We start from the raw sequence: 144,179 nt of genomic DNA, 5'->3' as shown, positions 1-144,179 counted from the left end.
GGCACAGTGAGTACTCACACTATATTTTTGAAATAAGCCGTCAAGGTCTGGTCAGGTTGGATGGGACTTCCGGCGGGTGGTTCTGAAGTCCCGGCTATCTGGGTCAGCACTGCTCTCTGGGTCTGTCAAGCACCGGTTCTGCTCACAACGGTCTGGTTTGTGGTTCTCTCTGCTTCCAGATACAGCACTGCTTTCTGGATACTGCTACAGGTTCTTGCAAAAGTTCTTGGCAAAAAATTCAAACAGCTCACCCGGCTGTTGAATAGTTTGGTTGGTTTTGAGGCCTGCTGAAGAGGATTCAGCTTGTGGATTCAGGCTTCTCTGCTACAAATTCTGGAGTTAATTTCTGCTACAGGTTCTGGAGATTGATGGATTTGAAGTCTGGATCTCTGGATGTGAAGTCTGAAGTCTCCGGGCAAAGCATCCCGCAAGAAAGTGGAAAGTGAATGTCCCCACCTGTCCTGCACTGTCTGCTTTTATGTGTTTAGAAAGTGGGTGTGTGCGTGGCATAACTGAGCCTGCCCTTCTCTACTTGTCATTGGCCCAATTCTCCCCTCTCCCATGATTGGGGGAAGGAAATGGATTGTCATCATGATGAGGTCAGTTTATGGGTCAGAGGATCCTCCCCTGGTCAATTTGCCCACAAATCTATATTTGATTCAAATACATATTTCCCAGATACACAAGTGGTTGACATTACATGTACATATTACAGATGAATTAAGACAGGTCTCTGTTCAATCCCCATGTTCCTGCGAGCTGGGATTCAGAAATGACCACATTTTGCACTTTTTGGTCGGTTTACCAATATCGGACATTTACCAAAAATTACACAAATGTGCGCAAGGAGTATGGACATTAATTGAGGAAGTGTCAGATTTTTAACATGCACACATTTGGAGTAAGACCCTATTTTCCGCTAGCAACCCCCCAGAATACAATACAGGGTCCTAACACCTCTTAAAACGTGCACAGAAAAATCACAAGAATAATGATATTACTTATGTAATTCTGACAAGTCCGTACTATGAATTATCCATCTTTTTAAAAATTATGCTCTGGCCCAAAGGGGTGTGGTTTCCCCCAAGCACATGGTGGAGTTTCTGGTTTGTCCACTTCCCCCAAGCTCAGTTTGCTAGCAGAGGCACTGCCCCTCCCAGTTTCTCCCAAGAGGAAGCCATTTTACGACCCCCCCAATATAACATTTGCCTGAGTCCAGGACAGGGCTTTGTTCAACTTCCTGCAGTCTGCAGGTACCCCTCCCTTAATTCAATCAGAGAGGTGTGATCTCCTTTTGGTGGGGGCAGCAGGATGCAGCCAGGCCTGGTAAGAGTGGCTGATCAGGTTTCTCCTGTCGGGGGTAGTTGTCACGCAGAATTCAGCTAAATGTCACTTTAGTTCCCAGTTTTCTACATTCAAATCCAATTTACATGCAGCTATTTTTTATATATACATTAAATAATTACTTCCTTCAAGTCATTTCAGAATATAGTTTTACATTGTATCCACCTCTTAGCAAGTCTTTCCTTGGCCTGGTTTGGGTTCATTTGTTCAGTTTTACACAAAAGTCTGGTGGTTTTAAAATGTCGGCTTTCTGATAGTGGTGAGCACCAGTATTGCATTCATTTTTGACATAAGAAAATGAATTCCCCACAGTTCTGGGTTGCTTTTGGCAATCAGCATTGCCATTCCCAATGGTTTCAGGCTAATGTGCGTGTAGCCCAATGGTGGTTTTAGGCAGTGCCCTCCTGTGCTCACAACATAGGCAAAAATGGGTGGCAGCCTATTCTTCATGTTTTCCCTGTGCACTCTCTGGGGAGTTCTGGCCATCATGATGTTTTCAATGCCAGTAATGCACAGTTTTATGGTAGGGCTTGGATGCATGGGTGTTATGGTGTTTATCACAAGAAACTCGAGTACCTGTGGTTTGATTGTAGATCTTGATGTGGCAGCCAGACTGACAACTGTCTCCAGACAGACGTATGACGCGAGGAACCGACCCTTCCACCACCCAAAATGGTACTGGGTGAAAGATGGACCGACTCCCAACGTCACGGGGTGCTCTCTCCTGATTAGCGTGACGTCAGGACAGTGCAAGCACTGACAGGAGAGGCAGATGTTCAAATGTAGTTGAATGTCCGATGAGGTTGATAGCCGGAGTGGGGTATACAGCAGAGCAAGTTCAGGAAACAGCGGAACTGATGCTGGGAATGGTTGTAGTTCCAACGAAGACCAAGGCAGCAAAGCTGAAGAGGTAAGGTCCGGCCAAGGAAGGCAGCCAGAGGAGATTCCAAGGGGTACAGGCTGACAAGCAAGAGGGCGAGGAACAGATACAGGAAGGGAGAGACCAGGAGGGGGAACCCCAAGGAAATCCTAAGAGCGAGACCCAAGGAAGCTGATGAAAGGGAACCCAGGGGAAGGCCACGCAGGGAGAACAAGGGACCCCAAAAAGGAGGCAGCAAGGAAAACAACCAGGACAAACAACCAGGACCCAAGCAAGGAACAAGGCAAGGAACAGGAAACAGAGCAGAAGGCTCGGGAGACGAGCGAGCAACGCGATAAACAAACCGTGTTGAGACGCAACTAACCCTCACTCTCAACTCCTCTTATGGGCTGTCAGTAACCGAGAGGCTTGAGGCGCAAGCCGTCTCGTTGCCTGGTTCTGACGAGCCCAAAATGAGGCCTGGAACGCAAGCCGCAGCAGTAGCGAGGGCCCAGTCTACTGCGCATGCTCGGAGCCGGGAGCATGGTCGTCCGCGCATGTGCAGAGACACACCAGCTCGGGCCCCCGAACTTTCCTGGCAGCAGACCCCCAGGTGCGAAAACGCGTGTAGAGCCGCCAAGAGGGAGCAGAGCGGACTGGCATTGAGGATCCCGGTCTCCAGGTAAGTGGCGTGACAATGGGTAAAAACATCCCACAAGCCCCCCCTCTTGCGATGGCCATTCTGATCTTTCACTGATGGAACTCGCAAGATCTGGGATGTTCGCCTCATCTTCTTCCAATTCCGTAGATGGCACAGTTCAGCATCTTTTCCTCCATCCGGTTGGATCGATCGGTTCTCCTCGCCTGTCCTGATGGGAATATTGGGCGGTACCTCGGGCCCCTCGGATCTTTGCTCCCGGTCCCCGGTCGTCCTCCTTGGCCAGTCTCCAGGTTTTCTTTCTCCCAGGACGACAAAGCAAAAGCGGCAATACCTATTCATAGACATTTTTCCACCACTATTGATATAGTGGGGCGACATATACATTTTATAAATCACGAGAATAGATCATAGTATTCTTATTTTGAAAAACAAGATATCATCATGAAACATTTTTCCCAATCATAATATTTTAGCGACTATATGTGGGATATTTTAGGATGGGAACTGAATTAATCTGGAGCGGTCCCCTCTGGTATTGCAGAGGACTCCTCCAGTTGCTGCAGAGTGTGCCTGGGATGGCAACATTTTAGCTGATTTATATGTACCCACTTGTCTTCCCCTTCCGCCAGACTACCTTTGGGGATGCAGATCTTATACGCTACAGGGGAGATCTTGTCTATAATTTCAAACGGTCCCTTCCATGTAGGCAAAAATTTTCGCTGTTTGGCCTGGTTCCTTTGGAAATTGTATAGATAGACCCGGTCCCCCACCTCGTATACTTTCCTGGTGGTTTTCAGGTCGTAGTGGGTTTTCATGCTATCAGCTGATCTTTCTAGATTCCGCTGAGCATAAGCAAAAGCATGTTGAAGGTGTTTCCTTAAATTCTCCACATACTCATGAGTTGTGGAGGCATTTATCAACATCTGCTCTTGGGTCCTGTAGAGCAAATGCTGGGGAAGCACCACCTTGCGTCCGGTCATCAACTCAAATGGTGACATTTTAGTTGCAGATGAAGGGGTAGATCTGATGGCCATTAGGACCAGAGGTAGTCGGATATCCCAACTTGGCCCAGAATCTGCCACAAACTTTTTTAAGATGCTCACAATGGTTCGGTTGTATCTCTCTACTGCTCCAGAAGAAGCTGGCCTTTGTGTAGCTTCCTTTTAACCCCCAGTGTCTCCCACATCTTTGTCATTACTTCACTGGTGAAGTGGCTACCCCTGTCTGACTCAATCCTTTGAGGTAGACCAAAACGGGAAAAGATGTGGTTAATCATCAGAGCAGCTGCTGTTTCTGCCTTGCAGTTTGGGGCCGAGAGACATTCCACCCACTTGGTAAACAAGCATGTAACGGTCAACATGTACTTGTTTCCTTTAGACGAGCGAATTACAGGGCCTACAAAGTCAATTTGCAAATCTGACCATGGCAGTGTCATCCCCCTCTTTTGGAGAGGCGCACGGTGTGTGAGGGATGATGGCTGAAACTGTGCACACACAAGACACCACTTCAAGTATTGGTCGAGGTCCTGTCCCATGTGTGGCCAGTATGCAATCTCTCTTAAGATCTCAAGTGTTGTGTGAAACCCCCTATGACCGGCGGTGGCCGCATCATGGGCGTGACTTAACATCAGGCTTCAGAATGAGGTAGGAACCACCCACTGATCATGGCCAGCTTGGGAATTCCTTACCAACAAACCGTCTTGGATTCAGAACCTTTTTGGACATTTCATCAACACTCTTAGGTCCTCTTTCCCAATGTAATCGGTATCCGTCAGGGGAAAGTTCTGAGGGTCCTCAATGTGTTGGTAAAACTTACCAATTATTGGATCCCCTTTCTGAGCTGTAATCAAATCAGCATCAGGGGTCTCCTTACTCCATTGTGCAGTTGAAAGATCTTGTGAGTGTTTGTCTGGGACCTAGTGATAGCAGTGACCTGGATTTCCCCCAACAGGGACTCTATTTCTATTAGATCCCCTTGGATGGCCCCAGTTTTGGCCAGCTGATCAGCTAAGTCATTTCCAGTTTTGTCTGGTCCCTCTACTTTGGAATGACCCTTGATCTTTTTCCAGTAGATGGTCATCCCGTTCGAGGTGACCAGATCATCAATGTTTTGGATTAACTTCCCATGTTTCAAGGGTTTGTTATTAGCACATAACATGCCTCCGGTTTTCCAATTACCCAGGTGCTCCACGAACCCGTTCCGTACATAATCCAAATCTGTGATTATGACCAGTTTGTGGAGTTGATGTTGGTGAGGATGGCTTGATGCACAGCCATCAATTCTGCCACCTAACTACTTCGGGGACCAATTTTGTATCCAGCGGAGGGTTCTGGTGACTCATTCACCCATGCGTTCCCTACACCGGCCACCAGTTCTTTTTCCCCGTTGTTCTCAACATGGTAAGAGCATCCATCCACATAGACAGTGGGCATTCCCTCACACTTGTCTTCTTCAAAGACTTTGTGTGGGGAATTAAGGTGTGCCTCCATGTTGTCCTTGATTTTTAGACTTTCGTCCTCGAGACAGTTTTCTCTGGCACAATCATGCAAGTCAGCCAGACCTTGCGCGAGGGGACTCTTCTTTTGGCCATATCTGACCTCTAGAGGAAAGCCTTGCATTGACAGAATCCAGGAAGAAATTCGGGAATTACTCGCATTTCCGGCCCGGATTCTGTCACTTTGGAGGTATTGCAGAGGCTGGTGTGGAGTCTCCACTATGATGTGTTCCCCCTGGATGAACAGGCGGTAATTCTTCAATGCCCACACCGTTGCCAGGAGTGCCTTCTCACAATCGTTTAATTTTTCCTCCACAGAGGATAAAGTTTTGCTCGCATAGGAGATTACTTTATTGACCTTGTCATGCTTTTGGTATAATACTGCCGTCAAGCACGTATTAGAAAACCCTGTCTCCAGGAAGAACTCCTTGTTTCTGACAGGGTAAACTAGGCAAGGCGCTTGTGAGAGGCTTCTCTTGAGTTGTCTTACTGCCTCGGATTGCTCTGGACCCCATTCCCACTTGACCCCCCCTTCAAGAGATGAATGAGGGGTCTGGTGATGTCTGTGGAGCCCTCAATGAACTTTCTGCTGTAATTAGTCAGTCCAAGGAGGCTCCTTAGTTCCCGCAGAGTGGTGGGGTCTTTCAGTTTCTGAAGTGCTTCCACTTTCTTTTCCTGGGGACAGAAACCCTGAGGAGTAATCTCATGCCCTAAGAAATTAACACGGGTTCTACACCACTGTGCTTTCTGAAAGGAATGTTTTGCTCCGGCGGCCCTCAACTGTGTCAGAACATAACGGATCTCCACTATGTGTTCCTCCACAGATGAACTTTTGATGAGGACATCATCTACATAAACCAGGTTACCCCTCGCACCCAGGTCGGGCATGGCCTTGTGTAGGAAAATGTTGAATTCATTGCCGGAGTTGAGGTATCCGAAGGGAGTCCGGGTCCATGTGTACTGCTGGCCCCCAAAGGTAAAAGCCAGTTTGTATTGGTCCTCCCTACTGACAGGCACGGTACAGTATCCATTGGTCAGGTCTATTGCTGTGAATACCTGTGACCCCTGGATCTGGGCCAGCCCTTGGTCAATGTAGGGCAGAGGCCATCGGGAAGTATGGACCAGTTTGTTGAGCTCCCTAAGGTCGGCGCAGAGTCTCCACTGGCGGTTTGGCTTCAATATTCCCAGCACCGGATTTTTGAAGGTGCTGTGTACTGGATGGATTATTCCCCGGGACTCAAGGTTCTTAATTATATCAGTAAGGGATTCCATGGATGCGAGAGGCAAACGATAATGCTTCACAAACACTGGAGTCATTCCAGGGTCCGTGGGAATTGTTGTGGTGTGGATGTCGGTGCGACCACAGTCATATGAGTCTACCGCAAAGAGATCTTGGAAATCCAAGAAAACTTGTTTCAACTTTTGCTTCTGTTCCAGAGTCACGCAGGCATCAGCTAGGTTGACTCTCTCTTCCACCACCTGCCTGAAGCCTGGAAAGACTTCTGGTTTTGCTATCTCAGCGGCCTCCTCCAGCTGGGTGGAGAAGTCCCTGGTCAGAGTGCTGATTTGGACTGGAGGCTTCAGGTGGGAAAGGCAGCCCTCATGGACCTGGAACATCACCTCATCCCTCCTGAAGTCACAAGTCACATCTTCCTTACCATAAGGGTAAGAAGTGTACATCAGGAAGTTCCCCCCATGCCGGGTGAAAATCCTGTCTGGTGTTGTATTGTCATCACTGTCACTGTCAAAACAGTCCTTGGGGATTTGTCCTAACAGTTTATTTCCTAAATCAATGGAGAAATGTCGGTCATCAACCGCCATTCCAATGATGGTGCCTGCGGCTAGAGTAATACTCTGCAAGTCGCTGTTATCCACTTCTATTGGAATGGTGTCATGTTCTATGTTGACTAATGGTGTTGGGTTTACCCCTAACCCTTGCTGTTGGAGAGAAGCATTTAGATGAATATAAGCATCAGGGTTTTTCAATTTTTGTCCTCTTTTAACTTTCATTTCCAGGGAGAATTGTCGGGTCTTTTCTGGGAGGGTGACTTCCTCTTTAATCTGAATTTCAACTGCATAAGGTAGCAATTGAGCTGACCTAAATGCTTTTTCTGAATCATCAAAGCCCATGGGATTATCCGCTAATCGGGACCAAGCTTTGAAGTTTATTAGGTCCAAACTAATGGCAAAGCGATTGAGAATGTCACTGCCTAAGTAAAAGGCGGAAGTGACGTCTCGCACGACCCAACAATTATGGACTATGCTCTTGTTGCCAATGGAGATTTTCAGCATACATCTGCTTGGCAGGAGATTTTTGGAATTGGGTGCTTCCAGGTCCATTTCCCATTTATCTATCAGTTTGAATGTGGGAATGGCTGGATCTTTCGGGAGTTGGCGGAACATGGCTTCGCTGATGAAGCTCTTACCGTTGTTCACACACACTCGAGCAAGAACAGAGTCCTTCCCATCATTTAACTGAACAGGGATGAACAACTGATCTCCAATTTGCTGAATATCAGCCAGGCTCTGAGCTGATTTCACATTTTTCTGGACTATAGGAGTGGGAGTGTCTGATTGTGGATTGGTAAAGAATTTCAGAGTGTTTCCTACCAGTGTGGAATACCACCTTAAACTGGAAGGAAGGTTGATTTTCAGAGATAGAGTGGACCCCCCCATCACCAGTCTGTTGTCCTACTGCTATTACTGTCAAGTCTGGAATTTGGTTGTTCTGGAAGTGAAATTCTACTTGGTCAGATTTTTGTTCAACCATGTGGCAGGTGCCATTTAAACTAACATGGTTGACACTCTGTTTTAATTTTATTAGTTGGCCAGAGGACCTTTTTTACACAATCTATTAGGGGTGACAACCTTCTCAGGAGGTCGTTCCCTAGTAAACAAGGGGTGCCCTCTGGAGTCACTACTATGACCGGGTGTTTCAACCTGTGACGCCCAATTTTAATGTCCAAATCTGCCGTCTCCTCGATGGGAATTTCCTTCCCGTCAAAGTTCTGGAGTTGTCCAGGAAGAGAGGTGAGATGAATACGATAATTCTCTCCCCTTCCTAAATTCAGTTCATCAAAGGCCCTTCTGGACAGAAGGGTAGCTTGAGATCCAGTGTCCACCAGCGCTGAAATTGTACCCTGCGTCTGTACTTGTACCGGGGCATAATATCTTCCCTCCTTCTCCTCAAGGGGGCACAGATAATGCACATTTTTGGACAACTGGTGGGCCAATTTTCTGGTTTTGGACATTGCAAGAGAAGAGATTTGGGCAGAATTCTGTGGAGAGCCTTGGGAATCTAAAAGAAAAAGTTGGCAACTGGAGATCAGAGCCATTGTGGGTTCCCCTGATTCCGGTTCTGGGCCGCCCCCCCCTTTTTGGAGGCAGTCACCAGGATGGGTTTGAACCAGGGGATTTCGGTATTGTGGGTTCTGGGATGAGATGATGGGCGGCGTTAGCTCAGTCTCCATATCTCCCCAGTCTGGATTGGAATCCCTTGGGACCCATTTTTCTTTGGGGGGAGTTCCCCCATCTCTAAAGGAAAAGATCCTTTTCCCAGGATCCTCTGAGGATCCCACTCCCTCAAATTGGAAGATCTGTACCTCCTCCACAAACTGGGCCTGTTTGGGTACTTTGTTTCTCCTACCACCCCTCTGCTCCTTTGGAGGCAGACTTTCAGGGGCAGGAGATTTCGTTTCCGGTTCCTGGGTTTCCAGGGGCTGTTTACAAGTGTGGAAGGGAGCTTCCTCCAAGGCTTTACACCCCCCTTCCCTTTGTGCCTCCTCCCTGGGAACCGGTGTGTTATCGGGGTGCTGCCCCCGTCATTGTTCTGGAGCCAGGTCCAGAGTTTGGGGCGTTCTTTGCCGGCATGCTCATCTGAGGGTTCTGTTGCGCCCTCAGCATGTGACCCAGATCCCGTGCCATGTTTTGGACCTGGCGCTCAAGTTGTGAAACCCGCTCAGGCTGATACGGGGTTCTGTTTTCCCCCCTGGGCTAATCCCGGGAATGGTAGCTATCCCTTCTCTGGTAATACCCCGGATTGGGAAGATTTGGGTACCCCTCCACCCTTGGCCTCCCCTCTCCCGGATTAGGTTGTCTGGGCTCAGGGAATTGGGGAAAGAAGGATGGATGATTTTGGGGCTGGAAGTTGGGTGGATGCCTGGGGAAAAAATTCTGCCCAGGGTTTGGTGAATTTCTGCCCTCCTGGGGGAAGTTAGGAGGAAAATTCCCTGGGTTAGGTGCTTGGCCGGATCCCCCCCCTTGGGCTGGAGGAGTCCACACATAACCCAGGATGGGTCGGTTTCCCTTGTAGCGGGGACTTACATAATCAGGGGAGCGAGGGACCCCATTTGTGGGACTACCTCCTTGACTCCCTGTCTGTGACTGGCCCGAGGGCCTTCTGGTGTTAGAGTTATTTGGTGCAGGCAGGTTTTTAGGCCCCCCCATCTCCAAATCTAAAATGGGGGCAACCTTTACCTCTGCCACCTTGGCAGCAGCAGGGGTGCTGTTGGTTTTGGGGGTTTTCTGCGCATTATTTTTATTTTCTATGGGCTTCTGCACCTCATAGATCCGGGTAGCCTGTTCAATGACCCAGTCTGGTGACCTCTTCTCGTGAAAATCTCTCACTAGCTGGGTCATGATGTATTTGGGCAAGGCATGGAAAAAAGTATTGACAAACTCTTTGCTGTCTGTGCGCACCCTTTTGGTGGTCTGCGCAAAGGCACGCTTCAATTCTTGCACGAATTCTTGTGGGGCATACTCCTCCCCACATTGCAAATTGTAGGCTGCCTTGCGAGCCTCTTGGGGATTTCTATGAACAGAAAAATGTTTCAAGATGGCCGCCCTATATGCGGACCATCTTGAATGGTTTTGGTCCTCCAGCCCTGCAAAGAAACTGGAGTATTCTGGGGAGGATGTCCATTTGACGTACTGGATGCAGCTACTGCTGTCCTTCAAATGGAAAGTCTCCATCATTTGCTCATAGAGCTTCAAGTGTTCCCAAACAGAATACTTGGCGTTCTTATGATAAGGCGTGATGACACTCCTTATTGCCTTTATTTGTTTCAATGGGTCCTTCAGCAAGGCCCTTTTTGCCTTATTGGCCTTTTTGGTTCGGGTAACCCTGGTCCATTCATCCTCCGACTCAGAAGTACTGCTCCCAGAGGTGCCCGTCTGATCTTCCAGGTTTTCCCGGATTCTGCGAGCCTGGGAATGGCTGGCAGAATGTGGGAACCTGGTCTCATGTGTCCTGTGCGCTCAGAGGAGTCTTCAGATCCCTCCTTGCTGCCAGGATTTGATGGGTACCCCCGCACTGACCTAACTGGGCAGAGGTTTTCAGGATGCCCTTAGTGGGCCTACTCTCCTGCGGTTCCCCACTAAATTGCACTGTGCTTGGGTGCCCATACCCGGATGCCCGCCCCTCCATTCCTGGGTGGTACTGGCCTATGAGCCCCATACTTTTAGCTGGATAGTAATCTGCCATCCCTGTGGCCCCGTGCTCATGTGCGCAAGGGAAAATGGGGGTGGCAAAGTCCAGGGACTGGTAGAGATGAAGGCCTCTGGTACTAGGGCTCCTGAGGTTATGCTCAGGCGTTTCCCTTTACCAGCGAACTTCATCTCTATCAGCCCCTGCTCCCTTTTGCAATGCAAGAGCCTGGGCTTTCAGCTCCTCAACCAAGGCCTTACTCGACTCTATCAATCTCTCCTGCATGGCTACCTGTTGCTGGAGCCTATCATTGTGCTGGCAGAGAGCCTCATTCTCTCTCTGTGCCTCCTGATTGATCCTGGAGTACTGGGCCAATCTTTGCTGCAGGAGGGTTACCTCCTGCGTCCCATCCCTACTGGCCTGCTCCTTTCTTGCCAGAGCCTCTTCCACCCTCCTGGTGTGCTCTAACAGGTCCTGATGCTCTTTTTGGAGGTCACCCAGCCCTTGGAGGGCCAAGTGATTTTCTTCAGTTTTTCTTTTTAAATGGCAGACTTCCTGGCCTAAGGTGTCCCTTTCCTGACTAAGAGTCTGCATCTGTGCTGCCAGGTCGTCCCTTTGCCTTTGAAGGGCACCAGCTTTCTGGCGCTCCTGATCAAACTCTGCCTGGGTATCCAGGTCTTTCAGGATCAGTTTATTGCTCTCTGCCTTTTCCTTATCTAGGTGGCTTTGCAGGGTGACTACCTGCTCAGCACATGCCCTATTGAAATCTAATTGTTGCTCCAGCTTTTTCTGGCTCTGCAGTAGGGAGTCCAAACCTTCTTGGTACTCCTTCTGCAAGGCCAGAAATCTGGTATCCTGGTCAGACTTTTCCCGTTGCAGGATACACATGTCCTCTTTGATTTTAATGAGATACTGCCTGCTCTCATTTTCTGACTCCTGGCTTCTGTGCATCCTCTGCTCAGAAGAGACCAGGTCAGATTGGGCCTGTATTTGCCAGATCTTGGCATTCAGCACATTTGTCCTGCCTGGCTACCATATATAGATACAAATATGCCGCTATCCTAACCATCTTCACGTGTTCATCTTTAGCTTTAGGAGCCATGTATAGTTCACTCAGTGCCACATGTAAGGGACCCTGATCTCTCCAGATATCTAACCCAGTTGCAGTGACCTGTTGTGTGATTGCCTGCAACCACGCATCCTGGCCCTGCTCAGTCCATTCACCTCTCACAAATAGCTTATGTAAGAAGTGCTCTCTGGCTATTTTGATGTCTACCAGTGTCGACATTCTGGAATTTGAGTTCCTTCCTGACTTACAGAAGTTTGTTTTTTATTTTGCGAAACAGACCGTTTCCTTAGAGCGTTTCTTTGAGGGGTGCTTTCACAGTGTAAAACAGTGTGGTGATCTAACCGAATGTATGTGTATCCGGTCAGTTGACACACTGTATTAAGCTGCACAAGTGGTAAATCTAATCCAGAATATCCCAGCTACGAGCCCCCACTCTGTAAGTGACTCCAATCAAGCAATCCCACTAAGTCAGTGCCTTGTCTGGGATGCCCAAGGGAAGCCCTTATTTATGTATTTTTATGGCAAGTTATAATCTGGTGGATGAACCCCAAGAAGTAGGCTTGTTTTGCAAATTTAAAAGGTTTATTTGAAAAATTAAACAATATGTATATATATCACACTTCTATAAATAAATTGATAATGGATAGTACACTTGTGAATATGAGCAGTAATCAGCAAGAGGTAATCCTACAGTAGCACAGTTCTTGGTTACTTATGAATAGGAACAGAAGAATGAGGTGGGAAAGAATGCTTTATATGGTTCAAGGAAACGCAATGATGAATGAAATGCAGTACAGAAAATAACTTGATATGGCTTCAACAAAAGACAATGTAATCACTTTTCCTTGACAATTCACTCCCCCCCTTTATACAATATAAGGAGATGGAAAGAAGACACACCGTTCTCAGAAATGCAATCAAAGAGGAAAACAGGTATGAGTTTTAACACAGGCAAGATACTTTGATGTGGTTGCAATTAAGTGAAAAATATGCTAAAAAGGCTTTTAATTCCCTATAGGGGGTTCAGGGTGGGTGATATCTAGTTTATATTAGTTCAGGCTCACTTTAGCAATGCTCTATGAGTAACTAGCAGGTTAGAACGAATTTTAGCAAAGGAAAGCAAGGAGCTGCTGATTTTTACACATGGCTGAAATTGTGCAAAATGTCAAATCGCGGCAAATTTAATTGCGTGCGTCGAGCGTGATTACGGAGGCCCTATAAGGAGCAAGTAGCAAGTCGGTTCTAGGTTTGTTGGAAAGCCTAGAATCTTAGCTTTAAGATGATAGTTAAAACTCGCTCATAGCACAAACGGTTCCTGAGATACGGCTGATTTAGTCAAGGTAGTTTTTCGGATTTGAAATTTTAAAGCTCAGAATGACAGATGACAGTTTTCAGTTTTAAAGATGACAGAATGACACGATTCTAGGAGGCAGTTCTAATAGGCTAAAATAGTTTGGATTATATTATTTTAAACTAAGAGATTGGTTTGGCACAGTGAGTACTCACACTATATTTTTGAAATAAGCCGTCAAGGTCTGGTCAGGTTGGACGGGACTTCCGGCGGGTGGTTCTGAAGTCCCGGCTATCTGGGTCAGCTCTGCTCTCTGGGTCTGTCAAGCACCGGTTCTGCTCACAACGGTCTGGTTTGTGGTTCTCTCTGGTTCCGGATACAGCACTGTTTTCTGGATACTGCTACAGGTTCTTGCAAAAGTTATTGGCAAAAAATTCAAACAGCTCGCCCGGCTGTTGAATAGTTTGGTTGGTTTTGAGGCCTGCTGAAGAGGATTCAGCTTGTGGATTCAGGCCTCTCTGCTACAAATTCTGGAGTTAATTTCTGCTACAGGTTCTGGAGATTGATGGATTTGAAGTCTGGATCTCTGGATGTGGCAAAGTGAATGTCCCGCAAGAAAGTGGAAAGTGAATGTCCCCACCTGTCCTGCACTGTCTGCTTTTATGTGTTTAGAAAGTGGGTGTGTGCGTGGCATAACTGAGCCTGCCCCTCTCTACTTGTCATTGGCCCAATTCTCCCCTCTCCCATGATTGGGGGAAGGAAATGGATTGTCATCATGATGAGGTCTGTTTATGGGTGAGAGGATCCTCCCCTGGTCAATTTGCCCACAAATCTATATTTGATTCAAATACATATTTCCCAGATACACAAGTGGTTGACATTACATGTACATATTACAGATGAATTAAGACAGGTATTTGTTCAAGCCCCATGTTCCTGCGAGCTGGGATTCAGAAATGGCCACATTTTGTGCTTTTTGGTTGGTTTACCAATATCGGACATTTACCAAAAATTACACAAATGTGCGCAAGGAGTATGGACATTAATTGATGAAGTGTCAGATTTTTAACATGCAGACATTTGGAGTAAGACCCTATTTTCCGCTAGCAACCCCCCACAATACACCACAGGGTCCTAACACCTCTTAAAACGTGCACAGAAAAATCACAAGAATAATGATATTACTTATATAATTCTGACAATTCCGTAATATGAATTATCCATCTTTTTTAAAATTATGCTCTGGCCCAAAGGGGTGTGGTTTCCCCCAAGCACATGGTGGAGTTTCTGGTTTGTCCACTTCCCCCAAGCTCAGTTTGCTAGCAGAGGCACTGCCCCTCCCAGTTTCTCCCAAGAGAAAGCCATTTTACGACCCCCCCAATATAACATTTGCCTGAGTCCAGGACAGGGCTTTGTTCAACTTCCTGCAGTCTGCAGGTACCCCTCCCTTAATTCAATCAGAGAGGTGTGATCTCCTTTTGGTGGGGGCAGCAGGATGCAGCCAGGCCTGGCTGAGCAGGTTTCTCCTGTCGGGGGTAGTTGTCAGGCAGAATTCAGCTAAATGTCACTTTAGTTCCCAGTTTTCTACATTCAAATCCAACTTACATGCAGCTATTTTTTATATATACATTAAATAATTACTTCCTTCAAGTCATTTCAGAATATAGTTTTACATTGTATCCACCTCTTAGCAAGTTCTTCCTTGGCCTGGTTTGGGTTAATTTGTTCAGTTTTACACAAAAGTCTGGTGGTTTTAAAATGCCGGCTTTCTGATAGTGGTGAGCACCAGTATTGCATTCATTTTTGACATAAGAAAATGAATTCCCCACAGTTCTGGGTTGCTTTTGGCAATCAGCATTGCCATTCCCAATGGTTTCAGGCTAATGTGTGTGTAGCCCAATGGTGGTTTTAGGCAGTGCCCTCCTGTGCTCACAACATAGGCAAAAATGGGTGGCAGCCTATTCTTCATGTTTTCCCTGTGCACTCTCTGGGGAGTTCTGGCCATCATGATGTTTTCAATGCCAGTAATGCACAGTTTTATGGTAGGGCTTGGATGCATGGGTAAAAACATCCCACACATGACAGGAAACAACTATCATGTTCCACATTCAAACAGGCCCCAAAAATTCCTGTGATCAGGCCAATACTCAATTAGCCTGAATGGTCAAATCATTCATCTAACAAGGTAACACATCTGGTCCAATGTGGGGTTCATCAATGACAGAAGCATGTCACAAATGTGACAATAGGGCTGAGGAATGCGTAGCAAAAGTGGGAGAATTGAAACAATCAGCCTGAACGAACACTGAAAAATACAAACAATGTTGTTGCAAGATGCCACTTCAAGGGCAACTGCCGTAATGTTGAGCCAAATTACTAATGTGGGCAGAAGGGATACTGTCACACCCAAATCCAAGGCCGCTGAATGTTTTGGATGAAGTACATGGGTGACCCATACCACTCAGGCACACACACCCTCACCTGGCACTCAATCAGAACCCGTCACCCAAACAATATACAGATGCATTACACACACATTCATGGGCACTCACCGGACAATACATCATAATCAGGTAGTCCTCCCACACCTTGGATCTGTTCCTCTGTGACGAAGGCCCCAGCAACAGACTCATGTTCAGTGAGTTTGTTGTCCTCTTGTGGAGACCCACTGCCAGTCACCAGAGTAGCGGCATGATTTGAGACCAGCTTGTTCTTTGCTCTGCGTTTCAGGTCATTCCACTGCTTGTAGCAATCATCAGCTGAGCGCCTCACAAATCCAAGGGCACTTATGAGGTCGGCGATGGTCTGCCAGTGTGCCTTACGTTGACCAGGTGTGGTCTTGAACCCTGCAGTCACCAGCATTTCGTGGCTATGTGCCGACACATAGCCCACAAGTGCAACAAGTTCCGGATCATTGAAGCAAGGCTTCCTTGAGGTACCAGAGTGTGTAGCCGTGTCTGGGGTCTCAGCCTGTCGTGCCAGAGCACCCTTCTTCCTCTTCTTTAAAGGTGGAGCAGAGCCAGAGTGGCTTACGCCGCTCTGGTCAGTAGGGGCAGAATCACCGGTGGACTGGGTAGTAGGAGTGTTGGAATGCACAATGACCATAGGTCTTGATGCAGGCATTGGTTGCAGGGTTATGTTGGCAGGGGGAACGTCAGTTTGATGGACTGGGACTGACACTGTCCTGGCTGAGAGAGTCAGAGCTGGGGCGGATGGAGCTGCAGCTGCCCCTGCAGCCTCCCCACCCTGCATACTTTGGGCAGCAAATGACATAGCTGCCCCAGATCCACGTGGATTGGTGACAACAACTTGCACCGCCACACGTGGCCTAGACTTGCTGACCTGGAAGTCAGCCAGGGAGTCATCCTCTGCCAGGTCAGGTGCCACAATGGGCTGGTCCAACAGGGGCTGAGCTTGGATGGTGTCAGCCACGTTTCCCTCAACCATGGGGGGGGGCATGGGCGTCCCTGATTGTTCCTCCACACATGGGGGCAAAGGGGCACCCTGCAAATCCCAGCCACATCCCCTACCGTGCCCACCACGGCCACCTCTTGAGGGTCAGCCACCTTTGCCTCCCATACCACTTGGTCGCCTCCCAATCATGGCACTGATGTTGTTGTGCGTATGGGAGTTGCAGTAAACTATTGTCCTGGGCAATTGGGGGTCAAAGGGGTAGGATACCAGATGGAATTCGTACCCTAGTGCTCTAACAAGGCTGTCTGTGACCCCTGGGGGAAGATGACGGGTCACGCAATGCACAGGCAGCCCAAAATCAAAAATAAACGTGCACGCAACCCCTCATAGACCACGTGCGTGAAAAAATTAACCCGCACTACGCTGTGGCACCCAGAAACACAAAAAAAGCATATGCGTAATACAAGCAGCCTACAATGACCTCTGAAGGGGAACGCGACACACGGGGCAAGCACAGTTGCTAAGTACGTGCGGAACTCACCGTCTGCCTGGAAAAAGAACGTGAAAAATATGCATGTATGCGCATTGGCAACACCCCCGCCAAAAGAAGAATTGTACGCTGTCTGAGGAGACAGGACAAAAGGAGAAGTGAACTCTGTTTGAGGAAACAGGCCCAACAAAAAATAAGAAAAGATCTGTCAGAGGTAACAAGGAGTACGAACTAGAAACGCTGTGAAGTAATCGCGTGTGAACCGACAAGAAGTACAGATTTCACCCACTCGCTCTCCACGAAAAGCACGTACAAGGAAATGGCATCCTACACGCAGCTTTTAAACCGGCCCACACGTACACGTCAGAGACGCGTGTACGCGGGAGCTTTCATCCAATTACACGAGATGACACTCGGACGTGCAGTTTTTCCACATGTGCTCAGTCATCACGTGCTATGAGGAAAACGCCTGCGTGCCTTTGGTCCGATGGAATCGCGTACGTGTGCTGACGCACTTACCCGCTAAGGCCCTTTCCTAAAATTACACGCTGACGTGCAAGAGTTTCACGTGCCAAATCACTCCGTATCAAGCTGGCCACGCGAAAACACATGGAAGACCACGCTACTGCCCTGAAGGCCATTTTCCTGCCCCCCAGAGCCCCGAGCACGCTCCCACCTGCCATCTGCTGCTGCCTGACTGCCTGCGGCCCACGTGCCCTGCTATTTGGTGCCTGCACATCAGCCATCTGCAGGAGTCCAGTTGCTGTGTCCACCCCTGCTGGAACAGAAGACTCCCGACTGGGATACCATTGCTCCACAGCCCAGCCCCAGGACACAGTTGCCCACCCATGCCTGCCTCGGGGGTCGCCATGTCAGGGCAAACACCATCTGAGACCACTGGCGACACCCAGCCAGAGGGGCAGAGGGCCACCAGCTTCAGTCAGAAGGAAGTTGGTGTCCTGGTGGATCATGTCCTGGGGCATTATGATGCCCACTTCGGAACATCACGCGCCAACAAGGAAGGACTGGATAGGATCTGGGACGACTTTGTGGTTGCCATCAACGTGGAGGGGGTGGCAACCCGCAACATCAAGCAAGTCAAGAAGCGCTGGGAGGACTTGAGGTCCAGGACCCTCATAAAGGCCCGGCGCCTCATGGAGGGGAGCCGGGGCAGCATGAGTACCATCCAGATGAGGGTCCTGGAACGCGTAGGCCCAGCGCTCCACGCCCAGATCCTTCAGAGGCAGACCCGTCTGGAGTTGAGCGGTAAGTGGCCAAGCATTGCTGTGTGAGACAGGGCATGTTGCAGGGTGCTGATTGTCTGATACTTGCCTGTATGTGTGACATAGGCCATGTACGTATGTGTGGGTGCAGGGACATTGTGGTCATGCATGTGAGATCAGTAATGTGTGAACCACATGGTTGGTGCATGTGTTCCAATGCAACATGCGGAGCAGCATGCGGAATGCACACATTAATGCATGCCTGTCTCTGTTATTGGACATGGATGGGGTGTGAGAGATGGGTGCTGCTGTCATGGACATGTATGGTGTCCATGTCTGTGTGTCTGACTTGTGTGTCTGTGGCTTGTAAATGCCATGGATGCATGACACATGTCTGTGACAATGTTCAGATTCACTGATGCAGCCTACTCATCCTTGTATACACTGTGTCTGGGGTGTACGAGGCCAGATGGATGAAACTACGGTGACGTGTGTGCATGTGACAGGCATGACCCATGATGCATGTGAGTTTCAAACCAGCATTGTATGTTTCAAGAGTCCCTTGGACATGTATGCTAATGTTCATAGCATGCGCCATGCCTGTTACTGCATGTGTCTTGCCTGCACTGACCCATGTGTTGTGGAGGGACATGATGGAAGTGATGTTTGACAGTGCCACTCATCTGCTATTGCTTCCTGTCTAGGGGATCATTGTACAGTACCCTGATGCTTGTGTTCTATGTCTCCCTCTACACAGCGGCAAGTGATGAAGAGGGCGGAGACGGCACTGTGGAGCAAATCGGCGGGGATGCCCCCACCGGCCGGCGACGCAAGGCCCAGTCACCCTCCCAGAAATTACCATCATCCGGGAGTGAGGGGACTGGTGCTGCGTCTGCCACTACGGCTGCAGCGGAAGGGGTGGGTGAGCCCCCACAGGGGCTTGCAGTGGCAGAAGACGGTGTGGAGCCATCCAGGTTGGTGGTTTCCACAGAGGAGGAGGAGGCCGCTACTGAGCCGCACATGGGGCATGGTGGGGGTGGTACCACTGGTGCAAGTGGTGCAGTCCAAGGGCAGGAGCAGGAGGCAGCACAGGTCGCCGTGGAGGGGCCTGTGCATGTCACTGTTGCTGACACTGTGACTGCACCACCATGCACCAGCAGGGATGCCCCATCCCAGGCCTGTCCGCAAGTAGGGGGGATGTCCATGTCATCTGACACGCCTCTACCTGCGGACGAGGGGACCCCTAAACGTATGGAGAAGGTCCTGATTGGTGTCGCGTTGCTCACGCGTGACATTCGTGATGACGTGCGTGCTTCCCGGGGGGAGCATGCATGTCATCACGAAGAGCAGCGTGCCAACGTGGCCCAGTTGGGAGTGTCCATGGTCGGGGGTTTTGTACATGTGTCGGCCACTCTGGCGGCCCTCTCCTCCTCTGTGGAGACTATGTGCCAGTCGTTCTCCATGCCGTCTTCCAGCCCAGATGCCACCAGGGCCCCCTGTGGACCTGCCCTGACCAACGCAGCCAGCTCGGTGGGGATCCCATCCCTGCCACAGTCGGGAGTCGGAGGTCCAGCAGGGGTGGTCACCTCAGCAACTGGACCCCAGCAGATGGAGGATGTGCCGGTATCATCAGGCAGGGCACGTGCACGATGGCGTCAGTGGATTCCATCAGCCTGGATGCTGTCGTGCTGGCAGAGGCAGTTGCATCAGAGGCAGCGGCAGGCTCAACGTGGGAGGCATCATGGCTCGGGCACAATCTACATCAGAGGGGCAGGCATCGGCCGGAGGGCAGGAGGACCCTGGAATGGGAGTGTCTTCCATGTGGCAGCGGTTGGGCCAGCGGATAGGTGCGGAGCGGCAGCGGGCGGAGGAGGCACGGCTCACAATGGTCAGGGCGGAGAACTCCATGCGCAGGGCGCTGAGGCGGGCTGAGTGCCTCGAGGGAATTGGCAGGTAGTTGGAGGTGGACATGGCGTTATCCCTGCGAGACCTCAGGGCCATTGAACAGGCCAACCTCCAAGACATTGAACAGGAGTTTGATGATGCCCTTGCCCATGACATCAACAAGTGAGCCGTTGGACTAGCCCGCTGCCATTGTATATAGTTCATTAGTGTTAAGTTTAATTTATTTTTTCTTTCGTTTGGGGCGCATGGACTATGCCCCACATTTATGAATCTAGTTAGTAATTAGGTAGGTTTCATTGTAGGTTTCATTTATGTCGTTGGGCTCATGGACCCTGAATTTGCTATTTGTACATAGTTTTACAGTGGATATTTCTCCTTCATCTTTTTATTTTTTCACCATGGAGCAATGGATATTATGCTTTTCTTTCCCTTTGGATTTGCTTTGTTGGACGGTGACTTTGGACACATTTTCATTTGGATTAATTTGGATTTTCATTTTATTTATTTATCATTTTTTGGGACATGCTGCATTTTGATTATTATTGGCATTATTGTGTGTTTTGATTTCATTCCCTTCATTTTGACTTGAATACATTTTTGTTTCTTACTTCAATGTGTGGTCTTCTCTCATTGGTTTCATGCATGTCACAATGTGGGTTTTCTCAATCATGTGTTGCCATTGTGTGGGTCTGATAGACTGCTTATTTGTGATCTATCATGTAATGGGGATTTCAATTTGGAGTGGATGTAAAGCTTGGTTGGGTGTTTGGACTGGGGTGGCGTGGGGTGGGAATTGGGTGGCCATAAGAGCCAGGGATCTGGATTGTGATGACGTGTTGGCTGGGGGACATGTGTCGGGGCCTGCTGGCAGGTCCCTGTCAATGCTGGGGGGGTGGGTGGGCTGGGGGACATGAGTGGGGGCCTGCTGGCAGGTGCCCCGTACTGCTGGGGGTGGGGGTGCTGGGGGACATGAGTGGGGGCCTGCTGGCAGGTACCCCTCACTGCTGGGGGGTGGCGGTGCTGGGGCACGTGTCGGGGCCTGCTGGCAGGTGCCTGTCAATGCTGGGAGGGTGGGGGGGCTAGGGGACATGAGTGGGGGCCTGCTGGCAGGTGCCCCTCACTGCTGGCGGGTGGGGGTGCAGGGGGACATGAGTAGGGGCCTGCTGGCAGGTGCCCCTCACTGCTGGGTGGTGGGGGTGCTGAGGGACATGAGTGGGGGCCTGCTGGCAGGTGCCCCTCATTGCTGGGGGGTGGGGGTGCTGGGGGACATGTGTCGGGGCCTGCTGGCAGGTGCCCCTCACTGCTGGGGCATGGGGGTGCTGGGGGACATGAGTGGGGGCCTGCTGGCAGGTGCCCCTCACTGCTGGGGGGTGGGGATGTGTTGGGGCCTGCTGGCAGGTGCCTGTCAATGCTGGGGGGTGGGTGGGGGGCTGGGGGACATGAGTGGGGGCCTGCTGGCAGGTGCCCCTCACTGCTGGGGGGTGGGGGTGCTGGGGGACATGTGTCGGGGCCTGCTGGCAGGTGCCTGTCAATGCTGGGGGGTGGGGGTGCTGGGGGACATGGGTGGGGGCCGGCTGGCAGGTGCCCCTCACTGCTGGGGGGTGGGGGTACTGAGGGACATGAGTGGGGGCCTGCTGGCAGGTGCCCCTCACTGCTGGGGGGTGGGGGTGCTGGGGGACATGAGTGGGGGCCTGCTGGCAGGTGCCCCTCACTGCTGGGGCATGGGGGTGCTGGGGGACATAAGTGGGGGCCTGCTGGCAGGTGCCCCTCACTGCTGGGGGGTGGGGGTGCTGGGGGACATGTGTTGGGGCCTGCTGGCAGGTGCCTGTCAATGCTGGGGGGTGGGGGGGCTGGGGGACATGAATGGGGGCCTGCTGGCAGGTGCCCCTCACTGCTGGGGGGTGGGGGTGCTGGGGGACATGTGTCAGGGCCTGCTGGCAGGTGCCTGTCAATGCTGGGGGAGTGGGGGGGCTGGGGGACATGAGTGGGGGCCTGCTGGCAGGTGCCCCTCACTGCTGGAGGGGGTGCTGGTGGACATGTGTCGGGGCCTGCTGGCAGGTGCCCCTCACTGCTGGGGCGTGGGGGTGCTGGGGGACATGAGTGGGGGCCTGCTGGCAGGTGCCCCTCACTGCTGGGGGGTGGGGGTGCTGGGGGACATGTGTTGGGGCCTGCCGGCAGGTGCCTGTCAATGCTGGGGGGTGGGGGGGCTGGGGGACATGAGTCGGAGCCTGCTGGCAGGTGCCCCTCACTGCTGGGGGGTGGGGGTGCTGGGGGACATGTGTCGGGGCCTGCTGGCAGGTGCCTGTCAATGCTGGGGGGTGGGGGGCTGGGGGACATGAGTGGGGGCCTGCTGGCAGGTGCCCTCACTGCTGGGGGGTGGGGGTGCTGGGGGACATGTGTCAGGGCCTGCTGACAGGTGCCTGTCAATGCTGGGGGGTGGGGGTGCTGGGGGACATGTGTCGGGGCCTGCTGGCAGGTGCCTGTCAATGATGGGGGTGTGGGGGACTGGGGGACATGAGTGGGGGCCTGCTGGCAGGTGCCCCTCACTGCTGGGAGGTGGGGGTTCTGGGGGACATGTGTCGGGGCCTGCTGGCAGGTGCCTGTCAATGCTGGGGGGGTGGGGGGGCTGGGGGACATGAGTGGGGGCCTGGTGGCAGGTGCCCCTCACTGCTGGGGGGTGGGGGTGCTGGGGGACATGAGTGGGGGCCTGCTGGCAGGTGCCCATCACTGCCTGGGGGTGGGGGTGCTGGGGGACATGTGTTGGGGCCTGCTGGCAGGTGCCTGTCAATGATGAGGGGGTGGGGGGCTGGGAGACATGCGTGGGGGCCTGCTGGCAGGTGCCCCTCACTGCTGGGAGGTGGGGGTGCTGGGGGACATGTGTCGGGACCTGCTGGCAGGTGCCTGTCAATGATGGGGGGTGGGGTGCTGGGGGACATGAGTGGGGGCCTGCTGGCAGGTGCCCATCACTGCTGGGGGGTGGAGGTGCTGGGGGACATGTGTTGGGGCCTGCTGGCAGGTGCCTGTCAATGCTGGGGGGTGGGGGGGCTGGGGGACATGTGTCGGGGCCTGCTGGCAGGTGCCCCTCACTGCTGGGGGGTGGGGGTGCTGGGGGACATGAGTGGGGGCCTGCTGGCAGGTGCCCCTCACTGCTGGGGGGGTGGGGGTGCTGGGGGACATGTGTCGGGGCCTGCTGGCAGGTGCCCCTCACTGCTGGGGGGTGGGGGTGCTGGGGGACATGTGTCGGGGCCTGCTGGTAGGTGCCTGTCAATGATGGGGAGTTGGGGGGGCTGGGGGACATGAGTGGGGGCCTGCTGGCAGGTGCCCCTCACTGCTGGGGGGTGGGGGTGCTGGAGGACATGTGTCGGGGCCTGCTGGCAGGTGCCTGTCAATGATGGGGGGTGGGGGGGCTGGGGGACATGAGTGGGGGTCTGCTGGCAGGTGCCCCTCACTGCTGGGGGGTGGGGGTGCTGGGAGACATGAGTTGGTGATCATATTGCAATGTGACATGTGGCTTGGCTGGGGGGTATGCCCATGGTGGATGGGCTGCCTGCGGGACATGACCAGGGGTGCAGGGTAGTCCCCTGTGGTGTGGGCTGCCTGCAGGGGCCGTGGAGGGGGTAGAGGGGACACCTGTGTGGACCCACACTGCCTATTCACATGTAGGACTCCCAACGCACCCCCAAAATACGTGTTCCCCGCTCTGACAGCAAAATCGCATGTGAAACTTCATGCGCAGCCCAGTAATACACGTACCCTGCTCCAATCACGTGTGAAACTTCCCGCGCACCCCCGAAATTCACGTACCCAGGCCAATCGCGTGTAAAACTTCCGGCGCACCCCTGAAATACACATATCCAGGCCAATTGTGATGACGTGTTGGCTGGGGGACATGTGTCGGGGCCTGCTGGCAGGTCCCTGTCAATGCTGGGGGGGTGGGTGGGCTGGGGGACATGAGTGGGGGCCTGCTGGCAGGTGCCCCGTACTGCTGGGGGTGGGGGTGCTGGGGGACATGAGTGGGGGCCTGCTGGCAGGTACCCCTCACTGCTGGGGGGTGGCGGTGCTGGGGCACGTGTCGGGGCCTGCTGGCAGGTGCCTGTCAATGCTGGGAGGGTGGGGGGGCTAGGGGACATGAGTGGGGGCCTGCTGGCAGGTGCCCCTCACTGCTGGCGGGTGGGGGTGCAGGGGGACATGAGTAGGGGCCTGCTGGCAGGTGCCCCTCACTGCTGGGTGGTGGGGGTGCTGAGGGACATGAGTGGGGGCCTGCTGGCAGGTGCCCCTCATTGCTGGGGGGTGGGGGTGCTGGGGGACATGTGTCGGGGCCTGCTGGCAGGTGCCCCTCACTGCTGGGGCATGGGGGTGCTGGGGGACATGAGTGGGGGCCTGCTGGCAGGTGCCCCTCACTGCTGGGGGGTGGGGATGTGTTGGGGCCTGCTGGCAGGTGCCTGTCAATGCTGGGGGGTGGGTGGGGGGCTGGGGGACATGAGTGGGGGCCTGCTGGCAGGTGCCCCTCACTGCTGGGGGGTGGGGGTGCTGGGGGACATGTGTCGGGGCCTGCTGGCAGGTGCCTGTCAATGCTGGGGGGTGGGGGTGCTGGGGGACATGGGTGGGGGCCGGCTGGCAGGTGCCCCTCACTGCTGGGGGGTGGGGGTACTGAGGGACATGAGTGGGGGCCTGCTGGCAGGTGCCCCTCACTGCTGGGGGGTGGGGGTGCTGGGGGACATGAGTGGGGGCCTGCTGGCAGGTGCCCCTCACTGCTGGGGCATGGGGGTGCTGGGGGACATAAGTGGGGGCCTGCTGGCAGGTGCCCCTCACTGCTGGGGGGTGGGGGTGCTGGGGGACATGTGTTGGGGCCTGCTGGCAGGTGCCTGTCAATGCTGGGGGGTGGGGGGGCTGGGGGACATGAATGGGGGCCTGCTGGCAGGTGCCCCTCACTGCTGGGGGGTGGGGGTGCTGGGGGACATGTGTCAGGGCCTGCTGGCAGGTGCCTGTCAATGCTGGGGGAGTGGGGGGGCTGGGGGACATGAGTGGGGGCCTGCTGGCAGGTGCCCCTCACTGCTGGAGGGGGTGCTGGTGGACATGTGTCGGGGCCTGCTGGCAGGTGCCCCTCACTGCTGGGGCGTGGGGGTGCTGGGGGACATGAGTGGGGGCCTGCTGGCAGGTGCCCCTCACTGCTGGGGGGTGGGGGTGCTGGGGGACATGTGTTGGGGCCTGCCGGCAGGTGCCTGTCAATGCTGGGGGGTGGGGGGGCTGGGGGACATGAGTCGGAGCCTGCTGGCAGGTGCCCCTCACTGCTGGGGGGTGGGGGTGCTGGGGGACATGTGTCGGGGCCTGCTGGCAGGTGCCTGTCAATGCTGGGGGGTGGGGGGCTGGGGGACATGAGTGGGGGCCTGCTGGCAGGTGCCCTCACTGCTGGGGGGTGGGGGTGCTGGGGGACATGTGTCAGGGCCTGCTGACAGGTGCCTCTCAATGCTGGGGGGTGGGGGTGCTGGGGGACATGTGTCGGGGCCTGCTGGCAGGTGCCTGTCAATGATGGGGGTGTGGGGGACTGGGGGACATGAGTGGGGGCCTGCTGGCAGGTGCCCCTCACTGCTGGGAGGTGGGGGTTCTGGGGGACATGTGTCGGGGCCTGCTGGCAGGTGCCTGTCAATGCTGGGGGGGTGGGGGGGCTGGGGGACATGAGTGGGGGCCTGGTGGCAGGTGCCCCTCACTGCTGGGGGGTGGGGGTGCTGGGGGACATGAGTGGGGGCCTGCTGGCAGGTGCCCATCACTGCCTGGGGGTGGGGGTGCTGGGGGACATGTGTTGGGGCCTGCTGGCAGGTGCCTGTCAATGATGAGGGGGTGGGGGGCTGGGAGACATGCGTGGGGGCCTGCTGGCAGGTGCCCCTCACTGCTGGGAGGTGGGGGTGCTGGGGGACATGTGTCGGGACCTGCTGGCAGGTGCCTGTCAATGATGGGGGGTGGGGTGCTGGGGGACATGAGTGGGGGCCTGCTGGCAGGTGCCCATCACTGCTGGGGGGTGGAGGTGCTGGGGGACATGTGTTGGGGCCTGCTGGCAGGTGCCTGTCAATGCTGGGGGGTGGGGGGGCTGGGGGACATGTGTCGGGGCCTGCTGGCAGGTGCCCCTCACTGCTGGGGGGTGGGGGTGCTGGGGGACATGAGTGGGGGCCTGCTGGCAGGTGCCCCTCACTGCTGGGGGGGTGGGGGTGCTGGGGGACATGTGTCGGGGCCTGCTGGCAGGTGCCCCTCACTGCTGGGGGGTGGGGGTGCTGGGGGACATGTGTCGGGGCCTGCTGGTAGGTGCCTGTCAATGATGGGGAGTTGGGGGGGCTGGGGGACATGAGTGGGGGCCTGCTGGCAGGTGCCCCTCACTGCTGGGGGGTGGGGGTGCTGGAGGACATGTGTCGGGGCCTGCTGGCAGGTGCCTGTCAATGATGGGGGGTGGGGGGGCTGGGGGACATGAGTGGGGGTCTGCTGGCAGGTGCCCCTCACTGCTGGGGGGTGGGGGTGCTGGGAGACATGAGTTGGTGATCATATTGCAATGTGACATGTGGCTTGGCTGGGGGGTATGCCCATGGTGGATGGGCTGCCTGCGGGACATGACCAGGGGTGCAGGGTAGTCCCCTGTGGTGTGGGCTGCCTGCAGGGGCCGTGGAGGGGGTAGAGGGGACACCTGTGTGGACCCACACTGCCTATTCACATGTAGGACTCCCAACGCACCCCCAAAATACGTGTTCCCCGCTCTGACAGCAAAATCGCATGTGAAACTTCATGCGCAGCCCAGTAATACACGTACCCTGCTCCAATCACGTGTGAAACTTCCCGCGCACCCCCGAAATTCACGTACCCAGGCCAATCGCGTGTAAAACTTCCGGCGCACCCCTGAAATACACATATCCAGGCCAATCGCGTGTGAAACTTCCCGCGCACCCCTGAAATACACGCACCCAGGCCAATCGCGTGTGAAACTTCCTGCGCACCCCTGAAATACACGTACCCAGCCCAATCGCGTGTGTAACTTCCCGCGCACCCCTGAAATACATGTACCCAGGCCAATCGCGTGTGAAACTTACCGCACACCCCTGAAATACACGTACCCAGGCAATCGCATGTGAAACTTCCTGCGCACCCCTGAAATACACGTACCCAGCCCAATCGCGTGTGAAACTTCCCGCGCACCCCTGAAATACATGTACCCAGGCCAATCGTATGTGAAACTTACCGCGCACTCCTGAAATACACATACCCAGGCCAATCGCATGTGAAACTTCCCGTGCACCCCTGAAATACACGTACCCAGGCAAATCGCGTGTGAAACTTCCCACGCACCCCTGAAATATACGTACCCAGGCCAATCGCGTGTATAACTTCCCGTGCACCCCTGAAATACACGTATCCAGGCCAATCGCGTGTGAAACTTTCTGCGCACCCCCGTAATACACGTACCCCACTCGCACAGGCCCTTTCGCGTGTGAAAGTTCCCGCGAACCCCGTAATACACGTACCCTGCTGAAATCGCGTGTGAAACTTCCCGCGAACCCCAGTAATAAACGTTCCCCACTTGGCTTTGCTGTTTGGCAGCCCTGTAAACTGGTCCAGGGTTAGCGCAGCCCTTTGCGCTGAATTGGGAATTTTGATGGCTTTTCCTTGCGCAAGGGCATTCTTGGGGGCGTAACTGGCACTGCTGAAGGGTCGCTGCGCCACTCTGGGCCACGGCTGGTTTTGGAGGTTAAAATCCATGAATACGCTGTGCGTGGAAATCGATTTTAGCGCACGCGGCTGGCGCAGACATTTGCATGCGCACACTGTGCGCCAGCCGCGTGTGCCACTTTTGTGCGAAATTCTATGAATTACCCTGTCAGTATGTCCAGAATGTCCTAATTAGGCAAAATGGGGGAGTCCCACAGACACCTTTACTGACCGGGCTGTCTGCAATAAAAATTGAGGTGTCCGTAGAACACAAAGTCTGTTTGCGTGTCCGCAAAATTGTGACGCACCTTTAAGCAGTTCAAGGACCCTTACCCTGTCCGGCGGACACTTGCTCTCCTGTGCATCACATCCTCGGAGACCTATGAACATCGTGCCTGTCCGGACTAGTCTGTGGCAAGTGTGTCGCACTTTTAATTAGTTATAGGACCAAAACCCTGTCCGTAGAACACCTATGCACATGTGTACAACCGATCCTGCGCAATAGCTGTCCTGCGGACAGCCGTCCCATTCGCGAATGTGTCCGCGACATCATCATGTGACCGCACCCATGCTGAGCGTAAGCCCTTCTCCGCAAGCATTGTCTGGGCCCCTCGACAGTAAAAAAGTGTTTTCTTGGGCAATTCAAGGTGTTTTACTGTGAAACTTCATCCTTGCACATGTCCCAGACTATGCCTCTGATGATCTAAATACCTTTTGGAACTTTTTGAGCCCTTTTTGGCATTCGAATTGTCTGCGGAGAGCGCAGCTGTCCGTGAAGTACGTACCAGTACCCCTATAAAAGGCCACACCCCAGGGCTGCTCCTCATTCTGTTTTCAGAGTTCGAGGACAGACACTGCTCCACCTTGCTGGATTGGTATTACCTGTCTGCATATTTCTGACTTTGTGGTGCTTCCAGACATCTTGAGATGGCATCCATGGCTGCTCCAGCTGCTGGTGCTACTTCTGCCTCAGCACCACCCCCACCACTGCCGGCCAGCATGAGTCTTGGGTGTGGAGGCTCTTTGCCACCATTGGAAGGGTACCCAAGGCACGTGCAGACAAGGTGCGCTGCACTGAGTGCGACATTGTGCCCAGTCATGGCAAACCGGGTCTGTACAGCTACCACTTCCATGCGGCGACACCTAAGGTCATTTCACCAGGCGGTAGTTCGGGGTGTCGTCCCCTTCGATCAAAGTATTAGGTTGAGTTCCTCTACAAAATCCTCTGTATCTGCTCCTACTACCACAAGAGACACTCCTGTGGGGCAGTGCATACCTGAACCAGCCTCACAGGCCATACACAATGCAGTAGACCCTTACCTTTCGAGGGTCACTATATTGTGTATGCACTGCGACGCAGTACTCTGCAGGGGGAGACACTTCGAAGTGCTTTCGAGGCTACAGTCCGGGAGCATGAGAAAGTCTGCCACCTACCTAAGTAAGGCCCACACAACATCTTCGTCTCTCCACCTGCCCTTTCCTATCCCCATGGTTGGTGCCCCTTCCCTACCCTCCCTTCCCTTCCTTTCCTAGTGTGTCATGTATAAAAACACCAAAAATAAAATACAAAACAACAAAACCCCCCCACAAAAAAGGCTCTTTTCAGAGTCACCTTTCACAGTTTAAAAATGGAAGTACCAATGAAATGGTGCAGGCCCTTGTACAGACTGTAAAGTCTGCAGACATTCCGCAGACTTTAAAACAAAATGTGGGTGGTGGCACCATCAAAAAAATTGGACTGTTCTCCAGGAGAAAGTGTGGCTCTGAAAAGAGATTTTTGTGTGGTGTTTGTTTGTTTTTGGAAGGCTTTAAGTGGCCAACACCTACTGGAAAAATGCTTGATAAACTTGCAAAAAGGGCTGCAATGCATTTTGGATAATTTTGCAGAAAAAGCTGATTGCCAGCTTCAGTAAAATGGACTCCATCTCTGCGAAAAATGTTTGTGCTATGAAACATAATATTTTCATTGTGTAAAGAGGACATGCCACCATCTCTCAAAAAGGCGCTAACAGCCTTGTTGACATTGCGTTTCGCTTCCTCCATTTTTGGACCAAATAAAGAAGAGCGCAGCCACATTTGTCTCTGCGTAATAAGAGAAAGAATTACTCGGGAGTTTGGAAACATGTCCATAACTTTCCCAAGAGCCTCTTTCATCGCAAATTGCAACGAGATTCCAGTAACATATCCTAAACTGTTTCCTCCACAATGAATAATAATAATGCCTGGATGACGGTGAGTCACCAAAGTGGCACAAAGAGGAACCGAATCCAGCCACTTCATTCTGCACACTGCATACCAGTGCACATCCACATGATGGAATCCAAGATGAGCAGCCACTCCACAATGCTCTGCATACACCTCCAACCAATGTATTCACGAGTCTCCCTAAATCCAGACACTCTGCCTCCTAAAGGACAAAGCCATAGTCATAGCCATTTACTCTCCTCTCAGCAAAGAGATCTTCTGGCTCAGTCTCTCCTTACACACCACACCCAGAAAGCCTTATTAACCAATCCCATAGCCTGCATGGTCCCATTTCCATGCCTGCCAGCCTAAAAAGCCCTGCATGTAGCATGAACGCTCCGCGGACAACCACCGTGTCTGCAGACATATCATACAATTTGCGAGGTTGGGAACAGAAATTGCAAGCAAGGTAGCACATTTCCTCTATGGTGGTGCCTCTGAAAAGAGCCTTTTTTATTTTTATTTTTTTATTTCTGCTACACCTACAAATGCAGTCTAAATAACTTTAGAACAACCTTTTGATTGAGTTTTGAATATTACTAAGAAAGAATGTATTACCACAATCTGTCAAATTAATGCCATCACAAAAACAACTTGCACCATATTTCAAAAGGTTCTCATTTTGGAATGATGACATCCAAACAGCACACATGAAAGAAGATATCCCTTCATTAACAAGGCACCTTGTTGTATCTTGTTGAGGATTAAAAACCCCACGAAACATCCATGCAGTCCTAGGTGGTATTTGGGGAAAAATAACCTGTGCAGCTGGAAATAGGTACATCAGTTCCTTTAGCAACTGCTTCAGTGCATCCTGCAAACTTATTGCACTCAAATACCGCAAATACATTCATCTACAATTAATCCCAGGATAGCTGGACTGTTGAAAACAGCCATATTTTTACAAAGTGTAAATGCACCTTGCAAATGTCTCCCTGGCACATCACACCACATAGCCTCCACTCCCTGCAATCCAAGATTGACAGAAATGCCACACATCTTTGCATACCACTGCAGATTATTGATGAAACCATCGCCCACCATCCACACACTGACTCTGTCCATCTCTGCAAACACAGCCATCTTCACTACACGCAGCAATGAAAAAAATGATTAACGTATCTCCCTATGAATGCCACCCTCAACACCTGATTGGCTAATCCCCGCAGTCCCACTTCCATGCCAGGCATGCTGGGAAGCCCCGGATGTGGCACGCCTTGTCCATGAACAACTGTGGTGTCCGCGGACCCCATAACATCGGGGCAGCCCTTCTTCCCTTTCTACTTCACTCTCTGCACCATTCCCTCATTGGCTACTATTAAACAATCACACAGCCATCCACCAATCACATTCAAGAACTTTATATCTAACTCTGTCATCACAGTTCAGCACTTTAGATTTACTGTTCAGCACTCTGAGTAAAAGTCTCCTGTGATTGACCAGCACATACAACAAAAACTACTGTAAAACTCTCCAAGATTTCTGCTTCCTGATTCATCCACATCCACATGCATCAACACAAACTACAAGTATAAATATTTTGTGGACAATACATTTACAACTCTTTTATAAATGCATATGAACCGGGTACCTGCTACTTACCCTGTATAACTTGCAACAAAAGGATACTGTCATTTCTACCATCTGCTATGATCAAGTGTCACTTGCAAAGCTGTGTGCTTTCCAAGTTTTCATTTACCCATATCACTCATTGTAATATGCAAACTGTTATTCTCTTCGTTCATTCTGTCATTTTTATAACCACAGCCCCCTTAACACACCTATTATGAAATTCCTAGAATGCACACACAATAGGAAACCGTGTATCTTACCAAAGCATTTCAAGTACATACATTGCATGCATTTTAACAGGGTTCCTGACGCTTACTTTTTACAATCATACTGTCATTTCTCCCATCTCCTAACATGAAATGGGACTTACAAAGCTGTGTGCTTACAATTTTTTCTTTTAATGGCCACTTGCATAATTATTTCAAATGTCATATTTCCAAGTCATCACCACTCTCTCTGATATATTTGGACATGAAAAAAAGAAAAACATATTGGAATAATTTCTAAAGCAAGTTCAAGTGACAGGCTCTATGTAAAATACCCAGAATGGACACAGACAAAGGAAACTGCATGCACATCCTTTGCACAATTAACAGAACACACTATTACTGCAAAAACAAACAAATGCATGTCTACATTGAGAACGGTCCCATTTGAAATGTGGATGAATAAACAAAAAAACTGAAATGTATGTCCAGAAAGATTTATGGAATTTCACAAAGATACCCATTCTCTTTTCCAATTTGTGCATCTTTATAATCCTTTTCTCAATCTACTACAACTTCCACTAATCAATTTCCACATTAAATACTGCAACAGCAACAGATACACTACCTCTTCCTGGCAAGAAATCCTTCTACAAATTTAACAAATCTGTTATTCAACTACAATTACTGTGCCATTGACACACAAATGTACTAACTTCCTTCTTTTGCAATTGCACTGAAAACAACACTACTGAAACCAGTGGCATCTCAAGTACAAAACAGAACCCAGAAGAAACCTACTGTTTTCAACCAACAAAGTAAGTGCAATACTGTTTTAGTGTGCTGCCTATCACTTAGATAATGTAGTGTTCTTATATTGCAGGACACACAATTGTATCAACACAACATCATTCTATTCAGTATTACTGATTGCACCTCAGCAGGTGCACACTTTGTATTATCATGTAAACACCAGCATAGTAACACACAAATATGAGTACAGCTTTCCCAACCTGAACTAACAGCCCATTGCACAATCACACACCTCTACATGTATGCCTACTATCATACTCAAACACTCATGGACAGGGCACACATATAGAGTGCACAACCTCCCAACCCACAGTTTCTTTTTTTCTCCAACAGACAGCAAAGAATGCCTACCAAAAAAACAACTCTTTAGAAAGCAATACAGAAATAGAGCAGTAAAACCGTACAAAATAGGCATCCACCTCTAGCAGAATCTGTACAAAAAGTAAAAACAAAACACCTAATACAGTCACTAAGCCAAACTGAAACAGCTTGCATGAAAGAAACTGTGACTCCTTTTTCAAAATGTATAAATAAAAAGACTTTTTCCAAGAAGCTTTCAACAACCACTAGTGTTAACACTGCACCTACCAATGTTAATATAGCCTTAAGAAAGCATTAAAAAAAAATTACAAAATATTTTCCACAACAGAGTCCTTCAGAACATTTAAAAACAGGCAAGAAATCACACTCAACCCTTAAAACTTACTGCAGAAAACTGATCCTGGAAGCTATTGTAGACAGTGCAATGCTGCTCAAAAGGAAAATCTTTATATTAACTTTAAACAGAATGAAACAACTGACAAAATTAATTAGTAAACTACAAAGAGTACTTTGAAACAAATGCAATATCAGCAGAGATAACTTTGGAAACATATGAACAGGTGAGTGGTGTCACACCGCCAGCACAGAACCCTTTTTCAATGAAGATGCACACAAACAAAAGCAAACAAACCAAATTGCCATACATAGCAGTGGGCGAGGATATGAAAAGGTAGACAATGGCCCTCATTACGACCCTGGCGGAGAGGGGTTTACGCCAGCGTAATGCATGGCGTACCTCTCCGCCAGATTACGACTTTCCGTAGCGCCATGGTGATTTTTACGCCCGGATTTTCCGGGCGGAAAAATCCATGGCACTACGGGACCTCTTGTTAATTACGCCACCGTAATTTACGGTGGCGTAATTAACGCCTTCCCCACTCCCATTATGCCCTATGGGGCAAAAATGGGAATGGGGAAGGGTAAATGGGGATTGGGGACTAACCGCCCCGCCAAGGTCGGAATGGGGCGGTAAGTCCGCCAACCCCCATGGCGGAGTTGGCAACTCTGCGCCATGGACCATGGTGAAAATTGCACCATGGATCTCCGCCAGGGTCGTAATGAGGGCCAATATATTTATGGAAGAAGAAACACTGATTTCAACAATAACCCCAACAAACCTAGCATCAACTCTCCAAACCACCGAACCAATACGCCCTGTCTACAAATGGCCATGCACATCAATGTGTAAAGTGCACAAACAAACTTTCAAATCTTTGTAACAGTTCCTCAATCGATATGTAAAAGCCAAAGACAAAGTAAAAATGAAATACCCGGAGGGGGGCGTGGCCAGCTAGCCATGTGAGAGGCTGGAGGACCTGGCAGCTCCCGCAGATCTGTTCGAACATTGAGAATGCCCGCCGGCAGATCACACGCAAATACAACTAAAAAGATGTACTAGGTACATGAAAGCAAGCGGCACACAACGCGCCATGTCAAGCCTGGAACCGACCTCCAAGGACCAGGAAAATTGTAAACTAAAGGTGACGATACCCCTCCGGCAGCCCACCCAAAATGGCCACTCCAGAGAACAAAGGGTGCAGATAAACCGAAACTCAGGCGAGCAGCGGACGAGACAGAAAAACAAGAAGAACCCATCTACCACAGAGAGCGGTACCAGCTGTTGCAATGAAATGAGCACAAACATGCGGAACAAAGACGCGGCCCGAGCCACCTGGAAAATTGCATGATACGGACCTGCAAGCTGGCTGTGCAAGCTGTGGGACGGAGGGAGGTCTGATAGACCTTCGCCCCATTTCCCCCCCTGCTAACAGCGAAATGACACTGTGGAAGGCGGGGATCGCTGCAAGCCCCAGGCAACCGCTGGCACGCAACATAGTCATATAGATCCACATAGCAGGACTCAAGCGGCCTCATACGGTGGCAAAGAAACAGACCGCAGTACAAGCGTGAGGGCCAGCAGACGGCAGTGGGGGTAAATGAGGAAGCCCTGAGAAGCGCATAGACACGGAACGCTGGGCACGGAAGAAAAACGGAACACAAAGCGAACCCTTGCCATGCACAGCGAAAAGATCCGACACAGGACACTGTGAGGTGCGGACCCGACAAGCCCGCCCTGGGAAAGACCGGGAGCTATGAAATCACACCAAGCGACCCCGCAGGCTGCAAATCAAAAACTGCACTACACTATAAATCGTGTAGCCCACAGCCAACGCCAGCATAGGCAGGGCTGGACAACGGACCGAGCACTCAGGAGATCAATGCAGGCATATGAGGAAGGGTCGCCCCATGGAGCGTACCACTTTAGCCCCACATTGAGAGGGAGAGAGGCCAGTGAAACAACGGAGAGGCCCCCAAGTGCAGGAGCCGACACAGAAGAGTGAAACTGCCGGCGCCTGCTAAGTGCTATATCCCCCAGGAAGGAGAGGCAGGATACCTGCCAAAACCCGGATCTGGGAACAACATACAGGCAGCGCACTCTGTAAAAGCACCACCACCTAGCACTACAGCTTAGCCCGCGCTCATGCTCTAGAAACTAAACTGAGTACCATTGAGCTGGCGCGGGGCTAGGCAGTAGAAGAACAGCCCCTGAATATCAAGGGCAAGTACACTGGACAATGCTGGGAGGTCATCCATAACACCCAAAACGAGAGGGAAACAGCCCACCATGGAGCCCGCATTATAAAGGGAGCCCGCCTGAGGTAGGAACGGCCCCTTGCCCCAACTCGAGGCACGAGACTAAGAGGCAGAATACCCCTCAGCCCTTTCCTACCCACGCTGGGAAGCTGCAGGAACACGGGCAAAGTGGAGGACCCATAACCTAACCAGAGGGGAGATACTGAAGAGGACACACTGAAAAAGGAGGTACTCTAACAACAGACATCACCCCTCCCTGAGGGCGTAAGTAGCATCGGTCAGGAGGCCAGCGCAAAGTCCCCACAGAGCAGGCGCCGCTGCAGCAAGACAACAACACCAGTTGGTGGGGCACTGGACCCCAGACAAACGAGACAACACAGCAGGCAATCCACAGCCAAAACACAACAAACAGCAGAAAACACAACCCCTGGGATGCTGGACAGAAGAGCCCAGAAGCCATTGTGGAACTGAACCAGATCAGCCAGCACTGCGGAGACCAGGGCTCCTGGCACCTGAGGCAAACACCCCAGCGGATGTAGGGATGGCATCAAAACTCAAAACTCCCCAAATCAAAGGAGAAGCCGCCCACCACAGAGGAATACACCAGAACGCCACAACCAACAGAGAGCGTCAGAAATAAGGAGAGAAACCAACAGACAGACACAGAACCAGAAGCAGCCATGGCAAATCTCAAGACATCACTTGAATTCAAGATTGACACAGTACAAGTGGATGTCACCCTCCTGCGACAAGACGTTAGAGCGATTGCAGAACGCACGAGCGTGCTGGAGAAAGAAGTTCAATCAAACACTACCACCTGCAAGGCCAACACCGCTGAGATCCATACATTGCACCAACAAGTAAGTAACCTGGTAAATAGGGCAGAGGAGGCCGAAGGACGAGCCCGGAGAAATAATATAAGCATCATTGGTCTTCCGGAAGGCGAAGAAGGAACAAAATACATGGAAACTATGCTGCTGCAAGAAATTGAAGGAGGGGCGCTCACCCAAGGATTCGCAGTGGAGAGAGCCCACCAGGCACTGACACGCAGACCGGCGCCAGGTGCCCCGCCAAGGCCTATCATCGCCAAAATACTAAACTACCGGGACAGGGAGAGAATCCTAGAATATTTCTGCAAAGGGGGCACAATAAGAAGAGCATCCGCAGCAATAACAGCATACCCGGATTATACACTTCAGGTACAAAGACGCCGATTAAACTTAGGAGCAGTAAAGAGACTGCGGGAGGCGAATCTCAAATACATGCTGATGTACCCAGCGAAGCCGAACATTTTTCACAAAAATAAGGCATTGTTCTTCGAAACTCCAGAAGAAGCTATGGACTGGCTGGACGCACAGAATGGCCCACAGGGGACAGAGTAACAACGAGGGGGCAGAGACAAGTGAAGTATCGGTCTCCAAAATTGAGGTGCTGCATACATAATGACATTGGGACTTGAATATAGATTTGTAGGGGGCGGTTAGAAGGCAGGATATACACAAGGCGGGCAAAAAACACAGCAAACCTGAGGCGGGACACAGAGATCCCAACTCACACCCCACTAGATAGACTAGTTAGGTTGCCAGTAGTGCAGCAACGACCTGCGGGGTTCCTAGCACCGAATCAGGGTAGGACTAGCTCCGGGAAGGCCTGAGATCCAGGGATGGAGCTGGGCTACAGTTGGGAACCGGAAGAGAGGGGGGAATGTGGGGGAGTTTGTAGAGGAGATAAACAGGGAGTTAGCGCTCGGATGGGGGAAGGGCGCAAGGGGATTTGGGGAGTTTGTAGTGGTAGTTTTAAGGGAACGAGCTTGTAACACTGGGAGTGAAGGACAAGGAGGGAGGGAGGAGGAACGAGATATGGATGATAATGGGATACCTTAGAATAATAACCTGGAACGTCAGAGGACTCAACAGCTACCCGAAGAGAAATAAGGTGATGATGTACCTGAGAAGGCAAAAAATGGACAATGCCTTATTGCAAGAAACCCACCTAACTAAAGAGAAACAAGAGGTGGTAAAGAAAAAGTGGAGAGGGACCACCATAGGAGCAATGTACTCGGCATACGCCAGGGGAGAAGTCATCTGGGTGGCGCCTCATGTGCCCTTACAGATGCTACAGGCTACGGTGGAGCCGGATGGGAGAATGGTAGTGATTCGGGGGCTGCTTGAGAATAGAGAACTGTGCATCATAAATACATACGCTCCTAACCAAGATACAGTGGCCTACTTCAAGACACTTTATAGCAAGATTAGTCCCCACATAGGAGGCATGGTCATATGGGGAGGGGACTTTTATTGTACACTGAACCCCAAAATGGACAGATCAGACACAAAACTAGATAAGCCCACCCGCAGCGAAAACATTACAAGCCCTGCTGAGAGACTTCGGGCTGGAAGACATATGGAGGCAGCAATACCCGAAGATAGACACTATTCACACTATACTGCCCCACACAACCTGTACATGAGACTGGATTACATGTTCGCCACTCCGGATCTTGCTGGGGAAATGACGGGTTCGGTATATAAGGCGAGAATACTATCGGACCACTCCCCTCTGGTCCTGGCGTGGTGACACCAGCCCCCCAGAGCCAAGATCCCAACATGGAGGCTTAGAGCCGAGGCATTGAAAGATATTGCATTCCGAGAGGACCTAAGGGAGGAGATAATTGGGTATTTTGAAAATAACATTGGAAGCATGGAGACAGAGGGTGCCCTCTGGGAGGCCTTCAAGGTGGTAGTAAGGGGGGCGGCCATATCCAAATCGACAGGGCTCCAAGGGGGTATAGTGCGAGAGTAACAAGGGACTGAAAAGAAATTGGAAGCAACTTTGAAAAGAGGGGGCACCTCACAGGTGGATGCCGAACGAGTGAGCCAATTACAACAGGAGTGCGCTGGGCTCTGGAGAGGTTATGCAACCTGAACTATAAAAAATACATTGAAAGACAACACGCAGGGGGAGACAAACCGGGGAGGCTGCTCGCATGGCTATACAGAAACGAGACACCAAGATCAGCAATCAGAGAGATAACGGGAGAAGCGGGCCAAGTCTGGAATACCCAGGAGTGCGAGAACGAGGGATTCCTTAAATTTTACAAACACCTCTACAGAGACGCAGAAGAAACGGCAGAGCAGGAGACTCAGGAGATGCTAGAAGACATAGGACTACCTAAATTGAGTGAGGAAGATAGGGAGAACCTGGATGCCCCAATCACAATAGAGAAATTAGAGGCAGTGGTAATACACCCGCCCACAATCAAAGCCCCTGGGACAGACGGGCTCCCCAGCAAATTTTATAAAACGTACAGACAGGAAGTGCCCCCCTGACTACTGGCAATGTTAAACGAGGCCTTCAAAAAAGGGAAACTGCCAGGATCTCTGAGGGAGTCAGTAATTATTCTACTCCTTAAACCCGACAAGCCAAGCACAGACTGTGGGTCGTACAGACCACTATCCATGTTAAACCAGGACAGTAAAATTCTCACGTCTGTGCTGGCAAATAGACTTAAGCTTGTAATAAATAAACTCATACACCCCGATCAAACCGGATCTGTCCCAGGCAGAAGCATGGCGGTCGTGAAAGAATACGGGGTGGGTCCAGGGTACCTGCAGTGAGTGAAAATGGTGTCTAGCTCCCCAACAGCTAGGGTCAAAATGGGAGTGATAATCTCAGATAAATGGCACTCAGCAGAGGCACGAGACAGGGCTGCCCATGGTCCCCGATGCTGTACATCCTTGCCCTAGAACCACTAGCGATCTGCCTGAGACAGCAGTATGAAGAAATAGGGGTTTACACTAGGGGGGACCGCACTTGATATCATTGTATGCGGATGATATGCTGCTATACCTGTGGTACTCAGAGGAAAACTTGCAATACATCCTGGAGGTGTTGGAGCGCTACGCAACTCTTTTGGGCATAGCGGTGAACCCCAAAAAATCATGCATGTTCCCCCTGGGGAGGTACAGAGGAGTCCCACAGGAGAGCCTACCTATCTTGCAGATAGCCTGGCAGACCAGAACATTTAGATACCTGGGGATTAACATATATCACATGATTGGAGACTAGCATAAATATAACACGGAAAGGGCAGTAGAAGGTATCAAGAATAGCATGGGGTTTTGGGGCGAAGCTCCCCCTAGCCAGGTGGGGAGGGCGGCCTTGCTCTAGATGGTGGTCCTGCCCAGGCTACTACATTTTTTCGCAAATATCCCACACATGTTGCCCAAATGCTTTTTTATTAAACTCCAGAGCTTATGCAGAGGTTTTCTGTGGCACAACTCCAAAAACAGAGTGGCCCTATGGAAATTACAGAATACGTATGACAAAGGGGGTATAACCTGCCTAATTTTAAGATATACCACTTGGCAGGGCAGTTACAATATGTCGCTAGGTGGTTGTCGGAAGACGAGACAGCAGAATCTACATTGCTGAGGGGTGAATGTGACCCTTACTTCCTAAAAAGAACTGATATGGTTAGCCAAATTAGAGATGCATGGGCGATCGAGATTGCTGGAACTGGGCTGGAAGATATGGCACAAACCGTGCAGAGCTATGGGAAATCCCACCCCATGCTCCCCGCAGGTGCCACTGAGGAAAGGGATCCGCAAACACTGGGAGCCGGTAGGCCTAGCGACCTTGGGATATATATGACAAGAGAGGAAGGCACTGGACTTCCGAACGACTTCTGAACGATAGTGGATGAAACAGGGATACATACAGGGAAATATATCATATATACCAGGATAGTTAAACGGATGAAGGAAATGTGGTCCGAAATAGCACTAGCAGAACAACCAGATACTGCCATAGAAACGATGTATGATATCTCGGAGGGAGGGCATGAAATATCCCAGATTTATGAACTGGTGATGTCCAGAGTGGGTAAGGAGCTGCTCCAATTGAGACGGGACTGGGAAGGGGAAGCGAGAGAACCTATGCAAGATGGGCAGTGGGAAAGAGCTCAGAGATATCACAAAAAGGTGGCCAGGAATGCGAGGCTACAGCAGATTCAGTTATATGTCACCCATAGGGCGTACATGACTCCTTGAAAGATTGCTAGATTTGGGGGTACAGAAGTACAAAAATGCCGCAAGTGCGGGGATGTGGATGCCGGGATCATCCATATGTTCTGGGCGTACCCGGAGTTGGGAAAATTCTGGGATGAAATCAAGCTAAGACTATCTGGAAAGAGAATCAAGCTATAAGTGGAATCCGTATGGGCATGCATGAAGGGTGGATTTATCAGACCACGCAACATGAAACACGAATGCAAACTCAAGGACCTGGCCTACATTCTGGCCAAAAGGAGAATAGCCATAGACCCAGATTAGAGGTATGGTGGAACGATCTTGTGAAATGGGCAGACGCTGAGACAGTAGCATGGTATGGGGCAGCCAACAGAGGGGAGGAGAATGAAGTGGGACCTCTGATAGCATGGAGACAAATTCTCCCAGGCCAATTCCAGTGATATGATATGATATGATATGGCATTTGTAACGCGCCTATACACAAGTGTATCAAGGCGTGACGAGGCAGGGAGGGGGTAACAAAGGGAAGACAGACAACGATCTTACTAGGCCAGGTGTCATTCAGATCGCGCAAGTGCAAGGGCAGAGGGGAAGGGAAAGTGCAAGGGGAAGGGAGAGGGGAAAGTGCAGTACAGGGGTAGTAGAATAACAGAATAAATAATAAGGGTCAGCTGGTGGCAAGTGCAGGGTAAGTACAGACAAGTGCTGGGAAGGGGGGGCTGTAGGGATACAGGGACAGTCCCATAGTGCAGGGGTTGCCAAGGAAGGCAGTGCAAGGGGAGAGTGGCTGGGCCAGGGACCGAGATCGGTAAGAGTGGCCCAGTTGCAGATTCAGTGTAGTTTAAGTCAGGAATTTAGCAGGGGAGAGGGGGAGAGAAAGCAGAAGCAAAGAGGAAGGTTTTGAGGTGCTTCCGGAACCGGAGATGGTTCTCCTCAAGTTTCAGGGAGGCAAGAAGGTTGTTCCAGAAGGAGGCCCCTGCTGTGGAGAGGGATCTACCCCCAACTCGTTGCTTGGAGATGCGGCTGACCCTGAGGGAGTTGGAGGTGGATGAGCGAAGAGCTCGAGAAGGAAGATATTTAGAAAGAGAGAGTTGAAGGTATTTTGGCCCCAGGCCCCAGAAGGCCTTGTGGACAATGCAGAGGGTTTTAAACTTAATCCTCACAGCCACTGGGAGCCAGTGTAGAGATTTCAGTCCTGTAGAGATACAGTCCCTGGGCTTGAGGCCAAGGACAAGTCTCGCAGTCCTGTTCTGGATGAGTTGCAGAGGGCGGAGAGTAGAGGCAGGAAGATTTGGATAGAGGCTGTTACAGTAGTCCAGCTTAGAGAGAACCAGCGGTCTGGAGAGAGTGAGCTTCTGGGAGAAGGAGAGGAAAGGAAGAATACCTCTGAGGAGGTGCAGCTGGTAGTGTAACTTCTTAGAGACGTCAGATATGTGAGGAGAGAAGGAGAGTGTGGAGTCGAAGATGACCCCAAGGTTTTTTGCCTTGCAGGTAGGAGCAGGGAGAGGGCCAAGAGAGGCCGGTCCGAGAGCTGCAGGGAAGGAGGGAGTGGGTGTGCCGATGAGTAGAATCTCAGTGTTCCTGGCATTAAGGCAGAGGTCATTGGCTGCACACCATTCCTGGATAGCAGACAGACACTCAGAGATGAGGGAAGGAGAGGAGGAGGCCGAGGGTAGCCCGAAAATGAGCTGGTTATCATCCGCATAGCACTGAAAGTTGGGGCAGAGAGCGGCGATGCGGTGGGCAAGGAGTGCCAGATATTGGTCGAACAGCCAGGGAGAGAGGTTAGATCCCTGGGGGACACCACAGGTAGAGAAGAAGATGTCAGAGAGGAAGGACCCCAGTTGGACCTGGAAGGGTCGATTGGAGAGGAAAGAGGTCAGCCACGCCAGATCATCAGGTTATCACGGAGACGGTTGAGCAGGATGGCATGGTTGACAGTATCAAAGGCAGAAGAGAGATCTAGCAAAATGAGAACACACAGAGTGTTAGAATCGAGGTTGGATAGCAGTTTCCGTGCTTCTGGCAGCTCTGAAGCCAGACTGATGGTCATGAAGACAACCAACAGATTCAGCATGGAGATTAAGCTGGGAGAAGGCCAGTTTCTCCAGGAGCTTGCCCAGGAAGGGAGTGATGGAGATTGGGCGAGAGGTGAAGGAGTGATTGCAGAAATCAACCAGGGCAGGGGCCAGGGAGTCGATGTGGTCCTTGATAGTTTTGGAGGAACAGGGGTGAACCTGTTTTGACAAGACTTTCATAGATCGGACTTGTCTGGAAACCTCGTCAGCAGAGAAAAGGGGAAAGGCAGAGAAGGAGGCAGGAGGGGTGGCTGCAGAAGGGCCAGAGGAAGAGCAGGGAATAGAGGAAGGGAGGTGATAGGAGGAGAGTGAGGACAGGATGTCCTGAGTTTTTGAAATGAAGTGAGAGGCCAGTGCCGTGCGGAGAGCCTGGGAGGGGACAGGAGAGGTAGAGACTGCAGCAGGGTTGGCCAGTTCCTTGCAGTGAAAGTGACATGCCCGAGAACGGCGATGGGGATTAACCCCAAGAGAAGGGAAGTCACAGGACTACGAGAAAATTCATTAGCTTGCATTTCTGGACCTGCTTGCAAAAGCACCTTCCACCATATCAAAATGTTAGCAACGCACCATTCTGGTTTAAGAAATCTCGTTCATAAACTGTAGAGCCAACTCATTGAAGAAATAGATCACATCCAAAGCAAATATTTTTGAATTGAAGAGCACTATCAAAATTCAAAAACCCTAGAAAAGAACACCAACACCCTTGCCGATGTCAACCTTCTATTACACACATACGAAAATGAAATAACAAACTTTAAGCACACATCAGCCGAAGTACAAAACCAAGTATGTGTATGTTTCCGGAGAACTTTTTATAGAAAGTGCATCAAAACTGTAGATATAATGCACAAAATAAAAGACAATGAGGAATCCCAATGGTTCCAATGAGCTTTCTACCGTATAGCAGAAAGCAAATATGAAATGACCAATCCCTCAATACTGTGCTCATACTGCACAGCAAAACTGGACAATAACGAAATGCCTTCACCGGCAATCAGTAATAACTTCAACAGTTTAACGTATATGAGAGAATTATAATCCAAACAGTACACCCATTTCAAGCAATAATACGCCTTCAACCAAAAACAGCAAAGTTGCCTCCCTCTAAATTACTGAAAGGCATTTGTGGCAAAGAAGTCTATTTGCCATTAGATCTCAAAGAAAACGTAGATACTCTAGGGGTACAACGATCAATAGATCCATCTTTGATTATCCTAGTGAATGATGTACCTACAAAAGAGAAAAAAAATTGGCAGCAAATAGTAGACTTGAACAAAGTTAGAGAAGCCCTGAAATATCTTAAAAACAACAATGAATACTACAAAGAAATAAACATTGAAGAAAACCTGAGAGAAACCTCTGAAATAATTCAGGAGTACTCAGAAACTGGACAATTTGAACTTTTTGATCCTACTGCAGCCTCCAATATTTTAGATCACATATTCACCCACTGTACTCCAAGGACACCATCGAAAATGCACTGGAAACAAATCAAATGCGACAAGCTAAAGGATCTCCAATCAGCATACAGGAAAAAAGTCTAGAAGCACAAGCCTTTCCTCTACTTTTTCCTACTGGAAAAGGTGGAAAGTATGATGAAAGGTGCACACAAATAAATGCATCAGAATACCACTCTTTACGGATGTATTCTGAAGACCGCAGATTCAGACAAAATGTCGAATACATATTCCACGTCGTGTTTGAAAGTGAACTAGCAACTCTATGTTACGGAGTTGCACACACATTAAAAACAGGTTCCCATTTTCAAAACATGTCAGCTACGCAACTACTGCAAAAGGTGCAAGAAAAAGATTAAGTTTTACAGTCAAGTATTAGAATTCTTTTGGCAAACATGCGCGGAACAAAAGAGTACTCGTTCCGACATCACGCAGATGTACGGTGCATGCTTCGCAACCTTGGACCACCCACATGGTTTGTCACTTTAAGTTGCGCAGAGTATGCATGAGAAGACTTGCATGACTTCCTATGCATAGCAAACAAAAACAAAGCAGGTATTGACATAGAAACACCAGGATAACTCTGTTCTCTGGATCCTGTAAACATATCAAGGTTCTTCCATCATCGCTTTATAGCCATGCTCCACTTATTTGTAATAAAATTGTTCCTCCCCTCGGAAAAGTGCAACACTTCTTTTGGAGAAAAGAATATCAAGCCAGAGGAGCACCACACATCCACATGCTTTTGTGGATTAAAGATGCACCAAAATGTGGTCAAGAAAGTGATGCCACTGTTTTGGACTTCATTCACAAATATGTCACATGCAAAATCCCTTCAGAAAATACACAGAGTGACCTACATGCCCAAATTTTGCAATTTCAAAGACACAAGTGTGGCAATTATTGTCGGTGCAAATATAAAAACGAAGGAAAATATTACACCAAATGCTGCTTTGGTTTCCCTAGACCAGTTTCACAAACAGGACAAGTGAACAGCTTCATGTCTTCAGTTAGCCACAGTGTCAAAGGTAAATCACCTAAGAACACATACTGCATAAAAAGAACAGAAGCATCAAAGTACATCAATGATTACAATACAATCATTGCCCTCCTATGGATTGCAAATATAGATGTGCAGTACATTGCAGACAATTCCACTGCAGTTGCACGATATGTCACAGCCTACTTACCCAAAGCAGAGAAAACAGAACTGAAAGACCTCTGGCATGACATATCATCTGACAAAACACTGTCACCGAAATTGTACAGCTTTGGCATTAAAATGCTCTCCCATAGAGAATGTGGCTGCTAAAACGCTGCAGATGGTTTAACCAGCGCCGCTTTGTATGGGAAATCTGAAACATAGTTTGGCTAAGCGTTGGTTCTGCTGCATGCAGATAAAGAGTTCTCAAATCATACCAAGATATATAAACAATAGCCAAAAACAATCCCAACAACCATGACATTTTGAAAAACGTATTATACACATACTACCCAAGCAGAAGTACTGCTTTGGAAACCATGTGCCTATACCATATAGCCCAAAACTTCTCATACAAAAATAATATTAAGCCAGATGACAAAAAAGGTAAATATATAGTGAAAGGTTGTGAGAGCAGACTAGTTAAACCTAACAAAAGCAACCTCATTAATCATATGAAGCTATCATTAAAAACTACTCAACATAAAGAATTGTGCTCCATGTCCCTAATCCAACTTTTTAAACCATGGTGAAAGGAAGAAGATTCATTAGACACTCATGCCTCCTATGAAGATTCTTCCAGTGCAAGTGAAAGCACTATATATAACAGACATACATTTTACACAGTACAAAAACATGTTGGACAATGAACGCCAACAAGAGGAAGAATTTCAAGAACAACTAAATATAGACACTCCTAAGAGCAGTCAACATTCTCCAACAGGAAGCCAAGAACCACTTGGACAACCACTGATAGCAAATGAGGCAGAATTAGCCATGGCAGAAGTAGAAAACACTGTGGGCCTCATCACGAGTTGGGCGGTAACCCTTAAATCCAGCGGTAACGTAATTACTGCTGCATTTAAGGGTCCACCGGATCACGAATACAAATACCGCCAGCGCCATTACAGCCGGCGCAAGTACTGCCAGCCTTTATGACGCCGGCAGTAAAATCGCTGAAACCCAATCGCGCAATCAAAGAGCTATCACGAGTCTGGCGTAGGCGCTTTTAGCACCAGAAAATGGTGGATAATCCGCCGAAAATACACCCGGCCAAATGCTGGAGGTAAAAGACTACAGGAGACAGCAAAAAGTGCCGAGGTGAAACCAATGCCAACCATAGGCCTACAAAGGACCCACCCATGCACGACACACACTTCCAAACACCATGCTGCCATTTGGAGCTGGGAGCCCTGACGTTGGTAACTTCTTGCTGTGCATGGAGCCACAGAGGCCAGCCAACCAGTCCAGGGCACTGGGAGCACAGGGTGTGGTGGGGATGAGGAGGAGTAGGAGGGTAACACTAGCAAGGCGGACAGCCATCCCCTGGGTCAGGCCAACACCCTGGGCCCGGACTGATGGCCAGTTGTTGACCGAGTATAGGCTGGACATGGCAACCATCACACAGTTGCTGGAAACAATCCATGCAGACATAGGCAGTCGTACGACTATCAGCACTGCAGTGCCCCCGCTTGTGTAGCTTGATTCCATGCCACAACACCTTGGGACTGGCAGCTACCAACTCACAGGTGCCATGATGCATGCCATGGCCCAGTCCACCCTCAGTGCCGTGGTGGGACAGGTGCTGGATGCACTATTGCTCCCAACCGTGTCACACCTTAGTCATCCCACCCGGCCACCTGACAGTCATTGCAATGGTGCACGAAAGTAGGCACATCTACAACAACACAACACACGAGTAGCTTGATCCACGACAATGTACATCCCTGAAACAATGAGTCCTGATCGGCCAAACACATGCCAGGATTAGTGGACATAACAGTGCAAATTGGCAAACGCAACATCACCGAAAGGGAATGCCAATGACACATGGCCTAACAAAATGTTGCATGCACACGCAGATGCAAGTGACCTCTCATCCAGCGACAAGGGACGGACCTGATACAACTAGACACGGGTGTGGTGCTTATAGTAAGTAGTCCATTGATCCGATGCTGCCCCTAGCACACCACACACCACAATGGAATTGACCAAATGACAAGTAGTGCACATGTACCACATGAGTGCAATACACATGAAGACTCACACATACATCGTAACACAGCTGCATGTCGACCTCAGATCATGCATGTAATGCAAGACGCAGTGTGCATGGAAACAAAGCAATGTGATAGCAGGACCTTATCAACGCAAACGTGATTCTGCACCGACGTCACTGATCACTGAGCCCTGTGCACCCACTGAACCAAACTTGTCCTCTTACCTGGATTCCCACACCTGCAGGTGAATCATGAGGTCCCCAGCACACATGGATCATGACCCCTGTGTGTCATCCACACACTCCAGCTGAGCGTGCACACAACATTGCGTAGGGACGTACACATATATGCGTTGAGAGGGCATTTGGACTGTTGATGGCACGCTATTGGTGCCTATATTGTATGAGAGGTGCATTGACATATGCACCTTGCAACATCTGCAAACAAGTCCTAACATGTGCCATGCTGCAGACCAGCTGCTGTTGCAGGAATGTGCCACTGCCCCCCGATGCTGATGTGCAGCCATCAGGGGATGGAAGACAGGATGATGATGTGCCCGAAGCTGGTGCATGTGTACACAGGGATGGGGTAGGGGAGTGGAGGTTCGCTAGACATGGCTTGAATGACAATTCACTCAGAAAGGGTGATTGGTACTTGTAACACATATCACATGAACATTAAAGAGTCCATGTTCACAATCATGAATGTCCATGCTTTGTATGATTTCCAAACATGATTTATTAACTGTTAGACAATCCCCCTCCCCAGTGAACACCCAGCACACAATCCCCCCTCCCACCAGTGAACACCCAGCACACAATCCCCCCTCGCCCCAGTGAACTCCCAGCACACAATCCCCCCTCGCCCCAAGTGGACTTCCCAAAACAGTGCAGGTAGGTGCATGTTCTCAGGGCACCCAAAAACAGTGGCATGTCCATCTATGATGGTCGCGGGCGCTTTCCAAGTCCTGGCCCCTCTGGTGAGTGGGATATCAGGTGGCGCAATGAACGGCACCTACGTGAAGGCTCCAGGGACCCCTCTGTGGGCGTAGTGGAGGTCAATGGGATTGCCCCGGTGACCTGCAGCTGCTGGCTGAGAAGGTTGTTGGATTCTCTTGTCTGCTCTGCATGTGCAGATAGTCCCTTGAACAACTCCTGTACCCTTTGCCCAAAACCTGTCATGGCCACGGTGCATCCCTCCACCACTTTACGAGTGCGCGCGTTGTCTCGGGGCATGTACTTGGTGGCATCCCGTATGGCTCTGCTGATGGCCTTGATGTGCCAGCTGTGCACTTTGGCCATGAACTCTATTTTTGCCAGTTGGGCATTGATTACGTCCAGACGTGGCATCACATCAGCTCCCATGATCAAAGGTACCCCGGGTGCGACGGGGACTGGACTGAGAGCTGTGCGCTTTCTGGGAGAGGGGCTGCATGAGGACATGTTGGCAGCTTGGATGGGGCTGCTGCGGTCCGAGTGCCTATCCTCTGGGGTGCCATATGATGGTGTGTCAACGTCAGGCTCTGGTGTGCGGACACGACGCGCATGCACACATGGGGTGTGTGCTACCTGTGCTACTGGCTCTGTGTTCCCCTGAGGTGTGGCCATTGCTTCTGTGTCACTGCGTCTGGGTGAGCTCAACGGTTCTGGCTGAGGTGCAACTGTAGCAGTATGTCCCTCATCGGGCTCTGACCCACAGGTGGCTCCCTCTACATCCAGTGTCTGCATGATAGGTTGGGGTGAAGGAGGTGCTGACCCCCTGTGGCCATGTAGGTGCTGCAGCCATCTGGTTGGGCTGCGGTGTGGTGATGTGGGATGGGTCCGTCGTCGGATTGCTTCCGGGTGGGCCCTTTGCAGGGTGGTGGTGCTGGTCGAGGAGCGCTGCCTCGAGCGCCATGATGTAGTGGCCTCCTCACCGTCATCGTGTGGTGATCGCCCTGTGCCTGTGGGGTACATCGGGTGTGTAATGAGTTCAAGGCGGCCTAGATAAGTATCATGCATATCATGCCTTCAAATGGGATTGTAGACAGTAGTAATCATGCATTGCACTTGCATTATGTTCATTCCCCATGTTGTGATTGGTGGAATGTGTCACTGTGGAGGGACACTGCACGGACATGTTTGTGTGTCATCATCACATGCGTGCTGGGGATGCGCCATGCACATGTTGCTGTTTTTTTTCATGCACACTCACACATCATGTAGCTGTGCCATGGCCATGGATGTCTGTCCCTTGGCCCTTGTATTGATGCAGTGCACGTACAGGGGAGTCTAGGGGGCGCTACGGTACGGTGCTACAAGGGGTCAGTTATGGGTGTCTACGGTGCCTCACGCACATTACATGCATATTCATTCACTCAGGGTCTGCATGTGTGGGCCTTACAGGTTCATGCATTTTGGGGGGGCTCACCTGCAACCTGCTGGATACCGGTTCCAGCCTCTGCTCCTCCGACTCCCTCTACGGTGCCCATGTCGATGAGCGTTGTCATTTTCTCCTCCCAGCGTGTGAACTCAGGTGGTGGTGGTGGTGGCCCTCCTCCAGTACCCATGCTTCCACTCCTGTGCTGGGATAGTATGTCACATACTCTGACGCAAGTCATTTAGGCGCTTGCGACAGTCTTCCCCATCCCGGGGCTCAAGCCCCACTGCAGACACCCTCTGGCTGATTTCCCGCCAGATCTGTGCCCGACGCTGGCCACTTGTCTTGCGCTGCTGTGCACCATGTAGTTCTTCATGGTGGGTCACTGCCTCCTACACAAGTACGGCCAGCTCCTGGTCTCTACATTTGGGTTTCCTGACCCTGTCCAGGCTGACTTGCCCCAGTGCGCTCCTGTGACATTGTTCACTCTTCACGAGGGTGGATGGCTTGCAGGAGCTGTGATATTCGACGGATTGTGATTTCCAAAATGGGTGTCGCTTTATTTCCCGTTCCGGCGGTGACGCATTTCCCACGTGCTATTGGTATGGCACGGTGGTAGCACACGGTGCACTGGATTTACGGGTTCCTGGCCAATTTCTACGTCAAGTGCTATTTGCTTTAACGGCATGTCCCTATGCGCATGCACGCGTACTCGTGATCTGGCGGGCTTTCCGCTGGGGGCTGATGTTACGCTCACCTGTTATCCACGGGGGCGCCACACGATACTGGATGGAGATCTAAGCACTATCCCAGACCCCTCTTTGCTTGGTTATGTGCCAGACGTTGGGTAGGGCCTATAACAGGAGAATGGAGGGTTCTGTGATGGGTGGACTCCCACCTCACCTTAGGTTTTTGTGTGTTAAACTCTCCGTTCTACGTTTCTGTGCAAGGGCGCATGGTTGGTGCGGGCATTCCGTGGACCTAGTTGCTTCACTGGTCCGTGTGCCCTTATGTCGGGTCCAGACTGGCTGTGACTCAGACTCTGCTTGCTGTCTTCCAGGTGAGTTATAATGTCTTTTCCGTCTTTATTCTGTCTCTTTCTTTCCCTCCGCTTTCTCTGTCTTCTCTGTGTCTTGCTCCACTACGCTGTTCCCTAACAATGTCTCTTTTTGTTTTCACAGGGATGCTTGTGATCTTGGAGTTGCCGTGCCGATGGCAAAGACCACGGTGAGTTATTGATGCATGGAGCACTGCGCTGTTTATTGGTGTTAATTGCTAACCTGTGTTCTCTTCTCTTCTTTGTTATCAAAAAAGGGGTGCCTGATTAGAGTCCCAGGTCCTTCAGGCGTCATATACTGAGAAAAAAGGGGATTGGACCTACAGGAGAGGCAATAGCCACTTAGTACATTTATTTTTTCATAAATACCAATAAATGTTCACTATTAGTTTCTAAAACCTTTTTTATTTGCATAATAAATTCATAAACAATACTAAAACATTTCAATAATTCAATATTTATAAATTCCACTCATACTTGTTTCACTCCTACCATTCATACTATTTTTTGCTTTTTTATGCCAGGGGACTGTTATACCCCACAGGGTCAGGGGCATGGATCGCGACAGCTGGTTCAGGAGAAACATTCTCAATAAAAAAATGTCAGCAAGTTCCTCCAATAATTAACAAACAACAAGCTTTCAGCTGTGGTAACTGCCCCCACAGGTTTAGTGGCTTGCAACATAGGTGGTGTCACTTTACACTGATAGCTTCTGCTTCCAGTAGAACACCAAAACAAATTAGACTACTAAAAACTTTCAACAGAAGCTGCTATGGAGCTACGCAGAGTTTTAAAACAAATTATTATGTTCCTAATAGATGAGGTGAGCATGGTTCACAACCTAATGTTGGCTTAAAACAGATTACGAAGTACTCTTTGGTGGCAAACATGTATTGGTTTTGGAGATCTTCTTCAATTAACACCAGTGAAAGATGAACCTATTTTTAGAACCTTAGGACACAAACTGTGCCGTAAAACTCTAGGCAGCATAGGAAATATAAATCTCAGGCAACATTTCCAATACAAGAACTAACAGAAAACATGCGTCAGTCTTTAGACCTCACCAATGCCAAAATTTTGAAAAGAATTCGGATTGGTGTACTATCTAAGGAAGCACAGTTTATCTTGAATACCAGACACATCCATGACTTATACAGCCATAACACATGTGCTACTGATGTCCTGTAACAATTCAATGAAACAATGCTGAAAAAAGAAATACAACCACTGGTGCAAATTTACTCCATAGACAAACTGGATGTGCACGGTATGACACTACCTATGTGTCAACAAGCCACAGCACGACTAAATACCTTAGAAAACTCTATCTCTAACACAGCTGGTTTAGAGAAAATGTTAACATTGTGTTTAAACTGTAGAGTGATGCTGAAGCGTAACCTTGATGTGGAGCAAGGTTTAGTTAATGGAGTGAACTGGGTTTCCCAGCCCTTTAAGATGAATAGCAATACCCTGGAGATGGATGGGGATGCAGATTGTATTCATACTTCAATAATCAAAATGACTCAGGTAGTTTGGCAAAAGGGGAGTTCATTTTTTACCAAGTATATAAAACAGGGAGTACAACGATCATCCAGATTCGTTCGGTCCTCTTACTCGACTCATTTTAGTAGAAACTGAGGTTATATTGCAAAAAATCATTATCAGTGACGTATTGACCTGCGTCACTACCTACGTGGCAAACTATAAAACCTATTGGAGGGAGTGATTGTCTCTAAGTGAATATCTAGTATAAGTTCCATATCAGTATAGAACCGTGAAGGAGAGTGATAGGGTACTTGACATCAGGTGGAGCAACTAAGCCCTCCCCTCAAAATGGCCTCTATTGATGTCACTAAATAACCGACGTTCTATTGCCTAAACAAACTATAGGACCCTAGATTACATGGTCCCCTACAATTGTTTGGCTTTAAGCCCCGTCAGTTTTTTTCCAGCTAAGTCTAGCAGAATGCAAATTGAATGTTCTGGTGCTGGTGGGCTCATTATAACAATAGCTTCCCACCAAAGAATATATCAATCCATCATCACCGCAATGGTCCAGTGTCAATCAGTGGTTTGAAGTTTGGCCTTGAGTTTGTACTGTGCTCTGAACATTTTTAAGGTGTGAAGGCCCAGCCTGCCCTCGTGCATAGGTGTGACTACCTCAATCGTCCAATTTCTTCCTTCCACGTGACTGGACATAATGAAATCGAGCCTTTTCATGTATTTAATATTTTTTAATAGTCCTCTGACTTCTTTTGTTTTGCCCAAGCCTTCTGAACAGGAGCCTCTTGTTCCTTCACACAATTTGTATACAATGTCAACCAATTCCTGTTTGATAAGACTTTGGCTTTTTGGTTCATCCAACTCCTTCTGCTGAGATTCATTTGTAATTAAAATTACTTTTAATTGCGACACACTGAAGTGAGGCCTTCTTCTTCATGTTCAGCACTGCTTTATAATGCGTAGTAGAAACATCCATCTTTTATTTGTCCATATGCATCTGTATATATATATATATTGGCGCTTGCCGCAATCTTTTTACTATAAAGCTTGAAGCTACCTTTCAAAAGTTCTTTGTTGCTTGCGTATCTGTGGCATCTGTACACGTATAAACTAGCTTAATGTCTTCATCTGTGTCTGTGGCATAGGTTTCTTCACCTTGACCCCAAGATGCCACTTATCCTTGGTTCTTTCTTGATGTCTCATAGAATATCTACCTTCTATGGTCTCTGCATCTCTTCTGTGTATGTCATCTCTTTCTGTGTGATATCACCATTTATCCTTGCCTTTCATCTGCTCCGCTTCTTCAGGAATCTCATTCAGATGACCATTATATTGTCTTGCATGCAGGTACGGATTTCTCAATGGGTTCCTTGCCTCCCAGATTCTATTAGGTACTTATACTCTTATGGGTACTATACAGAGTCCACGCTCTGTTCTTTGCTTGTTCAACTGTTCTGAATATGTCACATACTTTGGTTCCCACTCTATAGGTAATAAGGGTGGGACAGTTGGAGGGGGGCTACTAGGCTCCTCCTCTACACTTCCCCCCTCTGGGCGATTCATCAACCACTTTCTCATCCTCCTTCACCCCTAGTCATCCTGGTCTGAAGAAATGTTTTTGGGGATCCATATCTTTTGACTCCTTTTAGACAACCTGCTGATTTCACATGCTCATCCTTGTTCCATGTCATGAGCATGCACTGTCCACTTGGACTGCAAGAGATCCATCTTCCCTAATATTTCTTATGGTTCTTCGGGTATAGAAACTTTGTTCCCTGAAGTGCATGGATATTGGCATTCACAAAGTCTCTGATCTCTTCATCTGTCAGATCTCTGGGGGTCCATCATGGTTCAACATCAATCACAATCTTCATCCCTATAGCTTTCTTTGCTGTCTTCTTGCACTGTGAGATTATTATCTTGATCACACAAAATCCAAGCAATATCAACACAATCAGAGCTCCAAGAAACTTGAGCATATCTGCCAATCATTGTGGAACCCAAGAGAAGAGTGATCCAAACCAGCTGTCATCAGCAATATCTTCTACTCCGTCTATCATCTGGCCATGGAGTTTCGTCAGCATGTCTATGGCCTCTGTCAAGGTTCCATTCCCGTCATCATGAGAATGTATGAATGTGCAACAAAATTCTAAAATATTTGCACAAACACCTCCATCCATAGCTGTGATCATGTCCAAGACGTATCTGTTCTGGAGAGTCATCAGTCTTATGGCTCTCATCTCTTCTCTGATTGCATTGAATATCTTTATGGTAGTGTTAATTGTTTGCAGCAATTACCATCTGGTTATTTGAAGCCACTTGGTATTTGCTCCAACTTGGATTCTTGGCATAAAGATCATAGGGAACACTGAAGAAGTTTGGCTGAATAGTCTATGTTCACTTGGGATGGAGTCAAAGGCTTCTATTGACTTGGCTGAGAAATAGTTCTCTCTCTTTATCCTCCTTACCAGCTCCACAGATCTCTTCTTCCGCAGGTGAGCATCTGCTTTTGGGAAACTGTCAAGATTCAGGTCACTTTTTGGAATCACTAATGCTGGAAAATGGACATTCACCAATGTGCATATTCCTCCCCAGTCTTTAGGTAGCCTTATGTAGGACTTGGATCCGCAAGCCCAATAATGATCCATAATTACTGCTGTTCCATGCACCATTCCTGATGTATCAAAGGTAAGATTGCACTTCTGATTTTCTCCAACTTTTCTTGTACCATTCCCTCTGAAACACGGCTTTGAGCTCTCCAAAGGCACTATTTGTAGGGGTCCTCCTCTGTCTTCGACCCATGTCAGTAGTTTATAAAGTCTTGGCCACAATGGTTTGCACACTTCTTGCACATTCAAAATAGTGGATTCAGGATGATTAGTTACCATCCAGGCTTTGCAGATCACCACTCCTTTTTTCCATCTATCTGGTGATAACACTGATCCCCAGATCTGCATCTGACCTATATTCTTCCAAATTTGAATATGGCCTGCAGATTTTCCTGCAGTCTTCAGTTTTTTTATTCACTTCCCTTCTGATTTCAGCTCCTCTTACTCCAGGTTTTTCATATCTGATAACAATACTCCTTGTCTTTGCATTGTTTCTTGTCTTTATATCTTGAATATAATCATCTTCATCTGGATCTGTCCCTTCAGTTGCCCATTTGAGAGAAGCATCACTACCCATGAACTGACCTCTGGTCTTGCAAAGTGCTACATGTGAAAGACAATGTGCAGTGTGAACATCTATTTCAAAAGCTATGAAGATCTTAGACTTCCCCATGCTGTATTGCAGGAGTGCACATACAACGCATTCCTCCTTTGACATGCTTCTCCCAACTTCCTTCATGTGTTGGTACCATATGTTATTTTGCAAGTGTGCTGTGCTGTCCAGGTAATCATTCAATTCATAATTATCTTCCTGTGTGCTTCGTTTAGGTCTATTTCTTTTCATATGAGCTTCCATAATCATATCATGAAGTGTACCAACATAGCTTCTTCTCACTGAATTATTCACAGGAACATCCGTCCGGGTTCCCCATGTAGCAGAAAGTTCAGCAAGCCTTATTCTCTCAACAAGTTCTTTAGGCATGAAAATGTCTTGCATAATACCCATTTTGGATCTTCTTTTCAAAACTGTTTTTGGGTCTATTGTCACTGGACTAGGTGTAGTTGCATGTATTACTTGTGTAGGCTCACCTTTTATCAACCCTTTGCCTTGCATGCTTCACCGAGCCTGTCTCTGGTGTCCAGAACCAGTCTCTAAGATACATTTTGCATGTGTGTTATTGCTAATGACATCCATCTCAAGCTCAGGCAATTTGTCATCCTTCTTTGGAACAGGAATGACTATATAGGGACTAGGCTGCCCAGTAGTTGCCGCACGTACATTTTCCATCTGCTCAGAAACATGCAAAGGAGTATTAGCTCCATGTGCACCAATATAGAATGCCGTTTGCACAGTCAATGAAAGCAGTACAATTATGAACACGATGCAAGTGTAGATGATACAGTGATAAGTTAGCCTACAACATTTACTTCTTGGACAACGTGAGCATCTGTCTTCATGCAGTAATATAATATTACTGCTGAAATTTCCCATCTTGACTACCTAAGGAAGGAAAAAACTTAAAACTTTAATACATCAGCATTGTGTACTGCTTCTAAAAGCTGCTATCTTGACTCAGCAACTCATCCTTGATCAGTTGTTTGCTTTACTGGATGACAAAAACAACTTTCTCTGTGTCTCTGGAATCAGTCTTTCATCAGTCAAACTGTAGACGCCTCTTTAATATGAAGAAAAACAACCTCAGTAAGTTTAAACAAGCTGAATTAAATAGATTATCTCCCAATCTATGGGCCTCATTACGAGTCATCCAATATGGAAATAACGGTGGCGGTAAACCCGCCGCCACCGTTGTTTCCATACCGGGTGATCTCGAGTCCTGCAGGCGGAGGTGTCATTCCCGCCAGGTCTGACCTGGCGGGTTTAACACCGCCCGCCTGCAGGCGGACATGGAAACACCGGCACCATCACGAGATGGTGCCGGTGTTTCCATGGTGCCCATTCCCATTGAGTCCTATGAGACTCAATGGGAATGGGGATTTACCGAATTCTGCCTCCGAAATTCCCGGATCACTGGGGTTGTAATGCCCCGGTAATTCTGGGAATCACGGAGGCGGAATGGTAATACGAGTCTGGCGGTAACCGAGCCGGAAACCCCGGCAGGTTACTGCCGGAGTCGTAATGAGGCCCTCTGCCTCGAATCAGCCTCAGCCCAGACGACATGTCGAATTTCTTTCAGCAGGAACCAAAAGTCTTTTTGTATCTGCAACTTTTTTGATCTGTCCCTCGAAGGAAAGTTTCTTCACCGATCTGTGATTTCACTCAGAAGAGATGCTCACTTGAGTGATAATACCTTCCAGGATCACATTCAGATTTGCAGTGTTTCTCGGATCCCTTAGAAAGGTGAGCACATCAGTGTGCCTCCCAACCAGGTGTGAATACTCTTCAATCAGACGAAAGAACACCACACTGACTGGTCTATGAGCTGCTTCGTTTGATAGGGGCATTTGTACTCTCCTCACTGTACTCGGGTAGCTGCAAGAATTGTTCAGTGATGACTATGAGTAATCTTCTCATAACTTCTTCATTCTTAGGATTTTGTAAAAAAAATATATATATTTGTAAAAAAGCTGGAATTCAAGTGGTTCTCCCCACCAGCAAAGGGTAAGCGCGCAGCATCACCTGGAAATAAGTAAGAATGTGTCTAGAAAGGTAATAACTGGGTAATACCATAGGTGAATCCAAACAGGAACTCAGTGTCGAACGAATCTTGGTATTGTACCCTTTTCCAATTGCTGCGTCCACAATTAAAATCTGGAATAACCTGCTTCTTATCAAGACTTAAGGATGCCTCAGTCCAAAGTGAATATGCTACTGTGGCTTTACAAAAAAAAAGATCTTCTTTCATTCTGAAATGGCAGCACGGAGTGTTCGAACTAGTTTTCCTTGACCCTTTTATAAATTACTTAAAAGGAGTGTCCTGAATCAAGCCACAGTCCAATAAATTATTTGTCTTTCTACTTGACTTGTCAGCTTCTGCATCCTTCTTCCTCGTCATAGATCTCATCTGCACGTGCTGTGGTTCTTCCCCGATGCTTGTACTTGCCTCGTCGTGTAGGGGTGCAGGCAGAGGAGTTTCTCCAGCAAAGATTTTAACGTCCCCCAAGGAGATCCAAGCACGCCTGTCCTGCACTTTGACATGATGGCGTGATGTCTTCCACAATGAAAAGGCCACAAAAACGGGATTCATCCCACTTTTTCCTTACATGGTTGTGGATTAGAACCGCATTTCTTGGGAATAGTTGGGGAACACAAAGTCTCTGAGATTGGTCTGTCGAAGCATCTCCTTCTGTGTTCTGTACTGCTCTACACCCTCGTCTCTGCAGCTGTCCTGAAATGATAGAAACACTGGAAGTCATACAGTTCAAATAATCACGTAATTCCAATCCTAACAGTTCTGCCGTTGGCCGAGCATCACTTCTAACTCTGGATGGAGGCATTAGGGGGGGTTCTCATTCATCTCCCTGTCACTATTTCATCATGGGGTGTGAGATGGTGGTCAGAACCTGGTTGGTTCCTTAATATAATGCCAGTGGTAGGTAACGCAACCACCCTTTCTTCAAGGTAAGCTTCAATTTAGCTATTCTTTCTTTAAGCAAGCTGTTGCGCCGCTCACAGATCCCATTTGCTTGCGAATGATAAGTCGAAGGAAACTTGTGCTTTATACCAAGCAACAAGCTAATCTGTTCAAATACCTGATTCACAAAGTGAGGACCATTGTCTGACCTCATAACTTCACATACTCACCATCTAGGAAATACTTCCCACACTAAGAATTTTGCTGCACAGGGAGAGTCTGGGGGTGTACATGGACCTGCTTCTAGCCATCTTGAGAAAGGACACGCCACAATGATTAGATATCTGTATCCACTACATACGTGTATCTTGTCGACATAGTCGATATTAAAGTGCTGAAAGGACCATTAGGTCTTGGAATGACTCCCCTAATTGTGCGCAGTGTATGCGCAGCCATGAATTGTTGACACACAATACAGTTCACTATAAAAAATGCGACATGCTCCATCAAATTTGGCACAAACCATTCCTCAGCAATAGTTACAGAGAGATTGTCCCTAGTTGTATGTGCAGTGTAGTATAGCTGTTCCAGCGCCACCCTTAATAATGTTAAAGGCATCAGCGGTTTACAAGTGCTGTCCTGTCACCACAATGCTTCAGAGGGGTTTAAAAAACACCCTCTTCGCGCCCACAAATTATTTTCCTCTTGAGGTGCTTCCCCATGAACGTCCACTAACTACGTTTTTGACAAGTGGTTGTAACCTTCAGATACATTCATCATAATAATAATTTTTTCATTCACATCAAAAGTCTCAACATTCATCATCTCTTTATCTGTAATCGCTACGTGCTTGGCCTCAGCATCTGCTGCTTGATTTCCACATGAGATAAAATCTGCCCCTTTAGTATGGGCTGCGCATTTAACGACTGCAATGCCCACTGGGAGTTGTAGTGCTTTAATGAGTCTAGCCAATAAGGTGGCGTGTTGCACTGGCATGCCGTTTGTTGTGACGTGTGCAAACCATTGACTGCCCATCCATTTGTTCTGTAAGAGCGCTATCTCATCAGTTTGATCTCTTTCTCCCTTCCATCTCTTTATCTCTCTTCCTATATCTAGGGATGTACTTGGTCGATTTCTTCTTTCCTTATCGCATCTCTCCTTGTCTCTTGGGACTTTAGAGATAACATCTTTCTCAATATTCTTCTTTGGCCCTTCGTCACTACTTTGCGTAGGTGACACAAAGCCATGTTGCTATACCCTGCGATGCTTTAAGTTCCCTTAATGGGTATAACCCATCGTCTTTCTTACTCTCGTCTTCTATTTCAGACTGGGTGGGTGGAGCAAAGGGCTTATCACCCCCCTCCTTGCATATATTAACTATCCAATCTAAAGGATGCTCATTATCCTTCTCTTGTTGATACATTTTCCAAAGCTCTAAGCTCACTAGGCACATGTCTAGCTTCTTCCCAGTATATGCTGCATGCAAATATGTCGTCATATGCTGCAAGACTTCCTTTGATAGGGATCCGCCTTGTGGCCACAGCATAAACATTTTGTTTGCGGTTCCTTTAACCCATTCTGTACTGTACTGTCTAAGTTTAGGTGCATGTGTTGGCAACTGCTTGCAGAGATGCACTAATGGAGTAACATCCTCCATTCTCAATTTGTCTATTCTTAACTTATTTAGAGCTTGTTTGCTTTTGATCACAGGTTTATAGTACGTTTCAAGAGAATAATACCATATGAGCGAGCACCAATTGTCGCAAGCTCCAATCCCGTTTAATCACAGTTTTACTTTAATCTTGCTAAAAAACAACCATCAAATACAATTAAAACAATCACTTTCTTTACCTCAACTTCGCACTTCTCTTATTTATTATAAATGTTTTCTTTAGCTATGATGTCATCCTGCTTTCAAAACCACATAAAACAAACAGATAAACTTGACCGATCACATACAATTTCCTACGATCTTTTTCTTTAATACTCGTCTTACCCTCTAAAAAATACTCCTCACGGAACTTAAATCTATCTCTTTAGGTCTGTCTTAAATCCGACCCGTTTTCTACATCATCCACAAACGGGATTTTAGATTGAGATTTCTTCTAACGTTCTTTAAAACTTAGGTATAGGGTGTATCCTCTTTATCATGGCCTCTCACACAATATTACTTATCATATTGCTAGGTCACACTCAAGTCAATATCTCATTCCCCAATTTGTTAAGGATTTCAATCAGGCGACGCATTACCTTAGTCTCGGCCTAGTATTCAGCGCACGACTGAAATGCTTATTTTTTTTTTTATATAAGATTCAATATTGAGATCGTACACCACCCACATCACATCCCCTTTTCAAATACCCCGGGTCACAATGCACCATGAACCAGGCTGGTTGGTAAAATACAATATTTATTAATTTATTTGAAAATTAAAAGAAATCATACACTTTTTAATATGGGGCAGCAATCATCAATGAGGTGATAATAACAATGAGAATGTGAGCAATACATTAGGTTTAACTTAATAGTGGAACATATACACAGCACAGCAGAATAGGAGCACGTTTGGTTTAGGTAAGATAGCACTTGAGTTAGAATTTCCCCCTGCAATGTTCCTTCAACCCACAAATAATGAATTCTGAGTGGATAAACAGAAGCAACAGGTAATCAGGAATGACAAATAGGAAACAGAATTGAAATTTGACCTTCCCTCACCAAATAAGAGAGAAAAATGGATTTCAAACCTCTTGCAATGTTATAAAATGACGCTCGGAAATGGACAATTAAATAATGAATGTGTGTGAACCTTGAAGCAAATATAATTTCTCACTAAAGCAACAATGCCAATGAGTGGCAGGTTTAACACAGATTGCAGCAAATGACACGTTGGAAACTTCGCAAACTTTGCAATTCCCGCCTGAAATGACCCAAAGGTTGTTTAATAAAAACGGGTGAAATACACTGATTTGAAGTGCAGTATTTTGGTTGGGGATAGCTATAGATCCAGGTACAATATAGAAGAGAAAGTAAGTCTCTAGCTGGTAAATTGGATGAGTTATGCAAGATCTAGAAAGGTGCGCTTTGAGTAAAATGGAGCGGTGAAAAAGGAAAGGAAATCAGTTTTGACAAGAACAGTTTTACTCTACACTAGAGTATTCAGGCTAGGCCACCAAAGAGGGACACAGTAAGCTCCAGGGTTGATTTGTGAGTTCAACCCTATCACCCCAGCGCCCAACCCTGGCGGAACCAGTCCGATCACTCGAAATAGGACTAAGGCTTGGGATTTACACAAGCCAAAATTACTAAAGAGATGGCGCTAGTACTAGAAATCAAGAGGAGGATTGCAAGAATGATTCTGACAGTTTGAACAAGGTATCAGGATAAGGATAGGGTGACTTAGAGAGTGGGATGAGGACAAAGACAAGATAGGTTATAGGTTTAGGTGGGGTGGCAATTGATACTCACAGTCCACTTTTAGTTTTTGGATTTTAGACAGTCAACGGTTTGGTCACTACACGGCAGGGTGCCTGGCAAAACAGCTGGGCAGTTCCTGTTGCCGGGTAGCACTTCTGGACTGGCAATTCTGGTCACTGGATACTACAGGTTAGCTGGATGGCAGGATTGCAACAAGCAGGCATTTAGTGGGATCAGGATGCTTCCCAAAAACACCACAGCTTTCCCCTTGTTAATGGGAACTTTAGTGGGTTCTTAGATTTGAGGCCTTTCTGGGAATGGGATCATCCCTACTTGGGGTTTGCAGTGGGCCCTGGGGTAGGATCAGCAATGCTTGGCCTTGTGGTTGGAGTCTGGATCTGGAAGATGACAGGAACAGGGCTCTGGCACAGGAAATCAGGAAGAGTGTCTGTGTCTTGTCAGGTACCCTTATTTATAGTGCATAATGACATCATCAAAGTATAGGCTGGGCAGGGTTAACTAAGCATGCCTCTAAACTACTTGGATTGGGTAGGGCTGCTAGTCTCCACCTTGCTTTCAACTGGTTGGATTTCCAAAAGTCAGTATCGAAGCCTCTTTCCACGGCATACCTGTGCAGATCGTGCACAAAACTATCACTGAATATAAGCACTCGCTGTCTGTTCTTCTCGGCCAACTTCACTGCATCGAACTTTGGGTAAATATGTCACTGCTCCTTCCGGTGAACCACACCCTTGAATCCTCATCGGAGAATCCCCACAGTTTAATTTGCGAAGGCTCCATACTCAGAAGGCCATGATGTGGCACATGTGCTTTCCCAGCTACAGCTAGGCCATGCCCCAGTAAACCATATACGATACTTCTTCACTTTGCACTCAAATTTTCCCCTTACTGGAGGCTATTGGCGACTATCACATTTGCAAAAACGCCTGCACCAATCACTTACTGAACCTCGCCATTGCACACTATCATTTCTGTACACAACTCCATAATTCCTGTTAAGCACTCTGAGAACACGGTCCCTTTGCTTCCAAAGCCCCTACGCCAGAAACTTTTCCTATAGGATACCCTATTTCAGCATCCACAGTGATCCTGCAGCGCACCCAGCACACCTTTCGCCATGCACACAACATTCCACCCTTGCCCACACAGATCAATACTATGAATCCATGCATGCGACCATGTGGGCAGCTAACATTGTGCACACATGTTACATACAAAATGGCCCTTCAACCCAACTCCCTCACACCAGAAAGCACCCTTTCACGAAAACAGATCGCAATTAGCAGCATCCACAAACATACCACAGCCTCCATCACCCCTACCCACTGCCATTCACAAAGTATTGTGTCACTGCCAACATACCCACAACCTTTTCACAACATTGTCCCTACTTCAACAACTCAGCACACAGCACAGTAACCAAGCACATTTAAGGTGCACTTCTACCATAGCCTCTTCCATGGTAACAGTATGCAAACCCAGCACCCACTGCCCACATTGCATGACCTTTCACACCACCATTGCCAAGTACACATCAAAAACTTTACCATCTTGTAACAGTGTCCTCACCTGCAAAACCAAACATGCACGCATGGCACCTCACTTCTCCTGCTTTATTGCGTCAGGGCACCACCCTCTAAATGCTGCAAAATCCAAAATTCATTACTGCCGTGTGTGTCCTAAAGTCCTAGCCTCTTGAGCGCATGACCTACGAGCTACGGCCTTCGGCCATGCACCCAACAGTCTACACATTCAACATTCTCACTGCTACATAATGGCACCATCCATGTAACCAACTACGACAATCCACATACACAGCACTGCCACCAGCACTCCTACCGAACCTGCACACTGCCATACAGCTATACAGGAAACATTGGTAGACTTACCACAATGTAGAAACACAAAACTGTCTCCTGCACCCCTGTGCACTTTCATTCACATAGTACGTACGTACCCACTTCCATTCATAAAGTAATGTGTAACTGTAAACCTACCCACATACTGTTTGCAACATTGCTCCTACTCCAACCAATCTGCACACACCACACTATGCAAGCACCCCCCTCTACCGTATACAGTGTCACACATGCATTGCAGCAGTCTGTTAGCTGAAGACTTAGGCTCTTGAGAGCATGGCCTCTTACCTACGGCCTTTGGCCATGCACCCAATAGTGTAATCCTTCACCAGGCCCACCCAAACTGCATGCACCTATGCTTGCCACCATGTCCCCAACCACCACTTCCATCCACATAGCACAGGCACACGTGCTCCCACCCACCCTATGACATAACCAATTCACACCCCTTCTGAAATTCACCTGTCACCACTCACCACAGAAAGAGGTCACCGCAGACAGCTCGCCAATATAGAACCAAAACACTGTCTCCTGCACCCCTGTGCACTTTCATTCACATACTACGGATGTACTCACTTCCATTCGAAAAGTATGGTATCACTGCCAACCTACCCACATAGTGTTCGCTACAGTAGCCCTACGCCAACCAATCTACACACAAGACACTATGCAAGCACCCCCCTCTACCGGATACAGAGTAACGCATGCATAGTAGCGGTGGGTGAGCTAAAGCCCTAGGCTCTTCAGAGTGTGGACTCCAGCCTATGCACCCAATAGTCTAATCTTTCAACAGACCCGTTGCAACTAAATGCACCCATGCATGCCACCATGTCCCAAATACCACTATCCATCCGCATAGTACAGGCACCCGTGCTCCCACCCACCCTGCGCCATGTGCAAATCACTTCCCTTCTTAAAATCACCTTCCATCACTCACCACAGAAAGAGGTCGCTGCAAATCGCTCTTGGCAGAAGCTAGTGTGCCGTTACGACAGCTGCCTGAAATCACCACACTCCCAAGAGGATCCACAAGAATTTCTAATGTACTTACTGCAAGTACTGGAAAGCAAAACCATAGCAAGTGGTCTTCCCATGAGTTTAGCAACTTAACCATAACTACACAGCCGCTACCACATGCTGTGTAATATATATATATATATATATATATATATATATATATATACACACACACACACACACACTTACATGCGCGCACCACACTAATTTAAAGAAAATACATTTTCTTATATTTAATATGTTGGTCCAGGGAACGAGACCTTCAGCTACCTGCAGCAGCGAGAATGCTTGTTCCTGTCATCTGCAGAGGATCTGGAGGCCTCCGTGTCATGGGGTGGAGGGGAGCCCCATTACTGAAAAAAGAAATGGTTTCTTTTGAAGTCACTGACTTCATAAAGAAATTATTTCTGTTAATGGATTGAACCGGAGCAGAAATAATGTCTTTATGAAGGCAGAGTGGCTTCAAACAGAAACAATTTCTTTTTTAAGTCATGGGGCGCCCCTGGCAGCATGACATGGAGGCCTCTGGCCTGTACGCTTCCTTGTCATGGGGAGGGGGAGCCCTCGGACTTCATAAAGAAATAGTATATTTTTCAAAGTCACTCTGCCTTCATAAAGAAATAATTTCTGTTACGCTGTAACAAAAATGTCTTTATGAATGCAGAGTGGCTTCAAAAAGAAACAATTTCTTTTTTCTGTTTTGAATTTTTGAAAACATTTATTTTTAATTTTTTAGTCTGAGGGGCTCCCTCCTAGGACATGTGCAGGCCCCCCACACCAAAGGGGCTGTGAGGGCCCCCATTACACCAGTGGTCTCAGTGCCAACGTGGAACCCCTGGGTAGCTTCAGGGAATGCTCTCAGCTTGGGAGGAGTTATACTGCCACTGTTTTCCCGAGTGCATACTGTACCCAACTTTGGTCTCCAGGATGGTGGGTGCAGCTAGGGACTGTAGCCACTGTAGTTGTGGCCTTCCGGCCCTTCTGCAAATGGCCCATTGGGCTGTTGCAGAGTATCCTGTAGCAGTAGGTGAGGCCAACGCTCCATGAGCATAGGATTCAGGGTCTGTTTATGCCACTTTCCACTATCCACAGATCTCTCCACTTCCTGCGATCAGTGTTGATGCTGCATAGCTCTCAACCCTTTGTGTCGCCAGGGTGGGTGAAAATAGTGATTTTCTTTTTGGCAGGTGAGAGACAATTGAATCGTATGGGCATGTAGGGGGCTTGGCGGATGAGTAACCCGATTACATGGCGAGTGCCAAAAGCATGTGAGTTGAGAGGTATGACTACTGTGATCTGACAATGTTTGCTTCGGCAGTCAAAACCAGCAAGAGCCGAATGTACTCGTGAATAAATAAAATAAATAAATAAATAAACATGGGCTCATATCACAGAGCAAAGTGTTGCAGAGAGAATGTTATGAACCTTTTTAACAAGTTAATATCTACCTTTCATTTTGAGGGGTGCTTTGGAGTATTTAGTGTGCCATAAATTGACAGCTCGCATTTCTGTGCCATCCATAATTCTTGTTGGTCACTGACAGTTCTAAACACTTTGGAGGTCATTTTGCTCCTGGGGTACCATTAATTGAATGCGTAAAAGTCACATTCAATTAACAGTGTGGCTCATTTTCATACAGAAGGGGCAGATCATATGTTACAATTCTGCCTCCCCCTTCTTCTCCATTATAGAAATACTACAGCATTAACACCGGCATGACATTTTCATGCTGGCGTAAATGCTGTGGATTCTTTTGGAATCAACCTGCATTTTTATACTAGCAAAAAGCAAGTGGATTGCATAGGAATCCCTTGTAAACAATGCAGTTTACTCCATTTGCACGTCGGATTGCAAAAGTGTGGCGTACAGGCGATTACGCCACTATTTTACACTCCCCGTTTGGACTCTGGTGAGCAAATGTGGAATATTACATGGAGGGGACATGTGTACTAGCAAAAAAAGGGGAGAGTCAGAGGCTACCCCTATTCATAGACGCACTGTAGGTGCGTTGGAACTGCAGCATAGGCTAGATGTAGCAAATACTAGCCCAAATAGATCACAAAAAGAAGGGATTGTGAATCCAAAAAAAGTTTTTTTAATGACTAGACGAACATCTAAAAAGGCCAAGAGAGAAAAAGGCCTCAGCGGAGTAGTTAAGACGCAAATTAGGTAACACAGGTAACTACACATTTGGTGTGTGTTAGTAGCAGAATTTAGTGCATTTTCATGTACTACTCAAGGGTAGTTGTACGCAATTATTGTCACTTAATTTGGGTAGCCTCTGGCTCTCTCTCCCTTTTTTTTGCTAGTCTACCTACCCTCTAGAGTCAGGCCTCCCTTCAACAAAAAAAGAGGGACACCCTTTTTGCCCCACTATATTTTCGGGGACATGTGTAAGCCAAAGTGGAAACGTAACAGGTCCCCTGCGCCTAAACTACAGGGAAATCAAAAATGAGTTCCTTTGTATTATCATCAAAGAATATTTCTGATAAACTATGTTATTTGTACATTATTTGTTGCTCATAGTGTCACATTGTCACTCTCACTGGACAGTTTGAAAAAGTTTTCAGGCAGGGCACTTTGGTGGTACTGAGCTATCTTGCTGGTACATTATGCTGCATGCTTACCAAGTAGTGAAGTTTAGCAGCACATTGTGTACAGTGTGGCCACTGCATAGACCATACACTTCCATGACAGCCACAATATCCACAGTCTTCAGAAAACATTCATTTACAGTCAAACAACTTTATTCGGCCAAAAAAAATGACCATCAAAGTACATTCTACAAAAACATTTCTAAGGATAGGAATACGGTTCTTATACAGAGTTATATAAAATCAACCACAGAGAAGACTACAGGGCAGTGCGAGCAATCCACCCCCTCCAATGGGAACCATAAACAGATCTTTAGGCCCAAAATCAAGTCCCACCATCCCCATGCCTCCTCCAACACCCATGGCGCCTTGGGCCTAAGGCAGTCAAATTAGCACCTGAAAGGAGGCTGTTACTAGGAAAGACCCCAGACTTTACTATGGCAGATCTGGCAGGGGTGACAGGGTTGAGGAAAGGGGGCATACTGATTGAAATCCCACTCTTCGATGACTTACCAGCCCGACCACCACCTCCCCAAACCCTGTGTGCTATACTATGGTCCCAAAAAGTCAATTTGATGCTGTCCAGGGAGTTTTTGCCCATGCTGGTAATTCTGCTGCACCCCGCCAAAGCCTCTCTACGTACAAACGGGCAGCCTCCAGTAGTATTTAGCCAGAATAGGCATTTGTTAAGTAAAGCGTCCCTTGGCTCTCGCTTGTCTGGTGCCAGTTTGGGCACCCCCTGAAGAAAGACTGTTGTATGATTGGGGTTTCCTGATTCCAGCAACTTAGGTTGATCCCCCGACTTCCATGGACTCTGGGCTTTGGGTTCGGTACAGTCGGAGACCATGAGGGCAGAGGCCTGTGCCTGTATTAGGTCAACGGCAGTCCTGTTGGGGGTGGACAAAACCAGAGGGACCTCTGCAGGTAGACAATCTGAGGGACTTTCCAGGGGTGGGCACATGTGCCCTTCGTCAGCTGGGGTGTTGATCATGGGCTCCTCCACTTGAACAGTTCCAACTCCTTTCCTTTGAGCCTCTAGCAAAGCGTATAACAGATCCTTGATGATGGCCAGTTCCGCCAATACTTGGGTACACCCACACCCTCTATGCAAGGGCGCTTCCTCTGTAGGTAGGTCAGAGGTCAATTTGGGCGCATGGTTACTCCCACCAGATGTGTTGTTTCGGATAATGTCCTTGACCGACCGGGAAGGGCGTCACACCAAGGGGGGAGCTACCCTCTAAACTTGTAGATGAAAGTATATCGCTCCACGAACTATTGTGGGAGCTTGAGGAGGATATGCCCCTTTGGGCAGTTTGGGCCGGTAGTGACAGTCTGTCCCCAGCAGCCAAAACAGATGAAATGGGAGAGTCCAGCCGGAGCCCAGAGGGTAAAGCAACCAGACTCTGTGCCGGTAAGGGGAAGGGCTCTACCCCTGGACTATGCAGAAGATGACGGATCTCATTGAGCAGGAAGTGGGTATCCCCAAGATTTGCGGGTGCTGTGGCCTCATGGGTGGTTCCTGGTGCACAATGTGTTGTCAAGGCAGCTAAGGGACCCGCTATCCGATTCCTCTTTAGCAGTCTGATTTTCCTCTTGGCGCCGGGAGGGGGACCCGGGCCAAGCTCAGGTCCAAAAAACACAAGGGGTACAGGGGCTGGGATCCCCCCGGTGGCATGAGCATGGTGGTCCGGCATAAGGACCCAGAGAATAGACTCAGGAATAGGGCAAAAAAAGGCGCCAGTGAGAGAATGTCACCTAGGTTACCTCCTTGACAGACAGCAAACGGTAGCAGCTTCCATACTGTGAGCAGCGGCTTCAAACTCCAACCTCCCTCTGATCAGTGTTGGAGTGACATCTCTGCGGGCAAACCAGGAGTGCAACGCTCCCCCTCAGCGTTCCGCGAACACCCCTGCGGGACGCAAACACCCCGCGCCCTTTCCACGCGGGCTTCACCCGGCGGGCTTGAAGATCCAGGCGTTAGTAGTGGGGGGGGCGTGGCCAAAGTTCGAAGGCCCTCCTGGGCCAAGCAAAAGTCCCCCTGCGGGACGCAAACACCCCGCGCCCTTTCCCCGCGGGCTTCACCCGGCGGGCTTGAAGATCCAGGCGTTAGTAGTGGGGGGGCATGGCCAAAGTTCGAAGACCCTCCTGGGCCAAGCAAAAGTCCCCCTGCGGGACGCAAACACCCCGCGCCCTTTCCCCGCGGGCTTCACCCGGCGGGCTTGAAGATCCAGGCGTTAGTAGTGGGGGGGCGTGGCCAAAGTTCGAAGGCCCTCCTGGGCCAAGCAAAAGTCCCCCTGCGGGACGCAAACACCCCGCGCCCTTTCCCCGCGGGCTTCACCCGGCGGGCTTGAAGATCCAGGCGTTAGTAGTGGGGGGGGCGTGGCCAAAGTTCGAAGGCCCTCCTGGGCCAAGCAAAAGTCCCCCTGCGGGACGCAAACACCCCGCGCCCTTTCCCCGCGGGCTTCACCCGGCGGGCTTGAAGATCCAGGCGTTAGTAGTGGGGGGGGCGTGGCCAAAGTTCGAAGGCCCTCCTGGGCCAAGCAAAAGTCCCCCTGCGGGACGCAAACACCCCGCGCCCTTTCCCCGCGGGCTTCACCCGGCGGGCTTGAAGATCCAGGCGTTAGTAGTGGGGGTGGGCGTGGCCAAAGTTCGAAGGCCCTCCTGGGCCAAGCAAAAGTCCCCCTGCGGGACGCAAACACCCTGCGCCCTTTCCCCGCGGGCTTCACCCGGCGGGCTTGAAGATCCAGGCGTTAGTAGTGGGGGGGGCGTGGCCAAAGTTCGAAGGCCCTCCTGGGCCAAGCAAAAGTCCCCCTGCGGGACGCAAACACCCCGCGCCCTTTCCCCGCGGGCTTCACCCGGCGGGCTTGAAGATCCAGGCGTTAGTAGTGGGGGGGGCGTGGCCAAAGTTCGAAGGCCCTCCTGGGCCAAGCAAAAGTCCCCCTGCGGGACGCAAACACCCCGCGCCCTTTCCCCGCGGGCTTCACCCGGCGGGCATGAAGATCCAGGCGTTAGTAGTGGGGGGGGCGTGGCCAAAGTTCGAAGGCCCTCCTGGGCCAAGCAAAAGTCCCCCTGCGGGACGCAAACACCCCGCGCCCTTTCCCCGCGGGCTTCACCCGGCGGGCTTGAAGATCCAGGCGTTAGTAGTGGGGGGGGCGTGGCCAAAGTTCGAAGGCCCTCCTGGGCCAAGCAAAAGTCCCCCTGCGGGGCGCAAACACCCCGCGCCCTTTCCCCGCGGGCTTCACCCGGCGGGCTTGAAGATCCAGGCGTTAGTAGTGGGGGGGGCGTGTTTTTTAAGAAAAAGACTTAGAAATACTGGTGGACAAACCTTTTTGTATGAAATTGCATTGCATGTAGCTGCATTTAAAATAAATGCTGTTTAGGAACAAATATTGAAACATATGAACTCTGTGTCGGGGACAGAGCCTATATTGACTGATGTGAAAAAGAAATGGTATGGGGTTAGGAAACAGGCAAAACTTCCTGGAGGTAAAGCAGTATGTCAAAGGCATTTGAGTAAGATCCCCCAAAAGAGATTTCCCTTGGTCGTAATGAGTTAAAGATTTCAGAAAAAGTTGATCCTATAAGGCCTAGATGGGGCTGATAACAACAGAGCAGAAATCCCCATCAGTGAATAGTCAAAATCAGTTCCGCAATAGAAGTTGTACCAGTCTATTCAGACCAAAGTATAATAATCTGCGTGTGATGAAATTACTACTGCTCTTGCACAGAGATGAGTGCTGGCTAAACTGCCCACTCAACCCTACATCACTACTAAACCAGCAGTGATCCCAACTATAAAGATAAAGCAAGCACATCCCGACTGATATATCTCCTTTGCCTTTTATGGTAATGTATATACATAATTACTTTAATTAAACGATACAAATACAATCAACTAACTTTAAACAGTAGCAAAAAAAAACACACTTGTAAAGAGTACACAGAAAATGTAGGCTAGTGTAATATTTCATTCTGGGTGAATGGGCAGGGGTCTTCAGGCAAGAAATTTGAAACAATTTCATTGTTCCAAAAAGTACATGCCTTGAAAAAAAGGTGGAATAGGGGGGCTTAAAAGTCACTATGATCCCAAAAGGTTAACTGAGGAGACAGGGCTCCTTAACTTTAGCTTATTCTTGTCTTACGATGTTCCAAAGCGTTGATCCAATTTTCTTGGCATTTTAGATGAGGTTGAGCCTATGTAGAGGTGGGTCAAGTAAATGCTATACCACTGGTCGTTGAGATCAAGTCAGTTCAATGGTTCAGGCTCCCAAATATTTCAGTCGGGATTCGGGATGGCGGGGATGATGGTTAGTGCAGGCGTCGAGTCAGTGGCGAGATGATGGATCCTGCTATGTCGAGTCAGTATTCGCAACTGTGATTTCGATAACTTCCAGCAGGTCGAGTCAGCGCTCAAGAAGGTTGCTCCCATGAAGATCGAGCCTGCAGTCGATGGATCGTGCTGGTGCCTAAATGGCTCGAAAAGCAGCAAGCAGTTTGAAGTTTGTGTGAAGTGCCAGAAGCAGCACCCTGGGTTATGTGATCACTGGAAAGGCATCAAAGATGTTCAAAGCGGCTAAACAACATTTCAGAGATGAAACACGATTCGAGCACCCCCTTGGACTTCTGTTTTGCTGTGAGTACCACTCCAGGGGTTTCAAGCAAAGGTGAGTCCTTCTTGCTTTACACTCTCATTCCAGGGCATTTGGCTGGCACCTACAGCTGTTCCTTCAACTCTAGTGAGGAGTCTTGGTCCAGTGCAGCTGGCAGAGTGGCAGGGTGTGGTCCTCAGCAGTTCACCCCCACTGTTCCAGGGAATTGGTTAGAGGCAGAGCTTTCTTCTACCTTGGATGCCTTCTGTACTCACATCTATGGTAGAGGTAGAGGTCTCTGGAATAGACAGCACTCCCAACAGACACCCAAACGTGTATTTGTCATCTTCATGGTATCCAAAGATGCATCAAAATATGTGTGGTTCACCTCGCCTTCTAGAGGCAAAATGCTGCAGGGGATTAGTACAAAGCAAACTGCTGTGAGGGATTCCATCCCTCTGGTTGCCACAAGAGCCCTTTTGTTTGTGAAATCGCACCCAGACTACTTTGCTTGCAGGAAAGGAAAAGGACCCCAACTGAAAGCAAGATTGTTTCAACCCCTTCTCTAAGCCTTCCTGGCCTTTCTGGCTACTGTATACCCAGCCCCTTACCATGCTCGCTGGCTTCAACTTCATTCCAGTGATCAGCACACTGTTGTGAGGTTGGCTTTGTTATGTCAGTGTTGCATAAGAGGCGCCATTCCCAGGAGATCTTCCGGGGGACGTGTCTGTGCCCTGGCGCAAATGTTCCTCATGGGGAACCAAAGGAGGCATTAACCTGGCCATCGTTCCACAAGGGAGATGGGAGAAGTGAAGACACACAGGCTAGCCGTCAATACACATCAGTATTTTCCTATCTTAGACATGATCACAGAGTTGACACTGGTGTGATATCAAATTGATGTGGCTTCATAATAGTGCTCTCTTATCGGTAACCATGCCAGAAGCAGGCATAACTTATATTTAAAGTTTTAAGTTCCATCAGAGTGATTAAGGCAGATTTAGATCAGAGGTGCAGGAGTTAAAATTGTAACCCCTGCCTGCAGTGACTTGGTGTCCTAGCAGCTGTCAAGGATGCACATGTGACTTTTGAACCGGCTCTGTGCCACAGAAAATGCTGTGCTGTCATGCCAGTAGACTGGCTACAGCAAAGCACATGTGTTTACTATAAATCTAGTATAGATCAATCTGAAAGGGGGTCTGATTAGCAGACTTCCCTTTCAGGAAATAATTACCCACTCCATTTTATTTTAATAAAAATCAAAAAGCTTAGGCTATCCTACCATCACCAGATGGCATTATGTCACAATGTGCATCCATTATTTCTCATGAAATAATGTTCATCTTCGCTAACCGACATAACGGACATTGTTGCAGATGTAAATGAGAAGGAACACAAGTTCAATAATGACAAAGTCTCCAGATAATGAGCCATTTATGAAGATGGGACTAAAGCACATAACGAGAAGGAGAGGTGAGGGTGGGCACCAATATAGTACTTCCAAGTTAGCTCTATTAGTTAATCCTATAAGGCGTCTTCCAGAAACCTGAGGTTCGCATTTTGGTTTGGACCTCTAGCATGACAATCCCAACCCAAAATTCTGGGACAAGAAAGAGGCTATTTTCTATCTGAATATTCTGTTTCATTTAAACTAGTAAATCTAAATTAAAGGTGGTTCCCTAACTTTATGCTGAGGAAGGTACCCACAAATGTCCATGCAAATACAGGCTACCTGCCTGTAGAAGAACAATAATAAATCAGAATGCCCTGGCTGGCTGTGCTTCTTCGCTGTTGCGGGCGCCAAGTGCCGGTAGTCGTGTGGGCCCATGGTTGGGTGCAGCATTTCATTGCTGCAGCTCTGCAGCTCACGTTTGCCCCTCTTGAGGTGGGCCTGGCTGCTTGGTCATGCTGCCGGCTTGTGTGGTTCAGGCCTGTGCCGGGGGTGGGTTGGCTGGTGCCGGGAGGACGGGTGTTATGTGCTCTCCCACGAGGTTCCTCCATCGGTTCTTGCTTAACAGACCCCCCACTAGAAGTCAAGGGAGCGACCTATAACTTTCCTAACCTAACCATCTCTAACCCTTGGGTGGGGGGAACGCACCTCCAAGACCCATGTCCACATTCAGCTAGGCTTCTACAGAAGATAATTACCACACTGCAACATACCTACTCACTAGGATACCAAACAATATCAAAGCACACAGGATGGTCATATATGCCGACCACAGAAGCAAAAGCAAAGAGGTAAGAAAACAAATCCTGCTAACCCAATATAAAACCTAATTTTTGTGCAAACTCTTCTCCTACAGAAACTCAGACGACCACATCTCTGCACAGCAAACCGCACATGCTTCACCACACTGCGACAACATACAAACAACACATAACCATGCACAACAGAAGGGGCGTGGCTACGCACATGGAGTGCGGTTGGTGTTTGCCTGAGCTCCTGCCCATGATTCTGAATCGACAGATGTTACGGTGCTTAATCGAGAGAGTACGAGGCTACAAACCTGGTCGAGTGTAGGGGAACCCATTTGCTGCACTCGACCCCATTTTCGGGAGAAATCGGAGTCTGCAAGGGGATAAACGAACTGTTGGAAGAGGCTCCCCTCCAGAGCACCCAAGATGGCGGCTTCCGGCGCTTAACCCAACTGAGCGCGAAACACAGAGAACCCGCGGACCGGGTTTCCGAGCGGCCCCGGCGCAGTGCCCCTGGCACCGACGTCGTGCTCCTGACACGGACGAAGCGGGGGGAAAAGATCCCGCACTGAGGACGGCTTGTTGTCTGGGGGGGCCTGCGGGGCTGCGCGGCGCTAGGACCTGCGGGGCGCCATCGGAACGCCACCCGCAGCCCTTCAGAGGGAACTGGAGGACTCATACAGCAGTGACCCAGGGATCGAGAGGGAGAGTCCCCCTCCACCGCCCTTCCACTGCGGAGAGAGGCTGGGTCCAGGGGAACGGAGCACGGGCTCCCTGCAAGAGACCGGAGGAGCCAGGAGAGGCCCTGCACGGCGTGACTGGGGGCCCGGCCGAAAACACTGTGGGGCATAGCGACAGACTCCGCTGTCTGTGACCCGTGAGCAGCAGCCCTACATCTCCCCCCCCCCTGCGGCGGCAAGGATAGGCACAATAGGAGAAAATATAAATGAAAATATAAAGGAAAAAGCGGGAGTGGGGCTAAGAGGAAGCGCTCCTGTTCCCCTGATGTGGCGTGCAGGCAGAGGGACCAACGGCTAGATCAGGCCCTGGACTCCCTGAGTTGGCCCAGCTGGAAGACGGGCAGACACGCAGTTGGGGGCACACGAAAAAGCGAGCTGGCGCCTTGGACAGAGGTCTGCTCTACAACCGTGGAAGAGCCCCACAAGATACAGGTGGCCTGCGGTCCCTGCTACGCCCGGCCTGGGGGTGTTCCTCCAACGCACGCACCCTTGGCCGGTGACTCTCTGGACCTGCCTGCACCTAGGAAGGGTGGTGCCGCTGAGATCAAATCTGCGCCGGGCCCTGGCCGAGGGCCCATCGCTGCTAGGGACACCCTTTGGACCGCCGCTGGCAGTAGCACTGAAAGCTGAACCCAACTTGGCACAGGTGAGGGACGCACTCGAGGAGAGGTTTTATCTCCGGCCCAACAAAGCTGTCCAGCATTCACATAGATAGCCACGGAATAAGGCGGCAGGCACGCCGGCCCTGCGAGACGTGATGTCTCCATCTAAAGCTAAACTCAAAAATACAATAATGGACACTTACACAACGGTCAGATCTAAACAGCCGCTGCCGCCCGAACCGACAACTACGGGTGAGCCAGCACACACAGATGTGGTACCTGATAACACGCAAGTCCTTCAAGCCATCGCAGAGTTCCGCACCTCCATTGAAAGCAGGTTTGATGAAATAAAAGTGGACATGCAACTCATGCACCAAGATGCACGCAACTTGACAGAAAGAGTAAATGTCAATGAGATCACTCTGCAGTTAATGTTGAAAACACAGCGGATCTGAAAAAGCGAGTCCAGGAAGTGGAACAAAAAGTGTTGAGACTGGAAACAAGATCCGAGGATGCAGAAGGTCGCGTTCGGCGCAACAACATCAGGATTCTAGGGGTTCCCGAGGTTATGGAAGGCCCGAACCCTACAGAATTCATAGAAACGATGCTACAACAAGAAATTGGGGCAGGAAGGCTTTCCCAAGGGTTTTCAGTGGAACGCGCCGACAGGTCTCTTCAGAAGCGTCCGCCTCCAGGCTCATACCCACGTCCGATTATTGCCAAAATCCTAATTTTCCCCGACAGGGAGATAATACTGAGGTATTCCAGAGAGGGGGGAGAAATCAGGAGGCAGGATTCTACAATTGTCATATACCCAGATTACACCCCTGCAGTACAATACACCAGGAACTCATTTATACCGATTAAGGCGAGGCTGCGCAAACTTAACCTCAAATATATGTTGCTCTAGCCCTCTCGCCTCAAGGTCCTCTATAAAGGGAAAGCAATTTTCTTGGAAACTCCGGCCGTGGCAAATATGTGGCTTGAACACAATAACTTAGCGGACGATGGAGAAAAGCCGCCACAAGCTGAATAACAGATGTAACAAGAAGCAACAACCGCCAATATAGACCGCTGATCTTGCATATGAGGCATGAATTGGTTGATCAACCGGCAACTACGACCGTAATACTCGGATAGCAATACTGGGCAGAGGAGCAGGACACCACACACAACCACGTCAATGGCAAACAGGCCAATGGCCCACCCCTACGAGACACGTGCAAGTCACATTCCTGCACATTGCCCACACCGGAAAGCCAGGAGAGGCTCAGAAAGCGTGGGAGCCCCTGAGTGCTACAGGTTCACTGTAACTGCTCGGGGCAGTTTAAAGTTACACAGTCCGAACTGCTTGTTTGTCGGACTGCCAGTTCACAGAGTTGTTTGTTTAAGCTGCATTCGTTGTTGCAGCAGTTCCAGTTCAACACCACAATCTTCATGCAGAACGAGGAATAAGGAGGGGTGGCCTGGACATTCAAGATGCAAGATGGAAGGTGAGGAGGCGGGGGGGAAACGAAGCCCCGGGAGGAAGCGCCCTAAATATGGCAATGCAACTTAGAATACTAACCTGGAATGTGAGAGGGTTGGGGTCATATCTACGCCGGAACAGGATCAGGTCCTATCTGCTCCAAGAGACTCATCTCTCGGTGGAGGACTAGGCAAGGATGAAGGAGCACTGGGGAGGACAAGGACAGGGGGCCCCATATTCCAAATTTGCTAGGGGAGTGTACACTTGGATCAACCCTGTGGTGCCCTTCCAGATGACAAGAACTAAGGTAGACCCGGAGGGGAGGTATCTGATAATGTGGGGAGTGCTGGAGCAGGTAGAGATCTGCATAGTCAACACATATTTTCCAAACCACGGCATTCCCTCTTACCTAGCTAGGCTGCAGATGAAACTGGCGGGGCACGGGGATGACCTGTACATATGGGGTGGGGACCTTAACTGTGTGAGGGACGTGGACCTAGATAGATCTGAACCCCCGCAGAAGCAATCGGACAGGACCTCTAGGGTGCTAAACAATCTGCTGGAACAACTACACCTGGCAGATGTCTGGAGGGAACACCATCCCACAGACAGTGGATACTCACATTATTCCTCCCCACACAACCTCTACAAGAGAATCGATTACATGTCTATAGACAAAATGCCCCTGGCTCAGGTGGAATCAATACAATACTTCGGTAGACCGATTTCGGACCACTCCCCCTGTTAATGCACTGGGCTTTGAAGGGCCCTAGGCCCCCTATCCCGCTATGGCGAATGCCCACAGAGGCTTTGACGGACCCAATATTTAAGGAGGAGCTGGGAGATAAACTGGTAGAATATGTCGCCAACAACAGTGGTAGTGTGAAGCGCTGGAGCACGGTATGGGAGGCCCTAAAGGTGGTAACGAGGGGAGAGGTTATAGCCGGGACAGCGGGAGTCAGGAAAATGCTGAGGAAGGAGCTGGAGGAAAGGGAGGAAGAAATAAGGCTGGGAGAAATTAACAGCTCTGGCACTAGAGATGAGGAGGAACATTAGCAGGAGGCACGGACAAACTGTCAGCAGGCGTGGGGACGGCTAGCAAAGTTTGACTACACAGCACGCACTACCAGGGCACACATGCAGGGTGACAAGCCAGGCAGGTTACTGGCTTGGCTATGTAGGCGAGAACACCCACAACACCCAGTGACTGCGATAAAAGACAAGACGGGACTAACGGGAACAACCCAGCACTCGATCAACACCACATTTGCTGAATTTTACTCTACATTATACGCACACGGCACCCAAGTCCCGCTGACAGATATAAAAGACACCCTAGAAGAGATAGGACTTCCTAAGCTGAACGAGCAACAGCGCGACTCACTGGAAGAGGCCCTCACCCCAGAGGACATTTCAGTAGCAATTAGAGCCCTGTCCACATGCAAGACCCCAGGGACAGACGGGCTCCCCCCGGAGTTCTACAAAGCATACGAGACAACACTGGTCCCATTACTGCATGAGGTATTTCAAGAAGCTTATGAGACAGGAACCTTACCCAAGACCATGAGGGAGACACTTATAGTCCCAATACCCAAACCACAAAAACCAACCGAAGAATGCGACTCTTACAGACCAATAGCAATGCTGAATTATGACAGTAAGATACTGACCACCATCCTGGCCAACAAATTGTCCAAAGTGATAGGCAGTCTGGTTCACGAGGATCAGAATGGCTTTGTGCCTGGCCGCAATACAACTGCCAATTTGCGACGGCTACAGCACATTTTAGCACACACAGCGGGAGGCCAGGAACATATGGCAGTGATGTCATTGGACGCCATAAAGGCATTCAACTCCATCTACTGGGAGTGGTTGATAGAAATGCTAAGGGAGTTTGGATTCGGGGAGGGATTTGTGCGCTGGGTCAAAATATTATACAATAATCCCACAGCCAGAGTAAAAACGGGCAAGTGGGTATCGGAAGCCTGGGAAATACAAAGAGGTACCAGACAGGGCTGTCCCCTCTCCCCCATGCTCTATATACTGGGGTTGGAGCCAATCGCAATCTATAAAAGGAAGCAATTCTGGGATGCTGGAATAAGAGTGGGCGGGGGGTTTCACGTTATCTCACTATATGCGGATGATGTCCTAATTTACCTAACAGACCCAAAAAACAATGCCCCTACAATTTTGGAAGTGCTGGATAACTTTGCACAGTACTCGGGGATACACTTCAGCAGACAAAAATCCTGCATGTTCCCACTGGCAGGCTTGAGGGGGTGGAAGTAGACAGCCTACCGCAGGTTGGGGTAAAATGGCAGCAGGACATGTTTAAATACTTGGGGGTCAAGATCCGACACACACCCGAACTCACACACGAGCAGAACACGCAGACGGTATCTCAAGGGCTCCACAACTCAATGAAATTTTGGTCAAGGTTACCGCTCTCAATGATGGGAAGGGCATCGATAGCAAAAATTATTATACTACCACGTTATCTATACTTCTTCCAAACCATCTGCCATTACATCAGGCCACCCTTCTTCCGAAAGCTAGAAGCCCAGATCAGAGACTTCATATGGGGAAAAACACGCCACAAACTGACATTGAATATTTTAACCCTCCCCTATGATAAGGGGGGCATACAACTCCCGGATTTTGAAAGGTACTACTTGGCGGGCCAACTCAGTCACGTCACTAAATGGCTGTCAGATGAGGTCACCAATGAAACCGGCCTACTGAGTGAGCTTGTCAAACCTATGTACCTCAAAGAGATAATATGGGCGCCCCCGGATCGTGCCGGAGGAGCTCCCTTACTGGCCAATCTGGGTAGACTGGTATGGGAAAGAGTCAAGACCATCACACATCTGAAGTACCCCTACTCCCCTGATCTGCCAATAATGGCAGACATGAGAACGACTCCAGCCGAGGTTAACATACTTAGGCAATGGGAGGGGCTGGGTATATACGCTTGGGGAGACATGTACGAGGAGGGAGAATTTAGGGATCTGGAATCACTGCACGAGATGGAGGGTCTACCAATGGGACAGTTCTTATGGTATCAGAAACTCAGACACGAGGCTAAGGAGAGATGGGACAGCTGGCCAGAGGAACCCGCAACGACCCCCCTAGTGACAGAAATGTACAACCTGAGCGAGGGGTGGAGGCCAGTGTCGAGAATCTATGCGCAGCTAAACGATAGGCCCAACCCCCGTGGAGCCACGTTAAGGACCAAATGGGAGACGGACATTGGTAAAGGGTTATCAGACAATGAGTGGGAGAGAGCACTGAAATTACCAAAGTCAGTGTCCAGAAATGCCAGGTTCAGGCTAATCCAAGCAAACGTGCTATATAGAACGTACATGACCCCAAAAAGGGTAGAAAGCTTCAAACGGCAGGCAGAGGCACACTGCCCATGGGGCACTAGCGATGAAGCAGGTCTGATACACATGTTTTGGGAGTGTGCAAAAGTGGGCAGTCTTTGGGCCAACGTCAAACAAGCATGCGAGAAGGGCGGAGTAACCCGATATGAATGGACAATGAAGGAATGTCTGCTGGGCACATACCCCAGGCTAAGCAAAATAAAACATATTGTCCGGGTGATGGACATGGCATGCATGCTAGCAAAAAGGGAGATGGCAATGTCCTGGAAGTCCAAAAAAGGCCCACAATTCATGAGATGGAAAAGGGAAATAGAGCGATGGACGGCTGCAGAGACAGAAGCCTGGGGATCTGGGACTGTTGGGGGTGATGGGGACACCAACGCTAAATTTGAGGCATGGAAAGCCGTGGTGAGAGGCATGTTCCTACCATCCGACGACATGCCCGCATGAAGCCTAGTAATGTGATGAGCGGCGCTCAGCCGCAAGAAATGCGTAGCTCACAATAAAGAAAAGGGGGTGACGAGTCAGAAAGGGAAAGAATACCAACCCCACCCGTCCCCCACCTACAGGGACAAGGACAGGCCACCAATTTGACAAAAGGCGATATAAACTCCATAATCGTTGAACATGAAGACAGTTTATGTTTAGTTAATGTTGTTATTTTGTCCTGTGGGATGTTTCCTTCCAGGAACTAATCGAATATGTATTAAAACTGCAGAATGGCGGAGATAATCAACAGGAAGGGAAACTGTCACTGATGTAATGCAAATCTTAAAATGCCAATAAAAATATTTTGAAATAAAAATAAATAACCATACACAACAGCACATGGGAATCGCTCAGACTTGAAAAGCATACCTAAGCTCAGCGGACAGTGCAAACCGAACTGAAGCTTCCAACAGAACATCATAGCTCACCTTCCTTTTCCCACTGCACCCTACTAGCCATGCCCAGAGCTTCCCTGTTTCACACCGTCCTGTTTCAGATCGGCCAGAGTGCCAGGGGACCACTCCGGTGGTGATAGTGCAAGGTACAAGTAACCTTTAAAATTAACACTAACAATTCTAGACAAATTTGAACTCTTTTCCAAGATAAACATTCAAATTATTACTATTTGCCGGCATTGCATTTCTAGAGAAACCATTTCAATATTCTCAACAAAAATGTACAATATATATTTCACTTATATTTCTCTAGCTCATCAACAAGTGTTGGCATCAGAGAAAACTTGTATAATATACATTTCACTTGATTTTCTCTAAAACCAATAATAAGTGTTGTCATAAAAGAAAGACATACATTGGATTCACATATAACTTTCTTATTCTATGGCTAGGTAATGTGGGTCTCTAAATGTTGGGTATTGTTGGGTTCTGGTTTGGGCATGTAAATACAATACAGTGTGCAGTGTTAGGCTATTTATTCTACAGGCTTTGATTTGGAATAGACTCTTTTCTTTTTAGAGAGTGCAACATCTAGGTTCATTTAAAGTATCACACAAGCATGAGACCATAACTTTGAAATAGAACACGATTCAACACTTCATTTCTACTTGGAATTAGGTGTCCATTGAAGGTAGAAACCTTTCTTTTTGCGCAATGTTAACATTACATTTACATAATTATTTGGGAATAAAGTGTACAAACTAACCTTCTTCCTATCCCACATTATGGGCATAGCTTTTTTCTGGATTTTGAAACATTCCTTCAAGTCTGTAACATACTGTACACCATCCAACAAACATGGGCATAAATGATTCCTGTGACACAAAGATTCCCTTACAACCTAGGCATCATTCATTGGTCTAGCTGGCTTTGAATACTTGCAATTGCTATCAGGAATTGTATTAAATTCCTGCGACATATATCTAAATGCACAGGGATTGTTACTCACTTTTAGTTTGTCTTTTAAAGGCATGGGGCAGGTAGGATAATCTAGAACTCCAGATAGCCCACCGGGCAAGCTTTGGTCCCAGTCGTCTGTCCCCTACTATCAAAATCCCTCTGGGGCAATCTGGTTCTGTCTTGGACAGGGCTTTTACATCAAGCTTCTTCAGGCAAAGGACCTCTTAAGGGGGGTTCCCAATAACTGCATTCAAGGTAGAACACACTCAGCACTTCACCTGTTGGACAAGCTCCATCCATCTGCAAATTTACCAAGGATTCTTTCTCTATTCTCGGTGTGTTTTGCTTTAGTTGCTATACTCTACCCAGACCGAATCATATCATGCGTTTTGTCATTAGGTGAGGCCAATAATTGGTTTTCTTCAGATACTAACACTCCCAAATATCTGCCCCTTTATCTTGATTGAATGAATGTATTTTTCCATGTAACAATGGGAGGTTTTCCTCCTTCCCATCTGGAGTTATGATGAATTTGGATGGAAATCAATGGTTCTCTCGTAATTTCTATTATCGGCCTGTCCCATTATTGTGTCCCACATATCTGAAATCACAAGAGAATTCTGAATCTGGAGACATGCTTCATGTTCTAGTAACTCCCAAATATCTTTGCATATGGGAAAGGTAACATTCCTATCCGAAAGGACAGTAGGAGGACCCAAAATTAACAAGTGTTACAGGTATTTTTCCTTATATCCAAAGACCCTGGAGTGACGGATGTCCCAGATATGTTCTCCTTACATTCACATTCCAAAGCTGTCTAAATCAGTATAGATGGTTCATGGCTACAAATACTTTAATGTTAGGATGAGTGCTGTGAAAAGTGAATGAGGTCCAATCCGAGAGTGTATTATGTACTTAGTTATTCAAGCATACAACTGTTCTATCACAGACATAGTTGTCAAATATAAGGATCTAAGGTAATTTTTATGTTTGCATAATGCTCTTTGATTTTTATGCAAAATTGCCAGGAACCCTTGTTGGTTTTCTTGTCCCCTTTCTCATAGAAGTATATGGAAAGAGTACAATAGGAGGCTACCAGACTGTCCATCTACTCAGCCAACTTCCCGACAAGCGGAGGGCAGGAGCCCCCGTTCCCTCGCTGATCCTGCAGGAAAAGGATCTGCATCAGAAGCTGCACCATCGCCGCCCATGAGGTACTGCACCACGAGGAATAGACGCATCGGATCTCGGCGACGCACTCAAACTAGCTGCTTTTGTGTTTTATTTAAAAGTTTGCCCAAATCCAGCGTGGCAACAATGAAAATGGCCGCTTCCTCGTTGATGTTTGGTTGCTAAGCAACCCCTATCCACTCCGGGCCATACTAGCACCGGATTGGCTAAAACCTACAACAAATAGCCACCAGCTGTGCCAGAAGGCGTCAGCTGAAACAAGGCCTATGCACTAAGGGCCGAGCTTTAATGGGCAGGCCTGTCTGTGCCCTCCACACTACTCAGCCAATCTCCCGACGAGTGGAGGGCAGGAGCCCCCGCTCCTTCTCCGATCCTGCAGGAAAAGGAACGGCATCAGAAGCTGCATCATCACTGCCCATGAGGTTCTGCACCACGAGCAATAGACCCATCGGATCCCGGCGACGCACTCAACCTAGCTGCCTTTTTGTTTTATTTAAAAGTTTGCCCGAATCCAGCCTGGGGACAATGGAAATGGCCGCTTCCTCGTTGATGATTGGTTGCTAAGCAACCCCTATTCACTCCGGGCCATACTAGCACTGATTGGCTAAAACCTACACATACAGCCACCAGCTGTGCCGGAAGGTGTCAGCCGGAACAAGGCCTACGCACTAAGGGCCGAGCTTTAAGGGCCAGGCCTGTCTCTGCCTGTCCGTGTCAGACGTGCCGATGGACAGCATGCTGCCAGGAAAGGATCTCGCCTCCTGTAAGTACATTGACTGCCCACACCTTCGTGTGATCCATGCCTTTACTGTTTTAACTGCCCCACTGTGCACCATTGTGAATTACCATACTCCCTGCACAAGCCCTAGTAGTGTCTGACCTCCTCGAAGCGATGCACCCCACGCAGCCTACCATTGTAGGTAGGTCACGGCCATCCGCAGAGCACCCCACTGCCGCACTGATATATCATTTCATGACTCTGGCCTGATCTACTTGTTTCACCCTGATCCATCAGCCCACTGCATAAACCTTCATGTTCATGCTCACAACTGCTGTTATGCGATTCAACTGTGTACAATGCCATTTGTAATTCTGCCATCTTGCATCTGTTAATCTGTTAGCTCTGTGTAATCTTACATCTGCTGTTCTCTGACTTTTGCGACTTTTGCCTATCTGTTATTCCCTTGTACAATCTCGCCATTATAACTCCACTACCCTGCGCCTGCTTATCTACAAACTCTCTGGGAAATCTACTATAGTCTGCTCACTCTCAGTGTCACCCCTGCCAGCCACTGCACCTCTGCCTGCCAGCCCTAACTACCCTGAGGCTGGAAGTCTTGTCCCTCACTGCCCACACTCCAACATTCTCACATAACCTACACTCCTTCTGCACCTGACACCTGCGCCACTCTCCCGCCTCGCTGCCCAAATACAGCGCCTACATGCAAACTCCCACCATGCAACACCCTCAATCAACCAACATGTCAGTTGCCCTACACACCTTCCCCTCTACCATTCCCCCCACCTACTTCCTACCCTCATTCTTCAAAAAATGTAACATCATTGCAACCTGTCCAACGCCAACCATAACCTCACACCCAAGATCCACCAACATCAGAAACCAACTCGTGGGTCTACGTTCCAGATACTCTAGCACCTTAAACCAGGCGCTTCCAAACTCATCCAAGGTAATGGACCAACCAACAAACACATCTAAGCCAGCCTCACCCACACCAGATATGACACACTCTAACCCTGCCATACCTGGACCACCAACCATCACCCCAACTGTAATCCAGACTCCCAACAACTTGCAATGTGCCTTGATTAACGCTAGATCCATCCCTGCACATGCCACTGAAATTCACAAATTTATAATCAACTTTACCTTGATATTCTAGTTATTACCGAGACATGGCTAGATAGCGCCGCAGGGCCTGCTCTCACCCTAGCCATCCCACAGGGCTACTCCATCATCAGGCAAGACCGATTCACCACATAGGAGGAGGTGTAGCACTCATCATGAAAGATTACCTAGAGGCCAGACAAAACCCATCCAACCTGGGTGGCAACACCGATTCCCTTGCAATAAAAATCGCCCTTTCCCCCAACTTCACCATTACCATTAACCTGGTCTACCACCCACCTGGCCCACCATTGGAGTTCCAGGAGAACCTCACACACTTCCTAGCATAAAACCTAAAAATCACCTCTAAAAGCATCCTTGTAGGTGATCTCACATTGGATTCAACGACAAAAAGGACAAACCAGTCAAATCTCTTTCCTTAGCTTTATAGGAAATAGGCTATGACCAAAAAATAAACTCACCCACACGTAATAAAGGGCGCATCCTTGACTGGATAGCCAACCACAATTGTGATGTTGACATCAGCTCCATCACCCCCACCCCTTGGTCCGACCATCAGCTCATTCACTTCCTCATGCCTACCGCTACCACTAAGGCCAACAAGCCTAACCCTATCCCCCCTGTCCTGGCAAGAAGTGCAAAAAACCTCACCAAAGATAAGATCGTACCACACCTCAGCACCCTCACTACAGATCTCGAGTCCTCAGACCCATCGGTGCTAGCAGATATTTACAAACACACCATAAAATCCGCAATAGATATCATTGCCCCTTTACAGAACAAAAAAGCCAAAATAGTGAAACATTCCAACACCTGGCTCTCCACTGAACTAAAAGAGCTCCACTCTAAGAAACATAAAGCGCTGAACATCTGGCAGAGGTCACCCTCCTCAGCCACGCTATCCTTGTATAAAAAAATTACTTCACAATACAAAAATACAAAAAGCTATAATTACAGCTAAATCAGCGTTCTATAATGAAAGAATTACAAATGCTAGCTCCGAATCCAAAGAGCTTTTTGCCATTTTCAAAGAACTTACCACACCAGCTGCCAAATTCCAAGATATTGTCAAAGACCAAACCTGGTGTAACACAATACAATCTGCCATATTAAATAAAATCAAACTCTTGCAAGAAAAATCAAGGAGCATCACAAGAACCTGTCACAGCACATTAAAGTAACCACTAACACAGATCACATGATCACCCCCCAGCAAAGTCCCCATAATTCAGTTCAAATTCAGGGAAATAACAGAACTCAAATTCATTGAGATAATGAACAGAATTAAGCCCGCCAACTGCAAAGGAGATGCCTGCCCAGCCAAACTAATTAAAGACTGTGCAGAATCACTCGCCCTGTTTCTCAAGTCCTTCATTAACGCCTCCTTCAACTCCAACACGGTTCCAGACAGTCTAAAAGAAGCCTGGGTGTGCCCCCTTCTGAAAAAAACGAATCTGGACCCAAAAATTGCCAATAACTATAGGCCCATCACCACTGTTTCATTCTTGCTCAAGATTCTGGACAAAGTTGCCAACACGCAAATCCAGGAATATCTAGTAGCAAACCACATCTTAGGCAAAAGACAGGCTTCCGACCAGGACACGGGAATGAGTCAACCTTACTTGATCTAAAAATACAACTTGGTGACATCATGGACAAATGCAAACCAGCACTTCTCCTCCTGCTGGTTCTGTCCGCTGCCTTTGACCTTGTCAACCATGATATTCTAAGCATGCACTTAAAAAATGAAGCGCATTTCTCCCCAGAAGCCATCGCCTGGGTGTCCTCCTTCCTAAACGGAAGACTCATGAAAGTCTTCTCAGTCACAGCATCTGCTTCCCCCACTACTATCCACTGCGGCGTCTGTCAGGGTTCATGCACCGCCCCTACACTCTACAGTATATTCACCCTCCCACACTTCAATGATCTCGACTGTCGCAACATAGCGTACGCCAATTACGCTGACGACACTCGGGTACTACTTCCACTAACTGGGACCTATGAAGAAGATGCTGCAGCCCTAACCAAAATCTATTCAGCCATCTAGACCTGGATGGCTGCCAATGGCCTCTGCCTAAACGGGGACAAAACTGAGATCCTCCTAGTAGGTACTAGTGAAACTCTCAATAAAATCTCACTGCAATATAAAACCTTCAACATTGACAACTCCACCATCACAGTCTCTAGACTGTTAAAACCTTAGGTGTCTACCTAGACGCCTCACTATCCATGTCCCGCCAGGTCAACGCCATAGCCTCCTCAGCCGCACTCACCACCAAGTTGATCAACGCAGTTAAGCCCTTTCTCTCCACTAAAAACTGCCTATCCATCGCCAGAGCCACAGTAGGCACTAAACTGGATTGCTGCAATGCCCTATTGCTGGGCACCTCTGCAAAAAACCTAAAAAAAACTTCAAGTCACTCAAAACAATGCCCTCAGGGCAGCACTGAGGGCATCCCCAAAAGGGAACATATCTCTCAAGCTAGGAAAAAGCCCATTGGCTGCCAGTTAAGGAATGTATACTCTTCAAATCAATGGCTATCACATACAGGTGCCTCTCATCAGATGCCCCACCCTACCTATCTGAAAGAATCAGCCTCAACTCCTCCCACAGACCTACTAGATCCCACCTCTCCAATCAGATCTATGTACCCACATACAAAAGAACCAAAGCGGGAGGGTCCAGTTTTCAACACCTCGCACCAAAAAATTGGAATGCCCTGCCTACCACACTAAGGAATGAAAAATCCTACACCACCTTCCGCAAAACGCTAAAAACCCTACTGTTCTGCTAAATGTACTTAATTAGCCTGCATATACACGCTGTTGCATTGTAACCATAGCAACAGCATAATGCACGCTTTTTTTCTTTGTCATCGTCTGATACCTGTCTATACTATGCATTCTACACTGTCGTACTACCTATGTAAGCTTAGCACTCTGTAACAGCTCCACGATTCCCCAGGGCCGTTTGTGCGCTTTAAAAATGCAAATAAATAAATAAAATCTTTGAATGATAACCTTCTACCAGAAAACAATTGATATGGTTGTTCTTGGTTTTGATGATGGACTTTGCTCAGTAAGACACGTGTAACATTGTATGACAACACTATATACTGGAAATTATCATTAGAGATGAGCATTGTAAAATTTTAAAAAGTACCAGTTTGCAATGTTAACACAATTATATAAGTACATTTTTGATGGCTTCTTTTGCCACAAATACACCATCCCCAGACATGTTTCGGCAATTACGCCTTTTGTTTTGCTATAGTCACCCCCTGAGTCTGACGGGTATGGCCAGACGTGGGCCGCATGCCTGCTGGGCCTAGATACACAAGCTACTCCCCACTGATGAGGCCCAAACAAGGCTGAAACATGTTTGGGGATTATTGTGGTCTCGTGCAGAAGGGATGTGACCAACAAGTTCAGGCTGGACTGCCCCATTTCGGAGGGGGGGGGGTGGGAGGAGCAAGCCTGATTTGCATATGGTCTTTCCCATTTTGTAATGGCTTGGCAGGTGAAGAACGATGGTCTGGAGGGGTTCCCCAGAACGATGCCAGAGATAAAGATGAATTCTAAACTTTCTAGCCATCACACCTTTTGTTCTGCTAAAGCCATTTTAAGGTACAGGAAAACCTCTGGTAAAGTCCCCACCTGTGAAAAAAAAATTTCTTTGGCAAGGGGTAAGGAAGTATTTCTCTCCTTAAATGGTGCAGTTGAAGGGAGCAGTCTCCTTTACAAGTACTGCTCTTGGCAGGGGGGTTGCAATGAGTTTTCCCCTTCATGGATCCACACTTGTTGCCTAAGGGGTCTCTCTTCTCTGAATGTGCTATTGTTTCCCAATAGCATATCTCAATCTGAAACCCTGGTAGACATCCTGGAATCTGTTTCGGGTGTTGTAGCTCTAAACATGTTGCATCCTGGGAGAGGCACCAGGCATACCCTGTTTCTTTGGGACCTAACTACTTGCTCTCTCAGGTTGTTTCAAAAATAGTTCAGGGCTGGTCTGTCTAACATCTTGGGGGAGATTTAGAGGATCTTTGGGAAGAATCCTGCAGAGTTGTTCTGCAAGGGCCTCCCTCCTTCTTGTGCAGGTATTCTTCACTTTGCTCCAGATGTTATTCAGGATGCTTAGCTGGATGGGGTGCACCTAGGGGTCCTGCCAGACCTACTCTCAGGCAGACAGGGAACAGGATGTGTGGCTGACCGTGTGACTCTATCAAATTCCCATGTGCAGGTAAGTGAATGCCCATTCAGCAGACTGCTATGTGGCCATGCTGGAGGGTCTGTGTGTTGACTTGGACATATAGGAAATGCATGATAACACACCTCCCAACTACATGGATTGCATGATGCCTGCAATTCCACAGTTGTATGATAGCATTAGCTCAGGACAAAGGTTGGCCACAGGAATGGCACCAAAGGCATTGATCAGACTAAATCAGGCAGTAGTGATGTACATGGCCATAATCTCTGAAACATAAATGCCATATACCTATTACCTATGCTCTCACTCATTCCGTGGGGACATTTGCATACAGCAGTGTCCATATTTGGTGCAGTCAGTCCCGTCCAAGACCTACACATGTATGTCTCCATACCTGTGTATCTCAGTTACTCCAGCAATGTACCATGTAAGCATTTGGGCTGGAATCTTTTAACAGCAGCGCAATACTGTCAGTTGGGTCTTTGCCTCAGTATTTGCATCCACTGGGATTAGTCCTTGGTCAGGTGTTGTTGGAAAAGACACATTTTGAGAGATTTGTGAAATTGGAGAATTGTAGGGGCATACCAAGCCAATACTGGGATTGAGTTTCAGAGGGTGGGTGCATGACAAGAGAAGGACTGTTTTCGGTTCCTCTCCTTGTGAACGAGTTGTGATTCAAGTGGTTTATCAATTTGCTGCGTGAGGTATGTGTGTGCCACCAGATATGTGGAGCTTAGCCACCAGAGGTATGCTGGTGTGCTACTCATGACTGCCTTTTAGATGATACACACACATCATCATCCAAGGGGAGCCCAGAAGACACTGGTGAAGAAGGTGAGGATGGAGGAAGGAAACAGCCAAAAAAAGGTGAAAGGGGCTAGTGATCCTGGCCCATTCTTTGGGACGAGTAAGAAGAGTCATGTGACACCAAACCCGCATTAGTCCACACCAGCAGGCCCAAGCATTCCTCTAGCAGAAAATGACAGCTGCATGGCCACAGTGATGCGGACACTTCACCGCCATTGCCGCTATGATACTGTCATCATGGTCTAATGTTTCATTCTGTAGCTGAGGACTGTGGGCATTTTGGTGGTAGAGAAGGGCAATACCACTGCTCGCGTGGGGCATTCTTTTCTTAGACCTGCTTGAGACGCTGCTGTACCTCCTACAGGAACCCTTTGAGTTGCCCCTAAAACGGCCATCCACTGTCCCCCATCCACCTCCTCTATCCATTGCACCTGCCCCTGCGGCCTGCAGTGACTTAGCTGATATCCTTGAAAGCGACTGTCAGCCATGTAGGCAGCTTAGGCAGTAGAAGAGGGTGGGAGGGTGCCGTTGAATTCCTCTTTCTCTTTTTGCCAATGCTGGGAAATGTCCAACAGCCCTTGGAGGATGTCTGACATGATTTGGAGGTAACGAGCTGAGGGCCGATCTATAGGAGGTCTGGGCAGCAAGGAAAGGAGGATACCTAGCTTGACCAAGGGTATGCCACTGCTGGCGCAACTGCAGCTCCATCTGTTAATGCTTGTGGTCAAGCAAGGAAGAATTCTTGGTTCTTTGAAGGAGCAGGTAGCAGCACTGGCAATGGATGCCTATCTTGGGGCTGGGAGGATGTCTGATTGTCCAAAGAGCAGGCATCTGCGGCTGGCTCTATGGAGGCATATGCTGGCCCACGAGGGAGGCCCGTGGGACCCACGCGCAGGCTTCTTTTGCTGCTCCAGGGGTCTATTCTGGGGCCAGGGAGGATGATCGACTGGCCTGAGAGCAGGTCTTCAGGCACAGCCTGGCCACTTGCTTTGATGCCAGTGCCTCCTCTGTTGTGGTGCACCAACTGCCCCACAGCAACTTTACCCTCTGATTTCAGATGGTGGAGTCCAACCCTGACTGTGGCCAATCACTGGTTACACTGACTGGGCTGCTAACCTGCAAGAAGCAGTCCCTTGCCCTCATGCATAAATATGGTAAAGAGGCAATCCAACCCTGGCTCTAACTCATCCATTCCTACCTCTTATCCTGGGTTGTCCCTGTCACACCTTCCCAAACTCACTGATCACCGCCCAGCAAAATCACGGCCTGCAGGATAAATGGGCACAGCAGCTCTTCCACACTCTGCTTAGGGACTGTGTTTGCATTGTTATTTTTATGCTGCCCTGATTACTTAGCACCCTGTTTCAACCTGTATTTGTTGCACTACCCCCTCAAATTCTTATTCATGGACATTACCCTGGACTTTATTTTGATGGACAGACCCTGGACATTTCCTTTATTTGATCTTACCCCAGACATAATATGTGTCAATTTCACTTTACCTCACCTCTACTGGGGAACAGCAAAATCACCATTTACTCTGTTGAATGATGCTAGAAAGTTCCCATGTTGTTCTGGTATATTATTTTGTGAGATGTCAGCTGAGATAGGGGAGTAGAGCGGTGGTACATTTTTGTCATTGTAGAAGAACACTCGCCTCTGTTGCTGGCGTGCCCTGGTGGCTGCCTGTCACACGCATGGCTGCAATCGCTGGAGTCTGCTTCATTATCAGCCTCCTTGGGCATTAGGTGTCTACTTCGTGCAACATATAGGACATGGCCACAACGAGGAAGATCTTCTCCAGTCAGTACATTCATTCTCACTCCAATACATTAGATGGTATGATGTACAGAAATGGCTTACCAGTGCTAATTTGAAATAAACTGCAGTCCTATAGGTGTGCCCATGCACCGTGATAATGCTGTTTCTTTTCAACACTCCATGGTGATTAAAGGAAGCCAAAGCTTATGTCTGGGAAAGAGGCAAGGCATTTGTGTGAAGAGCAGAGGTACATGCATGTTGTCAGTTTTTGGGTAAGAAGAGGGATCCTAATTGCCATAACTTGATTCCGAGTGTAGGTGACAGCATGTGGGTCTTGATGTCTCCATGTATGGCTCTGAGGTCTCCACTTAAAATTAATGAATGAGACAGCAGGTCCTATGCCTTGAGGTAACTGTATGACTACAATTGTGATCGTGAAAGGATACTGCAAGTCTCAAGGTACTAGACATGGAGTGGATAAGCTATTCAAACGTGGCATTGGGAGGCATCAGAGTTCTGCCACCTGTGGTGAAATGAGCCAGGGTTGGCCAAATGATGCATACAGGAAGTGTCCAAGCAGCTTTAGTAGAAGTATTTGGCCCACCCAAAGTAATCAATGTAATTGTTGCCTTTAGCCTTGCTACAGGCCCTCATTACAGTTCGCCGGTATCCCGCCGAAAAGAGCAGCAGTATACATGGGAAACTGCTTTACCGTTTGCCATGTTTGATATCCCGGTATTAGTGGGATATTACGGGTGCTGGAGACTCTGCGAAGCTTCCATTCCATGGAGTCCCACAGGACTCCATGGGATGGGGTTGCCAGAATGACAGGCACCGGTAGTACCAGGGATGGTGATTCTGGTATTTCCTTGTTGGTAGTGGATTTATCTGACGGCAGGTCAGGCCAGCCGGTAGATCAGAGCCCCCACCAGCAAACTGGTACAGTAAAAATGCCAGTGCCAGTATTATCTGCAATTTTTTCAGCATCTTTACCAGACCGAGACCTTGTAAGGAGATCCACAGTGTCTGCATAGTGATTTTGCATGGGCACACTCAATCTGCATTCAGAAATGGTGATTGTCATGATCATGCATTTTTGTAAACATCTTCTGGGCTATGGAAATTTACTGATCGCTCTGACAACCTGTGCCTCCCGGAAATCCTTTAGTTCAGGGGTTAAAGAAAGTGGCATGTACCCACTAAACCTGCAAGCTTTCAAATCAGACTCCAGATAATTCTGTGAATCAAGAATTGATTGTTCACTCCAGCTTTTGCATTCTGGACTTGCAGCACATGATTGCTAGGGGGATGAACTGGACTTACTGTACCTGATTGGAGCATTTCTCTCCTGTCTGTACTTTACCTTTCCTATGATGCCACTCTTCTTGCAGCCAAAAAGCACTGCTTTTCTTCGCTTACGTCTTCACTCTCACATCATCCCCATCGCTTGTTCCAGGTTATCAACAAGGTCCTTTGCCCTACAGACTCTGACCCTTCGGTTTTTCCGTCTCTGTCCCCTCTTGACTTTGCTGACTCATTTGTCTCCAAAGTCACCATCTTGCGCTCATCCCTAGCTCAACTTTCCTCGTAATATGCCCTTTCATCTACAACCACGCATCTATCTTCCACCTCTCCAAGCCTCTTGTTTACTCCCCTTACTGATTCAGAGCATGCCTCTTTTCTTACCTGGGCTCAACCCACTGCTTCTCCCCTTGGCCCTTTGCCCTCCTCCCTTATCCCAACTGTTTACCCCTCAATCATGCCTTTGCCGATGTCTCTCTTTAATCTCTCACAGTCTTCTGCCACGTTGCCTTCCTCCTTCAGGCACGCTTTAGTTAATCACATCTTGAAAAAGCCCTCTCTTAACCCCTCTTCTCTAGCTAACTATCATTCTGTTTCCCTTCTCCCATTTCTTTCTAAACGTCTTTAACAGGTTTGTTATCCTCACATCTCTTCACGTCTTAACCATCACTCTCCTCTTCCACTTACCCAATCTGGTATCCGGCCCAATCACTCCATAGAAACGGCTCTTCTTCATGTCACCAATTCTCTCTTCTCGGCTTTTCACAGTAAATATGCTTCAATTCTCATTCTCCTCTATCTATCTGCAGCTTTTTGACATGGTTGACCATCCTACTCTGCTCTCTTCACTTTCTGCACTTAGGCTTTCCATGGTTGCAATTAAATGGTTCTGTGCCTATCTCTCCAACCGCTCTATCTTTGTATCATGAGCTGAGCATACATCCCCTGCTCAACCTCTTCAAAACTGTGTCCCCCACGGCTCTGTTTTGCCCCCCTACCTTTGTCTATCTATACTATAACCCTTTTTTCTATTATTGAATCGTTCAACCTTTCTTCTCATTTCTATGTAGAGGATTCACCACCTCTTTTCTGTGCCAGGCTGGATGCACTTCCACTTCATTCACCTAAATCCCTCAGAAGGGGAGATTCTTTACTTTCCACCTCCTCCTCCCACTCCCCTTTCCTCATCTTTGGATCTCCTCTTTCCCTCTTCGGTTCTCCCTTTCTCCCCCTCTGCCCGTGACCTTGGTCTTATCTTTGACCCATCCTAAAGCTTTGCCTCTCATATATTCTAAACTGCTGCACCTGACACTTTCTTCTTTTTAATATTCAGAAAATACATCCTCATCCATCTTTTCATACTGCAAAACTTCTTATAACTTCTTCCATAAGCAGTCTGGGGTTGGAGCTGGGGTGCCAGTGGTAGAATACACGTGTAACACGTTCGTTTCCTAACATTATAAAAATGAATGTGCCTGTTCATTTTTATAATGTTAGGAAACAAACGTGTTACACATGTATTCTACCACTGGCACTGCTGCAGGCTGTGACCTCGGCAGTTTCTAGTCCATTTGGTGCCCAGGGCTAAACATTAGGAATGCGCCCCCCCCGGCACCCTATCCCATGCGCCACTCACACCGCACTAAGCACTCCACTCCTGCCGCACCCCGCGCACCACTCCCACTGCACCCAGCGCGCCATTCCCAAACTACACCGTTAAGGAACTCCTACCCAAAGTTAAACAGTCCATCACACAAGGAATGAATTGCCATTTGCAATGGTGGGCCACATTTTCACATTTTCAAGACTATTTTATGCCCCAGTCCCACTTAGGCTGCAGATAAGGAGGACTGGGCACACCAACCAAGAGACCATGACTATGGCACAGGATGCAGTATATACAACCAACAAAGAACACAAGATGCTGAAGGGGGTTTGGAGGCAACCTAAGCCAAAAGGGCAATGGCAAGGAGACACCTGAACCCAATAAACAATCACTTTAACATTCTTTGAATGGGAATCAAGGGTTATGCTTTGATACAGTAAAGTCTTGACTGTTGTAAGGATACATGGAGCAGGATTATTTATTTATTCATGCAATGTTTGTCGGGTACCTGCATATTTATTTATTTATGCAATGTGTGTCGGATACAGGTATCCGACACACATTGCACAAATAAATAAATTATCCGTCTCCATGTACCCGACAAACATTGCATAAATAAATAAATAAACCAATTCGTAGCTTAAAGAATATTTACTCAGCAACACTGGTCAACACTATTGTCCGCATAGTGAAGTAACTCATCACCAGTGCCATTGAAGTGATTTAAAGTGTAATTGATATATAGTTTGGAAAAGAAGCGGCATGAAAGAAATAGCGCTGCTTTAAATTATTATTTTGGCTTTTTTCTGGGCTTGCAGGGACGCTTGTACCGTGTCGGGGCCCACGGTGCGACCCTGCAAGGCACGCACACTCCCCACAGCCCACTGCACCTCCCCTCCCATCCCAATGTCAGCACAAAACCATTTAGTGACTAATGGGCCACCATTAGCAGTTTCCTGCCGGCATTGTGATGAAGGGGCTGGTCTTAGCTGCAGGGGGGGCCTAAAGTGTTTTTATTGGTGTGCTTATGCCCCCACCCCAAGTGGCGCAAAAGTGGTCAGAGGGAGCCTCTGACTTCTGTAATGTCACATATTACTTTTTCACTACGTGACATTACAGTCGGAAGGGGCAGCACCAGCACCTGACCTGCGGAACTTTCCCCACGTCAATGTGCCGCCCCACAAGCTAGGGAATTCCATCCCCTCCAGAGGCTCCAGGGACCGGGGCAATTGCATCCCACGGGGCTTTTGCGCCCCGGGCAGTTGCCCGCCTCGTCCGGGCCAAGAAACAGGCCTGGCCTCGGCCCTCAGGCAGGGCAGGGCAATTGGCAAATAAATTATCAATATTTGTTGCTTTATTAACTTCCCCCGGCCCCAGGCGGCGCCGGCGCTGCTGGCGCCAACCAGGCCCATGGTCGCACGTGCAGTATGCCCTCCTCCAGGCTATGGGCACGCATTGACACTGTGGTTGCTGAATCCTGCCCTCGCTGATTGGCCTTATTTCAGGAAACCCGGCAGTAACTACAGTCTGCCGAGGCAAGCACACTTCTTTCCTCCTGCTCCTATCCTCGCAGGTGAGGCCTATCGCCGCATAGGCGTTTTATTTATTTTAAAATGGTATTGCGGAGATGACTGGGCCATCCAAGAACAGCCTCTGGAGGCCACAAAGCTAGACACTTTTGTCAAGACTCAAGTATTCATGAAAAAGGAAGCGAGCACTGGTAGTGGACTCTCCTCAGGAGATCAAAAGGCCGGTTCTTGGAAGATCTGGGCATAGTGTCACCATCAGCAGATCTTAGACAGTTGCACGTTCCAGTGGGGTTGGATTGGTCGGTCCATTGGCCAGGCCAAAATCACTTCGAGGATGAGGCCCTGGGGGCCGGTACCACGCTTGGGCCGGTTTGGGGTTACTACGCCCCCCAAGTTCCCGCTCCCAAGCATATTGTTCGTCGTTCGATCTTTCCTGGGCATGCACTGCTGACTTTATTTTAGTGCAAGAGTTTCATATATTTCACTGTTCGCTCAGACTCGTCTTATACTCTTCTTTGTCGTTGTGCTTCTTTTGTTTTGAATAGCAATCGCGCTAGTCTAACGAGATAAACAAACGCCTACACAAACGCGCCTTGTGAATGATGGTGTGAAGGATGGATGCAGGCGCTGGACCAAAAGCTGAGCGAAGTCTGCACAGCAGCTGGCTTGGGAAAGCGACTCAGCGACTGCAGTAGAAACGGTCTTCCTGGACGGTTGGCCCGTTTTCCGTATAAAGCAAATACCCAGACTTGTAGGATGCACGCTTCACTTTCTTTGTTCCATTGGGGGCGACATGCTGTAGCATCAATTCATGGCATTTAAAATACCCTGAACGGTGCAGCTTCCGATCTCCTTTAACACAAACGCTGGGAAATGGCCATGACTAGCTAACGCCACATTAATCAAAGCCAGGTCTCTAAGGAATGGTTCAAGTGTTGGGGAATCACCTGCTCACACTTTCTGTCGTGTGACCAACCAGTGTGCAAAAGATGTTTCAGAGCGTGGGGCTCTTGATGCCACCCATTTCTGCATTTGATACACCAGCAGCTAAACACACCCTGGGGAGGCAGTTCCTTCTCCATAGTCCATTTCTCTCCCAAGCTCGGGACAATATTCTTTACCATAATGGAGAATGTGAAAAAGCGCAGGGCTGCAAGGCTGGGGGGTGAGGGTGGAGGGCAAAGCGCATCACGCTTGGGGTACACTGGAGATGCTTCCCCTATTACCTGCAGTACTCCAAGTCCCTTGAAATGAAATTCGTCTATACACTGCACATTGTGCAAGGGCCGCTGTTATTCAAGCAGCACGCGACTAGTAATTTGCAAAAAGTCAACTTAACGAGTCCCAAGAAAAGGTCATCTTCCACCCTTTAAGAATTTGATTGTTTTTGTTTTCATGTTGGGATGGTAGACATCGTTTTTCTTTGCGATCTTACAGTTTCATGGTGCTGTCGGGAGCTAAAATGAGTGATCATGAAGGAAATATTTAAGAATTTTTAGAGTTCACAAGCTGAGCGAAACAAACCCAAAACTCAAACTGCCATTTCTCTGCCGCGGTAATGCACTGCAGTGTGTTTCAATGTAAAGTCGAAACAAACAAAGTTCCTATCGTTAAATAGGAACTCCCGTACCCTGCACACCAATTGGTATTAGAAATCAAAATTCCAAACAATATTTAAATAGCTTCAGTAATTCAAATCAATTTTGTCTTTAGGTAACCAATTTTTGTTGTGACAATTGTCTTCAAAAATATTCATACAATCAAGAATGTTTTTAATCAAGAATCCAAATGAGAGTTCAATTCACTCAATAGTATCAAATTATATTAATCATGAGCTCTACGCGTTTCGAGAGCCAATCTCTCCTCTTCAGGAGCAATACATCGTATTTTTCACAGAATAATTTCAATGAGAATACTTTAAACAAAAAAAAATTTTGAAGCTTCTTTTGACAAAGGAATTTTTTAACCAAGAAATTTTTTTTGCAATTCAATGGCTGCCTATTTTACATTCAATATAGACATAATTGCATTTTTCAACTAAAATGTCTTGTGTGTCTTCAAAAAGATCATTTGACTGTGGGGTAATGGAAACATCATCTCGTGGCACAATTCTCTGAGAATCTGTGGATAATATTAATAAATAGTATTAGTATTGTGTAATTCAGTGGAAGTTCTACTGGTAGTCAGGTAAGATGTTGTAAGTATCTGTATGATGATTCAGCATTTAATGATTGAATTCAAATATCCAGACGCTTGGGCGTGCAAAATCTTGTCCTATAGAGGTAAATAAATTCAATATGTATGTTTCTCTTATATGCTAGAAGTTAAGTTCAACATATTCTAACCATTTATGTGAATCGACTGTTCTATACACTCACCTATTCGCGGGTGTGTTTTATCTGGTACAGTCAATGTTCTTCTCTTGTCTGTATCTGTTCTTTCATTAGATTTAGCATTGTGTTGTCCAAGTATCTGGAATCACTTATCTTTCTGTATTCGATTTTCTAAAGAATGACAATATGTGTCAGTCAGTGATAATTTCTAGATGTTATTCGCTATCTTGTGAATGCTGTATGAACACAGTTTAGCTCTGCTCTTGCATGCACTAGCCATTGGTACTTCTTTCCAATTCCCGTCAGTGGAAAACAATTAATTCGCGCATGGTTCCTAAAGTAGTAATGTGATGTTGATCACATGTCTACATGTATTATGGGAATGGTAGTTTATCTATATGAAATGTTGCGCAGTTGTCGCCTTAGTAGTTCCTAAAGTAGTTATGTGATGTTAATTACATGGTTACACAGGGTTATGGGAATCGTAGTTTCAACTTGAAACAATTCTGTGAAATGGTCAAGTAATATTATTCATTTAACTACACGAAATTTAATATTTTGCTTTGTAGCTTAATTAAAATGAGTCACGTGTTCTGAATCGCGTGACTACACAGAATTCTGGGAAACGTAGTGCCTCGCATTGTGAGGGCTAATTTGTTACATTTAGGTGTTCTTTCCATTATCCCATAGCCAAAACAACATAATTCAAATTGTCCTAATATCAATCTTGCTAGGATCTTAGTATATATATCCACATTTGACCAGTTTTGAACAGTTCTAAGTATGCAATGGTCTATGCGTATTGATATTTACATATTTACATATTGTCATTTATTTACAAAAACACATTCAAGGAGTACTCTTCATTCATGCCTCTAGGTTCTAGGGTATCCAACCTGTGTATCCAAAACATCTCTCTGCGAGACAATGTCTGTTGTAAATTCCCTCCTCTCGCTGGTCGTATAACGGTCTCTAGGACCACAAATCTCAATTGAGGGCCTAAAATACGCTGACATATAACATGTCAGAAGTGAGAGAAATGAAAGCAAGCATTTCTACACACAAGGCGAGAAGCCTTAATTACAAAGACATATGCAGTAAAATCTAAAGTCTCACCTTGCACAAGCAGGAAACCATTGCTCAAACATGGCAGGTTGCAGTATCTGCTCAATATTATAATGCAGTAATGTGCAAGTGGAGTACATACAATTTTCAATTCCCAGACTTTCCCCCACTGTCCCCTCCTATGGGACCTTCACTCCAGTCTCATTACAAACATCTCTAAGGGAACAAATGACACATCCTGGCATATAATAACACATTGGGCCTCATTACGAGGTTGGAGGTAGCCATGGTGCTGCTAGCACCATGGCTAACCCCTTAACACATTCCAGGTCCGGGTTCCCTGAATGGAAAATTACCAGGCCATTCCAACCTTGGAGGACCCGGTATTTCCCCATTCAGGGAACCCATCCCCATTCCCATTCAAGCCCCCATAGGGCTCAATGGGAATGGGGAGCATGCTAATGACGGGCCTGTTAATAACGGGCCCGTTATTAGCATGCTGGTCCTTTAGCGGCTCCCGCTAAGGGCGCCTGGTAAAACCAGCCACCCTTAGCGGGACCCGCTAAAGGACCTCGTAATGCGGAGGTAAGGGGTTAACGTCACCGGCGCCTTTAACCCCTTACCTCCAACCTCGTAATGAGGCCCATTGTGTCACCAGTCACATGACAGTAAAGCACCTGGGCCGGTTGAGAAACTTCAGAACAGGTATTGCAAGAGCAAAGATCCAGGAATCCTCTGGATGGGTGTGAAGGAGGCTTACAGTGTGATGAATGTGGGTGAGAGACATACAATTCTGAAGTACCATGGTCCAAATGGCTACTTGTTCTCAGGATAATAGGTGCAAAGAGGATGCAGAAGTGTTTGCAATATCCTCTACCAATCATGACAATTGAGTCAGATGTATTTATTTGTTTATTTGTATTTATCGTGCATTTGTTAGGCACTTATACAACAAGTAAATTGTGTTTCAAAGCACCCACAGGGCAACAGGGAGGGAGTATGTGATTGAAACCAATTAATACACTGGAGGATAAAAACGGACCTACTAGGGCTTGTGAGCATTCAGAACGTGCAAGTGAAGGGAAAGGAGAGGGGAAGAGGGAGTGGGGAGGGGAAGTTCTGGGGTGTCCATGCTCGTGAGTGAGCAGCAGATGTAAGTGCCCAGTGTAGGAAGTGCTAGGGAGCAATCAGCTGCAATAAATAGGTAAGTGGAGGCCTACAGTGGCATAGGCCAGTGGGTGCCAAGGCAAGTGCTGAAGGTGGGCGGACATTGAAGGCGATTGGGTGTGGAAGGCCAGGGCCGCATAGGACACATGAGGGCCATGGTCACCAATGTCAGCAACTATGGTTGCGGTTAGCAGGAGAGGGTGAACGGGAAAGTGGAGATGAAAAGGAAAGTCTTGAGGAGCTTCCGGAACTTGAGGAGATCTGGCTCAAAACAAAGAGGAAGTGGGAGGATGTTCCATAAGAGGGAGCCAGCTGAGGAAAGAGATCGGCCAAAGGCCCCCTTTAGCAAAATGCTTGACACACAGAGGGTTGGTACCGGAGGAACGTAGAGGTCTGGTGGGAGAGTATTTAGTACGAGCAAGTTGCAGATAGCTTCGTCCCTGGCCACAGACAACCTTATGAATTATGTAGAGGGATTTAAATGTGATCCTTGCAGCAACCAGGAGCCAGTGAAGAGTTTTTAGGGAGCCAACGATAAGTCTTGCTACCCTGTGCTGGCTTGGCTGGAGGGGCTGCATGGAGGAAGAGGGCAGTTTCAAGAGAAGGCTACTGCAGTAGTCTAGCCTCAATATCTATTTATTTTAATCCCAATGGCTGATATCAAATATCCCACCGTGCAACAAAGTTTGCCCAGCAGTGCCACTCCTAGCACAGGACTGAGTGGGAAATGTAGGAATATGATGCACTGGAGACAGAATATACCCAATGTAAACTTCCTCCCAATTAATGGGTAACAACACGATGCTAAATCTAATGAAAGAACAGATACAGACAAGAGAAGAACATAGACTGTACCAGATAAAACACACCCGCGAATAGGTGAGTGTATAGAACAGTCGATTCACATAAATGGTTAGAATATGTTGAACTTAACTTCTAGCATATAAGAGAAACATACATATTGAATTTATTTACCTCTACTGTTAGTCAGGTAAGATGTTGTAAGTATCTGTATGATGATTCAGCATTTAATGATTGAATTCAAATATCCAGACGCTTGGGCGTGCAAAATCTTGTCCTATAGAGGTAAATAAATTCAATATGTATGTTTCTCTTATATGCTAGAAGTTAAGTTCAACATATTCTAACCATTTATGTGAATCAACTGTTCTATACACTCACCTATTCGCGGGTGTGTTTTATCTGGTACAGTCAATGTTCTTCTCTTGTCTGTATCTGTTCTTTCATTAGGTTTAGCATCCTGTTGTCCAAGTATCTGGAATCACTTATCTTTTTGTATTCGATTTTCTAAAGAATGACAATATGTGTCAGTCAGTGATAATTTCTAGATGTTATTCGCTATCTTGTGAATGTTGTATGAACACAGTTTAGCTCTGCTCTTGCATGCACTAGCCATTGGTACTTCTTTCCAATTCCCGTCAGTGGAAAACAATTCATTCGCGCATGGTTCCTAAAGTAGTAATGTGATGTTGATCACATGTCTACATGTATTATGGGAATGGTAGTTTATCTATATGAAATGTTGCGCAGTTGTCGCCTTAGTAGTTCCTAAAGTAGTTATGTGATGTTAATTACATGGTTACACAGGGTTATGGGAATCGTAGTTTCAACTTGAAACAATTCTGTGAAATGGTCAAGTAATATTATTCATTTAACTACACGAAATTTAATATTTTGCTTTGTAGCTTAATTAAAATGAGTCACGTGTTCTGAATCGCGTGACTACACAGAATTCTGGGAAACGTAGTGCCTCGCATTGTGAGGGCTAATTCGTTACATTTAGGTGTTCTTTCCATTATCCCATAGCCAAAACAACATAATTCAAATTGTCCTAATATCATTCTTGCTAGGATCTTAGTATATATATCCACATTTGACCAGTTTTGAACAGTTCTAAGTATGCAATGGTCTATGCGTATTGATATTTACATATTTACATATTGTCATTTATTTACAAAAACACATTCAAGGAGTACTCTTCATTCATGCCTCTAGGTTCTAGGGTATCCAACCTGTGTATCCAAAACATCTCTCTGCGAGACAATGTCTGTTGTAAATTCCCTCCTCTCGCTGGTCGTATAACGGTCTCTAGGACCACAAATCTCAATTGAGGGCCTAAAATACGCTGACATATAACACGTCAGAAGTGAGAGAAATGAAAGCAAGCATTTCTACACACAAGGCGAGAAGCCTTAATTACAAAGACCTATGCAGTAAAATCTAAAGTCTCACCTTGCACAAGCAGGAAACCATTGCTCAAACATGGCAGGTTGCAGTATCTGCTCAATATTATAATGCAGTAATGTGCAAGTGGAGTACATACAATTTTCAATTCCCAGACTTTCCCCCACTGTCCCCTCCTATGGGACCTTCACTCCAGTCTCATTACAAACATCTCTAAGGGAACAAATGACACATCCTGGCATATAATAACACATTGGGCCTCATTACGAGGTTGGAGGTAGCCATGGTGCTGCTCGCACCATGGCTAACCCCTTAACACATTCCGGGTCCGGGTTCCCTGAATGGAAAATTACCAGGCCATTCCAACCTTGGAGGACCCGGTATTTCCCCATTCAGGGAACCCATCCCCATTCCCATTCAAGCCCCCATAGGGCTCAATGGGAATGGGGAGCATGCTAATGACGGGCCTGTTAATAACGGGCCCGTTATTAGCATGCTGGTCCTTTAGCGGCTCCCGCTAAGGGCGCCTGGTAAAACCAGCCACCCTTAGCGGGACCCGCTAAAGGACCTCGTAATGCGGAGGTAAGGGGTTAACGGCACCGGCACCTTTACCGGCGCCTTTAACCCCTTACCTCCAACCTCGTAATGAGGCCCATTGTGTCACCAGTCACATGACAGTAAAGCACCTGGGCCGGTTGAGAAACTTCAGAACAGGTATTGCAAGAGCAAAGATCCAGGAATCCTCTGGATGGGTGTGAAGGAGGCTTACAGTGTGATGAATGTGGGTGAGAGACATACAATTCTGAAGTACCATGGTCCAAATGGCTACTTGTTCTCAGGATAATAGGTGCAAAGAGGATGCAGAAGTGTTTGCAATATCCTCTACCAATCATGACAATTGAGTCAGATGTATTTATTTGTTTATTTGTATTTATCGTGCATTTGTTAGGCACTTATACAACAAGTAAATTGTGTTTCAAAGCACCCACAGGGCAACAGGGAGGGAATATGTGATTGAAACCAATTAATACACTGGAGGATAAAAACGGACCTACTAGGCCTTGTGAGCATTCAGAACGTGCAAGTGAAGGGAAAGGAGAGGGGAAGAGGGAGTGGGGAGGGGAAGTTCTGGGGTGTCCATGCTCGTGAGGGAGCAGCAGATGTAAGTGCCCAGTGTAGGAAGTGCTAGGGAGCAATCAGCTGCAATAAATAGGTAAGTGGAGGCCTACAGTGGCATAGGCCAGTGGGTGCCAAGGCAAGTGCTGAAGGTGGGCGGGCATTGAAGGCGATTGGGTGTGGAAGGCCAGGGCCGCATAGGACACATGAGGGCCATGGTCACCAATGTCAGCAACTGTGGTTGCGGTTAGCAGGAGAGGGCGAACGGGAAAGTGGAGGTGAAAAGGAAAGTCTTGAGGAGCTTCCGGAACTTGAGGAGATCTGGCTCAAAACAAAGAGGAAGTGGGAGGATGTTCCATAAGAGGGAGCCAGCTGAGGAAAGAGATCGGCCAAAGGCCCTCTTTAGCAAAATGCTTGACACACAGAGGGTTGGTACCGGAGGAACGTAGAGGTCTAGTGGGAGAGTATTTAGTACGAGCAAGTTGCAGATAGCTTCGTCCCTGGCCACAGACAGCCTTATGAATTATGTAGAGGGATTTAAATGTGATCCTTGCAGCAACCAGGAGCCAGTGAAGAGTTTTTAGGGAGCCAACGATAAGTCTTGCTACCCTGTGCTGGCTTGGCTGGAGGGGCTGCATGGAGGAAGAGGGCAGTTTCAAGAGAAGGCTACTGCAGTAGTCTAGCCTCAATCTCTATTTATTTTAATCCCAATGGCTGATATCAAATATCCCACCGTGCAACAAAGTTTGCCCAGCAGTGCCACTCCTAGCACAGGACTGAGTGGGAAATGTAGGAATATGATGCACTGGAGACAGAATATACCCAATATAAACTTCCTCCCAATTAATGGGTAACAAGGGGATAAGACTTGTCCCACAGATAAAGTAAGTTCCGGAATAAGTAGCGTTCCCGGACTGGGAGAATGAAAAATGACATTTGAAGGCAAATGTAACATTATTAATCATTACCCTAAAAGTAGTGGACAGGTAATAATGACATTTGCTAGTCCCCATGAACAGAGGACCGGGATTTGTGTAACATATGTTGGGGAAGATATTTTAACCACCATTGCGGGAAAGAGATTTACATTGCGCAAAGTGTATTCAGCCCCAGTGCGGTAGAGTTCAAAGGCGAGTTGAAAAGCCACTAAAACATGGGATTCAATGTAGTTAGAGGATTGGAGTGTTACTTTGTATTCACAGATTACAGTTACAGTAGGTAACATTATTAGTAGAATGGAAAATGTATTGCGCGATATACCATTTGTAGCGCTTACAGGCACGAAGCGGAAAGCACCACACACGGGTAAAAGGATCCTGGCAAAAGGAAGTTAACGTGCGGAGTCGCAGTAATTCTGAACATTGTACATGTGAGGGTTTGACACAGGCTTAAAAAATAAAAAACATTATAGCATATGTAGACGTCGTGGACACCTCAACTCGTGGTTTACCCCACATCTGAAAAACCTTAGAAATGAAAAGAGGAAATGCAAAGCCTCATGGAAGTCACTACCCTCCGCTGAAAATAAAACTATTTTAACTAACATATCATCCTAATACAAAAAAGATATATTTCTAGCGAAACAAGAAACTTATAATAACAAACAGAATTTTGGAAGCTAACTCCAGTATGAAAGAATTATTCGTAATTCTAAAATAGTTAGAAGCCCCTATCCCGGTACAAGACAACTGCATAAAAGACAAAACATGGTGCTCTAATATTCAGGACGCTTTATCCAACAAAATCTCTACCCTTCAGGAAAAGATCACTAAAAAGAAAGCATCATTAATTACCACAACTATCTCACGGGCCAATAATCCTACACCTTTACGCAAACCTTCACACCGCTTTAGTTTCTCCAGAATTTCTATTATTGAGGTTGAAAAAGTTATACTTTCCCTCAAACCTTCAAATTGTCAAGGTGATCAATGCCCTGCTCAACTTATCAAGGATGCAGCACACGACCTAGCTCCATTTATTTCTAAACTTATCAATGCTTCCTTCTTTTCAGGCACCATCCCCAGCAACCACAAGGAGTCATGGGTACTCCCTCTCCTGAGAAAACAGACCTTAGACCCATCTTTACCAACTAACTATAGGCCCATTACCACCATGCCATTCCTCCTTAAAATTTTAGATAAGGTGGCATACCTCCAGGTACAGAAGTATCTGGAAGCCAACCATCTCTTAGGAGCCCGTCAATTAGACTTCCGGTCACAACACGGTATGGAAACGGCACTCATCGATCCCAAAGCCCAAATTGATGAGCTCAGAGACAAGGGAAAAGCAACCCTACTCCTCCTCCTTGATCTCTCAGCTGCATTCGACCTGGTGGATCACAAGGTCTTGTGTAACCACATGGAGTCAGCAGCGCATTTCTCAAAGGGGACCATGGTCTGGATACAATAATTCCTCAGCAATGGGATGATGAGAGTCTTCTCTCCCACAGCTGCTGCTGACCCCATCCCTATCACCTGTGGAGTGCCCCAGGGCTCATGCGTCTCACCCACCCTGTACAACATATTTACCAAGCCCTTATTCGATGATCTGGACCATCTTGGTATCACCTACACTAATTATGCAGATGATACTCAGATTCTCCTATCACTGGTAATCAGGGGATTATGACAAGGATTCAGATTTAGTAAATAGAGTTTACATCATCGTTCAGGCATGGATGGCCAAACATGGCCTTTGCCTGAATGATGATAAAACTGAGCTCATTATCCTGGGCACCACATCTAGCCTAAAGAGACTTAGCCCTGACTACACGTCCTTCAACATTGACAGCACCTCATCAAATTTGTCAAAGAGGTAAAAACCATAGGTTTTTACCTGGACTCCACCCTCACATTTACTAAGCAAGTAAACACCATGGCTTCTGCCGCTGCATACACATGCAAACTCATCAAAGCGGCATAACTTTCCTCTCTATAAATAGCCGTATCATTCTGGCCAGAGCCTTAATCCTGTCCAAGCTGGATTATTGTAACTCCCTTTACATTGGTGCCAACAAATACATCGTCAAGAAAATACAGACACTTCAGAACAACGCCCTCAGAGCCGCCTTAAATATTGCAAAAAAGAACACATCTCAGTGTTGAGAAGACAATACAACTGGCTTTCAACCTGTGATAAAATCTGGCTGAAAACTGCCACTCTCGTACACAAATGCTTTAATAATGCGGCGCCTAGCTAATTGACCAAGAGAATTAACAGAAAATCCTCAAGTAGGCCCACTAGATCAACCAATACCAACTGCCTAACCGTGCCAAGATTCAAACTCTCTAAAGTCGGGGCAGCAGTTTCCCAGTTCAGGCAGCGCTGCTTTGGAACTCGTACCCTCTCCCCTACGAGCTCACCAAACATACATCAACTTTAGAAAGAACCTTATCAAATGGTTGAAAGATACCAACCAGTAATGTCACCTTACTAGCTGGTACTGTAATTTTACCCCAGAAAGCCCTGACCATTTGCCCTGTCTACTAGGCACTAACCATTCTGTATATATATTGTACATACCCTGTATACATGTATATTGGATATAACTATAACCTGCTTGAACACTCCCTTCTCTTTATACTCTATACAACTTTATCATCTTATGTATCTACACACTGATTCTTCGTTTACCTGTAACTGCATATATTGACATGTACTTTTTTCCTTTCCTGTAACCTAAGCTTAAAGCCTTCTTGTAGCGCTGCGCCCGGTTACCTCCGGGTCTGGCGTGCATTATAAATAAATAAATAAACAAACAAACAAACTGTGCAAGGGATTTTCACTCAGTTTAAAAGTGTACGTAAGTTTCAGAATTTGTTGGTTGGCAGGGAAGGGGATTTTTGTCTCGCCTAGAAGGCAGCATGACCGAGGTCACAATACGGGGATGGAAGAGAGCCGCATATGGCCAGCCGTCATAATATCACAGAGGTGAGCAGGATGCAAAACCATTTTGTCAGAGTCTTTATGGTGTGATTGAACTGTAGATACAAGAGGCAATTTCCTTGGGTGCACGTAGATTCTTGTATGGCAGGGTGAAGCAAGGGTTAGTTAATAAACCACATGCTATGCCAGGGATTTTACGGGCTCCGAAGGAGATAAGCAGATTGTGGGCTAAAGATTTTATTGTCTGAGATGGCAATGGCTAGTAAAGCTACATGAGGTAATGATGGGAAAATAATACAAAGACGCCAGCGGGTTTGAATGTTATTGTTGTTCCAAAGGAATAATAGCCCCCTACAATCATCACCATTTGAGTTAATGGGTTTTGGGTCACATGGTATCAATAATAATAAACTTGGTTATTTATGAACAATATATATCAGATGGAAATATGTCATGTCTGATGATGGATGATCACATGTCAAAAAGGGTGTACCTTATGAAAGTATCCAATGGGAATTTTTGAGTTTGGGGATTACGTTACTTTGTATTAGTGCTAGCTAACGGAAAGTTGGGGGATGACTTTGAAACAAAATATGTGTGATAATATAAATTGTTAAAACTGTACATAAAGGTGCTATTTTGTATTGCTCGAAGAACTGGGTTCGTTTTTCAACTCCAAATAACTGACTGGCCCCTCCCGATAATAAGCATGCAATAAACGTGTTTTGTTGCAGAAGTGCAGAAGTCTCTTCATGGAAGGCATACGTTTGCATTGGAAGTGTTCAGGCACATTCCAGCACATCTGGGACAAATAGCTGGCAAGGAAAGATGGTGTAATGCTGATTTTGTACGCACCTGATCTGGGGTGGGAAAATATGGAGGACTGGTAAAACCCAAATGGGATTGAGCATCCCTATGTGGTCTGGGGTCCTGAGACTGGATATCCAACGTGATGTCCAGACAGACATCCCCCACTGTAAGGGGATGGGTGCAATAGAAAACCTGGAAGATAAATTACATAGCAAATGGGCATAAACCCAACAATCGGTAAGGTTAAAGATGCAGGCATACTGCCAGGAGAGATGTGAATAAGTGTTTTCTCTGTGAACCCAAGCATGTGCAGAGGGATCATCATTCTCATGGCAAGTGGTATGGAAAGTGTCTGTTACATTGAAGCAAGAATATATCAATATTCTAACAATAATAACAATCACAGAAAAGTAGCCAAACATTCTGTACACCAGATCCACTCCTCGAATATCCAAGTCCTGATATCGACCTGAACCCCCAGGACAAAAATGTGTAGCTTGTAGACAATAGTCGAATTAGTTCATTCAAGCAGGTAGGACTCAGAACACTGGCAAAATAATCTGCTAAACCAGACTACCAGCTAAACGCTTTTAGGCTCTGTGATGGTGCAGGAACGTAAGTATCAATGTTCCAAAGTTCCACCAAAACTCAGGTGCTGGACAAAGAAATCCATGGCCCACGGTTTTGTGATAATAAATTCCACCTAAATGTCCACATTACAAATATCTTAGATACCAGAGCCACACAAATATATAATTGTAACAAAAAGAATGGCCAACAGATGCTAGCAAAAAGGACCAAGACTGGCAGATGCCGGTGAATCAATGGCCGCTCCTTCCACTGTTTGCCAATGCACTACGACATCAGGGGATTTATTGTTGCTGAGGAGAAAAATCCAGAGGCGAGTGACTTGGGCAGTTGCCACTTTGTTAAAAAATACTTGCTCTCAGGTACTCTTCCAAGAGATCGCAAAGTATACATTTTGCAGGTTGCGTTGTGAGGTCCAGAGGGGTCAAACACTGAAGATGGTACTCCAACAGTGAGGTCTAAATGAGAGTCATTTCTTCAGGCCCTTTGACTACCTGATGAAGGAGCCTTAGAAATAGCTCCCGCAGAGACCTCACACGAAGAGATTCAGTTGCTACAGATTCTGATTCCGCACGTGAAGATACTGACTGATTGGGAGCCATGCCCTCACCTTCTGGTATTGGTAGTTCAATTCCAGCGACACTGGTCGTATCAGTGGTCACAGTGGAGCTGGAGTCAAGCCGAAGTACATTGGTTAGAAGGTGGTGTCACCTTCTTGGGTGGCAACCTTGCGGCCATGCGCCGCATGGATCCAAGCGGGATGCCTGCACACTTGATGGCAGAGTTTGTCGTAAGAAGAATCTGAAAAGGGCCGCGCCACCTCAGTTGGAGCGCAGATTTCTGCTGGTGGACCTTCACCAGGACTCAGCATCCTGGATGTAGAGGATGACAAGGTTCAGTAGCCGACTCAGGCAAATCTTCACAGACCTAGGCACAAAGAGATTGAACAGTTTTAATCAACATGCAACAATATTTAATTAAAGTATCGTCCTCGAAGGACTAGTCTTGGATGTGGGCAACTGCTGGGGGTGCAGTTCCGATTCTCATAGGACAGTCAGTGTGGATTTCATGAGCAGACAATGTGTGCTTACGCTGGGGGTTATTGCACATGGCAAACAAAACCAGGGGCAATGATTGGGGCCATTTAAACCCTGTCCCTTTACACACTTTAGACAGCCTCAACTTGATGTCACCGTCCCAGCTTCTACATGCCAGCTAGATTTAGGGTGATAAGTGCAATGGAACTGTTGAGTTATTCCCAGAGCTTTGCACACTTCTCTAATAACCTTACCAGTAAAATGGGTACCTCGGTCGCTGTCTATACTGAGGGGAATCCAAACCAAGCTATAAACCCAGCTAACAGTTTCTTGGCCACTGTGACAGCATCTGCGTTTCTTCAGGGATATGCCTCCACCCACCCAGAAAACACATCCACAAGGAATAAACATTAAAGATATGTCATACACGCCGAGAGCTGTATGAAGTCTGTCTGCATGTGTATAAATGTACCTTCCGGTTCAAAATGTGGAGACAGCTCTGTGGGCATCGCTCTCCCAACATGATACTTTAGACATATAATACAATCTTCAGAATAACTTTGAGCCATAGAGGCTCAACCAGGGGCCAACCAATCTCGACAAAATAAAGTGATCATGGTGTTTTTACCTGGATGAGCTACAGCGTGAGCTTCATGGACCAGATAGTGGAAAAGTACTTTGGGTGCTGCCAAGCAGCTGTCCGGGGAATGCCAGAGGGGGTCTATACCTAACTTGCAGTTTCGTTGAGTTGAGGTCACCTTTTCAAATTCTGGAGCTTAATCTTGGAGAATAGCCAAACTCAAAAGGGAAGGGATAGCTGACCTTGGAACTGCAACAAAAACAAGAAATGTATGAGGCGTCAGGGGCCCTTTCAAACTCACAGAGGGAGCTGCACCATCAGCTTAAGCATTTAATTGGGCTGTAAATGACTATGAGGGATCATGCCTCTTACATTTCACTATTGCTATAGCTGCACGAACTAACAGTGCATTTAAAAAAGCTGAAACATAAATATTAGGTTGCGAATGGAGGTTAGGTATCCCTGTTGCTTCCAAACAATTCTGAAGTCGTGGACCACCCTGTGGGCATACTTGAAGTCGGTATCAATCGTAACAGATCTCGGGCCAGAGTACATGCACGGGTGAGAACCACGAGTTTGATGCCTTGGGCTGATTTTGCCATAGGTTATCAGTGTGCTTCTAGAACAGAATGGGGGTACATATGGAATACCCAGAAACCAATTCTCAGAATTCTGGAACATGGATGCAAGAGCTGTAAACAAAAATAATCAAATCAGGGTTCAATAAAGGTACATCTGATAGATCAACACAGGGTGACAAAAGTGTCTCCACAATGACCTGGCAATCGTGGGTCCCCCTATACTCAGGGGCTGCTAATAGGGAGGCGGGATTCAGAACTTAACAGCAACTCAGGTTTACATTGGTATCAGAAATAAGCGTATTTCATATTGAGTAAGGCAGGAATTCAACGCATGCTGTGTCTTCCCCTTAAGTAATAGCGACAATACCACATGGGGAACCGAAATTGTGATAGTATACCCCTGTACCAGAGATTGAGTTTCCTCTACCAACAATGCAGCCGTGGCAACGGCTGACAGGCAAGCTGGGTGTCCCACAGCTGCTGGATTGAAAGATGTGCTGTGATATGATACAGGCTGATGCTTAGCCCTGTGTAACTGAGTCAACACACCTTGACCAAACCCATTGCACTCATTCCAAAATAACATAAAGGGCTTAATATAATCTGGCAGACCCACAGATGGAGCCATTGCGAGTGCTTGCTTAATGGTGACAAAGGCATCTTCCTGTGCCCATGGTAGGGGTTCAGGGGTCGAATCATGTATGCAGTTATGAAGGGGCTTAACTATGGACACATATGAAAGAACTCACTGCCTACAGAAACTTACAACCCAGAGGAACCCCTTCATTTGCTTCTTCATCTCGGGCTTAAGGACTTTCTGGATCACTGCAATCCAATCGTGGGACACATGCCTTTCCCCTGCAGAAATCTCATGGCCCAGGTACCTCACACAGCACAGACACAACTGTCATTTGTCTATAGGTGCCTTCTGACCCTTTCATTGGAAGAAGTGAGTCTTCCCAGCACCATTCCAAGGAGGGGGAGGCTAGGAGCAGCTAATCTACATAGTGCACCACCGTAGACCCTCCTGGGAACTGTACCGAATCAAGATCTTTCTTAAACATTTGTGGGAAAAATGGTGTGACTTTCTATGTACCGCATTGGGAGCCTAGTGAACGTATACTGCATTGATTTTTGGGTGCATGCAAATAGGTTTTGACTGTCAGGATGTATGGATATGGAGAAAAATGCTGAACATAAATCTACTACAGTAAAGCATTTGGCAGTGTAGCCAGGGCCGGTGCTATCACTAGGCAAGGTTAGGTGCTTGCCTATATGTGGAAATGTTAGAGCAGCAAAATGCTGCTTTAACACCTCCACACTAATTGTATAATACAAATGTCCTTGCCTGTGTTAGCTCCGTCCCTGACTGCAGGCTGAGGCTGGCTGCAGTAGCAGCAGGCCAGGCAGTGCGGCTCCAGGGACACTGTGAAATGATTGGGGTTGGTTAAAGGTCATGAGTGTGGGCATGGGCGTGGCAGCGCTCACTCAAATGCTGGCACCTGCGCATTAGCAATGCGTAACATGAACGGAGCACCGCACGTGCCACTGCCCCTAGACTGTCCTGACTCTGAGTGAAATGCAAATGCTGCAGTCGGCTGCCTGCAGTGACCGTGACACAGAGTCGGCATGTGAGGTGCTGGTGCTCTAATAAAATTCAATGTATCTCTCTGTGATGGTGGGAGGTTGCTTGTACAGCTGTGAGGTGCAGCAGACTATACACCGTAATTTGCAATTCAGTGTGTGTGGTTACCTTCAAATACTGGCCTGCCTTTCTTGCACACAATCTGTGCTGCGATTCAAGGTTCAGCAAGCGCTTCTCCAGTGTGTTTACAATGTCAGGCACTTGTAGTCTGACCTACCTTTACTGATCCCTCACCTGAGCCCCGCTGTTGGGGTGTAGGGTGGTCTCTGAATGGGTCCTGACTGCTGCCTGCTGGGAGAGGGGCTTGAGGGCTGCATGAGCCCCTCCCTCGGGTGTTCCTGTGGCGGAGGCCTAATTCTTTGTTTTCTGCATAGCCATTAAGCTAATTGATATGCAGTTCCTATAATGATAGAGGTGCCTGGTTCTTGACATCCCCCCACCAACAGCATTCTATCAATGACCCTCACGAGGGTGAGCATCGAAAATATACTCAGGTCTTTGCGGGGAGTGCATTAACCGGGGTACTGCCATACCAGTTTTACCAGTTTCTAGTTGATCATCACACACAAACAGAGATTGCCTTTGCAGATAAAGTGTCCCAACAGTGCATAGACCGCAAGCGGCCTTGTGCCAGGTGTGGCCAGGCCCTGCAGGCGTGGCCTTTCGCTATGCATTCTGGTACTTGTAGGCCCTCCAATGTGCAACAATGTGTAATTTATATGGAATCCTTCATTTCTAGCCTCTCTGATCTTGCTTTTAATCGGGATGAATCTTTCCCAATGCTTCTTCAAGTTGAAACTAGCAAAAATCAAAAGCTATGTATGCTGATCGGTAGCTCAGTGAGTTAAGCGCTCGCCTCGGACATCTGAGTTCAGCATGTGGGACAGAGGTTTGAAAAATCATGGCAGGGCCGACTTAACCCTTCATCTGCCTGAGAATGATCAGTTGAGGGGTAGTAACACCTATTATTTCAGTGCTTAGAAAACCTGACACTATTGCCACCACTGACATTGTAGCTTCATTACAGCAAAAAACACCTCTGCTCACTTTCTAATGCTCCACGGTTCAACTTTCCTCTTGCCAGCCTGTGTTTAATAACAGCTTGATTGCATTGGAATAGCGGTACAGATATCTAAGTGTGGGAATACAATACGAATGCATATTGCAGTCAGGAAAGAGGTGACTTGTGAGAAGTCCTGGAATTCCTAAGCACTGGGATACATGTGAATACTGTTAATGTTAATGTTAAAGGATATTTGTACCGCTCACTGGTGGCCAGTCAAAAAGTCGAAAAAAAAAAGTCGAATTACAAAAATGTCGAAAACAAAATGTTGAAAAAAAAAAGTTGAATGTTTTATTTTTTTATTTATATGTTTTTTTTGGGTTTCGTTAATAAAAAAGGGGTAATAACATTTTTTTTAAAAGGCGGGGGATTAGGTGGGAACCCCCCATTTCGAATAAAAAAAATTCAAAAATAGACATTTGACTTTTTTTTTCTCCAACTTTTTGTATTTTGACTTTTTGACTATAAACCCCACTCACTATCACCACCAGAGTCGTCCCCTGGCACTCTGGCAGATCTGAAAAGGAAATGGGTTGGGGGAGAGTTAGTGGGAACGATCGGGATACTCTATGGATCTATTACTTATTAGTGGGATACCAGCTGCTGTATGGAGATTCCATTAGAGGAAGCCAAATGCATACCTCTCAGGAATACAGTACTTTGAAGGAGCCTGTTTAGATCTGTCAGTATGAGTACACCAGAACAGTTATGCAAGTCTACATAGAAGTGCATTAGGAGACTTCTGCTGCTCCACAGATATTTTGTACTATGACTTCCATGATCCTCACCATTGACTATGATGGCTAGGGCTGACGGGCGTTATAGTCCAAAACATTTGGAAAGCCAAAGGTTGTATCCCCTACACTAATGGGGAGCAGACGATGGTGCAAGCAGGTGAATTGTAAGTGGTAAGAAATGTCTCAGTATGGGGAGAGCAGTGAATGGTGCAGATCAGGACAGGAAAAACAAAAGATAAATAGCTGTAAGGTTTAGAATTAATCTTAGCCAGTGCTTAATTCGTAAGAAAATAAGTGCCAGGGCCCAAATATGTTCTTGTATGGGGAGGTGCAGTTCCCAGTCTACTGTTGACATCACCCACTGTTGCTCCATACAGTGTCACATGGCTGCTCCATATGGTGTGAACATATTAGGGGTTAAAGCCCCAACTCCCACTGGTTAATTGAGGGTGAAATCAAAATAACATATTGTGTCTTGAAAAAAAGCAAATGATTAAGTGTTTCTTTAAAACACATCATCGTTGACATTTTGTCTAATGCTATTAGTTTCAAGTGGGGCATGTTAACCATCTAACCACATGAATGCAGAACAAAACTGCTTTCCTCCTGTGGTAAATTGATGGATGAATGTAGGCAAAATCATTACTGAACTGATGAGTTGCTTGTCAAACACTGCAGCAATATCGTCTTGCTTAGGTTGCCACTCATGACTGGCTCTCCATTTCGATATGGGTCTTTTCACTGACTTTGCTCCTGTGTTGGGGCCGTTTGGTTGGTGACTGTCCTGTTGTTATCAACCCACCCTGCTGGTTATTACACTAGGGAATGTGCAACAGTGTCATGCAGGCAGAGTGGCGCAGTGTGTGGACATGGCCAGCATCAGCGTCCAGTTTTGTTACCTTGCATCTCATTATTTTTCATGAACATGGATAAGTAGTTCTGCCCTGCCAAACTGGGCCATTAGGTTTGTGAATAATAATGAGCTAGCCCATGATGCAGAGACCATGGCCAGGGCACACTGTTGTTCATTGTAATATTACTATGACTGACTGACAGTTAAAATATAAAAGGTTCCCAAAGACCACAACATAATCAAGCAGGGCTTGCAAATAAGTGCCAGGGCTCAGAAATAAGTGACGGGCTGAGCCCTGGCAAACACCCCCACCCCCTGAAATTAAGCATTGATTGTAACCTCTGGCATAGCTCTGGGCAACCCTCCAGACCATCGTTCTTCCCCTGCCGAGCCATTACAGAAAGGGGACAAACATATTCACATCGGGCTTGGTCACACCCTAAAAAGGAGCAGGTCAGCCCGAACTGCTTGGTTGCATCCTTTCTGCATGAGACCACAAGCAAATCCAGACATGTTTTGGCCTAGTTGGGTATCATCAGTGAGGTGTAACGTGGTTCTCTAGATCCAGTAGGCTCAGGACCCACTCTGGGTCTGCTCTAAAGTATTTTAGCTTCCCCAAACCCACTACTTGCTGCTTGGTGGGACCCTCCCCATACTGAGTGACTTCTAATGCAGACATGTTTATTGCTAACTGGCGGGCATGTCAACACTTCAATGTGCGGCACATCTGTATTACAGCTGAGCGCTGAGGAATCCTCCGGGTTACGACCCGGAGTCGGGGGGCGCCAATCTGACAGTTTGCCTAGGGTGGCAAAATTCCTTGCACCGGCCCTGAGTGTAGCGAATACATGACAAAATTGGAGCTGGATTGGGGCAAACCAGAAAAGCTGGCAACACGGCTGCATTAACTGCATTCAAATCCTGAATTAAATGATACACCTCTTTATCTGTCTTAGTTGTAGGCAAATTAGGAGTATTGCCGGGAATGCAGGTTGGTACAATAATGCCTTGTTGAAGGGGGGATTCTACAGGATGGATACCTAATGCAGCCTGTTGATGAATGGGATACTGAGGTACACATGGCAAAGTCTTGGGTGGATTCAAAGTAATTTTAACTAGCTCATCGTTAACCATATATCCAGTGTCATTTACATGAGTTGATCCTTATTTGGATGGGACTCAGTCCAACAGCCTCTGCCACGGACAGGAGGTGTCAGCCTGATCCCCAAAATTCAAATAGAATTTGAATGGGTCATTTCTTGATATATTGTCAGCAGCTCATGCTCTCTGTTATTTGGGATATCAAGGTATACACCGCCAGCGGAACAGTAAATAGAACAACTCAGTTTACACAATGAATCTAGCCCAAATAGATTCACAGGTGAACAAGGACTCAACAAAAATGCATGTTGATCAGAAATTTGACCTATTATGACAATAAGTGCAGTGAACACAGGATTAGGTATTGGAGTACCCCTTATCCCTACAGCGTTTACAGCATTGTCAGAATGAATCATTTGTTGAAACTAAGCGGTGTTTAATGTGGAGCGTGATGCTCCGGTGTCAACAAAACATGACCTCTTTTGACCAACAACACCAGCAACATATATATACCATTGCACAGTAGCACCAATGCATATTAGTGGTGCAACAAGTTCAGGGGCCCCCTGGAAATCCTAACTATCATTCTGAAGTGGTGACGGTGGAGGCTGAGACCTTGTCATTCCACTCTGCATGTCTTGACCACCATACTGAGACGGATGTGGACACTTGGCTTGCCATTGTCCAACCTCCTTGCAGTAATTACACAGATCACTATACGTGTTCATGTAATACCACTCAGCAGATTTCCCTGGCTCAAATGACTGGAGTGCACCTCTCCCTCTTACACATCGCACCCCACTCGTTGTCATGATGCCTACCCCCGGGCATCAGGACCAAGGCCCTCAGCTCTGGGAGCAGGCATCCAGACATTTGTTTAAACCTCAGCAGCCCCGGGTAGGGGCTGTCTGGGTTCAGTCCTGGCGCCTTAGGCGCCAGGCTCATCATAGAAATCAGTCCTGGCGCCATAGGCGCCAGGCTCATAGACTTTACTTACCTGATGCAGACCATGCTGCAAGAGTCCAAGCCTACATGAGGCCTGGATGGGACTATTTTGTTACAGGGACTATTTTTTACTCGGGCGTGGCTCTAGGGAACTTCTTACCTGGAACTACTTTGGAGGCTATTTAAACCACACCCAAACAGCAGCACATGCTTCGCGTTATTCTGCATCTAGCAGCGTGACGCTCACCGTGCCTGCAGCCAGCATCCAGTCTTCTGCCACGCCCGCCTCGAATCCGGAGCTCCTAGAATAAAGAAGAAGAAAAGGACAAGGTTAGAAAACAAACTTATTTCAAATTCCTCACCTAATTCCGGAACCATTTCATCTCCGGACCTGGAAAGTACATCAGTCCTGCACGCGTCGCTTCGCCAGTTCCAGCACGGCGCCATACTCACCAGTTCTCACAGCATCTTTCGATCTGGCACTGTCTCCCTCATTTCTTCGCCGTAATCCGGCACCTAGGGGACACAAGAAAAAACAAGGTGAGCCAAGGGAATCAACAAATACAACCTCTTACCACCATAGACTTACCACCGGCGGTATTATTCCATAACTCCCCGCATTTTCATATGCCGCATCTGTAAAGAGGGATAAAAACAACACGTTAACGCATGCAATAATTACCAGACAGCGTTGGGTAACACAGACTCTTACCTGAACGCCAGCAGCAGCTACGAGACCTTCTTCTCACGAACTCAGTTGCAATTTAGGGAAGGAAGGGGACAAGAGTGAACATCGGGCACATTGAACTCATTGAACTTGATACTTACCAATCCCGCCAGGGACTTCAGAGTCAATACTTGCTGGAACTCTGCCAACGCCTTCAAACCAGTGAAGTAACTGGTATCTACGCACCCCTGCAAGACACGCAGGATGGAGAGCTCATCTTTTACGAACATAAGGTGAGGTTACTAAGGGGATATCGAAGGTGATTAGTGGGGGAGAGCGAGAACAGTTGGGAGGCCATCACTAAAACCCACAGGTGGTTAATACCTGTCTCCACTTGCAGGAAAATACTTCTTCGGGTCCAGCAGACAAGACTAGGCGGGCCAGTCCGGACAGTCATCTCTGCACTACGCATCACGTTGAAGGAGACCGCAGCTGTCCGGGTCCGATCGACACACTTGTGGGGTCCAGGTGAGCGTAACACTCGGTCCGTGGCAAAACCTCCCCTTCCCTGGGGAGGATACAAACTCATTATCTGAAACACCAGGAGTTTGGCTTCAGTGGTTTATTTTTGTCTTTCTACATTTTCATGAAAAAGTGTTGTGCGGGCAATGGAACTTCTACAAAACCTTTCCTTCCCATCCTATTAATATTGCCTTGATTCCTTCTGATACCTTGGGTTGCAGACCCATAACAAACTGAGCCGCCACGGCTTGAACAATCCCAGAATATTGTTATTATTATTATTTAATTCTTGTAGCGGCCCACATGCCCATAGGCCTCAGGTCGCACAGAAAACAAAAAAAAAACAGTACAAGACAGACAAGGTTCAGAGCCAGAAAGGCAATACGGTATAGTGTATACGCTGCTATTTAAGTTTGGGTTAAGATTGAAAAGATGGTATTTAACCCGTTTTTTAAAGACTCCAAGGGTACCTGCCGATCTTATTGGACCAGGTAAAGCGTTGCATAACAACATAGCCTGGACATCCTGGACATCAAACAGAATGCCTCCAAACCAGACCAACTATTTAGGTTGGTGCAGGGTAGGATCGTCTGGGGACTGTAACCGTCTTCCCAGAATGTGGGCCTTAAGACTAAAAGGGAATGGCCCACTAGATCAAAGGCTGCAGAAAGCTCTAGATATGTCAGCAGGGCAGGATGCCCCGGTCTACTATACTGGTCAAGGTGGATTTGAGATCCAGCATAGCAGTTTCGGTCCCATTCTGAGCTCTGCAACCTGCACCATTCTTTCAAATTTTCAAGAAATTCCACAGAATATTCACTTTTGGCTTGCTTGCATGCATTAATCTTTGACCAATCCATCACCGAAAATGTGGTATGTTTTGTTTTGATTATTACTGATTTCTACTTTTCAATGTAATTACCAACATTTGATTTTTTATTATTAATCGTGAATTTTCAATTCTTCCATTCTATCCTAACTGCTGATTTGGGTGTACTTATCTGTGTTAACGGGATGATGTATATCACATATTATTTGCATATTTATAAATTGTTATGTGGGACGAAGACAGCCTTGAAAACGACCTGTTGCTCGAAACACGTGTCGGCTGTCCAACACTGAGAATAAACATCATATTTCTTTGAAAATATTTGTTTTGGAATACTGTAATTTGGATATACAAGTGATTCTTTTGTCTTAACCAACCCGAGCGCGTTGCACCTTCCCACCCCAATAATTTTGATCTACATAAATAAATACATTGGAAGATTTGGATTTGGAGGTCAATGGGTCTAAAACTAAAATTCTGATCTCGAAACCGGCTGCACAGAAAAACATTAACAGTTTTAACTGATACCTGGGGGGGGTCAAGAAAGTGAAGAAGTGGATCCATTTAAATATGTGTGTGCTAAGTTTTCTTCCAATCCAGGTGAGACACACGATTTAAAAATTGTTACATCAGATGATAAATGCTTATGCAGCCCAAATAAAAGTAGTAGACCGAAGAGTCAGTCGCTTATCTATTCTCCCTCTAATCAGATTGTATAAATCTAAAAGACAGCCCACTCTACCTTTCGGGGTAGGAACATTATCGTTAAGCTTGAATTGGGGGAAATTAGAGGCCTTATTGTGGCGCAGAGTCCAAGCTCTCCCGAATGGGGTCTGTATGAGTGTGATGAGGCAGGAGCTGGGGCTGCTATCTATACAATCAGTAGTGGACAGGAAAAGGTTGCAATTATTTTATAAGATTCTTTCCCCTCCCTTAGACTGTTTATTTATTGATATGATATGTCATTGATAACGCGCCTGTACACAAGTGTTTCTAGGCATGACAAGGAAGGGAGGACAAGGCAAACATCTTTCTAGGCCATGTGTCATTCAGATCGTGCAAGTGTGACAACACAGAATGTAGTGGGAAGGGAGAAGGGGAGGTGCCAGGGAGAAGGAAGGGGGAAGTGCATTCAGGGAAGCATTCTCCGAGTAAGTGCAGCCAGAGCCATGCATGTAAACAAATCGTGTCAGGCTCTTAACCAGTAGGTGGAGTTTTGCTCGAATAAATGACCATCTTTAGATTCGAGCATAGAAGAGCTAGTACCGAATCCGAAGGAAAGTGAAACTAAAATTATGTGCACAGGATTGGATTAATAATAGGGAATGTTTTATGCAATACCATCTGTTTTATCACTCGCAGATTGAAGTCAAACCTTTAAATGAGAACTCCTTTTATCTATGCTGATATCCATCTAGAGTGCTTAGGAATGATTTGTATGCATGTAAAAATTAATGTATTGCCAACAAATGAAATAATAGGGGCTAAGAATAACATCCGTAGAGCGGAATGATTGTGTCGATTTTGCAAAACAGATATTGAAATCTAAAGCATTTAATGCCACATGTTGTCTTTAAAGCGAATCAATTGCTATTTAAATTTGTCCATAATAAGGCAAGTTTGCAGACAGAAGACTTTTGGGAAAGAGTTCTTAGGGCCCAGCAGATTTCCGTATCTTTAGCAGCTTTAGATTCTGTAAAAATCAATTTTGTATTACTACTTGGTAAAAATCAATTGTAATGCATTGTGAAGTAGTATGAATTTGTCACAAATTGTTTGTACTGTTTGTAATTTCTAAATTGTATTACATTGTCCATCTTATGTTTAACTATTTGTGAAATGTATTATGAACCAAAGCAAATAAAAAATAAATAAAAAATAAGTCACAGGGAGTTCTTCTTCGGAATAAGTCGCATTTGTGTGCATCACATTTAATAAAGTTAAAAAGGATTTTCCCCTCCAGAAAAATCCACGTGTGTATCGCATACAAGCTAATCACTGGGGTGTCCCCTTACATCTAAAACAAAGGGGGTGGGGGGCGTGTGTGTGTGTCCTAACAACAGGTGAGTGGGAGGGTCAGGTTAAGTGGGGACTGCAGATGGAGTGGAAGTTATTGAGCTCCTTTCTGAAATGTACAAGAAAGAGGATGAGCCTGGTGTGGACAGAGTCTGGTTTGTTTCTTCTTACACCAAAGGAAAGATGTTTGAAATCTTCAGCATAGACAATTTTCTGTGATATTCGAGTGATTGGGAATTTGAATTAAAAGTTCACCCAGGACTACAGTTGAGTCATTCCACCACAATGGGTGCTGTCAAAGTGAACTCACAATCTGAATGGCAGCCACCAGCCACTACCTAACAATTTAAGTAAAGCTGGAACAAGTTTCTAAACATCCATTTTATTCAGCTGGGGGCAGTCTTTAGTCATCAAGAACAGAATGACATTCAGCCAAAGGTTGTGCTTGTTATGCTTATTGGACAGTTATGATATATGAATATTGAGCTGCACATTGTCACCATAGGAGTTAAAAGAGATATAGGCCCTCATTACAACCCGGCGCTAAACCATGGCGCTATTAGCACCATGGTTGGTGCTGGTGTTGTAACGAGTCCGCCATGGTGGAATGGGGAAATACTGCCCCATTACAAGGTTGGCAGGGCGGTAATTCCCCATGCCACCATGGCCCTTCCCCATTCCCATTTTTGCCCCATAGGGCTCAATGGGACTGGGGAAGGCACTAATTACGGCACCGTAAATTACGGTGCCGTAATTAGCTCCTAGGTCCCTTTGCGGGTTGGTTTTTTAACGACTGCTAAAAGCAGGCGTTAAAGTGCCACCCGCAAAGGGACCTGGAATCAGGCGTTAAGGGTTTAACGGCGCCGACACCTTTTACGGTGCTGTTAACCCCTTAACGCCTGGGTTTTAATGAGGGCCATATAATTATTGAATGACTTAAAATAAATGAAGGATGACAAGATTAAAATAATAATAAGGGCATATGGTGTGGGGCACAGTGAAATTTGAAAAAATTGAAGAAAGCATTTTGGAATCTACCAATGACGAATTTGAAAAAGATTGTCCACATCGAACATCTTGAATATATTTGGAGATTCGGATTAAAACGTTCTAGTGCGTTTGGCCCTTAGGTGCTATATAATTACCACACATTTTCATGTTCATGCTAATTCTGTGGAAGTTTTTCTAAGAGACAGGAGGTTGCAGGCAGTAGAAGGGACAGAGAAAGAAATAGAATTAGAGCAGCAGAATGCGATTAGAATTTGATTAGAAATGTAACTAGATAGACAGATACAGGAGGGAAAATCTGAGATTACGTTTTTAGAGCTCACGGCTCCAGGGTCACTAAGTACCTCTGCCTTTGTTTTCATCTGACTCCCCACTTTTCCCATATCTCATTAGCCCCCCTACTCATGCACATCCTGGGAGTGATATTGAGGTATGCTATGTTCCTTTCCCCTAAGATTGTTGGTCATAAACAACACTGCTATCCCTTAAAATTACTGAAACACTTCCTTCCATTTACACCAAAAGAGGACAGGTGCATGTTTGTCGGAGCTCTGTTAAACTTCCCCGTCAGCATCAGCACTCATTATGATTGCTTCATAAGCCCTTGCAGGAAAGGGGACATGTACAGTTGCATGTCTATTAAGTGCACTCTTGGAGTTTAGTTCAAAAGATCAGGAATCTATCTGGATGTTACCACTTATTTTAAAAAACAGAGCCAACCTTTTAAGTGATTATTATTAATCTGCTACAAATAATTGTTGGTAATACATGAAAAGATGTGCATTGGTGTGTTTATTCCTGCATCACACATGCTACATGTAGTCTACATATCCACAACAATAATATGTCTTGCACCAATGGGGGAACGAGAACCAGCAGTAAAGAGGTGTTGCTGTGAGCATGCTTTGCACTCATTAAAGGATATTGCAAGGGCCACCAGGGGACGCACGATTGAGCCTGCTCTTCGTGTGAGCTCTGCGCCCGAGGTCTGAAAAGTGGTCCTGAGCCCCCACTTTGCGACCCCCCCCCCGGAGCTGTCTATCGGACACGGGACGTATGAGTGTGCCCCCCCCCAGCCAGTCCCGCGGGCAGTCTCTTCATACACGGAGGCAGAGGCCCGCGCCGGCGGTACCTCAAAGAGGAAGTGTGCTGGGGGACTGCAAGCACCCCAAAGTGCCCGTGCAGCAACGGAAACACTACAAGGAGCCAAACCCTACTCGGACAGGGATAGGAAGTGGAGGGGGAGGAAACAAGAGGGCACACACTCAGAAAAGAGAGCAAAGCCTTTTGGGCGCACCAAGTACCTCAAGCTTAAAACAGGGAGGCCCCCACCGCACACTCTCGTGCCAGGGCCTCATCTACGAAAAGCTACGTGCTGGGGCTACAAGCGGCAAGGTCCCCTTTTTTTGGACCTTCTGGAAATCCACACCTGCTCTGACCCGGTACACGGCAGACCCGGCCACAGTCCACATAGTTGTGTCTGCTGAACCCCCCACATGATCAAACGCTGAGATAGCCCAGAACCGCCTTAAGGAGCCTCTACAACCTCCACAGAGCACCTCTAACCCACTGGAGCAAGAACACCCATTGCTGAGCGCACCAACTTGAGAGACCACCAGGACTGAGGGTAGGGCCCCCATCACAGGGGTGTGTGCCCCCTCAATTGACCCAGTGCATAACAGGACTGACATATACTCCTCCCCCCCCACACCCCCACACTAAGGACCTCGCGTGGAGGTAACGATAGCCACGATCTACTCCCCCAATGTAGGGCAGCTCAGATTCCTCTCGAGAACTATCCCCAAAATAATGTTGGAGGCTACGGGGCATATTGTGCTGGGCGGGGACTTTAATCTGTGGGCCGACCCTAGCTTGGATCGTAAGGCGGGTAATCCAACTGTCAATACTGAAATGAGAGGGGACCATAATGATTATGTGAACATGATGCAAGTATGCGCGCTGGTTGATGTATGGAGGGATATGCACCCTGACGAAAGAGGATACACTTTTTATTCTCACCTGCACAATACTTTTACTTGAATAGATTATATCTCCCTCTCACGGGAGCTGCACAACATCACATCACACTCTGAGATCACCCCAATCACATGGTCTGATCATGACATGGTCACAGCGGATATACAGTGGGAACACTTACTGATCAGGGGTGGGAAATAGAGGTGCAATGAGACCCTGTGGAGAGACCTTGTCTTTAGAGAGGAACTGGAAACCGAGATTATAGAATATTTCAAAACTAACAACACTGGGGAGATCTCCAAACAGGGTGTGTGGGAAGCGGCTAAAGCAACCAGGAGGGGGATCCTTATACGGGAGGGGGCGAGGAAGAAAAGGGAAAGGACCCTCATTGAAAATAGGCTTCGGAATGAAATATGTCGATTGGATATGGAGGCCAGGGAAGGGGACGCCACAGACCTCGATAAGATTCAAGAAGCTAGAAAGAAACGGGAGGAACTTCGTCACCTAGAACAGGGCCAGATAGCACATAAATTGCATTTATTAAAACAAAAGTTCTATGAAAAAGGGCACAAAGCCGACGCACTGTTGGCTGCTAGGCACAGGATGCAATGGGCAGAACAAAGGGTAAAGGAAATAACACGAAATACTCCTGACCAGGGACAAGACAAACCATCCATCCCTGAACTGTTCGCAAACTTTTATGAATCCCTATACTCTTCTGAAACAGACCCAAACTCGCAAAAGATAGATAGCTATCTCGCTAGCATCGATCTCCCCAAAATAGCTGAGGTAGACTCTGCTCACCTTGAGGCCCCCATAACGGAAGAGGATGTACACCAAGTGATCAAAAGGCTAACACTGGGCAAATCTCCGGGGGAGGATGGATACACAGCCGGCTTTATAAGACCTTCAGTGCCCTCCTAGCCCCATTTCTGACTGAATTATTCAATGAGGTCCTAGAAACGGGAACTGCCCCTGATTCCTTCGTCCGAGCTCTCATATCGGTCATCCCCAAGGAGGGTAGGGGCCGCAAATGTTGTGGGTCGTATCGCCCTATATCCTTGCTCAATCTCGATGCCAAAATCTACACGGCTGCCAGGTTGGAGACTTACATGCCCCACCTTATTCACTCTGACCAGGTCGGATTCAAAATCGGGCGACAAGGGGCGGACACCATGCGAAAAACTCTCCATTTGGTTGCAGCCTCCCGAAATATGAACGATGAACCCGCCTTGCTTTCCATTGATGCTGAAAAAGCATTTGATAGAGTGGAATGGGAATTCCTTGCCGCAGTCCTCCGCGCCATAGGTATAGGACCAAAATTTAGAAAAGTGATAAAAGCAGTGGTCACAGCGGATATACAGTGAGAACACCTAATGATCAGGGGTGGGAAATAGAGGTGGAATGAGACCCTGTGGAGAGACCTTGTCTTTAGAGAGGAACTGGAAACCGAGATTATAGAATATTTCAAAACTAACAACACTGGGGAGATCTCCAAACGGGGTGTGTGGGAAGCGGCCAAAGCAACCAGGAGGGGGATCCTTATACGGGAGGGGCGAGGAAGAAAAGGGAAAGGACCCTCATTGAAAATAGGCTTCGGAATGAAATATGTCGATTGGATATGGAGGCCAGGGAAGGGGACGCCACAGACCTCGATAAGATTCAAGAAGCTAGAAAGAAACGCGAGGAACTTCGTCACCTAGAACAGGGCCAGATAGCACATAAATTGCATTTATTAAAACAAAAGTTCTATGAAAAAGGGCACAAAGCCGACGCACTGTTGGCTGCTAGGCACAGGATGCAACGGGCAGAACAAAGGGTAAAGGAAATAACACAAAATACTCCTGACCAGGGACAAGACAAACCATCCATCCCTGAACTGTTCGCAAACTTTTATGAATCCCTATACTCTTCTGAAACAGACCCAAACTCGCAAAAGATAGATAACTATCTCGCTGACATCGATCTCCCCAAAATAGCTGAGGTAGACTCTGCTCACCTTGAGGCCCCCATAACGGAAGAGGATGTACACCAAGCAATCAAAAGGCTAACACTGGGCAAATCTCCGGGGAGGATGGATACACAGCCAGCTTTATAAGACCTTCAGTGCCCTCCTAGCCCCATTTCTGACTGAATTATTCAATGAGGTCCTAGAAACGGGAACTGCCCCTGATTCCTTCGTCCGAGCTCTCATATCGGTCATCCCCAAGGAGGGTAGGGGCCGCAAATGTTGTGGGTCGTATCGCCCTATATCCTTGCTCAATCTCGATGCCAAAATCTACACGGCTGCCAGGTTGGAGACTTACATGCCCCACCTTATTCACTCTGACCAGGTCGGATTCAAAATCGGGCGACAAGGGGCGGACACCATGCAAAAAACTCTCCATTTGGTTGCAGCCTCCCAAAATATGAACGATGAACCCGCCTTGCTTTCCATTGATGCTGAAAAAGCATTTGATAGAGTGGAATGGGAATTCCTTGCCGCAGTCCTCCGCGCCATAGGTATAGGACCAAAATTTAGAAAAGTGATAAAAGCAGTGTACACAGCGCCTAGAGCCGGAGTGTCAGTCAATGGAGAGTACTCGAGGTGGTTCCAGTTAAAACGTGGCACCCGACAGTGATGTCCCTTATCGGCCATACTCTTCGCCCTTTCTGTAGAACCTCTAGCCCAGAAAATCAGGAATGACGCCAGAATTGAGGGAATGAGACTGGGGCAGGTGGAATACAAGGTAGCGCTATACGCTGATAACTTACTTCCTCCATGTGATAAACCCCAACACATCCATCCCCAGGGCACTAAATTTAATAGATGCATGCGGCTCCTTATAGGGATTTAAAATCAACAAATCCAAGTCAATACTCTTCCCCCCTACTGGGATCGATGGAAGCGAACAGTGAAAGATATTCTTCCCTGGGCCTTACGATTGAGCATGAGAAATTGAAATATTTGGGGATACATGTCACAAGATCTCTACATGATCTATATGAGGCCAACTTAGGGGCGTACCTCCAAAAATTTCACGCGGACCATGCCAGGTGGGACAAACTAACCATATCCTGCCTGGAACACCTAAATACAATAAAAATGACCTGTCTCCCGAGATTTTTATACCCCTTTCAAATGCTCCCTATCCAAATGCCGCGCCAATTCTTTACAGAAGTCAAGAAAGCGATCATTAAGTTCCTACGGCAGGGGAAGAAACCAAGAATTGCATATACCAACCTGACGCTACCAAAAGATAAGGGTGGGGTGGGCCTTCCGGATATTCAGAAATATTATGTAGCAACCCAGTTGCGAGTCCTCATTCCCCACCTCCGCGATCAGAAAACGCCTCAATGGATTGCCATGGACAATCACTACTTGTCCCCGGCGACAATCTCTGAGTGGCTATGGTCCCCTAGAAGGAGAGTATTAAAGAAATCTAAAGCACACCCAATGTTTCAAACCATATGGGATGTATGGCGAGAAGGCAGGGATATGAAAAACATCACTACGTGGCCATCGCCACTAAGTCACCTGTGGTCCCCTGGCATCAACCATCTGATTCCTAACGTAGAGAGATTTCAATCCTGGTACGAGGTGGGCCTGGAAAGAGTGGGACAACTTCTAAAAAAGGACCGATTTGTCACACTCCCCGAGCTGGAGGAGGCACTCGGAATTGGCACACTGTCTGCATTCCACTTTCTGCAAATTAAGGGTGTCCTGACAAAGCCCAAATGGAAGGACAAGTTTGAAAGGGACCTCACCCCATTCGAGAAAATATTAGATTCTAGAACTGAAACGAAGGGACTGATCTCGACCCTATATAGAACACTCATAGAGACAGGGAAAGGGTCAACAGAACCCCTTAGACTGAAATGGGAGAGGGACATTGGAGATAGTATTGATCCAGAGATGTGGGACAAGATATGTCGGGCTGCACCCAAAGCCTCGATCTTGTGCCAATATAAACTGCACGCAATTAAACTACTAAATAGATGGCAATATGACCCGCACAGGCTCTCCAAAATGTACTAATCATCTAGCCCACTATGTTGGAGAGGTTGCGGATCCATGGCGGACTATTGGCACATGTGGTGGAATTGCCCCCGAATTAAAGTTTACTGGAACAAAGTCCTGGGTTGGATTATGGACCTAGATGGGATCCAGAGGACAGCAGACCCCCACCTGGTACTATTTGGTATTGAAAAAATTGAAGATGAATGGAGGATGGTCAAAGACATAGCTGCACCGCTGTTACTAGCCGCAAGGGCTCTCTTAGCCATGACATGGAAATGTCCAACGGTCCCAACCGAGAAAGAATGGTTCAATGTATCCTCCAATATGTGCACCATGGAAAAGATCACGGCATCCATACACGGGAAATCCACACAGTGCGATACTCTATGGATGGAATTCTTTAACAAATACATGCCGGAAATGACACATTAATGTCTACAGGTTCACCAGCCCCATAGTCTCACATTACGTGAGATCACCTTTTGATGGAATACAGGACCTGAGACAACGAAAAACCACACCAACTTCCCAAACAAGGTGGTCCCCAAAAACATACCAAATCTCTCATGCAACTCGCCACACACCAGAAAACACATTCCTCAGCAGCAGTCGACCAAGTCTTGTAGGGTGGGGGGAGGGAGGGGAGGGAGGGGAAAGCAGGGATTACTGTTAACATTTACTGCTATTCTAAACGGAAGTTAAATGCAAATGGAAAGTTCACATAAGCATTGCCGAAATGTAAAAATTGGATTATGACTGTCTTTGTTTGGCACAATTTTTTTTTATTGTTTGCAAAGCTTGTTAATTCCTATTAAATAAACTGTAACCTGTTTGACATAAAATCAAATAAAAACGAATTTAAAAAATAAAAAAATAAAAAATAAAAGGATATTGCAAGTTACTTCAGAGTTCCATGACCATGTGAGGGCGTTACGCCATCATCAGGGACTCTGTTTGGTTCCATAAATCCCAGGTGACTTTCAATACCCTTACAAAACACAGCTGAGGGCACTTTACACTGTATGTTGTTGTTAGGTCTGCAAATTTACAGTTGGGTGAAGTTCTTTATGAGTTGACCAGCTATCATCTTATCTTGACAACGCAGAAAAAATACTGCACATTCATTGCCTCTGGCATTACTGAATGCATTGCAGGTGTTTCATCAAGGTGATAAGATTGCTTAAATAGTTCATCCCACAGGGCCTGACGGTTGGATCCAGGTATCGAAATGCATGTTTTTGGGAGTTAATGTAGTATCCCGATAATACGCCACAAAATATGTTATTGTGCTATCTCCTAATCGTCACACTAGCAATGCAGTTGCAACAACTTATCATATGCATAAACCACATAGTTTTCAACAAAAAAAAACTGTTGCCTGAGCAGGTTGCAAGGTAGAATGCCAAAATAACCAATCATTATCCTTCAAAGACATGTCTAGACTAAAAGAAGAGGATATGTGTTCAATCAGTCTGAAAACACGGAATTGGAACCAATTGTGATCTACTTAGCCATCCTTCCTGCCAAGCTGCAACTGCTCCCAAATAGCAAGTACTATTTTTGGAAGTAGTGAAGGCAGTTTTCTCCTTGAGATCAACTTGAGAATGTATCTTACCTCCCTCCCATTCTCTCTGAAGAGCGTGCAACGTGCTGCAATTGTGTGTGCTTGTAGTATCCACTCCTAGTTTTAGTGCTGCGTTTTTCTTCTTAAATCATTACGTTTGCATGTCTGTGTATGCAGCACCAAGAGGTGAGACACAGGCCGTTTACTAACTGTTATTTGGGCTGTGTTTGCCATTTTATTTCAAGCTGACATGTTGTGACTGTGCCTTCAAGGTAACTAACTACACTGGGCATTACATTTTTTCACCCCATTTTTGGAATAATATCTGATATGCTGACTTTTCCAGCTGGGGCAAGGTCCTGGCTAAAAATGAAGTAAAATAATATTCTTTGAACGTGATTTGTTAGCTTGGTTCTACCAAGCAGAATGTTTTGAATGGGAAAAACGTTAACATATATTCAAGTGTAACGATTTAAGCTTCATATTATTTAAATGCCTCTACAGACCACACATACCGGGGACCACTGGAAATGTCCCAGCTGCCCAGGAAAAAGAGGAAGGCCATGACTGGCCAGCGCTACATACCATGATAACTGCCTGAGAATCATCTCAATTATCACCCTGCTCAGCCTGGCACACCGTTTGCCCTGTGCATCTACAGAGGTGAAGTTAACCTGGGACCTGGGCTTTCCAACAGCCACTCCTCCACATCTACTTCTCATGCCACCTGAGACCCACTGATTGGCCAGTGTTGCAGGCAACATGACTGGCCAGAGAGCTACCCTGCCATTACCCTTTGTTCGCAGCCTTGTTTCTTCATTGCTACCTGCGTTCAGAGATTCTAAGATGACCCATGACCTGGTCTTTCCATCAAACAGATCCGCACAACTAGTCATCATGCCATCTGAGACCTGTGGCCATCCGGCAATGTTCCATTCATGCACCTGGAACAATAGGAAGCCTCATTGGCAAGCGCCATGACATGATAAGTCATTTATAACACGCCTGTACACAAGTGTTTCTAGGTGTGACAAGACAGAGGGAGGAAAAAACAAACGATCTAGGCCTTGTGTCATTCAGATTGCGCAAGTGTGAGGGGGAGGGAAGAGGAGAAGTGCCAGTAAGGAGAGGGGGAGTGCAGTGGCAAAATGCGGTAAGTGCTGCCAGGGTGGTGGCTCACGTAAATGCAGGGAGGCAGGGAGGCAGGGGACTGTAGGGTTGCAGATACAGTCCCTAAGTGGTTGGTCGGTCTGGAGGCAGTAGAAATGGCCACTGGTCGTGCAGGAGCCTGGTACCTGTGAGGTTAAGTGGGTGGCCAGGTAACCAGTTAGTGCAGCAGACAGGAGCATCAGCAGGGAAGAGAGAGAGAGAGAAAGCGAAGAGGAAGGTCATGAGTTGCTTCCGGAACCTTAGGTGGTCCTGCTCAAGTATGAGAGAGGCAAGGAGGCTGTTCCAAAGGGAGGCCCCAGCCAAGGACAGAGATCTATCCCCCCACTATCTGCCTGGAGAAGCGCCTGACCCTGAGAGAGATTGAGGTGGATGAGTGGAGGGCTTGAGAAGGAAGATGCTTAGGAAGAGAGAGTTGGATGTTGTGTGGTGCCCGGCTCCAGAAAGCCTTGTGGACAATGCAGAGGGTCTTGAACTTCATGCTTGCAGCCCCCGGGAGCCAGTGGAGAAATTTCAGAGCTGGAGAGATACAATCCATGGGATTGAGGTCAAGGACAAATCTTGCAATCTTTTTCTGGATTAGTTGCAAAGGGCAAAGAGTAGTGGCAGTCAGATTTAGAAAGAGGCTGTTGCAGTAGTCCAGCCTAGAGAGAACCAGGACTCTGGTGACAGCAAGCTTCTGGGGGAAAGTGAGAAAAAAGAAGAGTACCTCTGAGGAGGTGCAGCTGGTAGTGTGACTTCTTAGAGATGTCGGAGATGTGAGGAGAGAAGGAGAGTGTGGAGTCAAAGATGACCCCCAAGTTCTTCGCCTCATATGAAGGTCCGGCTAGAGGGTCCAGGGTGGATGGCCAGAGTGAAAGAGGGAAAGCGTGACCAGGGGTCCCAGTGAGAAGGATCTCAATCTTACTGGCATTCGAGCAGAGATCTTTGGAGGCACACCATTCCTGAATCGTGGATAGACAGTCAGGTATGAGCTAGAGAACAGAGGAGGCTGAGGGGAGACTGAAGGAGAGCTGAGTGTCATCCGCATAACACTGAAAGTTAGAACAGGAGGTAGAGATGAGGCGGGCCAGAGGTGCCAAGTAATGGTTGAAGAGCCAGGGTGAGAGGTTAGACCCCTGGGGAACACCACATGTAGAGAGAGAAGTGGCAGAGAGAAAGGACCCAAGTTGGACCTAGGTGGGAGGTTCGATTGTAGAGAAAGGAGTTCAACCAGGCTAGGGCCTGACCCATGATGCCCAGGTTGTCACGGAGATGATTGATCAGGAAGGCATGGTTGACCGTATCGAAAGCAGAGGATAGATCAAGGAGAATGAGGACCAAAGGAAGGTTAGCGTCGAGATTAGAGAGCAGGTCTTCAAGGGTGTTCAGAAGAGGAGTTTGCATGCTTCTTGCTGCTATAAAGCCAGACTGGTGTTCATGGAGACGAACAACAGATTCAGTATGGAGAGTAAGCTAGGGGATGGCCAGCTTTTCAAGGCGTTTGCCCAGCAAAGGAGTGATAGAGATTAGGCGGTAGATTGCCAGAGAGAAAGGATTGGCAGAGGGCTTCTTGAGGAGGGGGTGCACAAGGGAGTGCTTTAGAGGGGAAGGGAAGGTTACAGTGGCAAAAGAGTGATTGCAGAAATTGGCCAAGGCTGGAGCAAGGGTGTCAATGTGGTCTTTGATGGTTCTGGAGGAGCAGGGGAGCACCTGCTTTGACAATACGTTCATAGATCGGACTTGTCTAGAAACATTGTCGGGAGTGAACACAGGGAAGGAGGAGAAAGGAGGAGGAGAAACGGCTGGAGAGGGGCCGGTAGTGGGCAAGGGAGAGGAAGAAGAGAGAGTGGACAGGATGCCCTGAATTTTAGTGGTGAAGTGAGAAGCCAGGCAAAGGACCCGGAAGGGAACATGATATTTGGAGACAGCAGCAGGGTTGGCCAGCTCCCTACAGATTCGGCCAAGTTGTTATAGACCGTAGAGATGTGGCTTGGATGTAAGCTCTCTTCTTGGACAGGACAGAGAGTCTATATTGCTTTTGGAGAAGGCAGCAGGCCAGTTTGTTGTAGGATGACACTGATGCCATCTACTTTCTCTCAGCCACCCTACAATGGCACATGTGACCAGCCATTGCATACACCATCATAGGGACTAGGAAGTCCATTGCTTGGGTGGGAAGTAAAGGGGCACATACAGCTATTAAAATAAGAATTTGTTGTGAAAGAGCTAACAGCTGCTCCTGAGTATCCTGCATCGCCTAGTAAGCAGGAACTACCACTGGGGAATGAGGAGCTAGTACATTTCATACCACAAATCTAACTTCCACATGCTAGGCAAATTATAACCTTTTATCCATTAAATATGACCCAATGTGGTGGAATGGTCTTCTAGATGTGTCCTGATGTCCCTTTAGACACAGAGAGTGAATGTACCATAGATATACTTCCACAGAACCAGTTCACCTGGGGAATCAAAAGTAGTTACTCGTAGCTGTTGATATCTAGCTATCTAAGCTTTTCCAGTCTACAAGTAGGAGACAACAAGCTCCCAGCTTCTGCCATTTTCAAACCCTGTTATCGGTATCCGTGGATGTATTGTTTGATAACGGTTCTTCAGTAGCCTTGACATAAAATTGTCTGACAAGTTGCCTATTGCGTTGTTAAGTTTGTGTATGTATTGTGGCTTGTAAATACTATCTATATCGGTGCAGAATCTCTGCCTCTTTGTCTTTGGTTTGGGCATGTTTCATTGTTCCTCAACCCTGGTTTTAAGGTATCCCCTGCATGGTTGGCTTCTTCAAGTCCTAAAAGGAGGGTTGTCGACTAGCAGAGATCCACCAAGCAAGGGTCTCGAGTCACAGCTGGAACACTGTGATAGAACTGACAAGCCAACTTGGATGTCATCTTCAGATCAAACCTTGGTTACCTGCCATTTTGCACTTTTTGGTGGCTACTGGTTCCTTAACTTACTTTTGCTAAAGAATATTTCCTGTTGCTGACAAGAACTAGCTCGAATTATCTCAAGCATTGGTGCATTGAGAATGATGTTTCACAGGACCAATTATAGCTGATTCCTACAAAGACCTTGAAGCAGTTTGGAAGCAAGGTCTCAGTTTCGACATCTGAGATGCAACTTGGTTGAACAGCCGCTCCAAAGTCTGCTGATGGTGCTAATACCCGCAAGCCAGATTTCCACGAAATGGAGAGTGAACCCCTGTCTGAGAAAGAGGCAAACATTGAGGGAATGGCTCAGAGGAGGTTGTATGGCAAAACAGCAACAAAGATCTGAATACTCAGCAATCCTCTCTTAGTCTGATGTTAGGCCAGACACTCAATTCCTATATTCACTACAGGTCTGGAGTGACTGAGTGGTTTATTACACAAAATGTGAGAAAATGTCAGACTGATAGGGGCAGTGGTCATAGAGCTGAGCCATAGAGTCAGAGGTTAGGGCTACCCCAAAGTGCCCTGCTACGCCAACCCAGAACCCGTCTCCCACTAAAAGGGTATCTCACAGTTGATAGGGGCACAAGGACTTGCAACTTGCCATCATTCAGCAAGTGGCCACTAGAGGTTGCATATTAGGTCCTTCACATTTCTAATTAGGGCATGAAAATCTACTTGAGGTTCAGTAGAAGAGCCTAGAGGCGCAGTCAGTCACAACAGGCATGTTGTACCCTCCAACAGTGTGTCCAGATCCCACTCTTATGAGCCACCTTGTTCCTTGGTGAGCATACATGGGAGTGCACTGATACAACCATGTGAAGAATGGATGGATGGCCTACTTTACTGAATGAGTTAACAAAGGTGGGATTTTTAAGATACTCAGAGATACTCTGGAACCAGAGACATGTCCTTCTGCTTTGGGTTAGTTGCGGCTGATTTCTGAGGTATTGGGTGTGCAACAGACTCTCCTCTCTTTCTATTATCCATAAAGTAATGGACATGCAAAGTATACAAATCGTATATTATAGCAATATTGACTCCGTTCTGCCAGCGGTTTCCAAACTAATTGGAACATTCTTCTTCCCGCAATAGAATTTGTCTGTTATAGCTCAGGATTTTTTTTTGTTTCTATTTATCTGCCTCTATGGTATGAATCCTTCGGTTTTTCTGGATGTGTTATAATTTAAACTAATAGTTTCCAGTTCTGATTTATTTAATGGGAGTTTCAAGAGACTTGTGCTTTTGTTGGTGCACATTTTTGTGAAGCCAGGTAAACGCTGAAATGCATTTGAAAGTAGAAGGCTTGTACTTGCATATTGTGTGGGTGATAGAATTGTGTTTTTTGTGCGGTTTCTCCCTAGTCATTTTTGCCAATTAAATTGGGAATGGATGTGTGTGTCCTTTGATGTTGACCATGTTGTCAATCCTATTGCTCTTATTCTTAGGTTGCCTGCTACTTAGGTAGGCCATCCAGTAGTTCATGTGGCTGAAAAGAAACCTAATGATCAAGATCTTTTTCAGGCACATTCTATTTCACATTTACTGGTACCAGTGGATGATCATGTGGAGTTTAATGATTCCAATTGTGCAACCATGAAATGTGCCTGGGTTGCTTCAAGTACTGGTTTATTGGAAATGCTATCCTGTGATTGACATGTCTTGAGATTCTGTTTCTTTGTTCACTCTGCTCAATTTATTTGCCACATTTATTTTCACTTTTCTGATAAACCTAGAGTATAGAGCAGGCGTTGATGGGTTTATGCCTAGGTGTCAGGACTAGCAGGGCGCAGGGGTACTTCAGGATCAACTAAAGCCATCTTCATGGGAGGACAAACGGGGCATGTGCTCTGGGCCTCCACCTTGGGAGGACAAACCGCATTGGCTGGTTCAATAATGTCAGTGCCATTTTATAGAAAACATAATTAGCACCTGTCATGATGTTGCATAGTGTGCTGTTTACAAGTATGCTCTGATCAATAAATCCCTTCTCTGTTCACTGTACTACATACACTATAGCACAAGTCACATCGCGTTTTCTTTCATGTAGGGAATATATTAATTGTGGGCAATAACCAAAGTTGAAATGAACATTAGGCTGACTCAGTCTTTCCTCTCTTTCTCTGAACTTAATAAACATGAGTGTGTATGGTGAAAGTTGCAACAAAGCAAAGGCGATGCTCCAGATAACACCATTTATACAAACGAACATGGCATCATTATGGTGTAGGCCTAGAGCCTGGTTGTTCCGATTGAGGTTTGTAAAAACTGGCAGCTACCCCAATGAAGAGCATAAAGTGCAAGTCACTAGAGGTGATTAGGTAGCCAAATGAGAAACTATAAAGCCAAAGAGTTGAGGCTTAAATTATGTCTTTGTCACAGGACAATACTGTGATCCTGGACAAATCCTCTTATCTACCTATCGGATTTAGACACCATGCACTCCAAATGTGTAGTACTATTGTTTTAGTAAATAAATTCAAGCGAATGTAAAACTGGTTTGAGGAGAAAAGAAATAGCCCGGGAATATGGGTTGTCAACACAATAGAACAAGAGTAAGTTCCCTGTTAGGGAACTCCCGTCCCCTGCACACTATCTATGGCTAGAATAGCCCAGTAGTTTTAGAGTGGTAGAAATAGGTATTACAATTAAAGTCGATGTTTTCTCTGTAGGTCTATCTCGCAGATAAGACCGTAAGTACACCATTCATAAAGTCTTTTTTTTCTCAAAGGTGATTTATTCCAAATATATGTGCCCAATGCGTTTTGAGATTCATTCTCTTCATCAGGGGCTGTGAGTTCAATCAATTTTCATTTATCTACACATTTTCAAGAAAAGAATGAAAATCAGTAAGTGTAAACCATCCAGAACAATCATTGTTTAAATCATCCAAAAAAAGTATCTAATAAAGTTTGTTTTTGAACAGATATCAAATTCAATCATCATCTGTCAAAACCTGATCAATTTTCTCATTATGTGACAAATTTAAGAAACAAGAAAAAAATAAATACTTTGTAGCCAATCCTAAATTATGGTTTTTAAATATGATTCATGGTTGTGAGAACAGTAGGGAAGTTTTGGAAAAAATCAACCTTAAACCCATCTCAAATAGAGAAAACATTATAAAAAGGAAGCGCTAAAAAGGAGGCGTACCATATGTTGATTAGAAATAAATGGAAAATGAGCCGTTTGTCAATAGTGTGGCTTGAAAGTTGTTAACCAAAAAATGTAAAAATATGTATAAAAGAAAGGTCCCTCAGATTGGGCAAATGTTATGATTAATAAACGAGAAAAACGAGAAGTTGAAGCACTTACTCAAGTCTAGTTTGTGGCCCAATACCAGATGTGGGTATGGAAAGCGGCCGAATAAGTGTGGGTGAAGAGTGTAGGCAGAAAGTCTGTGTTCCTATGGACAAGAAACAAGGTCAAAGGAAAATAAAGGCCCGGGCTTAGATTATGCCAAGGAGTAGTGTAAATCGAGCCTGAGAGTACTTACAATAGGAGGATACACGAGCCATTCAATTCTTGCCATTTACCAAGTTACAAAACATGGCGGTATAAATATACGTCATCCTCTTATCTCACTTTTTAGTACTGTGCAGTCTTCTGTATAAAGGTTTGCCTTCTCACATTCTGGTGCCACTCTTCATCCCATTATCGGCTCTTTCTTTTCATTTGGCCATTTCAGTGAAATAGGTTGTAGACAGAGAGAGGTGACCACATGTCACAGTCTTCTGGCTAGATTATGTTCAGGTCTGCTTTTTTGACACCCAATGCAAATTTTAAAATGATCTTCAGGCCTAAATGCCACAAGGGAACATCCATAAATGGGCCTAAATGCTGACAGGGAATAGTGACACATGGCAGCCCAACAGAATGTACAAGCAAAGCATCCAGCCCGATCGAATAGACAGCATCTTTTTGTCCAGGTGCTAAGTAGATAGCTCAGGAACTACCCCCCCTCTACCAAGACACCCCCAGTCCACAAATCCTACAGCCAAGATAACTGTGACCATCAAAATGGTAGAAGTCAATGCCCCACCACCTGAAATCACCATAGCCCATTACTTTCTTTATTTTGTTTATTTTTATTTAAACATTTTTAAAGCGCTCACACGGGCATCGAGGCGCTGTTACAGTAATAGTTTTTATTTTATTTCTTTATTGCTTAATTGTTTCTTTTGTCTTAGTTGCGTTATTTATAACGCGCTTAAACACGCAGGGGTTTCTAAGCGCGGACCCGGGGATCGAACCTGTGTTGCTTCGTGTCGTCTTGTTTCCAAGGCATGCACGTTGCCGCTGAGCTATCCTCCCTCACCTTCTTGGTCCAATGCACTTGAGAAAAGCAAAAGGGAACCCTCATCTGTCGCTCAGCAACCGGTGCCTGACCACACTTGCACTCCCATACAGGCTAACCCAGCTAAACCTTGGTTGCTTGGTTAGGCCCTGGATGTATATATTACCAATGGTAGTTGTTTCCAAAATTGTGTGAGTGAGCTTTGCAGAGTGCTCTATTTTATAAAGATGACTACAAATCATGAAAACCTCTCAAATTAAAAAAATAAAAAAATAAAAAGGGAAGGACTATGAAGGAGAAGGAGTGTCACAAAAGGAGAGGGACCATGATGGACGGTATGAAGGGGATGGACGTTTATGAAGGAGAAGGTCTATCATAAATGAAAAGTGTATGTGACAGAGGGTTGATGAAAGAAAATGACTGTGCTGATGGACTGACAAAAGAAAACTGGGTGTGGTGAAGGACAAGGGCTGATGAAGGACACAGACTGACATTATGGAGAAGGATTATGGTAAATTACTTTGATGAATGATAAGGGCTGTGATAATGAGAAAGGAAAATGACAATGACTAAGCCTTGTAATAAAGGTGAAGTATTGACAGTGAAAAAGGACTATAAGGAAGTGGAAGCACTGTGATGAAGGAGGAGGGATGACACAAAGGACTGTGATGAAGGTAAAGGACTATGATTAAGAAGAAAGACTGTGATGATGGAGGAAGACTGTATTGAAGATGCACTGTGAAAAAGGACAGTGATGATAAAGGAGGACTGTGAAGGAGAAGGTCTGTAATCTACTGTGGTGAAGGACTCTGAAGAATAAAGACTGATAAAGGGAAAGTATATTCTTGTGGGGGAAGGACTGTGATGAAGCATAAGGACCGTGATGAAGGATGAAGGTTGATAAATAAGAGGAACAGGCAGACAAAGGAGAGGAACAGGCACTGTGAGAAAGCATAAGGAGTGTGACAAAGCACTATGATGAATGAAATGCCCTGTGCCAACAGCACTGGAGTATAGGCCACACTAGAAATGGATTTTAAAGTATGCTTTATTTAAGTATAACCAAAGGCCCACTGGCTCTCTACATAACACAACTATAACTGACTCCTAACACAATTCTAAACCTGCATTTTACACTCTCCATTCTGTAGTCTATGTTCTAGGATCCACGTTCCATCCACTCCTGCACCAGGTAGAAGTGAGTAGAACAATACAGTGAAACATTACATAAATGAAAATATTACACACCTCCCTTCTTTGCACCAAACACATTCAATTAACTGTGTGTACATTAACTGTGTGTACTATACTTATGTTACACATAGGTACAATTACTACAAAATGAAAAGCAAAATTGTGCACAAAGAATAGGGAAATTGAAAACATTGCTTATGAGATCTACATCCCTAACAAAATCTGCTGAATCATATGTACACAGTACTCAGTATGCATAGTCCTTCAAATATGATAGTTTCTTACAACCCCGTTTGGTGCTATTACCTATCTGACTTCCATTGTCCACTTTGCCTCTTGGACCAATCTTATCACTTCTATCCACTTTGGCATTTGTGGAACTGCCCTTTGAGCATTTACACAATCTATTCATGTTCCATACCATTCCATCAGATACTCTTACAGCACCATGAAACCTCTCCACTACCTGTGTGGCCGCTGACCATTTTGCCCCACCTGTAGTGGTAACGGGTAGTTTGACTCTTATCGAATCACCTGGTTTTATCTCACACACTTTCACCACCTTCCTTATGTCAAAACACTTCTTGTTGATTAATTGCCAAGCATAATCTTCTTCTCAAACTCCTTAAAGTCAATCTCTTTTTTGCAGGCTCTGCCTAGCCAGGATGGACACACCCCCGTGTTGGGTTTTCTCCCTCTGAGCATCTCAAACAGAGAAATAACCATAGTGTAATGCGGCATAAATCTATGCGCTACAATGGTATCTTCAACAGCCTTCTTCCAGTCAGCTTTATTCTCTAATGCACCCCTAATGTTGTTCTTAATGACTTTATTGAATATTTCCACTATCCCATTAATTTGAGGGTGATATATAGAGCTGGTATTCTGCTCTACACCATTGTCTCCAATGTCTGCACCAACGTTTGCATCTCCTGTGATACCAATTGCACACCAGTGTCAGTTATGATGATGGTGGGATAACCTTCTCTTTTGAAGACATCATCCAAAACAGAATAATATCTTCAGAGCAAATGTTTTGTACTCATTTAACTTCCACCCATCTTGACAACATGTCAATTAATACCATACAACATTTTAATATGCCACTGCTTCTCACCGGTCCCACAATGTCTAAACCTACCCTTTCCCATGGTATGGTTGGTATAGACATCACCATCATGGGCTCCCTGTCTAGCAATGTATCCTTTTGCCGAATCATCAAAATTACAACATCCCTTAGTTAATCATTCCACTTCCAAATCCATGCCAGGCCACCAATAATCCTGCCTAACCAGTTGTTTAGTCTTCGTCATCCCTTGATGTCCCTCATGTGCTATTTCCAATATCTTGCAACTTACTGCCATGGGTGGATACAATTTGTCACCCCTCAAAACTAAATTTTTGTTCAAATAAAATTCATCATACACCTGTCTGACCGCCTCAGGCAAAACACCCTTCCTGATCTCATTACTTTTCACTCCTTCTTCAATACACTTCTTCAATTTGCTGAGAACTTCATCTAACTCCATTGCCTTTGTCCATTCGTCCAGACACCACTTCAATACATCCTCACCATCATTATCATTTTCATCATCATCCACAAAGGCTGTTAATCTTGATAAACAATTGGCACATTTATTTTTTGCTCCAGGAACATATTCCATATCCCAATTGTATTCCTGCAAATTTGCCACACATTTTCTGATTCTTGCCGATACTTTATCCAAACCCTTGGTGGTTAAAATTTCCCTGAGAGGTTTGTGATCAGTTCTCACAACTAATTTTGTCTCCCACAAGAATGGCCGGAACTTCTCAATAGCCCATTTCACTGCTAACAACTCCTTTTCAATAGTTGAATAATTGTATTCTGCCGCTTTCAGTACCCTTGAAGCAAAAGCAATGGGGTATTCAATTCCCCTTTCAATTTGAGATAAGACAGCACCCAAACCATGATTGCTTGCATCAGTGGTAAGAATGTTCTTCTTGTTAGGATCGAAAGACCTCAAGATAGATGCACAGTTGAGATCCTTCTTTATCTTGTTAAATTCATTTTCACATTCATCATCCCAAACAAATTTTGCATTCTTTGTTGCCAACTTCCTCATATGAAAACTCTTACTCGCCAGATCTGGAATGAATTTCGCATAATAGTCTGCCATGCCCAAAAATGATATAACCTTATCTTTGGTGTCTGGACTGGGGAAATTTAAAATGGTTTTAACAAATTCTTCCTTGGGTTTTATGCCCTTGTCAGAAATTTCATGTCCTAAATACTGTATATTCGATCATTGAATTTACATTTCTCCATACTAAGAGTCAGCATCTAGAAAAACATCTAAAACCTTACACATTCTACTATCATGTTTGCTTTGGCCTTTCCCATGGACTAGAACATTATCCTGAAAGCAAAGTACACTGTGCATATTATGAAATAAGTTGTACAACACATGCTGGAATACAGATGCTGTGGAAATTAAACCAAAAGGCATGCTTTTGCACTGGCACAGCCCTTCAGTGGTGATAAAGGCTGTAACAATTTTTGATCTGTGATGCAACATGATCTGGTGATAAGCTGACTTGAGATCCAAAGTACTCATTATCTTGGCATTTCTCACAGTTCCTAGCATTTCTGTTATATTTGGCAGAGGATGTCTATCTGGAATTATGTACTTATTCACCGATCTGAGGTCAATGCACAACCCGAGTTTCCCATTGGGTTTGTGCACAATTACCAATGGTGACACCCATTCCGAAGACTCTACTCTCCCAATAACACCTTGTGCTTCCATTTTTTCCAGTTCCTCCTTTATCTCCTTTTTTATTGCTGACGGAACCGGTCTGACCTTATGCACTATAGGAACAGAGTCACTTTTCATGCGGATTTCATGCCAAACATTTTTCAAACTCCCTTCATGTTCAGGTTGCCTTTCCTGATCTACTGCGTAGACCATCTCCTCTGCACAGGGATCTAGTTTAATGTTCAGTCTTCTATGATGAGACCAGCTTAACAAAGGATGCATTCCTTTCTTGGAGACAAACACTTTCTCTTTTGCTGTCTGTCTTTGAACTTCATGGTCGACCAAAATCAACCTACTAGTTCAATTTGTTTACCCCCACACGCAACAGGCTTCACATCAATCTCTTTCTGGGTTGTGCATCCTTTGAAGTGACTGTCGAAAATTATTCTTGGCAACAATGTGCACTTAGCACCAGAGTCAATAACCATCTTAATTGTTGAGTCGCCAACTTGTATATCTGCCATGGGTTTTTCAAGATCAGCATCTTGGTCTTCTACTGAATTGACTTCTGGATCTTCAATTACAAAAGTAAATTCTTCAACTTCCTCACATAGTTCTTCAATGGAATCTATGTTCTCTGATTTCGTTTTACAATTGTTCGTCAAATGACCTTTCCTATTGCATCTTTTACATATTTCCTTTAGCGCCGAAAACTTTTCACTGCTGGCAATGTGATATATGCTACCACACCTATAGCATTTTCTTCTGCTATCATCAGCCAAACTTTTTTCCTTGAATTTGGCTCCTCTTTTCCTTTCATAACCTTGATCTTTCTTACTAAATTGTCTCTTCTTTATTGTGCATTTATTTTTTATATTCAACACTTCCGGTAATTTGGGTACCTCCACCTTGTTATCTGTATCTTCCTTCTTTTCCAGTTCTTTCACACACTTGTATGTATGTTCTACTTCCTTTGCTATTCTCAATACTTCATCTAATGAAGAATGTCCTCTTGACCATAGTGCTTCCCTTACTATGCTGCCTTTGCACTCCAAAATAAATTGATCATGAAGACGTTCTTCTAGGTTGTTACCAAATTCACACGTGACAGCTAAAGCATGCAA

The sequence above is a fragment of the Ambystoma mexicanum genome, chromosome 9 (genome assembly GCF_040938575.1).
Source record: "Ambystoma mexicanum isolate Mex_15411 chromosome 9, UKY_AmexF1_1, whole genome shotgun sequence".
NCBI lineage: Eukaryota > Metazoa > Chordata > Amphibia > Caudata > Ambystomatidae > Ambystoma > Ambystoma mexicanum.
This window is presented reverse-complemented; position numbering follows the sequence as displayed.